Source organism: Agelaius tricolor, unplaced genomic scaffold, assembly GCF_023055355.1.
Source record: "Agelaius tricolor isolate 1412-34295 unplaced genomic scaffold, bAgeTri1.0.p SCAF_18, whole genome shotgun sequence".
In the NCBI taxonomy this organism is placed as follows: Eukaryota; Metazoa; Chordata; class Aves; order Passeriformes; family Icteridae; genus Agelaius; species Agelaius tricolor.
This window is the reverse complement of record NW_027269278.1, coordinates 2,269,047-2,408,278: the sequence shown is the minus strand read 5'-3', so window position 1 is coordinate 2,408,278 and position 139,232 is coordinate 2,269,047. Positions and strand designations below refer to the sequence as shown.

At 57.9% G+C, this 139,232-nt stretch overlaps 1 protein-coding gene and 1 long non-coding RNA gene across 4 annotated transcripts; both read left to right on the top strand.

Moving 5' to 3' along the window:
* The first annotated feature begins 35,630 nt into the window (after positions 1 to 35,630).
* On the top strand, positions 35,631 to 93,365 carry PCDH1 (protocadherin 1). Of its 3 annotated transcripts, XM_071443010.1 has the most exons (7): positions 35,691 to 35,813; positions 36,924 to 37,077; positions 43,391 to 44,205; positions 45,741 to 47,933; positions 65,061 to 65,280; positions 90,450 to 90,492; positions 92,566 to 92,702. In XM_071443010.1, exons 2-6 carry the CDS (start codon positions 37,014 to 37,016, stop codon positions 90,473 to 90,475), a joined length of 3,318 nt encoding a protein of 1,105 aa, XP_071299111.1. In that variant the 5' UTR covers positions 35,691 to 35,813; positions 36,924 to 37,013; the 3' UTR covers positions 90,476 to 90,492; positions 92,566 to 92,702. The 3 variants fall into 3 exon arrangements, with proteins under 3 accessions (XP_071299109.1, XP_071299110.1, XP_071299111.1); XM_071443008.1 differs by lacking the exon at positions 90,450 to 90,492 and having other exon boundaries at positions 35,631 to 35,813; positions 92,566 to 93,365; XM_071443009.1 differs by lacking the exons at positions 36,924 to 37,077; positions 90,450 to 90,492 and having other exon boundaries at positions 35,676 to 35,813; positions 92,566 to 93,365.
* Positions 65,466 to 84,997, top strand: LOC139597566 (uncharacterized). Its single transcript, XR_011681648.1, has 2 exons — positions 65,466 to 82,030; positions 82,612 to 84,997. It is a non-coding gene; the product is annotated as an uncharacterized lncRNA (long non-coding RNA).
* Positions 93,366 to 139,232: the final 45,867 nt, after the last annotated feature.

Below are 139,232 nucleotides of genomic sequence, written 5' to 3'. Positions count from 1 at the left end.
GAGGGGGCTGTGTGGGGCAGCATTTGGGGTTTTCCTGTCTGTCCCCTCCTCCCTGCCTCAGGGGCAGGGACCTGCTCGATGCTGCAGCCCCAGGGCACAAACCCGTGTGACCCCCCTGCCCTTGGCACCCGGGAGGACATTCCTGCATCCAGGGGGATGGGCTGGCAGCTGGCACCGAGGGGGCACTGAGGGGGCACAGCTCTTCCCTGGCACCCCAGGAGCACCCCCACATTCCTGCACCCAGGGAGATGGGCTGGCAGCTGGCAGCTGGCACTGAGGGGGCACAGCTCTTGCCCAGCGCTCGCTGGGCACACAGGAGCAGGCTGGAGGCACCACCCTGGCACCGTGTGGGGACAGGGGGCAGGCAGAGCCCGGTGCCAGCCCGCTCCTCCTGCCTCAGCACAGAGCATCTGTGCCATCAGCCACTGCAGCTCCCATCGGGGAGGGTTTGAAGCAGCTCCTAATGCATTTCTAATTCCTGCTCACCGCCAGAGCCTGTTGGAGCTGCTCCCCCAGCCCTGCTGCAGTGATCTCACAGCAGCAGCTCAGCGTGGAGCCCTGGGCTGTGCCTGGAAAGCCTTCCCACAGCCCCTGCCCCACGGAGAGGGAGCTCTCACCACAGCAGCTCCCACCACGGCTGCTCCCTGCCTGTCCCTGTCCCTGCCCCTGTCCCTGTCCCCATCCCTGCCCCTGTCCCCATCCCCGTCCCCATCCCCATCCCCATCCCCATCCCTATCCCTATCCCTATCCTTGTCCCTGTCCCCATCGCTGTCCCCATCCCTGTCCCCATCCCTATCCCCATCCCCATCCCTATCCCTGCCCCTGTCCCCGTCCCTGCCCCTGTCCCCATCCCTGTCCCCATCCCCATCTCCATCCCTGCCCCTGTCGCTATCCCTGCCCCTGTCCCCATCCCTGTCCCTATCCCCATCCCTATCCCTGCCCCTGTCCCTATCCCTGCCCCTGTCCCCATCCCCATCCCTATCCCTATCCCTGTCCCTATCCCATCCCTATCCCGATCCCTACCCCTATCCCTATCCCCATCCCTATCCCTATCCCCATCCCTGCCCCTGTCCCCATCCCTGTCCCTCTCCCTGCATCTCCTGGCCCTGGCTGGGATGAGATTCTGGTCACTGTCAGGCTCTGGTGGCATCACTGGACAGGTGTCCTTGTGCTTTCATCCACAGGCCTGGGAGATGAGGCAAGGCTTTGCAGGATGAACCCTGCAACCCATCCCCAACCCCAGAGTCCCTGAGAGACCTTTTGGAGGTGACAAAAAGTCCTGGATGGAGAGGACAGGTGAAGTCCCACCTCTGCTGGAGGCTGTGGGTGACGGGGATGGATCCCAGCCCTTTTCCCTCCCGTTCCGGCGGTGGAAGGAGCATCCCCGGCATCCCAGCCTCCGGCACCGGGGGAAGGGCTCGGTGGGAAGCGCCCTCTGCTCTGTCATTAGCGCTAATGGCTCTGTCGCTGGGGATGCTCCAAGAGCCGCGGCTCCAATTGCACGGCAAACCCGCCCTGCCCCTCCCCGCTGCCCCGGCACGGACACAGAGGCTCCTCCTGGGACCCCGCGGGGCAGCCAGGGCCGCTCGCACAGCAAAGGAACCGGCAGGGAGGGCGTGCATAAAGAGGGACAGGGATGGGGATGGGCATGGGGATGGGGACAGGGATGGGGATGGGGACAGGGGCAGGGATGGGGATGGGGACGGGGATGGGGATGGGGATGGGGATGGGGACAGGGATGGGGATGGGGACAGGGGCAGGGATGGGGATGGGGATGGGGACGGGGATGGGGATGGGGGCAGGGATGGGGATGGGGATGGGGACAGGGACAGTGGTCACAGGGACAGGGATGGAGACAGGGACAGGGATGGGGACAGGGACGGGGTTGGGGCAGGGATAGGGACAGAGATGGGGACAGGGAACAGAGAGAGGGACAGGGACAGGGACAGTGGTCACAGGGACAGGGATAGAGATGGGGACAGGGATGGGGACAGGGACTAGGATGGGCCAGGGCCAGGGACAGGGATGTGGACAGGGATGGGGACAGGGACTAGGATGGGCCAGGGCCAGGGACAGGGATGTGGACAGGGATGGGGATGGAACAGGGATAAGGACAGGGACAGGGATGGGGACAGGGACAGGGATGGGGGTAGGGATAAAGACAAGGACAGAGCTAGAGACAGGGACAGAGCTAGGGACAGGGACAGGGACAGGACACAGCCCGACAGCCCTCGGGGAGCAGGAGCTGGCAGGTGGGGGCGCAGAGCACACCCTGCACCCCAGGGATGGGGTGGCACCCTGCCCACCTGGCACCTGCAGCTCCATTTGCATTTCAGGGATTCACGGGAAATGAGAGGGGATTTTTTAATATTTTTTTTTCCCCCTTAGTAAGCACGGAGTTGATGTGAGTTGAAAATTGACTCGATAAATATTTCAGGCGCTGTTTTAACGGCGTGTGCGGGCTTCCACGGCTCTGAGGGGAGCAGCTTCAGCCAGGCAGGCACTGAATCGCCCTGGCCAGAGCGCAGCACGGCCCGAGCTATGACACTGCCCCCAGGGGAGCTGCTCCAGCGGGATAAAACCGCTTGCCCTGGGAGCTGGGCGGGCTGGGATCTGCACCACAGGCGCTGGGCAGGATGCTGAGCACGGGGCAATGCACGGCGGGATCTGCGCTCCCTGGGAAGCCTCATGCGGGTGAGGGCTCCGCGGGAAGGTTTGGGAGGATGAGGAGCCCCGGGTGCTGCTGTGGGTGCTGCGGATCCAGGGTCCAGCCCTGCCTGGTGCTCGCTGGCGCTGCAGGATGAGCTGGAGGCTGCAAAGCCCCGGGGAATCCTCCTCCTCCTCCTCCTCCTCATCCTCCTCCTCCTCCTCCTCCTCCTCCTCCCGTCTGCCGGGGAGAGGGAGGCGATTCCCGCTTGCAGAGCCCTCCCCATGCTCCGAAATGGCCCCACGGGCACCCTGCCAGGCAGGGCTGCGTCCTGCAGCGGTTCTGCAGCTGCCGGCAGCGCTGCCGTGCCCAGCCCGGCCGGGCACAGCCTGGGCACCCTGCGGGCCCCTGTGCCCCCTCCCTGCCCGTCCTCGCAGAGCCCAGCAGAGCTGGAAACGCTCGCAGCCAGCCAGACGAGTGGAAACCACTGCTCTGCATTTGGAAATTAAACGGGAGCTTTAAATATCGCTGGAGCCGATTGGCGGCGCGGGCAGGAGCCCAGCGCGGCCCTTGCCAAGGGCTGCCCGGCACGGGAGGGCTCAGCCACAGCGTCCCCAGCGCTGCTGCCCTCGGCCACTGCCCCCCGTGTGCCCCTGAGCCTGCCTGGTGCCATTGGGGGTGGCCCTGGTGACAACAGTGGGGACCTGGTGACAGCGAGATGGACCCAGTGCCAGTGGGGGTGGCCCTGGTGCCATTGGGGGTGGCTCTGGTGCCATTGGGGTGGCACTGGTGCCATTAGGAGTGGCCCTGGTGCCATTGGGGGTGGCACTGGTGCCATTGGGGTGGCCCTGATGCCATTGGGGTGGCTCTGGTGCCATTGGGGGTGGCCCTGGTGACAGTGGGGTGGCCCTGGTTCCATTGGGAGTGGCCCTGGTGCCATTGGGGGTGACCATGGTGCCATTGGGGGTGGCGCTGTTGCCATTGGGCGTGGCCCTGGAGCCATTGGGCATGGCCCTGGTGACAGTGGGGTGGCCCTGGTGCCATTTGGGGTGGCTCTGGTGCTATTGTGGTGGCCCTGGTGCCATTGGGGGTGGCCCTGGTGCCATTGGGGGTGACCCTGGTGCCATTGGGGGTGGCCCTGATGCCATTGGGGGTGACCCTGGTGCCATTGGGGGTGACCCCGGTTCCATTGGGGATGGCCCTGGAGCCATTGGGGGTGGCGCTGCTCCCTGGGTGTCCCCGCTCCGGGGGCAGGGAGCCGTGCTGCAGGATTAGAGCAGTTTGCTGTGGGATTAGAGCACTGTGCAGCCCTGGCAGGGTGCAGGAGCCCCGCTCTGCCTCGCTGAGCTCGCCGGGATTAAGGTTTTGTTTCAAGGGATTAGGGCGATTAGCGCGGGGAGTGCTGTGGGATGCGGGGCTGCTCCGTGCAGAAACTGAGCCAGAAGTGGAGCTGGGGGGCTTGGAGAGCTCCAGAGACACCCCAAAATTGTGTTCCCATCTCTCTGCAGGCTGCTGGTCCCTCGTGGGTCCATGCCCAGGGTGTCAGGGCCATGCACAGAGCTGCAGAAAACAACTGCACCCAGTCCCTGGTGGGATCCAGCCCCCTTGGAAGGATCCAGCCCCCTCAGTGGGATCCAGCCCCCACAGTGGGATCCATCCCTCTCAATGGGATCTATCCTTCCCAGTGGGATCCATCCCTCTCAGTGGGATCCATCCCTCTCAGTGGGATCCATTCCTCTCAGTGGGATCCATCCTTCCCAGTGGGATCCAGCCTTCTCAGTGGGATCCATCCCCCTCAGTGGGATCCATCCCCCTCAATGGGATCCATTCCTCTCAGTGGGATCCATCCTTCCCAGTGGGATCCAGCCTTCTCAGTGGGATCCATCCCCCTCAGTGGGATCCATCCCCCTCAATGGGATCCATCCCCCTCAATGGGATCCATCCCTCTCAGTGGGATCCAGCCCCCTCAGTGGGATCCATCCCCCTCAGTGGGATTCATTCCTCTCAGTGGGATCCAGCCCCCCACAGTGGGATCCATCCCTCTCAGTGGGATCCATCCCTCTCAGTGGGATCCAGCCCCCTCAGTGGGATCCATCCCCCTCAGTGGGATCCATCCCTCTCAGTGGGATCCAGCCCCCTCAGTGGGATCCATCCCCCTCAGTGGGATCCATCCCTCTCAATGGGATCCATCCCCCTCAGTGGGATCCATCCCTCTCAGTGGGATCCAGCCCCCCTCAGTGGGATCCAGCCCCCTCAGTGGGATCCATCCCTCTCAGTGGGATCCAGCCCCCTCAGTGGGATCCAGCCCCCTCAGTGGGATCCAGCCCCCTTGGAAGGATCCAGCCCCCTTGGAAGGACCCAGTCCCCTCAGGGGGATGCAAACCCACCTCCTCCAGTGCCAACTGAGCCCAAGCCTGGCCTGACTCTACCTTCCTCATCCTCACAACTCAGCCTTTCCCCCACTCCTGCACATCCTTGGCCACAGACAATGGCAGAGAGCAGGGGCAACATGTGGGAAGATCATGGGGAAAAGGGAAATGTGGAAGAAGTCCCCCCAGGCAGCAGAGACCTCTCATTTGTGACACACAGACCAGCATCTCCTGGCTCTGTGCCCCTCTGTGCCCCTCCCAACACCACTCTGGGGGGACAGGAGGTGCCAGCACAGCAGCTCCTGGCTGGTCCCAGGGGCTGTCCTGATAGTCCCCAAGTGTCCCCAGGGCCCCCAGCTCCCTCTCTGGGGTAGGAACTGCTGGAGCTCAGCTGGGAGCAGGAGCAAGGGAACAGCCCCGACCTCTGCAGTGCAGGAGTGAAGCTAAAACTGCCAATCCCACCCAAGGTTAGAGCCTGGAATTGCCAAGAACCAGGAACTGGAATTGCCAGGGACCAGGAACTGGAACAGTCCAGGGACCAGGAACTGGAATTGCCAGGGACCAGGAACTGGAATTGCCAAGAACCAGGAACTGGAATTGCCAAGGACCAGCAGCTGGAATTGCCAGGGACCAGGAACTGGAACAGTCCAGGGACCAGGAACTGGAACAGTCCAGGGACCAGCAGCTGGAATTGCCAAGGACCAGGAGCTGGAATTGCCCAGGACCAGCAGCTGGAATTGCCCAGGACCAGCAGCTGGAGCCCTCAGCCCTGGTGTCTGGTTGCTGCAGAGCTGGGGCGCTGGCAGCAGCCCTGCAGGGTGGTGGCAGTGCCAGGGGCACGTGCCAGGCTCCCAGATGCCAGTGCTCATGCCATTTATGTGCTTTCCCCGTGGTGCTGCAGCCCAGCCCCTGACTTGAGGCAGCCACGAGGAGCTGGATCAGAGGAACCAGAAATGGAGCCAGGGGGTGGTGCAGGGGTCCCTCACCCTGCAGCTCCTCATGGCTGAGGCTCCCTGGCCCAAGCTGCAGAGCTCGGGGGCCTGCAGGGAGGGGAGCAGCCCCCAGGCCTCTGCTCTGAGATCCCAAAGTCTCATCTGTCCTGATCAGCTGGGATGGACACAGAGCCCTTTGCTCAGATCCCTGTGCTCCCCCCTCAGACCCACAGCTGACCCTGCCTGGTGGTGACACCATGGAATCATGGAATGGTTTGGGTTGGAAGGGGACTTAAACCTCATCCCACCCCTGCCATGGCAGGGACACCTCCCACTGTCCCAGGCTGCTCCAGCCCCAATGTCCAACCTGGCCTTGGGCACTGCCAGGGATCCAGGGGCAGCCCCAGCTGCTCTGAGCACCTGTGCCAGGGCCTGCCCACCCTGCCAGGGAGGAATTGTATCCCAATATCTCACAGACTCACAGAATTACACAATCACAGACTCACAGAATCACAAAATGATGAGGTTGGAAGAGACCTCTAAGATCACTGAGTCCAACCTATGCCCTCACACCTCACCCAGACTCCAGCACCCAGTGCCATGTCCAGGCTTTTTATTAACACACCCAGAGATGGTGATTCCACCACCTCCCTGGGGAGAGCATTCCAGTACTTTATTATTCTTTCTGTGAATTTTTTTTCCTAATTTCCAACCTATCCCTTCCCTGACGTAGCTGGAGACTGTGTCCTCTGGTTCTGTCAGTGCTGCCTGGTGGAAGAGACCAACCCCACCTGTCTGTAACCTCCTTTCAGGAAGGTGTAGAGAGCAATATCCCATCTAAAGCCCCTCTCTGTCCCTTTGAAGCCATTCCCTGTGTCCTGCCAGCCATTCCATGGGTGCACCCGGGGGCAGTGCCCCCCCAGCCCCCCTGTGCCACCCCAGGCATCTGCAGAGGGGGAATTTGCATCCAGGGACATTTTCTTCACCAAGGAAATGTGCAAATGCTGCTTTGGGCATGGCCACACTCAGACCTTCAGAACCCTGGGACATCAGGTCTCTCCTGGCCCTGTGCTGTGCCTGGTCCTGCTGAGTGCCACCCCCTGGGACAGGAGCAGCTCTGGGGCTGGCAGGGAGGGGATTTGCAGCTCTGGGGTTGAGCTGGGGATGGCAGCAGAGGGAGGGTGAGGGGGTTGGATTAGGGGGTGAGCAGGGCTGGATCCCATCCTCTCCCCTCCTCCAGCCTGTGAGGAGAGCTGGGTTTGAAATCCTTCTCCCCTGCTCGCTCCCTCTGAGCTGGCACCGTGCTGGAAGGGATTGATGTGGAGGAGACACAAATGAGTGACTCACACACACTTGGGGAGGATAAAAATACCCAGGCTCATGTGTCCCACCCGTGTGGGGTGGCTGGGATGCTGCAGGTGCCATCCCTGCTCCCCAGCCATGCCAGGACAAACCCACAGGGGGCTCAGTGGCTGCTGCCCTGCTGCTCCTGCCCCAGCAGCTCCAGCCAGGAGTGACAGGAGTGACAAAGATCAGGGGCCACGTGCCCTGGGGATCAGGTGGCCTCTGTGTCCTTCAGCAGGCAGAGGGTGACACAGCCCTGCAATAAACCTGGTGCCAGCACCTGGGGAGCACCAGGGCCAGCAGCTCGGGCTGGCAGCAGCAGTGTGGGCACTCAGGGTGCACCCAAGGGTGCCCACAGGGCAGGATTTGGTCTCCTCTGGCCTCGGCAGGGGTGGCACAGCCTTTTTGGGCACTGCCAGCAAGGTGTGCCCAGCTTTCAGTGCCTCTCCTGAGTGTGCCACGTGCAAGGGTCAGGCAGAATTCCCCATGCTTCCCTCACTTCCCTGTTCCTGGGGGGAGGAAGGAGGTTTGAAAGCAGGGATTTTACTTCCTGTCCATTGCCTTTTGCAGTGCCATTTCTGAAAATCGGACACTTTGCAGTGTTTTCCCTGCTCTTTGGATGCTCTCTGACACAAGAATGCCCTGTTGGAGAGGGCACATGGTGCCAGGAGCAGCCAGGGATGATCCAAGCCCATCCCTGCTCAGTTCCTGCAGGGCTGATGGGTGACAGGAGTGGTTGATGGGGATGCTGGTGACAGGGCTGGGAGGGGACATCACCCAAATGTCCCTGGAGGCTGGCATGGCAGTGCCACACAGCAGGGGCACACAGGACACAGAGGGCACAGAGGGCTGTGCTTTGTGCAGGGAACCTGCAATCCCTGCAGGGGCAGTGATCAGTGATGGGATGTGGGAATCACACCAGGAATGGTGAGAAAAAGGGAAAAACTGGAAGAAAAGCCCATGGGTGAAGGTTTCCAGCACTCAGCCTGAGGGTGTGGTGGGGCCTGAGCCTCTGCTTCCTTCCCCTGCTGCCTGTGCCAGGAGCCACAGGTGTCCCTTGGGCACAGGGGCACAGATCCAGCTCCTGATGGCGTCCCTGGCTCAGGGCAGGGGAATGGGGCAGTGGGGATGTGGGGAGGGGTCTGGCTGTGCCCAGCCTCATCTGCCACCTCCTGGGCATTCCATGGTGATTTCCCACCTCGCTTTGCCCAGGAAGGAGCAGGAAGCTCTGCTGGTGTGTGGGTGAGCTCTCAGCACCTCGGGCCCTGCAGGTGCCCACCCAGGGGTGCTTTGTGAGCCACTCAGAGGGTTTGGGGCAGAGGGCAGTGCGCAGGCCTGCGGTGGCACACTGATGGGAGCACCCCAAAGGGACGGGGCCCCGCTGAGCCCCCTGAGCTGTGCCAGCGCTGCAGAAGGTCCCTGCCGTCACCTGGCAGCTCGGAGAGCACGTTCCTGGCATTTCGCTGGAAGCTGAGGCGCAGGAGCCGGGCTCTGGCAGCGATCCCAGCACTCTGCGCTTTCCTGGCAGCGGGGTGGGAGCTGCCACGGCTGGGCGGGGGCTGCCTGGGGAGGGGGAGGAGGAGGAGGAGGAGGAGGAGGAGGATGCTCCTGCCGGGATGCAGCCCCGGGAGCCGGCTGGCGTGGGAGGGGGTGGGAAGGCAGTGAGGGCGGAAAGCAGGGTGGGAAAGCGAGGCAGAATTCCCGAGGGAGCGAGGGAGGGTGAGTTGGGAGCCCCGCTGCAGCCCCACCTCGGGCAGATGCAAATCCTGCGCCCTCCGCTCTGCCGGGGCACCCGGGGGCTCCTCTGCTCCCGAGGGGAGCTCTGTCACCTTCTGTGCCCTGTGACAGCAAGGGGAGCTCTGTCACCCTCTGCCCCTGTAACAGAGAGAGCAGCTCTGTCACCCTCAGCTCCCCAAACGGCGAGGGGAGCTCTGTCACCCTCTGTGCCCTGTGAGGGCAGCTCTGTCACCCTCTCTGCCCCTGTGCCAGCATACAGGGGGTGCTGCTCACCCCCACCACAGGGCCTTGCCCGGGGGCACCGAGGGGACCCCACTGCGGAGGGGATCCTGGCATTCTGTGTCCCCTGTGCTGGGGTTATACTGTGTCCCCACTGCTGCCCTGGTTATACTGGGACAACTGGGCAGTGGCTGACACAGCGTTGGACTGGAGGAATTTTCCTGCAGTTAAAATATCCAATAGAAAAGGAGCATTTTAAGGCAGGATTAGTTCCTGGAGGGGGATCTGACCCCCTGGCACTGTGCAAAGGGGGCAGCACTAAGGGGACAGGGCCCCCTGGGCTGGCAGGACACACACCAGGACACAGGGACACCCCCAGGGGGTTGCACCCTGCCCAGGGCATTGGGAGCACCTGGAGGGGCAGAGCCCCCATCCCCACCTGCACAGGCATGGAATCCCAGGTGGTTTGGGAGGAGCCTCACAGATCATTTCCATGCCAGGGCTGCCCTGGGCAGGTGATCCTGCCATGCTGACTCACGGCAATGCAGACATGAGTCAGTTGGGAGAAAAAACCACTCCTGCTCCCTGTTCCCTTTTCCCTTTGCAGGATCCCTTCCTCCCTGGGTGTCTCCCTGAGCTCTCTGCTCCACAGCCTCCCCTTGGCCAGGGGAACAGCTCCCAGAGCAGGGATGGAGTTGGGCTGTTGATTCCTTAGGGAAATGGGAATTCCCTGCACATGGCAGCATTTATTTTCCTCGGGGCTCCACCAGTACCAACGCCCCCTGACTGTTCCTGTTCCTTCCCTACACATTTATCTGTCTTTCACAGGAATTTCAGCCCACCTTGGGCTTCCTCAGCCCCCAGCAGCAGCTCTCCCCTTCCCTCAGGTTTGCAGGGATGCTAAACCTCACTTCCTACTGCTCCTGCATATTTCTTCTCCAAAGCCCAGGCTGGGTTTGGCAGGAGCAGCCAGCACTGCCTGTTCCCAGCTCCAGCTCTCAGCTGGGGGATGAAATAGGGATGCTTGGATCAGCCTGGGCTGAAGGCTGCTGGCTCCTCATCACTATTTACTGCCCTGCCAGGCTCCCGTGTCAGCTGCAGATATCAGCAGAGAAATTGGGGATTTATTTCCAGCCACTGCTGAAAGGTGGCCCAGCCAGGGCTCCACATCCACTGGCGAGATCCCCATCAGGAGCATCCCGGGCTGGATTCAGGAGTGGAGGGGACCTGCCACGAGCTGCCTGGCCCTGTGGGCTGAGCTGGCTGCCTGTGGGGCTGGAAATGCCCCCTGGCATTGGACGCCCCCAGGGCTGTTTGTCCTGCTCCAGCAGCGGCACAACCAGTCCGGCAGCACCGGGAGGGTGGAGCAGGGAGCAGGGACAGGAAACTGCCCTGAATGAGCCCACTGGGTGAATCAGAGCCTCTCCTAACCCCGGCTATTCAGCCCGGGCTGCTGGAACAAACATGCCAAAGGAACAGCTCAGGACCTGCTGTGTGGCACCCACTGATCACAGGCACCCTGATCCCAGGAAGGATCCTGGTGGGAAGCACCTCACCTGCCCCCTGCCCCTGGGAAAACCTGCACACAGCCAGGACAGACCTCTCCAGGCTGCCCAGGCTTGAGCTGTGCCCCAGAAGGAGCCAGGCTGGTCCCCACCGTGCCACACTTCAGGATGGTGGCTGCTGGAAGAAGGGAAAACGTAATCCTGCTTTTTTTCCCTCATGTCCATTATAGCCGACATGAGGCAGCAAGAAGAGTGGATGACTCAGTGCTGTGCAATGCAGCTCCTCTGCAGCAGCTTCCTGTGCCCTGAGCATTGCCACGGCCTCAGGGTCCTGCCTCGGTTTTCTCCCTTTGGATGAATTCCTCCTCAGTGGGAAATGCAGGATCCTCCTGGCTGGGATTGCCCTGGGAAATCCAGGGGGGAGCTCGTGGGGAGCCCCGGATTTGGCAAACACAGGATCAGGGCAGGAATCCTGAATGCATGGAGGAAGGGGAAAGAGGGGTCACATTTGGGGTGCAGAGTAGCCCAAGCAAGGCCATCCTGAGCAGGAGCCTCTGCAGCCTTGGGTGGGCTCTGGGTCATGGAATCAGGGAATGGTTTGGATGGAAAGGACCTTAAATCTCATCCCACCCCACCCCTGCCATGGCAGGGACACCTCCCACTGTCCCAGGTGCTCCCAGCCCCAGTGTCCAGCCTGGCCTTGGGCACTGCCAGGGATCCAGGGGCAGCCCCAGCTGCTCTGGGCACCCTGTGCCAGGGCCTGCCCACCCTCACAGGGAACAATTCCCAATTCCCAATATCCCATCCAGCCCTGCCCTCTGGCACTGGGAGCCATTCCCTGTGTCCTGTCCCTCCATCCCTTGTCCCCAGTCCCTCTCCAGCTCTCCTGGAGCCCCTTCAGGCCCTGCAAGGAGCTCTGAGCTCTCCCTGGATCCTTCTCCTCTCCAGGTGAGCACCCCCAGCTCTCCCAGCCTGGCTCCAGGGCAGAGGGGCTCCAGCCCTTGGGAGCATCTCCATGGCCTCTCTGGACACATCCAGAAGCTCCAGGTCCTTCTGGAGACCCCAGAGCTGGAGGCAGCTCTGCAGGGGGGTGGGCCCTGCTCAGGGGGTGCTGCTGCAGGGAGCTGTGGGTGCAGCTGTGGGTGCTGCTGTGGGTGCAGCTGTGGCTGCTCTGCTGCTCTCAGGACACACACCCAGCTCAGGGGCTGCTGGCTGTGGGGATGGGAGGAGTTTTTCTCCTGGGCACTGGGAGCATGTTTGTTCCATAGCTCTGGCATGGAGTGTGGCAGCATTTTCATGCACTGATAATCCATAAAAACAGGGTGAAATCTCTCCTGTGTTGTTGTTAAGTTTCAAATCTCCAAAGGGTTGGAGCAGAGAAAGCTCTTCTGGCTCCTTTTCCACGGCTCCAGCTTCGGCCTGAGTGGGCAGATCTCTGTGGAGCCAGGCAGGCAGGGAGCTGGGAGATGTTTTCCACTTTCACGCTCTTTACACTGTGATGTGTCCTCCAGGATGTCAGCTTTGCCTTTTGGGGGATGAGAGGCAGCGTGTGGCCCATCACATCCTGTCCCTGAGCTCCTGGGGGTGAAAGGAGCAGCTGCCTGCCCAGAGATCAGGGAATTTCAGAATTCACACAATCACAGAATTCACAGAATTCACAGAATTCAGAGAATGACCAGGTTGGAAGAGACCTCCAAGATCATTGAGTCCAACCCAGCTCCAACACCTCAACTAAACCCTGGCACCCATTTCCACATCCAGCCTTGTTTAAACACCTCCAGGGCTGGTGCCCCCCTCCCTGGCAGCACATTGCAGTGCCCAGTCACTCTTGCTGTGAAGGATTTTTCCTCATGTCCAGCCTAAACTCCCCCTGGCACAGCTGAAGGCTGTGTCCTCTTGTCCTGGTGACCACTCCAGAGGAAATGACCTGGTGGGAATGTTGTGAGCACAAAGAACAGAGCAGAATGACCAGGTTGGAAGAGACCTCCAAGGTCATGGAGTCCAACCCAGCCCCAACCCCTCAACTCAACCCTGGCACCCAGTGCCACATCCAGGCTTTGTTAAACACACCCAGGGATGGGGACTCCACCACCTCCCTGGGCAGCCATTCCAGAACTTTATCACCTTTCTGTGAAAAACTTTTCCCTGCTATCCAACCTGAATTTCCCTTGGTGCAGCTCGAGGCTGTGTGCTCTGGTTGTGTCAGTGCTGCTGGAGAAAGAGCCCAGCCCCAGCTGAGCACAGGCACCTTTCAGGAGCTGTGAGAGTGATGGGGGCAGCCCTGAGTCTCCTTTTCTCCAGGCTGAGCACCCCCAGCTCCCTCAGGGCTTCCTCCCAGGGTTTGTGTTCCCAGCCCCTCTCCAGCCTCGCTGTCCCCTCTGGATGTGCTCAGTGTCCCAAGGTCCTTCCCAAGCTGAGGGCCAGAGCTGGGCACAGCACTCAGGGTGTGCCCTCCCAGTGCCCAGTGCAGGGGAAGGATGCCCTCCCTGCCCCTGCTGCCCACAGTCCATATGGGCCATCCTTGGCAGTCCAGGAGCTTCCAAAGGCAAAGATTGCTCTTTATGACACTTTGATGAGAGCTGCTCAGGGGACAGGCTGAGCCTGCAGGACATCTGGGGACAGGGCAGCTGTCTGTGCTCTCCTGCTTGCCCAGGACACTGCTGGCCACCCTGGGAAGGTGCCAGCAGCACCCAGAGCTGGGGGTGCCTGGTGCAGGGTGGTGGAGGCTCAGGAGCCCCTCCCCACCATCCCCACCCCTGTCTCCAGAGCAGGACAGGCTGCTCCCATGTCCCTGTCCCAGCCCCACAGCAACACCTCAGCACCCCTGTCCCACCAGCAGTGTCCCCTGTCCCCAGCAGTGTCCCCCACCCTGTGCCAGCAGCTCCATTGCTTTGCTGATGCCTTTCCCCTGCTCTGGCAGTTCTGCTGTCCCCTGGGGAGGTGGCAGAGGAAGGTGTCACCCCCTCAGGCTGTTCCTCCCCAGGATCTGTGCCTCCCTCTGTGTCTGCAGGCAGCATGGGGAGCTGCCAGCCGGGCTGAGCTGCCTGGGCACCCATCCCAGCCCCAGGAGCCCATTCCAGCAGCCAGGGCAGGAGCTGTGCCTGTTCCCGAGCCTGTGGAGGGTCCTGGCCCTGCTGGGGTGGCTCTGGCTCCCTGCTGGCAGGTGGCCCTGCTGGGGATTGCTGGCAGCCATAGGGGAGGGTATTTTTAGCTCTCCCCTCCCTCTGGCTGTGGGTGGTGTGAGGCATTTATTTGTTGTGGAATTATTTGGAGCTGGGGTGGCAGGCAGCACGAGCAGAGGCACAGAGCTCACCACCATCACTCAGGGCACCCTCCTGACCCCAAAAACCCCTGGGTGCTGGGGTGGTCCCATGGGCTTCACCCTCATCCTGAGCCCAGGGCTCTGCCCAGGTCACAGGGAAGCTGAAATGCATCAGACCCAATGAGCTGCTCATAACTGTAGGTAAAGCACAGCTGAACTTCCAGGGTCACAGAACATGGAATCAGGGAATGATGTGGGGAGGAAGGGACCTTGAAAAGCATCTCATTCCAACCCCCTGCCATGGCAGGGATGCCACCCACTGGCCCAGGCTGCTCAGGGGCTCACCCAGCCTGGCCAGCACAGGTGAACCCATGCTCAGGCCCTGTGTGGAAGCATTTCTGTGTCCTGCCCCTGGCAGCTGCCTCCTCCTCCTCCCCTCTTGCCCATGCCCAAACTGGACCCACTTTTTCTCCTGCCAGCGCCTTGACTCAGCTGTTGGCATTCCCAGCCTGTCCTGCCTGCCCAGGAATGCCCATGGAGCAAACACTTGGTAGCTGTGAAACGATGCCCTGCAGGAAAACACTCCCCAGCCTGTCAGGTGCCTCCCCAAAGCTCCTCAGGCTGGCAGAGCCTCCCTGGCACACAAACCCTCCCTGCAAGGATCACACATTCCCTGGCATGGGCAGAGCCCTGCTGGATGCAGCTCTGGCATGGGCTGGGCACGAGCAGGAATGTTGTGCCTGCACGTGTGGGTATGGTTCTGATGATCTGAGAGCTCCCAGCTTATCTGGACCTTACTATCTGGTTTTTTAAGTGCATTTCAATCTTTATTTAGATGTTTTAAGGTCTTGCAGTAGATTTTATAAGCTAGCAAAAGTATTTCTTTCTCCCACAGAACTAGAACCACACATTCCCAATTCAGTATAAATATATGGTTGAACTAATATTAATACACATCACCATTTTATCAATTACCTAATAAAACAAGTTATCAAGTATCCAAATATTAAGTTATGCAGCTTGAAAGGCATACAAAATATTACAGAGGTCTGCCCAAGGCATAGCAGAAATTCAAGGAGAAAAAAAGGAAAGGAAAGGAAAGGAAAGGAAAGGAAAGGAAAGGAAAGGAAAGGAAAGGAAAGGAAAGGAAAGGAAAGGAAAGGAAAGGAAAGGAAAGGAAAGGAAAGGAAAGGAAAGGGAAAAGAAGAAAAGAAAAGAAAAGAAAAGAAAAGAAAAGAAAAGAAAAGAAAAGAAAAGAAAAGAAAAGAAAAGAAAAGAGAAAAGAAAAGAATCATACTTTAAACAAAGCAATAGTTGGTAAACAACTCTCAATAGGTACAGTCAAAGAAAACTATAGGATTTTTCGGAAATTTTCTCGTTAAGAATTTTTAGCTACAATAACAAAGCATTTCTATGTTTTAAAAACACATTTACTAAAGTAAAGGGCATATTCCATACCTCCTGCACAAGACAAAGCCAACACTTTACTGGAAACATTGTGCAGTCCCCTCGTGTGTGGGGACAGGCTGGGGGATGCAGGGGGTGATTCCAGCCTCACCCATTCCATGGATGTCACCCCTCAGATCCACAGGGGCTGCTCCCAGGTCCCTGCAGGGGCTGCTTCCCTGTGGGCACTCCAAGGTGTGGCATGGCAGAGCCAGAATGCCAGCACTGGCAGCAGGCTGGGTTTGCTGCCACAGCTCCTGGGGCTGCCATTGGGAACCGGGGGCAGAGGCAGGGGCAGCATTCTCAGATATTCCCAGCTGTGGAAACTGCTCAGTAGGGATGGATCACAGGGACCAAACAGAGCTGGGGAAGCAGCTCTGAACCTTGGGGACTTTTCCCAGGGCTGAGCAGGAGGGAGCTCCCAGTGGAGCTCCCTCTGGGGCTCATCCCATGATAGCGTCATGGAATCATGGAATGGTTTGGGTTGGAAGGGACTTAAAGCCCTTCCAGCTCCACCCATGCCATGGGCAGGGACACCTCCACTGTGCCAGGGTGCTCCAGGGCCCATCCCTTGCACACCTCTGTGCCCCAGGTGTGTCTGATTAGGCCTCTGTCCCTGCAGTGACACAGCTCAGGGAACACCCCTGGGAAGGGACCTGCAGCCTGTGAGGCCCCCATGGCAGAGAGCAGCCATGGCTGACTCACTGCAGCCCAGACACTGTGGGAGGGCTGGTTTCGGCTCCAGCAGGCTCCCAGTATAACCAGTAACGCTCCTGGCTGTGCCTCCCTGCCAGCTGCAGCAGAGGCTCCACCCAGGAGGAGCCTTCCCCTGGCCTGGGGAGAGCTGAGGGTTGAAGAACACCTGAGTGCTTTGGCCTGTGGTGTCCAAGTGACATTCCTGTGTGGATTTGTGTGTGTGTCCCCTCAGGAGCTCAGTCCCAACCCCTGCTGGCACACAGCAGGGTGGCACAAATGGGGGAACAGCCAGGGCAGGTGCCTGATGTGCCCAGGGCTGCAGTGAAGTGCCAGGAGCAGCCAGGGAATGTCACAGAATCATGGGATCGTCGAGGTTGGAGAAGCTCTCTGAGATGTTCCAGTCCAACCATTCCCCTGCACTGCCCAGGACACCAGTGCCCCATGTCCCCAGGTGACACAGCTGTGTGTGTTTGAGCCCTGCAGGGCTGGTCACTCCACCAGTTCCCTGGGCACCTGACCACCCTTTCCATGGGGAAATGTCCCCAAAATCCCCCCTGAGCTGCCCTGGCCCAGCCTGAGGCCGTTCCCTCTGCTCCTGTCCCTGTTCCCTGGAGCACAGCCCGGCCCCCCCGGCTGTGCCCTCCTGGCAGGAGCTGGGCAGAGCCACAAGGGCCCCCTGAGCCTCCTTTGCTCCAGGCTGAGCCCCTGCCCAGCTCCCTCAGCCTCTCCTGGGGCTCCAGCCCCTTCCCAGCTCCGTTCCCTGCCCTGGACACGCTCCAGCCCCTGCAGGGCTCTCTGGCCATGAGGGCCCAGAACAGGACACAGCCCTCGAGGTGTGGCCTCAGCAGTGCCAGCACAGGGGACAGGCCCTGCCCTTGTCCTGCTGTCACACTGGGTTTGATCCAGGCCAGGTGCCCACGGCCTCCTTGGGCACCCCTGGGCACCCCTGGGCACCCCTGGGCCTGTGTCCAGCTGCTGTCACCAGCACCCCCAGGCCTCTCCCCCTGGACAATTCCCAGTCACTCTGCCCCACCCTGGAGCGTCCCTGGGTTGTTGTGCCCCGAGGGCAGGGCAGGACTGGCAGCGATGCCCCTCAGGTGAGGGAGGAGCAGGCCCAGAAACCTCCCCGAGCTGTAACCGTGGAGACCAGCGAGGTAATTGCGAGAGAGGAGTGAGAGAGGAGCGCTCTGCGAGCGGCAGCCGCTGCTGCATTCAGCCGCGGTGCAGCGGCTCTTTGAGGTAGCTGCGATTTCCACATCAAAAGAGGAAGCTGAGCTAAGGCAGACCAAAGGTTGAGGCCGAACTGTGCTCGGGTCCTTGCCCAGATGGCAGCAGGCCTGGGCAGATGGGGTGGGACAAGTTCCTTGAGCTCAAAATGCCTCCCCACAGAGCCTGTGCTCGCTCGGCCCTTTACAGGCCCTGGGGAGGATGGACACCTTTGGATGACAATTTGTGACATCCTCAGGTAGCTCTGAGATAAGACTCCAGACCTGTGCATGTCTTGGCTTTGTGAGGGAACAGGCAGAGGGATGGAAGCTCTGCTGGCCAGGGATCCCAGCCTGGGGGAGGCAGCACCTCTGAGGCCTTCTCTGCCATGCTGGGGTTGTTCTCAGCTTTTTGTTTTGTGCTTTGTACCCCTTGGCCTTGGCCCAGGGATGGGGATGGCACTGGGAGGGGAACTCAACACTCCAGGCATCAAACATTTCCATATGTCCACCCCAAGCAGGATGGAGGGAATTCCTCCTGGGCCAGAGGGACAGGAAGCTTCTGCAGAGCTGGCTGAAGCAAATCAGAGGGCACCAGCAGAGTTTTGCATGGCTGAAATGCAAGAGACCCAATCTGAAATCTCTTTGGCACAGCAGATTTCAGACCATGATCATCAGTTCCAGTTCCAGCTCCTTCTGCTTGTGGAATTGGGCCTGGGGAGATGAGAATGGGGTGCAGAAGGAGAAAGCAGAGAAGCTGCTCCACAAGGGATCTCTCCTTGGTCCATCCTCACCCTTTGCACAGCTGACCTGGGGACACTGGGAAGGGAGGCTCAGCTGCAGCAAACCAGGGTGACAAGAAGAATTTGCACAACCTGTCAGAGGGACAAAATGGCTCTTGAGGTCCTGCTGAAGGGGACAGGCAAAGCCTGGTCCCCATCTGCTGTTTGTTCCTCCAGCTCTTGTCCTATGTCCCAGTTTGTCCACACACAGCCCTGGGATTTGGCTCGGCAGTGCTGCCTTTGCTGGGCTCTCATGTCCTTTTCAAAACCCCACAGAGTACTGAGCTGGAAGTGACCCCAAGATCCCTAAAGTCCTGCACAGACCCTCCAACAATCCCCCCTGTGCATCCCTGGCAGTGCTGTCCAAAGGCTCCTGGAGCTCTGGCAGCCTCAGGGCTGTGCCCTTTCCCTGGAGAGCCTGAGCAGTGCCAGCACCCTCTGGGGGAAGCAGAACCTTTCCCTGATCTCCAGCCTGACCTGCCATGTTCCATGGTGCTCTCACCTGGACAGCTGCTCTGGAGCAAGGGATGGGCCCAGGCTGGAGCCCTGCTGGGATCCTGGAGCTCCCATCACCCCTGGCCATGGCATTTCCCACCAGAAGTTGTTGGCCAAGTGCAACAGAACCAGCTGATTGTCACAGAATCCCAGACTCACAAAATGGAAAAAACCCTAAGGATCATCTCATGAGCAGGGACACCTTCCATTATCCCACCACCAAACATTTCCATGTGCCCACCCCAGCAGGATGGAGAGAATTCCTTCTGAGTCAGAGAGACAAGAAGCTTTCTGCAGAGCTGGCTGAAACCAATCAGAGAGTGCCAGCAGAGTTTTGCAGGCTGAAGTCCAGGTTTCTGCACAGCAGATTTCCAGGTTGCTCCAAGCCCTGTCCAACCTGGCCTTGGACACTCCCAGGGATGAAACAGCCACAGCTTCTCTGGGCACCTTCTCCAGGGTGTCCTTTACCCCTCCTCCAGGGACGTGGGGGTGAGGAACACATCCCACATGCAGCATCCAGTGAGGGATGTTTCTTCCAGTGAAGAAATTTCCCCAAAATCCCCCCTGAGGCTGCCCTGGCCCAGCCTGAGGCCGTTCCCTCTGCTCCTGTCCCTGTTCCCTGGAGCACAGCCCGGCCCCCCTGGCTGTCCCCTCCTGGCAGGAGCTGTGCAGAGCCACAAGGTCCCCCTGTGGCTGTGCCAGGTGCAGGGAAGGCAGAACAGGAGCATCCTGTGATAGATGAGTAATGCAATGATTGACTCTCACAATTAATGGACAAGTATCATGTATGTAGGTTAAGATAAGTTTATAGATTTACAGTTATATTGTACTCCCTCATGTGGTTATCAGGGGACAGCTGGAGTTGGGACATCTGGGAGGGCTGGCTTGTCACTGTGGTGACATCTGACCTCCAGTCAGGATTTGAGGAAGAGCTCTCCACCACTGGACAGTGAAGGGCTTGATGGACAGAACTTTGGGAGGCGTTAAAGGGTTAAAAAGGGTAAAACCTCCATTGTAAGGGGGCTGAGCACATGGTGGGGAAAATCTTGTGCTCTCAGCGCCATAACCTTTTTTCTTTATTCAGTCTTCTGTTGTATTTTTGGTAAGGTTTAATAAACCTTCCCAAACTATGACAAGTGTGTAGCTGTTTCTCACAATCCCAGCCCAAACCCAGAGCTGTGCCCAGGAATCAGGGCCAGGCTGGGGATGGCAGCAGTGCCAGGACAGGGGACAGAGCAGAGCCCTGGCCCCGCTGGGCTGCAGCCCACATTAGCAGCCCCTGGTTGTGTATTAGCCGTGAATTAATGTCCTGCAGAGACTGGGAACCGGGATCATGCGGGGATTAAAGAGGCATTACCCCTTTGTTAAAGCTGATGTTTTTGGGATAATCTGGAAGCTTTAGCTAATACATTATTACAGAAACTCCTTCAATCACAGCGGCAGACAGTAAGCAGATTTGGATATTACTGCATAACTGCGCAGGGCTGCTGCTGCTGTTCCTCCCTGCTCCCCTTCCTGGGCAGCACCACGGCACAGCCAGGCCTGGGAGCTCCCCAGGGACCTGGGCTGGCCTTGTCCTGGAGGAGATCCTGCCTGGAGATGCCCAGCTGAAGGGTGGCTCTGTCCTGGCCAAGGTGCTCAGGGCTCCCCTGGGGAAATCAGCAGCTCTGGAGACACTGCAGGGGCTTTGTCCATGGATGGGAGCACTGGGAGCTCCAGCCTGGATAAGTGGATCACCAGTCAAGCAGCAGGAAGCATCCCTGAAGCAGGGGGAGTTGTTGCTGGGGGCATATTTATCCCTTGGTGCTGCTGTCCCATTGGAGGTTCTGCTGCCTGGAGCCCAAAGCTGCTCCCTCCTGGTTGCTCAGGAGCCTCCAGGGCTCTGACAGAAGGAATCCTTCCCTCATCCCAAGGGGACAGCAGCCTCAGGATTTGGGGCTTGTTGGAAGGAGCCATTTGGATGGCACTTGTCCCTGTTCCCAGTGTTCAACACCTGAAGGACATCATGGGTGGCTTTGGCACCCATTCCCAAGGCTTACTAGGGCTTTGGTGGGTCACATTCCCAATTTTCCTTGTGATCCCATGCAGACCCTGCCAGGGATGGGTCCCTAAATCCACCTGGGAGGGCAGGGGAAGCTCGTGTGTTCCACCCTGCAGGGATTCCTGACTGCTGGCAGAGCAAACTGGAGCTCAGCACTTCCCACCCCTCCACAAAGGCTCCTGGAAATGGGAAAGGTTCTCATGGAATCATGGAATCATGGACTGGTTTGGGTTGGAAATGAAAGCTCTTCTCATTCCAAGCCTCTGCCACGGGCAGAGACCAGGATGTTCCAAGCCCCATCCCAGTGCCCTATAAGCCTGGCAGGAGCCAGAGCTGGATTTAATCTCAGTCCCTGCCCTAAGTCTGGCTCTGATCCTGCCTCCCAGGGGTGCTGTGACTCCCACAAGGCAATCCCAGAGACACAGAGCCATGCCTGGGGTCGGAGCAAGAGCAACTCTCACTGTGCCACATTTCCTGGGACATGGAGATGGCTCCAGACCTGTGGGAATGGCAGGGACTGGAATGTGAAGGGACCAGGGCTTGAGCCCCTGCTCAGCAGAGCTTTGGGAATACTGGGAAGAGAAACAGGGAAGGGCCATATTGCTCTGATGGCAGATGCATGACAGGGAGCCAAATGCTGTGGAGAAAACAGGGATTAAGGCACAGAGAGCCAACAGAGAGGGGGAGAGAATGCAGGGAGTAAAACACGGGATGGAAATCAGGAATCAGAGATGGCTGGGAGCACAGGGAGCACGGGGAAGGGGGGAATGTGGGAATACATGGCCAAATCCCGGGACAACCTCACACAGGAGCAGAAGCCGTGTTCTCAAACCCATCCTCCTCCTCAGGCAGGGAAGCAGAGATGGAGGATTCCCAGCCACGAGGCCAGAATGCACCAAAGGCAGCAAATCCCCTGGCCCAGATGACACATCTGGAGGCCTCCAAGAGCCCCAAGCCTGGTGATGGAGCTCTCAGCAATAAGACACAAATTCACATCCTCCAACTACGGCTCTGGGGGCACTAAAGGCTGGGCCTACATTTGAAAGCAGGCCCCGGGGTGTGCTCGGCCTCACAAACCAATAAGCTTTGCTTCAGCCTGAGCAAATGCTTGGAACAATTATGCAGAGGCATAATTAGAAATCTTGGTGAGCAGGGGCTCCTGAGCTGCCGTATCCAGCACTTCAAACGAGCACAGCAGCTCCTGCTTTCCAGGCTGGGCTGTTCCTGGGGCTGCTTCCCCCCACGGACACACGAGCCCTGCCCAGGCAGCAGCAGGCACAGTTTGGGCTGGGGTGGAGGGGTTGGCAGCAAGGAGAGCTCTGAGCAGAGCTCAGGGCCAGCAGGACCCAGTTTTAGAGGGGTTTAGGCTCTTCCAAGCTGCTGAAACCCACCCTAAGAGCTGCAGGTCCCACCCAGCAGAGCTCAGAGAGAGCAAGACCCAGTTTTAGAGGGGTTTAGGCTCTACCAAGCTGCTGAAACCCACCCTAAGAGCTGCAGGTCCCACCCAGCAGAGCTCAGAGAGAGCAAGACCCAGTTTTAGAGGGGTTTAGGCTCTACCAAGCTGCTGAAACCCACCCTGAGAACTGCAGGTCCCACCCAGCAGAGCTCAGGGTCAGCAGGACCCAGTTTTAGAGTTTAGGCTCTACCAAGCTCCTAAAACCCACCCTAAGAGCTGCAGGTCCCACCCAACAGAGTTCAGGGTCAGCAGGACCCAGTTTTAGATGGATTTAGGCTCTACCAAGCTCCTAAAACCCACCCTGAGAGATGCAGGTCCCTCTCAGCAGAACTCAGAAGGCTCGGTGGCATCAGGACCCAGTTTTAGAGGGGTTTAATCTCTATCAAGCTGCTGAAACCCACCCTGAGAGCTGCAGGTCCCACCCATCAGAACTCAGAAGGTTCAGGCTAGCAGGACCCGGTTTTAGAGGGGTTTAAGCTCTGCCAAGATGCTGGAACCCACCCCATGAGCTGCAGGTAGCTCAGAGGGGCTGCAGTGCCAGGAAGATGCTGCCAGAGGTTATTGTTTGCTCCTGGTGGATCTTTTCCTCCTTCAGGGCACCTTTTGCACCTCCCCATATCCAGACACCAATCTGGGGACTCCTCAAATTGAAGTGAGTCCCTGGAAGTGTTCAAAGCCAGGCTGGACAGGGCTTGGAGCAACCAGGTCTAGGAGAAGGTGTCAGCTGAGGGGGGTGGAATAAGGTGGTGTTTAATTCACAGAAATCACAGAATCACTGGGGTGGAAGAGACCTTCAAGATCATTGAGTCCAATCCAGCCCCAACAGCTCAACTCAACCCTGGCACCCAGTGCCACATCCAGGCTTTGTTAAACACACCCAGGCATGGGGACTCCACCACCTCCCTGGGCAGCCATTCTGGTTTAGGATCCCTTCCAACCCAAATAATTCTGTTATTAGAGTTTTTAGAACCCGTGGTTCTAGAAAACGTGCAGATGTGGCACCTGGGGACATGGACACATGGTGAACACGGTGGTGCTGGGTTAACTGTTGGACTTGGTGACCTTGGAGGTTTTTCCAACTTAAACAATTCTCTGATTCTGGGATCTAAATCCTGCAGAGCTCCCTCACATCGGTGACATCAGCCAGGAGCTAAAATCACCTCATTGCCTCAGAAAACCTGGCTGAAAGAGAAGGAAATGAAACCCAACCCTGCAGTGCCCAAGGCCCTGGCAGTCCCCTGAGGCACCAGGGTGTCCCTGCAGGGCTGGGGCTGCTGCAGCTCTGGGGTTTATTTTTGCCCTGCTAACAATAGGATTGCAAACCAAAACTCAATTATGGGATCCTCTGTATGGCTTCCTCCCCTCCCACTTTCCTCAAGAGGTGGAGCGGCCCAGAAAGGTCCACAGGGTTTTAAATACCTGACTCAGGCTGGAAAAAACCACCAAATAACAGCTGAGAAAGACTTTTCTGTAATCATTTTGGCAACAAAGGTCCCTGAAAAGCACCTTTGGGATCATCCTGATGCTCGGGGTGCCCTGTTTGTGTGCCCCTGGAGCTGCCCGTTGTTTGAGGGGGCCGGGGGGCACAGGGGAGCGTTCCTGCCCCAGGCTGTTCTCAGAAAGGAGAGCAGGGCCTCCCTGCAGGGCTGCCTGTGCCTGCTGCTGCCCCGGGGCGTTCGTGCTCCTTCCTTGGGAGCTCGGGCACCTCCGGGACTGGGAGCTCCCGCAGCACCAGCCCAGGGGCCTGACAAGGGAAATCAGGAGGGACCCCCGCCCTGGCTCCTCGCTGGTGGAAAAGTAGGACAGGTCTCCCAGGCTCTGCCGTGCTCCTGCCACCAGTCCCAGCGTGTCTCCAGCTGATTCCTGCTAACCCTGCCCTCTCCTGCTCCTCCAATGTGATCCCCACATCCAAGGGAGCCCCGATTTCACTGCTCCCCTTTCAGCTGGGCCTGTCTGCTGCCTCCCAGGGCAGCTGGGGGGTCACACAGAGCCCAAGGGAAGTTCCCAGCTTGGGGACAGACCCTTCACCCACCCAAAAAACCACTCAGGAGCCTCTCTTGGTGCTGGTGAGGCACCTGCACCCCCTGGTACCTCCAGGAGGGACCGGGAGGTGATGGACACCCAGCATCACCATGGAGGTGGTGCTGGTGTCCCTGACAGGGCTGCTGGCACAGCAGTGGAGCTGGCACAGCAGCAATGGGGTACAATTTCTGCATCCTCTCCATCCTTCCTTGGCGTTCTGCAGCTGCCCCATCCCACATCTCTAGGAGGTGACACCATGGGTGTTGTACATGGGCCAGGAGCTGCCACCTGGAGCAGCCCAGTGTGGGTTGTGGGGCCCAGGAAGCAGGAGGAGGGCCCAGATCTCCTTCTGGCCCAGATTTCCACAGTCTGGCGCTGGCTGTGCCCCCACCTCCTGTCACCGAGCACCCCAGTGACACCAGTGCTGCCCCTTCACCTTCCTCACACTCCAGAGGGGCTGAGCAGCTCCCTGCCCTCTCCACAGTGCCCTTGGATGTGCCCTCAGCCCTCTCCAGGTGCGAGTGGTGCTGCTGCAATCAGGACAAGAGGTTTCATTTTGTGAGCAAAATTGTGACCAGATCCACTCCAAACGTCTTGCTGTGAGCCAGGCCAACACTCTGCAGTGATTTTCCTTCCTCTGCTCCTCTGGCCCTCCCTTGGAGTGCCTGGCACAGCCCTCCCTAACCCTGGTGGCACCTCCGTGGGGCACAGCTCAGTGGGATTTGCTGCATGGGGACACCATGGGTTCAGTTTCCCATGGTGAAACCCACCCCCCCAAAGGCTGCAGCTCCCTGTGACCCCCCAGTGCCATCTCCACGCTCAATCCTGATTTCCTGAGGGCTTTTGGGGCAGCTCATGGTGGCTTTGCCAGGGACCTCAAGCTGAGGCGGCTCAGGGATCTCGTTATCCCATGGCAATGGGATCTCATCATCCAACTCTCCCCTCCAAATTGTCTCATTCATTTTACTCCTTGCTGTGGAGAAGACCCAGACCCTAAAAGGGCTTCTGCTTCTTGACCTCCACATCCTGCAGCTCAAAGTCTCTTTTGTGGTTGAAGCCTTGATGACTCTGAGCCAGGATGAGGCAGGAGGGTCAGGGCCAGGCTCTGGCAGCTGGAGGGGTGACAGGAAGAACATTCCCCCCATGGTGAGACTGTCCCCATCATTCCAGACTGTCCCCATCATTCCCAGATTGTCCCCACCATTCCCAGACTGTCCCCATCATTCCAGACTGTCCCCATCATTCCCAGATTGTCCCCATCATTCCCAGACTGTCCCCATCATTCCCAGATTGTCCCCATCATTCCAGACTGTCCCCATCATTCTGACTGTCCCCATCATTCCAGACTGTCCCCATCATTCCCAGACTGTCCCCATCATTCCCAGACTGTCCGCATCATTCCAGACTGTCCCCATCATTCCCAGACTGTCCCCATGATTCCAGACTTTCCCCATCATTCCCAGATTGTCCCCATCATTCCCAGATTGTCCTCATCATTCCAGACTGTCCCCATCATTCCAGACTGTCCCCATCATTCCCAGACTATCCCCATCATTCAGACTGTCCTCATCATTCCAGACTGTCCTCATCATTCCAGACTGTCCCCATCATTCCCAGATTGTCCTCATCATTCCAGACTGTCCCCATCATTCCAGACTGTCCCCATCATTCCCAGACTGTCCCCATCATTCCAGACTGTCCCCATCATTCCCAGACTGTCCCCATCATTCTGACTGTCCCCATCATTCCCAGACTGTCCCCATCATTCTGACTGTCCCCATCATTCCCAGACTGTCCCCATCATTCCCAGACTGTCCTCATCATTCCAGACTGTCCCCATCATTCCAGACTGTCCCCATGATTCCAGACTGTCCCCATCATTCCAGACTGTCCCATGATTCTAGACTGTCCCCATGATTCCAGACTGTCCCCATCATTCCCAGATTGTCCCCATCATTCCCAGACTGTCCCCATCATTCCCAGATTGTCCCCATCATTCCCAGACTGTCCCCATCATTCCCAGATTGTCCCCATCATTCCCAGACTGTCCCCATCATTCTGACTGTCCCCATCATTCCCAGACTGTCCCCATCATTCCCAGATTGTCCCCATCATTCCCAGACTGTCCCCGTCATTCCCAGATTGTCCCCATCATTCCAGACTGTCCCCATCATTCCCAGACTGTCCCCATCATTCCCAGATTGTCCCCATCATTCCAGACTGTCCCAAGAACCTACTCCATACCCTCCCCAGCCCCTCCAGGGCTCTTAGACCCAAAACCCCCTGCTCCCAATCCTTTTCTCTGGTTCTTCCTCATTTCACTGCTCCCACATCCAGAGCAAGCCCCTGGGAGCAGAGCCCAGAGCTGGGAGCAGCCCCTGGGCCACCAACCCATTGTCCCAGCAGTGCTGGAGGGAGGCTCCTCCCTGTGCCCAGTGCCTGGAGGTGCCCAGCCCATCCCCAGCCTCTCTCACGGTCACCCCAGCACATCCTGGCCCTGGCAGAGTGCAGTGCCCAGTCCCATGGCAGCAGGGCCAGCTCCTGTCCCATGCCAGGCCACCAGAGATGCTGCTGGTGGCCATGGACTCGTTTGCCTGCTCAGCTCTCAGCCCGTGGCTGCCAGGCTCCTAGGCATGTGGGCTGCAGTCCCTCCTGGGGGCCCCTTGCACCGTGCCAAGGGAGCTTTTCTTATCTTCACAGGAATGAAAACCTTTCTGAAATCAAAGTGCTTGGGTGGCTTTGAAGAGTTTCCTCTGGAGATGAAACAAGGCTGTTTGTGAGCGCCAGCAATCTGAGCTGCAGCTCCTGGGGCTGCTGGGCAGCGCTGGGCAGTGCCCGGCCTGGGGGTGCCCTGGCCTGGCCACTGTGGCCACAGGAGCTGCCCCCCAGGCTGGAAGGTGCCCTTGGTGCAGAGCCCACCCTCAGTGAGCTGGTCTGGCTGGTTCCCAGGCTGGGAGCTGTGTGCCATGAAAGGCAACCTGCAGAGGGATGGAGAGAGGATTATGTGGAGGTGCTGGAGATGTTCAAACACACCCTGAACTGCCAGGGGCTGCTCAAATCATCCAGGCCCCAGGGCCCACAGGGCCCCTTTGCAATAGGGGAAAAGGAATTCAAGGGCCAGAGCAGCAAATGAGCCTGGAGGAAAACTGCCCCTGTGGAGGAACCCACCCAGGCTGGGCTGATTTGAGGTGCTGGATGTGGAGGGGCCAAGCAGGCGGTTGTGGGCATGGAATGTGGCACTCAGCAGCACAGGCTGTGCTGCCAGCCTGCCCTGGGGAGCAGAGAATGCCTGGCAGGCCGGTGTGCATGGAGATTACTTCTTGTTTGATATTTCCCCTTCAATGCTTTTGTCCTAAAATAAACACACAAAAGTTCAGGGCCCTGCAGGTTGTGTCTGTTAGGGCTGGTGGAGTCAGGGATTGTTTTGGAGTGATCCATGCTGTTTGTTTACCAGCATGGGCAAAGTCTGCTCTCCCTGCTTGCTCCCAGTTCCTCAGGATCCTTCCCCAAAGCTGCCTCACCCCCTCCCTGCTCAGCCCTGCCACCCTTCCCTGCTCCCATGGCCTTCCCACCCTGGGCAGGGCATGCTGGCCTTGTGGCACCAGCAATGTTTCTGTCTCTCTGGGGACAGACAGACTGGACAGACAGACTTTGTGCCCCCACAGGAGTGAAGGTCCACGCTGGGTGCCAGCCTGGGGTGGTGATGCTCAGGCCCAGGGGGAAGCAGGATGTGCTGTGAGCTCTGTGCCATCTCCCTGGCACCTGGGCACAGCTGGGAGTGATGTCCCATCCCCAGTGTTCCCCACTGCATCCCAGGGTCAGCACTGCCCAAGAGAAGCCCAAGAGAAGATCCCCAGCAGGATCCCCCACTGCAGCCATCCCTCTGAGGCTCCTTCTCTCCCTCAGGATGGGCTGTGTCTGATCTTGGCTGGCCTTTCCTGCAGATCCCAGCTTGTCTGCCACTTGTTTAGCCCTGCATTCCCCTTCCATGCTCACCCCGGGGCCTCTGGATTTTGACCCCAGAAGTGCTGGCTCCAGGATATTGCAGAGCAAACAGAGCAGAGATAAAGGGGCAGCATCACCCCTGGGAGCAAACACAGCCCCAGCCCTGCAGAGGTCACTCAGGTCCATCAGTGCTGCCACCCTTCCCTCCCCAGCCCCTGTGCTCCTGCCACATGCCAGCTCCAGAGGGACAATGACCCAGAGCCTGCCCTCAGTGCATTCCCATTCCCCATTCCCAGCCCTGCTCTCCCCATCCCAGTGCCAGGCCTGCCTGTTCCTGCCCTCCATGCCCACAGGGATCTGTTCCTGCCCACAGGGATCTGTTCCTGCCCTGCTGGTGCTCGTGGCTCCCTGTGGCCCTTGTCTCCTCTGCTGTCCCCATGCCCTAACCCTGCCCTCAGTGTGTCCTTGCCATCTGCTGCCAAATCCACGCTCACCCTGAGCTCTGCCCCCTCTGCTGTGCCCACCACAGGCCCTGCCCTGCTGTTGTCACCCAGCACCCTGCCACGGTCCCCATCTGTCCCCAAAGCCTACAGAACCCTGCTGGCCATGGGTGCCTCCCGTCCAGGGATGGGGATGAGCCTCTCCCTCTCTCCATGCCCAGAGCTGCTCCTCTCCTGCCCAGCCCAGACTCCAGGGGCAAGTCCCAGCCTGAGCAGAGGTTTCTGTGTGTCCCATCCCCGTGCCAGTCACGGGCAGGGCAGGTCTGGTCTGGTCTCCTCTCCCTGAGTCTCCTCCTGCTCCCTTGGGCTGCAGGATCCTGTGGAGGGAGGTCAGGGCTCCCTGACAGCTCCTGTGGGAGGATGTGGAAACTTCCCTTCCCCGGTGCCTGCTTGCTTGTCTCCAGGGCTGGACCATCTCCCAGCGGCAGCTGGAGGTGGGATTTCAGGCAGGAGACCGTTGGACCCTAACAAAAGCAGGAAATGGGTGTAATTCTCCTTCGGAGGAGGAATGAATAGCAGATCCCCGGAGGAGGGGAGGCCAGCTCAGCAAGCAGGACGTGAGAAACTCAGCTCATTCCTCCTAAGGCTGCACTTCCTGAGAGCTTCCCCCTTCCTGCAGCTCTGCAGCCTCTCCCCAGCTCTGCCAGAGCCTCAGCAGCTCCAGCAGCAGGACAGGAGCACCAGAGTTCTGGCCAGGTGCCTGTTCCCAAAGCTGCTCCTGCCAGCTCCTGGGGAGCCCAGGATGGGGACAGCCGAGGGGGACAGGGGACATGAATGATGTGATTGAGTGGGTGACATCCCTGTTTTGGATTGGGATGAGTTTGAAGGCCACTTCCAACCCAAGCCATGCTGTGATTCCATGACTCTGTGACCCCACACTTCGTGTACAGCCCCACTCACTCCTTCCTTATACCCAGGAGCAGGAATGTGACTGGTTTGGGAATACAGGGGCAGGGGATGGGAGGGAGGCCAGCACAGCCCAGAGCACTGCCATGGGCACGGTGCTGGGAACAGCAGGAGCTGCCCTTGGGGGTGGCTCCCAAGCTGGGGAAGCTGTTGGAGCATCCCACAGGTTTCCAACAGCCTGGGAGTGCCAGGGAAGCTCCTCTCCAGTCTGAATCCCAGGATCAGCTCAGGCACTGAGCACCAAAGCTCCATCAGCACCCAGGGTTTCATTGTGGGGCTCTGCTGCTTGTTCTTGAGGAGCTCTGTGGTGCCGCAGAGGATGGGTGGGGACTGGAGAAACCTTCCTGAAGCCTGGAGCAGGGGATTGATTAATCAGTGCTTGAATAATTGCAGGGCACTGCAGACACTCTGCTCCCTGTGGAGGGAAGGGATGAGGTGGAGGATAGGGCCAGGCAGGTCACTCACCCCAGCCCATCCTCGCCTCAGCCTCAGAGCTGCTCCCAGGATTAAATGGTTTCTTTTTAAAAGTGAGATCTAATCTGGTGACAAAAGCTGCAGCAGTGCTGTGAGCCCATCAGCTCCCCAAGAAAAGCTCCTCCAGCCTTCAAATGCTCTCACCACTTGGATGCTGGATTTCAATCCAAGGCTGAATCTGCCTCTCTTCAGCTCCAGCCCTGCTCTTGTTCCTCCTTGCTGTGGGATTTAAGGGCTCCCCGCTCTGTTTTCCATGTGGGAGCACACAGGCCAGGTGCTCAGATCACCTGATAACCGAGTTGTAGCAGCATCACAGCCCTAGGCCTGGCTTTTCCAGCCTGTGGTCGGGTCTGTGGGCTCCTCCCAGCTCTCTGGTGTTCCCCTGCCATCCCCCAGTGTGGGTGCCAGACAAAGAGCTCCAGCAGGGCGCTCTTCACTGATTTGCAGCCCCCACACATCAGCACACAATGGTCCCTAATTACCCTTTCACAGACAAATCTGCATCGCTGGACCAGGCAGATATTCCTGGGAGGGCTTAAACTTAAAGCTGGTTTGGTTGCTGGTTAAAAGCCAGGGTTCCTCTCCCCAGCCTGTATGGGCATGTCCAGAGTCACTGCTTTCCAAGATCCAGCCTGAGGGCTTCAAATCCAAGCTTCAGACACAGATCTATTCCGGATATCTGCAGTCAAACACCCCCTGACCATTTAACCAGCTGAAAACATCCTCTTCCCTTACTGTCTCATCACTCTGGGTGTCATTTTCCAGCTTTCCCAGCAAAGATTTCATCTCTTCATCTCCATCATTGATAAAAATGTTTCATAGCAGCGGACAAAGCACAGGGCCCCGGGGGAGGGAGGTGGGAATAATGCTCCTTTCTGCTCTCTCCCCATTAGCAGCCCCCTCGGAGATCTGCCAGGGAAGCAGTTTGAATCCATCTCATCTGTGCCCTGTTAATTCCTTCTAATGCAAGTTTTAATCAAAATGTCAGGTGGAAGGAAGTCAAATGCCTCAGAGAGATCCGAGTGTGCTCTATCAACACAAGTGCCTCTCTCGCCCAGCCCGGTGCTCCTGTCACATACAGACAGGTCTGGGTGACAGCCCTGCTGGCCCTGCCACCAACGCTGCCTGCAGCTCCTGTGTCTGGGGACATCACATCACCAGGTGGGACTTGTCCCAGGGATCCATGTGTGGATGGAGACCCATGGGACACCAGCAACCCCCCCCAAGCAATGCCCTCAGCACCTTCTCCAAGCCTAGACCCACATTTCCCCCTCATTATGGAGGGAATGCTGCTCCCTGAGGAAGGGGAGGAGCTTTCTGTGATGCTCAGCCCCAATGTCCATCCCAGGAGGAGCTTCTAGTGTGGCAATAGTGGAGCTCATGTGCCCTGAGGGAAAAGGGGTAGTGGCCCCTGAGGAAGTGTCCCTAAGGAAAGGTCCCTGAGGAAGGGGATGAGCTCTCAGGGCTGGATGAGGAGCCTGGAGATGCTCAGCCCCAATGTCCATCCCAGGAGGAGCTCCCAGTGTAGCAATGGAGGAGCTCATGGGGCCTTGAGGGACAAGGAACAGTGGTCCTGAGGCTGGGAAGAGCTTTCAGGGCTGGAGGAGGAGAGTGGAGATGCTCAGCCCCAATGTCCATCCCAGGAGGAGCTCCCAACCCTGTGCCCTGGGATGTGGGGTGGGCCGAGCACTGTGGGAGGACCAGGGCTCAGGGGCTTCCCCAGCTTGCAGGATCTTTCATCCTCCGTCACCACAAAGCCAGGCCAGATCTGCATTTGCAGCAGCCCACAGAAGCTGCCTCTGTTGTCTTATTTTTGTTATTTTTGAGAGGATATTTTAGCGCTGAGCACATTCCCTCCTGTTGCCATGGCAGCCGTGACAGGGGTTATATACCGTGAGAAAAATACCAAAATTAATGAGTGAGTGAAAGAGCAGCCAAGAGAAAAACAAGGTTAAAAAAAGAGTTAAAACAGTAATAAAAACAATCTCCCAATAATTTGGCAGTGAGCATCCCACAGGCAAGACAGGCGGTGAACATGGGAGCCCCGCGGCTCCTTGCTGGATCCCAGCTGGGGCTGGCTGCCCACAGCCCATGGCCAGAGCACTACAGCCCATGGCCAGAGCTCTGCCACTGTCTGAGGGCCATGCTGGATCCCAGCCCGTGGCCAGAGCATTGCTGCACTCCCAGGGATGCTGCAGATCCCAGCCTGTGGCCAGAGCATTGCTGCACTCCCAGGGATGCTCCAGATCCCAGCCTGTGGCCAGAGCATTGCTGCACTCCCAGGGATGCTCTGGATCTCAGCCTGGGCCGCAGTGTCACTGTGGTCCCAGGGATGCTCTGGATCCCAGCCTTGGCTGCAGTGTCACTGTGGTCCCAGGGATGCTCCAGATCCCAGCCTATGGCTGGAGCATTGCTGTGATCCCAGGGCCGCACTGGATCCTGGCCCATGGCCAGAGCATCACCATGGTCCCAGGGATGCCCATCCCATGGCTGGAGCATCGCTGCACTCCCAGAGATGCTCCAGATCCCAGCCCCTGGCTGGAGCCTTGTTGCGGTCTCAGACATGCACCAGATCCCAGCCCGTGGTCAGAGCATCACTATGGTCCCAGGGCTGTGCTGGATCCCAGCCCCTGGCCGGAGCATCGCCACCATCCCAGTGATCCCAGTGCTGGATCCCAGCCCCTGGCCAGGGCATTGCTGTGATCCCAGGGCTGGATCCCAGCCCCTGGCTGGAGCATCGCTGTGATCCCAGTGCTGGATCCCAGCCCCTGGCTGCAGCATTGCTGTGATCCCAGTGCTGGATCCCAGCCCCTGGCTGCAGCATTGCTGTGGTCCCTGTGCTGTGCTGGATCCCAGCCCCTGGCCAGAGCATTGCTGTGATCCCAGTGCTGGATCCCAGCCCCTGGCAGGAGCATCACTGCAGTCCCAAGGCTGTGCTGGATCCCAGCCCCTGGCCGGAGCATCCCAGTGATCCCAGTGCTGGATCCCAGTCCCTGGCTGGAGCATTGCTGTGGTCCCTGTGCTGGATCCCAGCCCCTGGCCAGAGCATCGCTGTGATCCCTGGGCTGGATCCCAGCCCCTGGCTGGAGCATTGCTGTGATCCCAGTGCTGGATCCCAGCCCCTGGCCGGAGCATTGCTGTGATCCCTGTGCTGTGCTGGATCCCAGCCCCTGGCCAGAGCATCACTGTGATCCCTGTGCTGGATCCCAGCCCCTGGCCAGAGCATCCCAGTGATCCCAGTGCTGGATCCCAGCCCCTGGCTGGAGCATTGCCACCATCCCAGTGATCCCAGTGCTGGATCCCAGCCCCTGGCCAGGGCATTGCTGTGATCCCAGGGCTGGATCCCAGCCCCTGGCTGGAGCATTGCTGTGGTCCCTGTGCTGGATCCCAGCCCCTGGCCAGAGCATCGCTGTGATCCCTGGGCTGGATCCCAGCCCCTGGCTGGAGCATTGCTGTGATCCCAGTGCTGGATCCCAGCCCCTGGCCGGAGCATTGCTGTGATCCCTGTGCTGTGCTGGATCCCAGCCCCTGGCCAGAGCATCACTGTGATCCCTGTGCTGTGCTGGATCCCAGCCCCTGGCCAGAGCATCACTGTGATCCCTGTGCTGTGCTGGATCCCAGCCCCTGGCCAGAGCATCACTGTGATCCCAGTGCTGGATCCCAGCCCCTGGCCGGAGCATCGCCACCATCCAGGGCCGCTCTGCTCCCACTCCACGCCACCGACGCTCCGGATGGGGCTGCGCCCACCCAGCTCCTTCCCCCGCAAACCTGCAGCCCTCGGTGACGCAGGAGGCGAGCGGAGGAGAAGTTCTTTAATGTGCTCATTTCCTCGCATTTGGGTTTTGAGGATCTTTTTGTTTTTAATTGTAGAAACAAGCGGATTGTCAGAACATCTGTGTTATTAGCATTTGCTGCCCAAATCCGAGCTGCTGCTTCTCCTGCGGAGCCCAGAGCTGATGAGAGAGAGAGAACAGTGGAGCCTTTGAACTCCTTGCAGCAGACGGCAGCCAGGTTGCTGCGTGTGTGTGTTGGGGGGGGGTATTTATTCTCTTGTAAGGTTCATTTGCTCTCCATGTTTCCCTTTCTTCTCGCTTTCCCAGAGATTTAGCTGGATGCTCTTCCCTCGCAGGCTTTGTTCTTCTGACAAGGCCCCACCGGCACCAGGAGCAGCTGCCTCTGTGTGATGCCAGGGCAGCCCAGCACGGGGTACCTGGAGCAGCCCAGCACGGGGGACCCGGAGCTCGGGGCAAGGCAGAGCCTCCAGCAGCAGCTCTGGGGGCGGTGGCACTGCCAGCCCTGCAGGGGCTCACGGAATAACTCTGCAGACAGAGCTGCAGCCTCAGGGCTTCTTGTTGCTCAGACTGGCTCTGCTTTCTGGGAATGGTGAAGACAAGGTGAGGATGGGTGACTCATCTGGAGCTGTACATACACAAGGTGGAATTCTTCCCTGGTAGGGTGGTGAGACGCAGGTTGCCCAGAGAAGCTGTGGATGCTCCATCCCTAGAAGTGTTTAGGGCAAGGTTGGATGGGGCTTGGAGCACCCTGGGATAGTGCAAGGTGCCCCTGCCAGACAAGGGTGGAATGAGATGGTCTTTGAGCTCCTTTCCAGCCCAAACCATTCTGGGATTCTACAATGACGCCCAGGAGAAGGAAGTACAGGGAAAGGCAAGCTTCCTGTGTTGTCAGAGGGCAAGGAGCACTCTGGGAGGGGCTTTCAAAGGCACTGGGGTGGAGGAGGAAGGCAGAGATGGATGAGGCAGCCCTGGGATGCCAGGCCAGCAGGGGCCTGGACACGGTGTCCCCCCAGGTCCCCAGGCCACGGGTGCTGCTGGCACTGCAGAGGCTCTGCCAGGCTGCTCCCCTGGGCTGCACAGAGGTGGTTCCTGATGCCAGGACACTTCTCCCCTGCATTCCTAGAGCCTGGACCTGTCCTTCAGAAACATGTGTGAGCAGAGCCTGAGGTGACAGTCACGGGTGTCCCACAAACCAGCGGCATCCAGTGATCCATGTATGTGCCCAGCTCCCTGGCACTCCCAGTGCCGCTGCCCATCAACTCCTTCACTGCCCCGTGACTCTTGTGAAATGCAAACCTTTGGTCCCCAGCAATCTCTAAAGTTTGCTGTCCCTGTCCACGGGCAGCCTCAGATCCACAGGATCACCCTCTTGGTTTCTCCCTTGGCTCCAGCTCTCTGTCCCTCCAAGGAGGGCTGCCAGTTACTGATCCATCAACAAGGGAGAATTTCGTTCCCTCCCCCTGCCCAGCTCGTGCTGGATCAGCAGGGCACAGCCTGACAAACCCCACAGCTCCTCTCCCTGCCCCAAAGGTGGGCTGTGACCTTCCCTGGCTTCTCAATTCACATCTCCTGCTAAATTGGCTTCATGTGAATTGACACTCGGAAGAAAAACCCTGCACATACACACGGAGGAGCCGACATCTCTGGAGGAGCAGAAAGTCAGGGAGGAGAGCTGGGCTTTCCATCCTGAGGGATGACTCGCCAGCCCCCTTTTCCTGCCCATCCCTGCCACGGCCTGAACCCGCTTGTTGCCGGGGAAAGGCGGGGAAGATTTGGGAGAAAAGCACGGCGATTTTGGGGGGAAAACGAGGCGATTTAGGGGGTGAGAGAGAGCCGGGCTGCTCCGAGCAGGCAGGCGCAGCCTCTAGATGGTGCAGTCATGCAGCCGAGCTGAGCATGTGTGCAGCGAAGGGCGCTGCGCAACAGGTTGGCGTAGCTCAGCGGGGAGACGCGCTCCCATCCTCGCTGCGGCGGAGCGGGAAGGACTTTCCAGCATCCTGGCGAGAAATCCGCGCCGCAGCCGGCCCGGAAAGCGGGTGAGGGGCAGCGCCACGGGCTGCGAGACCCTCGGAGGGTGCCGAGGGTTTTGGCAGGGTCGGGCTGCAGCTCCAGCCCCCGGCACGGAGCGCGGCCGCTCCTTGTAGGAGCGCGGAGGCGGCGGCGGCAGCAAGGGAAGGGACAGCCCTGGATGGAACACGCTGTCCCCAGGCCCTCGGGGACCTGGCTCGGCCAGCCGAGGTGCCGGGGTGAGGAGCCAGCTGAGGGAGAGAGAACAGCTTGTGAAAGCATCGCCAGGGCGCTGGGAGCTCGCGGGTGCTTTGGGAGCCGCAGGTGCTCCGTGCCTGCTGCGCCCCGACAGCCCGCGGTAAATACAGCCGTGATTCACCGAGGTGTGACAGCTCCAGCCCCGGCCCCGCAGCCAGCAGGGCGGCTCTGCAGCCTGCCCGCAGCCCTGCTAGGCTGGGGGGGCCGGCGAGGCTGGGCACGGCCCCCGCTGAGCGCGGTCGCACGGAGGGACCCTCCCGGCTGCGCTGGCCCGGGTCCCTGGCCCTGTGCACGGGGTTGTGGGGCTGTGAAGCGCCGGCTGGAAGAATAAATGAGCAAATTAATTATTAAGAGCACCGAGAGGGGAGTGAGGAGGGAGACCCGAACCGCACGTGTGCGGGCGCGGAGCGGAGGGGTCCCCGGGGTGAGGGGGCTCCGGGGAGCCGCGGGGACCCCCGTTCTCCACGGGCACGGCGCTGGGCGCGGTGCCGGCAGCCCGGAGCTCTGCCCGGCAGCCGCTGCCCGCTCGTCCCGGCAGCCCGGCAGGGCTCGGGATCTGATAAGGAGCCGGAGCTCCACCTCCCCGTGGTGGCGGCGGCGAGAGGCGGAGGCAGCGGCGGGCGGGGGGGGGGGAAGGGGCCGTGCCTGCGCTGCGCTTCCCCTGCACATCCTCACACACACCGAGGGACGGAGGCGGGCACGGACCGAGCTGCCCACCGGGGCTGCCTCCAGCCTGAGCCGCCGCTCCGCCGGAGGAGCCGCAGCCCCGGCCCGGGGAGGGGGGCGGTTCCCACGGGACATTTCTATATTTTTTGCCCCCCCTCCCCATTTTTTTTCTTTTTTCTTTTTTTTTTTTTTTTTCTTTTTTTTTTTTTTTCCAGTATTTTTTTTCCGTTTGGTTTTCATCCGTGGATAACGCTCGAGAGGAGCCGGGGGGGTGGGGTGAGCGCGGTCCCGGCGGGAAGGAGGCGATGGAGACGCCGCGGGACCAGCGCGCAGGGGCTCGGCACGGAGCGCAGCGCCGGCACCATCCAAGTAAGAGCTGCGGCGGGGCCGGGACCCCCTCCCGCAGCCAGGCAGAGCCGCGGGGGGGGTGCGGGATGCCCCGCGCCGGAGCTCGGCGCTGTGCGGGAGCGCGGGGCCGGGCGGCGGCGGGAGCGGCGCTGGCGAGCATCCCGCTCCCGAGCATCCCGCATCCCTCCGCTCCGCTCCGCGCCGGGCTGCGCGGGGCTCCGCGCACGGCGGGGCGGCTCCCGCTTGTCCCCGCTCCCGCCCGGCGCTGCCACTTGTTGTGCGGAGCGGAGCGCGGCCAGCCCCGCACAGCGCGGGAGCAGCGCAGGGCGGGCGGGGGTTGCGGGAGGGCGGCTATGGCGGGGGGTGCGCGCCTGTTTCGGGGTGTTTATTTTTCCGCGTGGGGGTGGCCCTGGGTGTGTGTCCCTCGTCCAGCCCTGGGTGTGTGCGCCCGCGGGGTGCGCGGCTGCGTGGGAGCCGCAGAAGTTGCGGGTGAGCCGGGAGCCGGCTGGGAGCGGGGCTGTGCGGGAGCCGGAGCGGCGGGGAGCGAGGGGCTCCGGGGGTGTGGAGAGGTATCCGCGTGGGGTCCGTGTGACACCGGGGTGCGGGGACGCGAGTGGGGTGCGTGTGTCTGTGTGTGTGTAATGGGTGTGCGTGCGGTGAGTGTGTCAGCCGGCTCTGAGTGTGTCAGCCGGCTCCGAGTGTGTCAGTCAGCTCCGAGTGTATCAGCCAGCTCTGAGTGTGTCAGCCAGCTCCGAGTGTGTCAGCGAGTTCCGAGTGTGTCAGCGAGCTCCGAGTGTATCAGCCAGCTCTGAGTGTGTCAGCGAGCTCTGAGTGTGTCAGCCAGCTCCGAGTGTGTCAGCGGGCTCTGAGTGTGTCAGCGAGCTCCGAGTGTGTGTGGGCTCCGAGTGTGTCAGCGGGCTCCGAGTGTGTCAGCGAGCTCCGAGTGTGTCAGCGGGCTCTGAGTGTGTCAGCGGGCTGTGTTTGCTCTCGCCGCGGAGGATCCCTGTTTCCCGGTACGAGAGGCTGAGCGCGAAGCCGGTGCCGGCAGAGCGGCTCCCGTGGTTTTGTCACGGGTGTCTGCGCGCGTGTGTCCGTGTGTCCGTGTGTCCGTGTGTGTGTGCGTGTCTCTGTGCGTGTGCTCGGGGCTGGCGGAGCCGCCTGCGGGAGCGGGGGCTCCGCTCCCTCCGTGCCCGCAGCCGGAGCCTCAGCCCGGGCAGCGCCGCGGGGAGCGGGGAGCCTCGGCCGCGGGGCCGGCAGCGGACCCGGCCTCCATCCTCCCTCCCGGCCCCCGCAGCGGCAGCAGCGGCTCCTGCGAGGCCGGGGGGGGACCCTGTGCCCCTTCCCCAAGGTCCCCCCGACCCTCCCGGCTGCATCCCCGCAGCAGAGCCGCTCCCGCTGTGCCCGGCTCCCAGCGGCCCTGCCGGGGTGTTCCAGGCCCGCGACATTTTTGTCTTGCCCCAGGGCCCCTCTCCGGCCGGGGTGGAGGGTGGGATGGTGGCGCGGGGGAACGGGAGCCCGGAGTGGCTGTGGGGAACCCACGGCTGGAGGATGAGGGTGCCACTCCAGGGAGGCTCTGACAGGTCTCTGCCTCGCTGGCTGCCAGACTTGCGAGGGATGTGGAGAAGGCAGCAAGAGGAGGGAGGGCCCTGAGCTTTGCCGGCTTTTCACCGCCGCCCAGCTCCTCAGGGATGGTTTTGGGGTGACGCTGCTGCCAGGCCAGTGGGGTTCCTCCTCGCGGGGTGCTCTGGCTCCCGGCGCTCGGGCCCAGCCTGCAGAAACGCCGAGCAGCCGCAGTGGCAGCCGGAGCTGGAGCAAATCCTGGGACGTGCTACGGAATACCCAGGATTCAGCCCATCCGTGCCTTCGGCGCAGGACTGACCATCAGCGGCCGCGTTCTCGGCTCGCACGGTCCCTGAGCTCCGAGTGGAGCTGGGATGAGCTGCTGGCTGCTCGCTGGGATGTCGCTCCAGCTCCGGGTGTCGGAGCAGGGCTGGGGGGAGCGTGGAGGGGGGATTAGCACTTGTGTGCTCAGTGCAGGGTTTGGACAGACTTGTGAGCCGTGGCTCCGAGCCACGCAATCAGCGGCTGGGAGCGAGGAGAGGCTGGACTTTGGTGCCCATTCCCGAAGCGGTGCTGCCTCCCGTGGAACGGGGCCAGCAGGCTGTGGGAATCACAGGGAGCACAGGCTTGTTCAAGCAGTTGCTTAAATTCGCGGCGCTTTATAACCTCTCTCTCATTAAGGCTTGTTTTTTTTTTGGTGGGGATGGCTGAATTCTGTCGGATTTTGCATGCCACTGTCCTCCGAGAGCTTCCCAGTCATGCATTAAGCAGCGTGACTAACGCCTCTCTCATGTGGTTCAGTCTCTCTCACACACTCCCCGTAGGGAGAATTGTGTGTGCGGAGGAATAGTTGTTTTGGGAGGGGCTTTTATTTTTAAGTGCTCTGTGCTTTGCCAGCAGGTTGGAAAAAGGTGCCTGGCACCAGAGAAGAAAGTGTGGGATGGTCCTTAGATCCCATGGGAAAATAGCCTGGTGCCTTGGACTGGCCCCTGGGAAGCCTGTGTCTCCTGCACAGACGTGCTTGTGGAGGCTTCCTCCTACTCCTCCTCCTCCTCCTCCTCCTCACGCCCAGCTCTGGGCTCTCACGTCTTCGCCGTATCATTCACACCCCTGGGTGCCTGGGTGCCAAGCAGGATTCCTGACCCTGCTGATTCCTTATCCTGCCCAGCCCAGAGCCCCTCGTGCCTTCCAGCAGTGCCCCTCAGGCTCTCGGGCCCTCTGCTCCTCGCAGCTCCTGGCTCTGCAGGCTGCCTTCCTTCACCTGCAGGAATGGGGCCTGGGCTCAGAGTCCAGCCCTGGTTTTGGAGCAGAAATCCTGGGTGCTGAGCACCTTTGGGTGACACCCTTCCTCCTCCAGGCTGGCACAGGGCTCCTGGCGTTTCCAGCTGCTGGGCTCTCCCTCCCAGCTCCCTGAGCCATGTGAGGCATCAGCACTGCCTCGAGACTTTCCCCTTCCATGGCGATCTTTCACCTCACACCAGGGCTTAGTCAGGATGTGGCTACGTCACCAACAGCCAGGCCCAGCCCAGTGCAAACAACCCAGCAGCGGGCACAGGGCCTCTCCCAGCCCGGGCATCCTCCAGGAGCCCTTTCCCAACAGCTGGAGCCGCCCATCTTGCCTGTCCTCATCCACAGCCATCCCCAACAGGAGCGCAGGGCTGGCAGACCTCGGGGCAGGTTCACCCCCTGGAGGCAGCTGGGTGAGGGGGTCTGGTGTGAGCACACCCAGGGGGTGGCAGACACGAGCGTGACCCAGGTGGCAGTGCCCCCGCACGGGTGACATCACACACGTGCACAGGGGCGTGCGCACACGCGGGCACACGCGCTGTGCGGGGCGCACACACGTGCAGGAGCGTGAGCTCACACCCTGGGCACGGGCCTGGGGCGGGCAGGGATGTGCCCCTTGCCCCGTGTGACACAGCTGCACACCCTGCCAGGGCACAGGTGGGATTGTGTGCCTTTAGCTAAGGACACAGGGCCGTGCTCCGGGCAGGTGCACACTCTGGAACGCTCACAGTGCACACCCAGCGTGGACACACACACGTGTGTGCGCACACTGCCCGTGCTGATGCAAAAATCTGTTGTGTTTCTGCTTGGCCCCTGATCTCCTCCATCCTCAGCCCAGTCCAGGGATGGAAGTTGTCCTGCTCTCTCTCCTCATCCCTTCCTCCTGGTGTCACACATCCCAGCGCAGGTGGGGGCAGCTCTGCATGGCCTCAGCCAGCTGGGGATGGCTCTGCTCTGCACAAAGGATGGGGCAGGACAAGGGAGCAGAGGCAAGCTTGGCTCCAGGGCCGCAGTCTCCTCTCCAGGCATGGAGATGTATTTTCTCTGCAGAGGCAGAGCTCATCTCGTCCATGTCCCCATGTCCATGGGGAAGCAGAGGGGTGGAGGGACCAGGAGCTGCTGGCTTGTGGGAAGTACCGAGGAGCACAGTGCAGGATGTTCCACTTGGTGATGATCCATACCATGCCAGGCTAACTAGGAACTGGGCACTTGCAGCGTGGCACCACGGAGGGGGATGGTGATGGAGCACTTGCCTGTGGAGCATTTGCTTGTCCTTGGGTGCAGAGTGTGGAGAGAGGGAGCGATGGGAGCAGCGAGAGCAGGGTGATGCTGTGGGGCCCTGGCAGATGTTTGTGGCTGTTAATTTTAGGGCATCCAATCCCTGGGTTTTTGGGTGCCAGTGAGCTGTGTTGAACCACTTTATGCTCACAGCTCAGCAGAAGCTCCTGGACCCTGAAGGAGGAAAATGTGTTCCCAGAATGGAACAGGAAAGCTGGTGGCCAAGCGCAGCACCAGACAGGGGCTTGGTGGCATATGGCTTGGCACAGGAGGGGACAGCCTGTGGGGCTGGCATGGCCTGGGCAGTGTGGGCACGGGGAAGAGGTGCCAGTGGTGGGTGCAGCGGTGCAGGGGTGCAGCGGTGCAGGGGTGCAGTGGTGCAGGGGTGTCTCTGCAATGCAGGGGGGCAGCGCTCCCAGCACTGTGCTGCAGCAGCGAGGTGGGCACCAGCACGGGTGGGCACCCAGTGCGTGCCATGTCCCAGACTGGAGTGGGAGGGAACGGGAAGGAACAGTGTGTCTGCAGTGAGGAAGGGAACAGGAGCTGCTGGCGCAGGGTGTGGGGTTGCCTAGTGACTGTGCAGCGAGGGGGATGCTGTGCTGCCGTTGCAGTGAGCCGGGGCTGGGCACTGCTGGGGGCTGCCCGGGGCTTCCTGCACTGCAGAGCAGCCTGGGCAGGGACCCCGTGTCCCTCTGACTGCCGGGACACCGGGGGTGGCAGTGCTCCACAGGCAGTGCAGGAGGGATGAGGCTCCTGCATCCCTGCAGTGCCGGGTGGGTGGTGCCTCTGTACCTGGCAGTGCGAGGCTGGCAGTGCCACTGTGCTGGCAGTGCAGCAAGGGCAGTGCTGCTCTGCTCCTGCCACAGCGGTGCCCCACAGCCCTGCAGTGCTGGAGGGGTGGCATCTCCGCAGCGCCCCATGGCCCTGCAGTGCCCTGCAGCCCTGCAGTGCTGGACAGGCAGCATCCCTGGAGCGCCTGGTGTTCCTGCACTGCTGGATGGGCGGCAGTCCTGCATTCCTGCAGTGTCTGGTGTCCCAGAAGTGATGGCTGCTGCTGTTCCTGCCATGCAGGCAGTGATGGATGGCAGGGAGCTGTATGCTGGCAGTGCCCCGTGTCCCTGCAGTGCTGGGTGCATGGCAGCCCTGCATCCTTGCAGTGATCATGGCCCTCCATCCCTGCATGGGTGGCAGCCCTGCATGCCTGCAGTGCCCTGTGTCCCTGAGTGAGTGTCAGTCCTGTATCCTTTCAATGTCCCATGGCCCCGCAGTGCTGGATGGGTGTCAGCCCCACATCCCTGCAGTATTGGATGGGTGTCAGCCCCACATCCCTGAAGGGTTGGATGGGTGTCAGCCCCAAATTCCCACAGTGCTGGATGGGTGTCAGCCCCACATCCCTGCAGTGCCGGGTGGGTGTCAGCCCCAAATCCCCACAGTGCTGGATGGGTGTCAGCCCCAAATCCCCACAGTGCTGGATGGATGTCAGCCCCACATCCCTGCAGTGCTGGATGGGTGTCAGCCCCAAATCCCCACAGTGCTGGATGGGTGTCAGCCCCACATCCCTGCAGTGCCGGGTGGGTGTCAGCCCCAAATCCCCACAGTGCTGGATGGGTGTCAGCCCCAAATCCCCACAGTGCTGGATGGATGTCAGCCCCACATCCCTGCAGTGCCGGGTGGGTGTCAGCCCCACATCCCCGCAGAGCAGGCAGAACTCCCCATTTGGTGCTCCCGTTTCTGCAGTGCTGGCAGCTGCGTGCAGTGCCCGTGTGTCCCTGCCGTGCGTGGCAGGCAGTGCCCCTGCACTGGTGGCACACAATGCTCCTGTGTTTGGGTGGTGAGAAGCTGTCTCAGAGTCTGGCCGGCTCCCATCGGGTTGTTGGCAGCAGGCTGCCTGCAGTCCACCCTGTTAGTGTGCCTCGTTGGGTCTAATTACAGTTGGTGTGGTGACGAAGAGGGTGGACAGTGGCAGGAGTGGCTTCCTGCAAGTGGCAGGGCTGAGGTTTCAATGACAGGGTTACTCACTCCAGCAGGGCGTTGCAGGAACTTTGCAAGCTGGGACGGGTCCTTCAGGGCACTGGAGGCTGCCAGGAGCCGGCCCCAGCAGCCCCTTCCCTTGGGGAGCCGTGCCAGGACCATGCGCGGTCCCGCATGGCGCGGGGTAAGCCAGGGAAGGGGGCTGGTCGCTAACCTCCGGTGTCTGTGTCTCCTCCAGCTCCCCTGCAGCGCAGGATGAACCTGCTGGCATCCTGCCTGGGCCTGTGGCTCCTGTGCCAGCTCCCTGCCCTGGCCTCGGGGACACGTGCGGTCTACAAAGTGCAGGAGGAACAGCCCCCCAACACCCTCATAGGGAGCCTGGCCTCTGACTACGGCTTACCGGACATGGGGCACCTCTACAAGCTGGAAGTGGGGGCCCCGTACCTCCGTGTGGATGGCAAGACTGGGGACATCTACACCACAGAGACCTCCATCGACCGGGAGAGCCTGCGGGAGTGCCAGCACCTCCTGCCTGGAGATCCCTGCTTCCTGGAGTTCGAGGTGTCCATCACCAACCTGAACGCCAACAGCAGCCCGCGCCTGCTCGAGGGGCAGATCGAGGTGCTCGATATCAATGACAACACCCCCAACTTCGCCTCGCCCGTCCTCACCCTCTCCATCCCTGAGAACACCAACGTCGGGACGCTCTTCCCCATCCCCCTGGCCATGGACCGGGACTCGGGCCCCAACGGTGTTGCCTCCTATGAGCTGATGGCTGGTCCGGAGGCGCAGGAGCTCTTTGGGCTGCAGGTGGCCGAGGACCAGGATGAGAAGCAGCCTCAGCTGATCGTCATGGGGAACCTGGACCGGGAGCAGTGGGACTCCTACGATCTGACCATCAAGGTGCAGGATGGGGGGAACCCCCCTCGGGCGAGCAGTGCCCTGCTCCGCATCACCATCCTGGACATGAATGACAACGCACCCAAGTTTGAGAAGGCCCTGTATGAGGCAGAGCTCTCCGAAAACAGCCCTGTGGGGCACTCCGTCCTCCAGGTGAGTGCTCAGGACTCTTCTCCTCACTGTGTCCCCTCCTGCCTGGCTGCAGGGACAACCCAGGAGCATCAACACGGCTGTGGTTCCTGCGGGGAGGAGGGAGAGTTGGATGAAGGAGTTCATAGTGTCACCCAGGGCCAGCGCGCAGGCAGGTCCCTTGGTTATCATATCTGCACCAGTGAGGTTGGAGAGGATGCACAGGAAGGCACAGCTGGAGTGGGGCTGCAGGCCATGGCTGAGGGGCAGCAGCAGAGCTGCAGGGAGCAGGGTTCTGGGTTACTGGGAGGGCTGGGACCTGAGGGCCACCGGGAGCCTGGCTTGGGGCCAGCGCGGTCTCAGTGCTGCCTGCAGACAAGACATAGAGCCTTTCATAAGTTGCATTCCCTTGGCTGCTCCATGGAAACTCAGGAGGTGGGGACAGGGAGCATCCCTGCTGCCTGTGCGCGGGGCCGGCCATGGCTCCGGAGGTGCCCTGCTGTCTGCAGGGAGAGGGGGCTCTGCCTCGTCTGGGCAGCGCTGCAAACTGGCCCAGAGAGCCCAGGGGGCTGGATCTTGGTGGATTTGGCTTGGAGGGGGCATTGAGATGATAGTAGTCGACATCTGTTTATCTGCAGCTGCCATCTTAATAAGCGGAGCGCGGCCAGCTCTCATCTGCCTGCTAATTCTGATGTGAATTTTTTAAGAATTCATTTTTCACTGTTAAGAGAATAAGAGTTGGAAGCAGATAAGGGAGCTGCATGGCCGGGAGGAGAATGGGCTGAGATGCCGCTGCTGCCATTGCTCAGCTTTTATCTTTCAGGGGGAAAATGACTTCCGCCTGTTTTGTGAGTGGAGGTAAAAGGTGGAATTTACATTTAACAACTTTCGTTCTCCATCCAAATCTGCTGAGCAAGATAACGGCGGAGCAGCAAATGGTGCAGAGAAGAGGCTGCTCAGAGAGCCGATTAGGGAGGCAAATGTTAGACAAACCTCATCTTCTTTAGAAAGCAAATAATAGGCGTAGAGGCAGGTTTATGGGGATGCAGGGCTCCTGGCGGGCAGGCAGGGATGGACGGTGCTGTGGGGGCTCAGGCAGCCCCAGCCCCTGCATGGCTGCATCCCCAGATGCTGCGATGGAGCTGCTGCAGCTCCACACATGGTTGCCTCCCTCCTCGCCCTCACCTGAGCCAGGCAGCTGCTCCAGCCCCTCCTCGGAGGCACAGCTGGAGCTGTCCCTCCCTGCTGCTGGCTGGGTCTCAGCGGCACAGTTCCATGGTTCCGGAGGATTCCCTGCGTGCCGGAGCCGGCTGGGAGGGGAGCGCAGCCAACCGGCCCAGCCGGTTTCTCTGGAAGAGCGAGGCAGAGCCTCCATGCCCGAGGGTGGCTCCCAGCTGCTCTGCCGGTCCCAGGCTCTTTGCCCCACAGTCCTTGGCCCCAGAAGAGGAAATCCTGGTTTTTCCCCCCGGCTGTCCTCAGGGAAGGCTGCGGCGGTTTGCGGAGGGGCTCGCTCCGCCGTGCCCTTGTCCTGCTCACCGCTTGTCCCCTCTGTCCCCCAGGTGAAAGCCAACGATTCGGACCAGGGCGCCAATGCTGAGATCGACTACTCCTTCCACCAGGCCTCGGACATGGTGCGGCGGCTGCTGCGCCTGGACCGCGCCACGGGGCTCATCACCGTGCAGGGCCCCATCGACCGCGAGGACATCGGCACCCTCAAGTTCTCCGTCATGGCCAAGGACAAGGGCGCCAACCCCAAGAGCGCCCGCACGCAGGTGGTGGTCACCATCAAGGACATGAACGATAACGCGCCCTCCATAGAGATCCGGGGCATAGGGTTGGTCACCCACCAGGATGGCATGGCCAACATCTCGGAGGACGTGCCAGTAGAGACAGCAGTGGCTCTGGTGCAGGTGTCCGACCGAGATGAGGGTGAAAACGCTGTGGTGACCTGCGTGGTGGCCGGTGATGTCCCATTCCAGCTGCGCCAGGCCAGTGAGACAGGGAGTGACAGCAAGAAGAAATACTTCCTGCAGACCACCACACCACTGGACTACGAGTCCGTGAAGGAGTACACGATTGAGATTGTGGCCGTGGACTCGGGGAACCCGCCCCTCTCCAGCACCAACTCCTTGAAGGTGCAGGTGATGGACGTCAATGACAACGCCCCTGTCTTCAGCCAGAGCTTCACTGAGGTGGCCTTCCCTGAGAACAACGAGCCCGACGAGCTGGTCATGGAGGTGAGTGCCACTGATGCTGACAGCGGCTCCAATGCCAAGCTGGTTTATTCCCTGGTGACAGACCCCTCCTCCAAGGGCGCCTTCACCATTGACCCTGACTCTGGGGAGATCCGAGTGAAGGCGGTGCTGGACCGAGAGCAGCGGGAACGCTACGAGTTCTTGGTGGTGGCAGAAGATAAGGGCAGCCCCAGCAAGCAGGGCACAGCGTCTGTGGCCATCAACGTCATGGACAGGAATGACAACGACCCCAAGTTCATGCTGAGTGGCTACAACTTCTCAGTGATGGAGAACATGCCGCCCCTCAGCCCCGTGGGCATGGTGACCGTCATCGATGCCGACAAAGGAGAAAATGCCCGGATCCAGCTGTCGGTGGAGCAAGACAACGGGGATTTTGTCATCCAAAATGGCACTGGCACCATCCTCTCCAGCATCTCTTTTGACCGGGAGCAGCAGAGCACCTACACCTTCCGACTCAAGGCGGTGGACGGTGGGGATCCCCCCAGGTCTGCCTACGTGGGGGTGACCATCAATGTCTTGGATGAGAATGACAATGCCCCCTTCATCACTTCCCCCTCCAACGCCACCTACAAGCATATCCTGCCTCACACCAGCCCTGGCCAGCAGGTGAGCAAGGTCAAGGCGGAGGACATCGACTCGGGCATCAACGCTGAGCTGATCTACAGCATCACAGGAGGAAACCCCTTCGAGCTCTTCCAGATCTCCCCGCAGAGCGGTGACATCACTCTGGAGAAGGAGATCCTGCGCAAGCACCACGGCCTGCACCGCCTGGTTGTGCGCGTCAACGACAAGGGCAAGCCCTCGCGGCACGGCACGGCTCTGGTGCACTTCTACGTCAACGAGACGCTGGCCAACCGCACGCTGCTGGACACGCTGGTGGGGCACAGCCTGGACACCCCGCTGGACATCGACATCGCCGGCGACCCCGAGTACGAGCGCAGCAAGCAGCGGAGCAACATCCTCTTCGGGGTCATTGCCGGCATCGTGGCTGTCACCCTGGTCATCGTGCTGGTGGTCCTGGTGCGCTACTGCCGGCAGCGCGAGGCCAAGAGCGGCTACCAGGCGGGCAAGAAGGAGACCAAGGACCTGTATGCACCCAAGCAGGCCAGCAAGAGCGGGAAGAGCAAGAACAAGGTGAAGAAGAGCAAGTCTCCCAAGCCACCCAAGCCCACGGAGGATGAGGAGGAGACGGGGCTGCAGAAATCGCTCAAGTTCAACCTCATGAATGACTCTGTCAGCGACAGCCCCCGGATCCACCTGCCCCTGAACTACCCTCCGGGCAGCCCGGACCTGGGCCGCCACTACCGCTCCAACTCGCCGCTGCCCTCCATCCAGCTGCAGCCTCAGTCACCCTCCGCCTCCAAGAAGCACCAAGTGGTGCAGGACCTGCCGGCCACCAACACCTTTGTTGGCACCGGGGACAACAACTCGACGGGCTCCGAGCAGTACTCGGACTACAGCTACCGCACCAACCCCCAGAAATACACCAACAAGCAGGTAGGAGAGCTCATCCTGAGGCCGGCAGCGGCGCCCCCGCTGCACCGGGGAGCCATCTGGACAGAGGTGTGGGAGTGAGCGTGGACTGGCCCCCAGCCCTGCATGTGTGGCCCAGGGGGCTGGCGTTGGACTACCCCGGAGCCGAGCCACAGAGCCTGGGCGTGGTGCAGGGAGGGGATGGGGATGGTGTGGGGGAGGCCAAAAACTGTCCAAGCCCTTGTCAGAGCGCCCGGGGCTGGGTCCTGGTGGCGCTGCCTGGGTGACGGTGACGCGAAGGGTGCTGCATGTGTGTGGCTCTGCATGTGGGGCTCTGGGCAGGGAATGCCACCTGCCTGCGTCCCCTTTGGGGACCACTCTAAGAGCACCAAGGAGGGCGATGCCCACCCTCCCATCCCTCCCTCCGCTTGGGCTGGCTCATGGGGAGGAGGGACTGGTCCTGCTCCTGCCACAGCCGGGTTCCAGCCCTGCCCTGCTCCAGGGAGCAGTTGGGAAGGCTCTGGCCTCACTGCCTGGCTCTGCTGGTGTGGCTGAACCTGCCACCATCCCTGCACCAGGGTGCCTCAAAGGGAGCTCTGCGCCCGCTGTGGCTGCCCGGGCAGGTGGGGCTGGGCGGAGAAGCAAAGCTCTGCCTTTTTCCCAGGCTCAGGCTCCGGCTTCCCCCAGGCTCGGGCCCTCTGCCACAGCCAGCACGGTGAAATCCGGGCTTCCTGTAGCAGAGCACCAGGCCTGGAGCTGTGGCTCTGCAGGAGAGGGTCTGCAGATCCTGGTGGCACAGGAAAGGCCCATCCGTGTGGCAGAGCTGGGGCTGTGCTGGGGCCGGGGGACAGGGGCACTGAGGTCTCTGCTGCGGTCAGGTCACTGCTCTTGGTGTTGCCAGGGGGGTCTCTGCGTGCGGGGCAGGGCGGAGGCAGGTCTTGGCTGCTCGCTGGTGTGCACTGGAGCTTGGAGCTGAGCCACGAGGTCGTGGGCTGAGTGTGGAGCTTGCAGGACCCTCTTTCTCGGGCTGTCTGGCCACTTAGGAGCTTGCACCACATTTCTGCTTTGGCACTTCTGTCCTTAACCAGCCAGGGAGGGAGAGGGGGAGCGAGTGCCTGTGGCTTTGTCTTCTTCCTGGGGCCCCATGGGTGAGGACCACCCACTCTCCCCCGTGCTGTACCCCCTGTGCTCCATGAGACCCCTGCCCCTTTCTTTGTACCCCAGTGAGCGGCAGGCTGGGCTCCTGCCGTGGGGCTGAGCTCAGCTGCCCTGTTGGATTTGACTTCAATAAAGTTTTCTATTTTTGACCGGTTGTGCCTTATTTTCCCTGCTGCCCCTGAGAAGGCTCTCCCAGCAATTTCCCAGGCATATTTTCCATGTCCTTGGCCACTGGAGCACTCCGGCCCTGTGGAGGCCAGGAGTGATGCTCACATGAGCTGGCCATGTCCACAAACCCTCCACCACGCCCCAGCGTGATCAGCCCAGAGGCCTCATGGTGCTGACCCTTCATCCCCAGGTTGACATGTCCCATGTCTAGTCACTACCTGGCCCTCTGCAGATGCCCCTCCAGGACAGGGTTCCCAACACCTGCACACACACACACCTGTGTGGATGTGGATGCAGTCCGAGCCATGGCCCAACCCGCCCAGCTTTCATTTCATTTCACACCAACATCCTCCCTCAAAGCTTCTCCTGGCTGATCCCCACATCCTCTTGAGCCACACCCACGTCCCACAGCCAGAGCGTGGTGGAGCAGATCCCTGTGCCTGGCTAGCCTGACCCAAATCCCTCTGGCGCGGGCTGGCAGCCGCCGCTCCCGCGCGCCGCAGTGCTGCAATGAGGGCGCACGCGGTTGCAGATGGAGCCTTGGCGTGTCAGCAGCGCCCAGATCCCGGTGCTCCCCCACCCTGGGAGGTGATGGGAAGGAGAGATCCTCTCAGGAAGGCTTGCTGGAGCCAGGTGGTCCCGCTCCCCACGCAGATGGCTCTGCCCTGGATGGGATCTCCTGGTGGGATGGATGGGGGTGATGCCAATGCCAAGGGGCTCGCTCGAGGTCTTGTCTCCAGCTGTTTGGAGAAAAGATGGACCCTGGTAGGCAGGAACAGTCCAACACCACCCCTCTCCCACCATCCCACTATCCCATCTCAGGGCCCCCCTCCCTGGCCACCTGTTCTTGTTTCTCCTGGTTTTTCTTCCAAACTGGGACACCCATCCCTGCTCCTGTCACACCAGTTCACCTCTTCCCCAGGGCCTCCAGTGGCCTCACCAGGCTGCTGGGGCTGAGGAGCTCTGGCACTGGGAGAGATTAGATCAGCCGGGGAAACCAGTGGTTCTGGCTTCGGTGGTTTGAGCCCTGTGCCAGCCTTGGCTCTCACAGCCTCCTCGTTTGTTTTGCTAACAGCATAAGGTTTTATCTTGAACCATCCAGGAAGTGTCTGGGCCTCCTGGGCAGGCAGGGCTGGGACCCGCAGGGAGAAGCGATGGCTGCAGAGGAGGAAAGGAGACACCAGCAACCACCTCAATAACTGCTCCCCGCAGGGCTGGGCCGGGCAGTCTGGGGGCTTGGCTCAGCCCTGCTATCTGCTTCCCTTTGGGAACTTTCTGAGAGAAGTTTCCCTCCCTTCCTCGTCCTCGGCAGCTCTTTGATGAACCTGGGGTGAGAACTCAGGCGCTGGCGTGGGGAGCGGCTCTTTCTTCTGCCTGGCTCCCAGGCTCCATCCCTTTTTCACCGGGAGGGGATATTCTCCATCCTTTCCCAAGAGCTGCCCCGGGTCCTCGCAGCCCCCCAGCACCCGGGAAGGCAGCTGGAGCGGTGTGAACTGGGCGAGCTCAGCAGAGGTTCCTGCACCTGCCCGCGGGCTCGGAGCGGTGCAGCATTAATTACTCTCTGCGGGAGGGGAGGAGAGGAATATTGTGGCTGTAATGGACAGAAATGAAATCGTCTTGTTTGAGAATTTAGCTCAGAGTCTCCATAAATTGCAGGTTTAGGTGCTGGCAGATGTCTGGGAAAGTCTCCCACTGTCCTGGGTCAGTGGGTTTTCTCAAGGTCGTTCACGTGGAATGAGCTGATAAATGGATCCAGCAAGGAGCTGCAGATGGAGCTGAGGGTTCATGGGGGACCTGCCCTGCTTTCCCCCAGTTCCAGAGAGAAGCTGTACTGGGAGCAGTTCCTCCACACTGTGAATCAGCTCCTGCTGCTGGGATCGGCGGGGCTTGGGTCAGATTTGGCTCTGCCGGGCTGAGATGGAATAAGGAAAGTGTCCAGGGGCTGCAGGTCCCTGGATCTGCTGGGAAGAGTGGCTGTGTCAAAGCACAGCAGCCTGTGAGCATCACTGGGGCGCCTGGGGGGGCTGGGGGAGCACAGGACAGGGTGGGGAGTGGGCAGTGCACCGTGCTGGAGATTGCTGAGGGTGCTGAGGGCACCAGGGGCCAGGCAGGAAGGTGTGGTGGCTCCTGGTGCATCTGTGCTGGGGACTTGGGTTGATGAGTGAGAGCACCATGGGGCATTTGGGACTTCAAAATGAGGAGCTTCAAGAGCAGCCCCTGGTACAGGCTGGATGTGCAGCCAGAGCCAGCGCGGGTGTGTGCAGTCTGTGCTGCAGGGGGAGGTGACAGCGGGGTGTACCCAGCCCGTGCCCCCACACGGGGCAGGTGACAGGGGGATGCTCACTGCCAGCACCCTGGGCAGGTGGCACAGAGGGGAGTGTCACTGCCAGCACCCTGGGCAGGTGTCACAGAGGGCAGCGTGGTGACACAGGCACAGGCTGTGTGTCAGGGACAGGGGATGCAGCTGGAGGAAGGTGGCACAGGGCAGGGTACAAGCCCTGTCCCCACGGAGGTGGCAGTGGGGACTGTGCAGCCTGGGCTGCAGAAGGAGGTGGCACAGGGGGTGCACGGCCCCAGGGAGAGGGCACAGGGCTGTGCACAGGCTGTGCTGTGTGGAGGGTGGCACTGGGGTGGACACAGTGGCAGCGGGTGACAGCAGGGTGGGCAGCCCAGGCCAGGTGACCGCTCTGTAGGCAGTGTCTGCAAGGACACAGTGGCACTGACTGTCCCCAGCACATCAGGGAGGTCATTGGGTCTCTCCTGCCTGGCAGTCCCTGGCCCCACCAGCACTGGGGACCTCGTCCTTTGTCCCCTGAAGGCTCCCCCATGGTCTCTGTGCTCCTTGCCTGGGGCTCCCCACGTGGGGCTGGGTGACAGCACTGCCCAGTTCCCCTCCTGCCATTCCTCCCTGCCCTCCTCTTCCTCTCCCTCCTCGCAGCCTCAGCCTCTCCCCTGCCTGATACCCTTGGAGCCAGCATTGGCCTTTCCTAGCTTGGATCAGGGGAACTCCTCCTTTTCCCCCTCAGATCTTCCTGCTTCTTTCACAACCGTGTCTGCTCCTCTCCACCCTCTCTCCTGATCTCTCCCTTCTCCCTGGCTTTCCCCAGTCTCTCCTGACCGTGCTGGCTGCAGTACAGAGGGCTGCTGAGCCCTCCCAGTGCAGGGCTGAGCCCCTGGCTGCCTCTGCTGTGGATGCTGGGGGATGAAAGCCCTGGCTGTGTGTGCAGCCGCCCGCTCCAGGCCTCCCTGATTGATATTCCCAGCACTGCTCTGCCCGCTCGGCCGGGCTCAGCTGCAGTGCTGCTCCCTGGAGCGGGGCCCAGCCCTGCAGGCTGCAGCACCCAGCACCAAACCCTGGGGCAGAGCCTGCGGCTGGGACAGGCCGTGTCCCCGTGGTCCCTGTGTGTCCCTGTGTGTCCCCATGGCCCCTGTGTGTCCCCATGGTCTCTGTGTGTGTCCCCATGGCCCCTGTGTGTCCCTGTGTGTCCCCATTATCTCTGTGTGTCCCCATGGCCCCTGTGTGTGTCCCCGTGGCCCCTGTGTGTCCCCATGGTCCCTGTATGTCCACATGGTCCCTGTGTGTCCCTGTGTGTCCCCGTGGTCCCTGTGTGTCCCCATTATCTCTGTGTGTGTCCCCATGGTCTCTGCATGTCCCCGTGTTTTCTGCATGTCCACATGGTCCCTGAGTGTCCCCATGGTCTCTGTGTGTCCCCATGGCCCCTGTGTGTCCCTGTGTGTCCCCATGGTCCCTGTGTGTCCCTGTGGTCTCTGTGTGGGTCCCCATGGTCTCTGTGTGTCCCTGTGTGTTCCCATGGTCCCTGTGTGTCCCCACAGTCTCTGTGTGTCCCTGTGTGTCCCCATTATCTCTGTGTGTGTCCCCATGGCCCCTGTGTGTGTCCCCGTGGTCCCTGTGTGTCCCCATGGCCCCTGTGTGTCCCTGTGTGTCCCCATGGTCTCTGTGTGTGTCCCCATGGCCCCTGTGTGTCCCTGTGTGTCCCCATGGTCTCTGTGTGTCCCCATGGTCCCTGTGTGTCCCTGTGTGTCCCTATGGCCCCTGTGTGTCCCCATGGTCTCTGTGTGTCCCTGTGTGTCCCCATTATCTCTGTGTGTGTCCCCATGGTTTCTGTGTGTCCCTGTGTGCCCCTATGGCCCCTGTGTGCCCCCATGGTCCCTGTGTGTCCCCATGGCCCCTGTGTGTCCCCAGGCACTCGGTGCCCCTCAGCCCACAGAGCACCCAGAGGTGTGGATGGGGTGAACACAGAGGGTGGATGCAGCTGGAGGGGGTGGAGGGTGGGGTGCTCCCAGGTGAGGACAGAGCTGGGATGTTCTGGGATGTTCTGGGATGGGATGGAAGGAGGTTGCAGTAATGAGAGGGTGCAGGATGTAGGACAGGCCAGGGAGGTTGTTGTGGAGGGAACAAGGGCTAAGGAATGCCTGGAGCAAAGGGCACAGAGTGGCTGGGATTGTGTCAGGGCTGGGAAGGGCAGCCCTGGGAGCCCTGGGACAGCAGCAAAGGGGTGGCTGCTGTGCTCTGGGGGCCAGCTGGGACCCCCAGAGTGAATCCCCCCGTGTGGGGCCGTGCCAGGGCAGGTCCCAAAGAGCCCCTTTGTGGTTTGTGGGGTGTTGGGCACGTGGCACCCGTGGTGCCCTGGCAAACCTCCTGCTGGTTGGCACATCCTTTGGAATGCTGAGCCCTGTGCCAGGCCCAGATCACCCTCCTGCCCCTCCACCCTCATCCCCACACACCCCTGTCCTGTGAGAGCCCCTGCCAGGAGCCCTGGGCACGGCCCATCCCCAGGGCACGGCTGTGCTGCCATTGCACAACCCAGCTCTGCTCCCGGCAGAAACCAAGATGGGCACTGGAGATTATTCCAGAAGAGGCTCCTCCTCTGGAATGTGCCCAGCCCCCCAGAAGGCACAGACAGCTCAGCTGGGGCACAGGAGGGTTAAACAGGGGTGAGGAGGTCGCCCCTGGTGTCCTGGTGCCCTTTTCTGGTCACCTCTGACTGTGGCTGCAGCACCCACAAGTCCAGCCTGGGTGAACTCGGCCTTGGCTTCACCTCTGGAGTCAGGCCTGCAGCTCAGCCTCACTCAGCTCCCCACCAACAGGTCCTTCACTGACCTTGCCTTTTGTCCTGACCCTTTTTGTACTTCAAGGAGAGCTACAGAAAAGATGGAGAGAGATTTTACACAGGACAAGGGGAGCTCTGAAAGTAAAAGAGGAGAGATTTAGATGGGATATTGGGAAGGAATTCCTCCCTGGGAGGGTGGGCAGGCCCTGGCACAGGGTTCCCAGAGCAGCTGGGGCTGCCCCTGGATCCCTGGCAGTGCCCAAGGCCAGGCTGGACATTGGGGCTGGGACCACCTGGGATGGTGGGAGGTGTCCCTGCCATGGCAGGGGTGGGATGAGATGGACTTTAAGGTTCCTTCCAACTCAAACCATTCCATGATTTTATTCTCTGACTTTCTGAACTTTTCTGGAGGTCTCTCACCCTTGAGTACCTGGTTTCCACGTTCTACCTGTAGTAAAGGCTTCTTTTCTGAGTGTGATTCCCAACCCAACCCTCTTGAGAGGAAGAGGAGGTCAGGCAGAGGACCAGAAAGAAAACAACTCCCCCAGATCCCTTTAGAAACATTCCTGGTTGTTTTGCATCAATGCCTTGTGTGGTGGAAGCTGTTTACTGCCTCAGCCCTTGAGCTGCTGGCAGGGAAGCGTGGGTGGGTTTGTGGTGGGAGCGTGGGTTGTGACCTGCCAGGAGAGCAGCAGAAAGCTCCACCACCTCATTATTTCCATCCTTGTGGCACTCACAGCCAGGCCTTGTGGGTCCTGCCCAGAGATCCCTGAAGATGCCCCTTTGCTGGGATGTAAACATCCTGCTGAGCTCCTCCTGCCTTGCAAAACACCCCTGTGATCTGCCTGCACATGGCACAGGGATCCTGGCACGCTCCATCAAAGCTGGGAGCCATCCTTTGGGGAGGGCAGAGATCCCACCTCCCTCCCTGGGAGCTGTCAGAGCAGCCTGCCCTGATTCAGCTCCTCCGAGACATCTTGAAAGGCCCCAGCAACCTGAGAGCCTGCAGCTATTTTGCTCCCTCATGGCCTGGTTTTCACATCCTCCCAGCTCCCCCGTGCTCAGCAGCAGCTGCTGGGGGGGCACCTCGTGGCTGAGCTCTGCACTGAGATCCTGCTGGAAGTGTCCTGCTGGAGCCATGTGTGATGTTCCCCTCACACTCATCCATTCATCTCCCTGCTTGTTCATCAAAAGCACTTGAGCCCCGTGGAAGGAAAAAGTCGTGTTTCAGATGTTTGAAGAGCCCTTGGTTCTCATTCAGGCTGGGCAAGACTTTCTGAGGTGTTGTGATTCCAGGCTCTGCAAATGCCTGGAGGAGCTTGGGGGGATTTTTTTCCCAATGATTTCAAATGGATCACAGTTTATTAGGGACTATTGGGGCACCCCTTGCCCAGAGAGCTCAGAAACCATTGCAAATGTGCTGGAAACTTGTTTGGAGCCAGGATCTGGTTTGGCCAAGGATGTGATAGCAATCCTGGGATTTGAGGAGCTCACCCATCCCAGGGGTCCTGTGCCAGTGGGAATGGGAGCTGGAGCAGTGCAGGCAAGATAAGTGGCCCTAAGAAGCCTTCCTATGACTTGTCCTACCTGTTTGATGTCTCCAAAGGAAGGTTTGTCTCACCTGGTATCTCCACTCATCAGGAGGTGCAGACCACTAAAGTGAGGGCTCTGCCCATCTCTGCAGTGTGTGGGTGCCCAGACCTCTGGAGCAGGCACAATTCCTTGGGCAGACAGGAAAAGCTGCTGCCCTTTGCCTGTGGAAATAGAACTGGCTGCAAAACAGGTTTGCCCTCAGAGGAAAATTTTCAATTTGAAAGCAAATCAGGAAGAATTGACAGTTTTCCCCCCCATTTCCCAGGTCAATCAGAATATATATTATATATAAATATTTTTTTTTCTAGTAATGTCTAAAGGCATGATTTTGCCTGACCTTTTTGAGTTGAGCTCCATAATTAATACTTGGCTGGAGTCCTGAAGTGAAAGGTACCTTTGCAAGAGCATCATTTTTTCATTTTCACGTGTCAGCAAAGATCTCCCCCCACGCCCCAGCCCTGAAACAGGGAGCTCGCTTGAATAATGATCTGATTTCAGCAAATTGACAGGTTTTCTGTGGAAAGGCTTCCATTCCTGGTTATCTCCATTTTTTTTTTATAGAGTCCTGAGTCTACAGCTTCGGACCCCCTGCTCTCCCCAGAGCCTTCAGTGCTCCCTGTCAGCTCCACTGGGTGCAACTGGAAGCCAGATTAGCTCATTATTTTCCCAGCATCATTTTCCCACTCTGCAGCTGTTGGATTCCTCTAGGGTTTTATTCAAGTGTTGCTCCCAGTCCCGGAAAGCTTTTTCTCCCTGGGATCTTAAGATGGTTTTAACATGATTATGAGGTCTCCTGCTGCGGCCAGGGCAATTTCCACTCCACACCAACCATCTCCAGAATAGCTCCATTATCAGCTGGATGGTGACAGACATTCCAGGGCAGCACGGCCAGACCAATTTAAACATTATTCCATAAAGATTATGACCCCTTTCCATTTTACCGTTCGCCCTTCCCATGATTTATTTCCGTGTTTTCCTTGCCCGTCTTCATTTCACCCAAAGAAAAGCCAAATGGCACCTCCTGGATGGGCTCAGAGCTGGGATAGGCTGAGGGTTAGGCAGGCTCTGTCCCCAGGCTGCCTAAATGGGTCTCTAATTGCGTTAGATCTTGCTCTGAGTTAGATAAATTCGATCTGACCAGGCAGGTTGGCACCGGGCTTTGGCGGCTTCTTTGAGCATCATGCAAATTTCAGGAGGCTTCAGGGCACCTATGTGGAGTCAGCCCGCATTTTCCTGGATTTATTCATTAAATAGTGCCTCGGGAGCTGATGTCCATTTGAGGCTGGCTGCTCTGCTATCATTATTTGGGCAGCACTTGGAGACTGCCTCTGCTGACTGCAAGGTCAGCACTCGCTAATTGTCAGCTGAGCAGCCACTCAGGAGGGGATCAGGTGATTTTGGGGATAATACCTGGGTTTGGGAGCTGGGATTCCATGGGTTCCTGTGCTTTTTTCCTCTGGTTGTGGATTCCTTCTCTGGTTTGTCAGTATTGGAAGAGCTGAAGGGGTGTTGGGAGCTGGGGATGGACACAGGAATTTGTGGGCAAACACAGCCACCACACGAGACCCCGTGGGCATCACAGAGCAGAGCGGTCACCCCATGGCTGACGTGCCCTGTGGGACCCCAGGGGCTGTGGTGGAGGTGACCCCAGGAAGGCCAGGCTGGCAGATAACAGCTTTGGGCCTCTAACTGTGCTCCAGAATTGTCAGGGTTCTTTGGGAGGGACGAAATCTTGGGAGGGTCTGAAGGAGTGTTTTGAAAAAAATAATGGGTCTCACAGGTGTGAGACCACAGATCTTGGCTTAGAGATGGCTCTGTCCATGTCCCTCCCTTGTCCAAAGCAGCCCCTGGGACCTGATCCCAGTCCTTCCCTCAATTCTTTCATGTTGGGCAAACAGGGAGCTGGGAATGCAGCTGGGTCTGCTCAACCAATGAACCCCTGGAGATGCTGTGGCAGGGCAGGGAGGGGCCCTTGGGGCAAACAGGACCCCCAGGCCACCAAGGGCAGGAGCAGGAGGTGACACCAAGCCAGGGCAGTGTTTGCTTTGTCCCGTGTCCCTTGTCCCTTGTCCCTTGTCCCTTGTCCCTTGTCCCGTGTCCCTGTCCCTGTTCCTCAGGGTGCTGCTGTGCCAGGAAATGCCCTGAGCTCTTCCCATCACCTGCAGGGTGAGTGCAGAACAAGCAGGGAGGGCTCCTGGGGGGCTTCTCCTCCAAAAATCAGTGCAGTGGCTGCACAAGGTGCTGCTGCAGGGTAATGGAACAGGATGGGAAGAGCTGTCTGAGCTCCATTCTCACCCCAGCAGGGCAGCAGAAGCTCTGGTGGCTCAGATGAGCTGTAAAATGGTCGGCTCAGGGACGAGCTGTGTCCTGTTTCCTGGAGCCTGAGCGTTGCCCTGGGTGGTTTTGGCAATTCAGCTCCAGCTTTCCTCGAGGCCTGCCCTGGTTTCCATGGACATAATATTCCCCTCAGCCTCCTGCTCCCAAGGCTGTGCTGCACTGCACTGGAGCCCTGCTCCTCGCCAGGCAAAGCAAACAATTCCCAAGCCTCCACCCATGGAACGCTGGCTCTGGCTCACTCAAAGCACAGTCCCTGGCCTTATCCTTCTCTCTTCCCCTCCATATCCAGGGATGCTGCACGGCTCCAGGTTGGTGTGTGAAGGAGAGGGGCTGATGAATCCATGTGAAGTTGGGTGACTCCAGGGCCACAATGGCTCCCTTGTCGCTCATTTTGATATTCCGGGCGCTGGCTCTGACATTGCCTTTCACTCCCGGCCCTGTGAGTTGCTGCATTGTGGCGGCTGTAGGGGAAGCAGCTCCCTTGGCAGCTGCCTGAAAGGAGCTTCTGGCGTGTGGGGAGGCACAGGAGGCCAGGGGAGCGTGGATCCTGCTTTGGGATCAGCAGTGAGCCAGTTAACAGGGGCTGGATTTTGCCCCTGTGCTCAGGGTGGCTCCCCTCTGTCCCTGCCAGCAGGAAAAGGGTGCCCGGGGCGGATTTTGTGGTTTCCTTTGTGAACAATGGAATTTCTCCTGCTGCTCAGTCCCTGCCCTCTGCACAGGCAGTGGTGCCAGTGGCTTTGTGGGGACATGGTGACATTCCCAAATTCCTGTTGCTCAGTCCCTGCCCTCTGCACAGGCAATGATGCTGTGGGTTTGTGGGGACATGGTGACATCCCGAATTCCTGTTGCCTCCTGGCACTGCTGTCACTTGGGCTGAATTTGTTTTCCCTGGGTTTAGCAAGGACAATCAGCCTGGTGCAGGACGTGCTGGGAGCTGGGGATGTTTGAATGAGGGAGCAGAAGGGCTGAGGGCTGCAGGGTCCCCTTAGCCCCACCCAGCATCCATGAGTGGGAATCCTCACAGAATCATTAAGGTTGGAAAAAAAACCCTCCAAGATCATCAAGATTTGATGTCACCCAGCCCAGAGCACTGAGTGTCACCTCCAGTCATTCCCTGAACACCTGCAGGGATGGTGGTTCCACCACCCTCCTTCTGATGCCTGACCACCCTTTCCATGAAGAAATATTGAAAGAAAGGTCTCTCAATATTCCACGAAGAAATATTGGAAGAAATGTCTCCCAGTATGATTTTTCCTAATGTGCCCTCCTGGCAGAAGGAATCAGCACAGTCAGGGATTGGTGCTGGGGGGGTTTGGGATGTGCAGCCAGGACCAGGCAGGTCGGGGACAGCCCACAAAAATTCCTCACCAAAACAAAGCTCCTGCTACTGCCAGATGAGCCCCAAAACTGGAGCTGTGAGTTCCCTGTGGCTGGAAAATTGGGGAAGAGCTGGAAGGGGCACAGGGAAGGGCAGCAGGGCTGGAAGGGGCACAGGGAAGGGCAGATGGGATGGAAGGGACACAGGGAAGGGCAGATGGGATGGAAGTGGCACAGGAAGGGCAGCAGGGCTGGAAGGGGCACAGGGAAGGGCAGATGGGATGGAAGGAGCACAGGGAAGGGCAGATGGGATGGAAGGGACACAGGGAAGGGCAGCAGAGCTGGCCAGACGTGCCTGGTGTCTGCAGCAGGACCTGGCAGAGCAGGATGCAGCCTGGATTTGTGGAATTGGAAGGGGCAGAGTGAGGAGTAATTACTGCTGTTCCTCACAACCCTGCAGGTAGGAGAAGTTCAAGGCAAAACGAGCAGGCAGCAGAGGCAGGAGCAAAGGGAAGAGCTTTTCCAGAGAGCACATGGGCTGGAGTTCACTGCTGCTGGAATCTGAGGAGGCTGGAGCAGGCAGGGGCTCAAAAAGGCAGGAGAGCACTTACAGAGGATGGGGGTCACCAGAGGGAGAGCTGCTAAGGATTCCTCCTCAGGAAAAATCCTTGAGCTGCAGCAGCACAGAGCCTGCAGGATTTTCATGAACATCCCCATCAGAGCATCCCTGCAGGAAGAGGGGGACAGGGGCTCAGTTTGTCCCTGGTGCTGGCACAGGTGTCCCCATCAGAAATATCACAGTCAGCACTGAGGAACCCTGAAAATGCAGGTTTTTTATCCAAAGCCACAATTTCTCAGCTGAGAAAATAGACAGCTCTGCCCCAAATCCCATTCCAGCACAGAGGCAGCAGTTGGAAGTAGGAAACTAATAAATACTGGGGGTAAAAGGAGGGAGTTACAGCAATTAGGAGAAATGAGTCGTTCTAGAGTGTAGAAAATTAACAAGCAAAGCCAAAGACATTGGGGGAAAATCAATTATTACAAAGTCAACACAATAAGTACTTTAAAAAATGTGCCGGGAAGAGGTGGAATTCAGGAACTGTCAATTCCAAGTGGAGATTGCAAAATTGTTAATTATGGAGAAAAATGTAAAAGTATTGACTAAATAGTTGGAGTAATTTGGGCTGAGACATAACAACGTAGGATGTGGGACCTGCCCATGTGTTGGGAACCTGCAAAGGCATTCCAAACAGAGATATTTGACATAATGGAAGGGAATAATTTCTAGCAAAGAGTGGGATCTCTCTGCTCTGGAGGTGTCCATGGAGCTGGGGAGCCTGGGGTGGGCAGGACTGGTAGGGCAGTGATGCCATGAGCAGCTGGAAGAGCTGGCTGGGGCTGTGCAGTGCTCACTGCCCTGGGCAGCCCCAGGGAACAACTGGATTAATGGCTAAAGCAGGGAATGGCTGATGGAAATAGCACTGACGTCAGTCACTGTGGCTGATGGCAGGGGACACTGGCATTACGTGACAGGTCTGGCTTTTAAACCTTTCCTTAGGCATGGCCCTGGCCTCTGTGAGGAACGAGAGCTGCTGCAAGCATTCCCACAGGGCTGGAGAGGCAGAGCTGGTTTGTGTTGGGTACAGAGCAGCTGGAGACTGATGGATGTTCCCAGCTGATAATGGGGATTTTATCACTATCATTATTATTATTTTTATTGCTTTGCATGAACACTGCTCTGAGGTTGGACATCAGCAGGAATTTCTCCATGGAGAGGGTGTTCAGGCCTTGGGAGGAGCTGCCCAGGGAGGTTTGGAGTGCCCATCCCTGGAGGTGTCCAAGGAACACCTGGATGTGGCACTCACAGCTCTGGGCTGGGGATCAGGCACAGCTTGGACTCGGTGACCTTGGAGGGCTTTTCCAACCTGGGATTCTGGGATTCTGAGCACGGCATAGTGAGGCAGATCCGGTTTATCCAGAGCTTAGGGAAGGAAAGGGAAGCTTGGCTGGGATCCCTTGTGGAGCCAGGTTCTCCTGGAGCTGCTCCTCGGCACCCGCTGCCATTCACCACTGGAATCAATGGTCTGGAAGGAAATCTGAAATCACTGCTGATAAACCTGTGCCTGCCATGGAGATTGGTGGAGTGGGAGATGGTGCTGAGGATGGAGCAGCCATGCAGAGCAATCCAGATTGCTTGGTAAACCGGGCCCATTTAAACAAAGTGCATTTTAACGCAGCCCAGCACGGAGGAACGGAGCGCTGGCTGATATCCTGGGAAGTGCTGGCTTTAAAATGGATTCAAGGGTCATGCTGCATGAGTAGCTCAGGGTTAAGAGGCTGGCACAGACCTCAGGTGGAAAAACCTGCGAGGCTGAAAGGGCAGGAAGGCACTGCAGGAAGCCCTGGTGAGATGGCACCTGCAAAGGTCACCTCTGATGAGGAAATGGGGAAAAACTGGGGCAAGCAAAGATGAGGGCCCCAAAACAGATTTGCTGTTTGCAGGTTGTGACTTGGAGCTGCTGTGTTTGACTCCTCAAACAGAAGGCTCTGCTGTGCCTGGACTGCACTGCACAGGCAGCTCCTTGTGCAGAGGGCACTGCCTGCTCAAAGGCTCTTTACCCTCCCCCAGAAAGGTCACACCAAACCCAATTTCTGTGAGTCAAGGCCAGACAAATCAATTCCGTGCTTTTCCACGATTCTAGAGCCGGGCTGAGCGGCTGCAGAGCGTCCCAGGGACCCGCTGGTGGGGCTGGGCACAGAGGGAGGGGGGCCCTCCCCATGCCAGTGCCACGCTGCCCTGTGGGGCTGCAGGGACGGGGCTGGGGAGCCCTGCAGGGAGAGGAGCCCTTTCCAGGGCTGCCTGGTGACATTTAAAGGAGGTGTTTTTCAGGTAAAAGCGCTGCTGTTGGGATGGAGCCCCCCGGGCTGGGGGGATGGTGGCTGTCACAGGCTGGCTTTGGGACTTTGTTGATTTGTGTTATCTCAGCACCCCGAGGAGCCCGGCTGGTCTGGCAGGGCTGGTGCAAGCACGGAGGGAAAGCAGGAGCTCGGGATGGGCCAGGCAAGGCAGGAAATGGTTTCAGCTGGGTGGGCAAGGCCAGGGGGAGGGCAGTGCCAGGCTTTACTCGATCCCTGTGGGCTGGGAGGGGACTCCAGAGGGGCACTGGCACCTGGGCAGCGCCGCCTTGTCCTCAGCTCCTGCAGAGCCCTCCCAGGAGGGGCTCACCTTATGGCAGGGGCTGCACCCTCTGCTCTGGCAGCCCCATCCTGTGCCCCCTGTGCTGTGCCCCACCCTGGCAGTGCCCAAGGCTGGGCTGGATGGGGCTCAGAGCCACCTGGGCTACTGGAAGGTGCCTGCCCATGGCAGGGGTGGGATGAGATGAGCTTTAAGGCCCTTCCAGCTCAAACCCTGCCATGATCCTGTGATTGCACTTGGCCAAAGCTACTGTGGGGTTTTTGCCACAGTGATTAACCCAGTGTTCCCTGCTGCAGGTAGAGGTCACTCCTTCTCATCTGCCAGTGGTCCCAAGCACAGGCTTTTCCTTTCCAGCCTTTGCCACCCTTAACCTTCTCTTCCCTGAACCAATTTCTCTCTTTTTTTGAAATATTTTGTCATGGTTTCCAACAACTGCTTGTCTGTTCTTCTCTGCTGAAGTGGGGCACTCCCCTCAATACCGGTGCCCAGCTCAGCCTCCTGGCACCCAGCAGAGCTGGCACATCCCAGCCCATTCACACCTCCCAATATTGATGCATTTTTGGTGGGAGGCTGGCAGCAGGAGTGGATCCCCAGCCTGTGATTGCAGTGATCCTCAGCCAGCTGTGACTGCTCCTCACGAGGGTGCAGATGTGACAGACCCACCCCACATCTGTCATGCCAGCAGCTAATGAAAACACAGCCCAGCAATGGATTCGGGACACAACTCAGAGCTTTAATTTGATCCATGATCCCAGCTGAAAAGGCTGTCTGCAGTAATTCCTTCGGGAATAACACTTTCCAAATGATTTGCACCCACATTACCCAGGCAGGGATGTACCGTGCTGCACCTCTGCTGTTTGCTTGCATTACTTATGAGAAAATCAGCTAAAACAGTGTCAAAAAAAACTTCCTCAAGTCGAGCTAGAACATTTACTGCTCCTCCTCCCTCCACGAGGCCTGCTGTCTTTTCAAAGGAAGGAGTTCAATGGCTTGACATGTTTGTTTGTGACAAACCTACAGTGGCTGTTACTCATTTCCTTGTTATCTTGTAGGTACTTACAAAGAGTTCTTTTATCTGCTTCAGTATTTTTCCAGGAACTGAAATTAAGCTAACTGTTTTATAATTCTCCAGCTCTTCTTTTTTCTCATCATTAAAGACAGGCGCTATTTTAGCTCCCTTCCAGTCTTCTGGAAGCTCCCTGATTCTCTACAAATTCCTCAGGAAAAAAAAAAAAAAGTCTTGGGAAAAAAAATAAAAAAAGCAGCCCTAACAGCTCTGAAGTTACTTAAATCAGGTCTCTAAGCATCTGTGGTGAATTTAATCAGGTCCAACCAACCTTAAAGCAGCTCATCTAAATGCTCCCTCTGTGTTCCTTCCCTCTGTTCGTCTCAATTCCTTCCCCTTCCTGGCCGGTGCTCGCTGTGTGTGGGACGCCTGATTGCCACTGATTTGTAGGAAAGACACCAGCACAGAAAAAGGTATTCAGTATTCAGCCTAAACGTTGTGTTGGCTCCTCTCTCACCTCATCACCTTCAGCTCCCCATCAAATAATTCCTGTCTTGGCCTTTCCCCACATTTCTGGTGGGGAAACATTGTGGTGGTTTTTTCTTGCTCTCGGTGGTTGTGTTTCATTCCCCTCTCTTGCCCCTTGAACTCTCCACTCCACTCCTCGGTAATCACACCAAAGAAGGATTTGGTGGAAGGATTTGGAGCAGGATAATGATGTGGCTTAATGGCTGCTGGCAGGGAGCTGCTCTGAGCGCGAGGCAGGGCTGGGGAGGGAGAGTGTGAAGTGGGGTCTTGGAAAGGCTTAACGAGGTGACCCAGGGAGGAGAATCCTGGGGATGGGAGCTGAGGTCATGCCAGGGGCTGGCAGGGGAGGGAGGATGTGGCTCTGTGCTGGGCAGTGATGCCATCAGAGAGGCTTTGGGGCAGTCTTGGCCACAGGAGGCTCTGGGGTTGCGTTGGGAACCTGCCAAGTGGGGAGCCCTGGTTAAGGGTGGGGACAGTGACTCAGGAGGCTGTGCTGATGGGGGAGCCTTTCCAGAGCTGTCCTGACATGGGAGGGGACACCTGGGTGACAGACGAGGCTGGGACAGAGCCGTGGAGGGAGTGATGGGTTGGGGCAGCGCAGGGACCATGCAAAGTGTGCTCCCTGCATGTGATGGGGAGCTCTTGGCTGGGATGGAGCCTGGTGCTGAGTCTGCCAGGATGGCTCTGGAGGCCCAGGATGGGCTCAGGTTGGATGACCCCACCCTCTTTCTTCACCTGTCAGGTGGGTGATGCAACATCTTCTCTCTTGTCTGCAGTTACCTCATCGCCGAGTGACGTTCTCTGCAGCCAGCCAGGCTCAGGACCTGCAGGACCCCTCCCAGCACAGCTACTACGACAGCGGGCTGGAGGAATCCGAGACCCCCAGCAGCAAATCTTCATCAGGGCCCCGCATCGGGCCCCTGGCCCTGCCCGAGGACCACTACGAGCGCACCACGCCCGATGGCAGCATCGGGGAGATGGAGCACCCCGAGAACGGTACGTGCCCGCCCTGCGCCTGTCCCCTCCCTGGCACCTGTCCCCGAGGCTTCTGGTCCTCCATGATCCCTGTCCCCGGTGCGGGTGACGTGGGAGCTCGGCTGGGACACGCTCGGCTTGGTGGGGATGGGAGGATGGAGAAGAGGGGAGGCTCAGAGCAAGAGAGCAGCAAGAGGGGTGGGGAGGGGACAGGTGGGTGAGGGAGGGGAGGCCTGGGAGGAGTCAAGGAGACAGGTGGGTGGGGCACAGGACAGGTGGGCGGCAGGAGATGGGTGTGGCAGGAAGCAGGTGGGTGTGGGTGTGGCAGGGACAGGTGGATTTGGCCCTGTGGTCTGAGATGCAGCACAGGGGTGAGCAGAGGGGCTGTATCCCAGCCCATGGGGAGCTCGTGTGCTGCACTCAGGGCTCCCATGGTTGCCCGCCCCCACCTCAGGGGGATTGGGGTGTGCTGGAGCTCCCCATGTGTGTTTGGGGTCGGAGCTATGGGGGGTTCCAGGGCGCAGAGCAGGTTTAGTGGCACAGGCTGGGCTCAGGAGATCCGTGGAGCGGAGGCTCATTGAGCATGGTGGTGGTGGTGGCAAACCCCAGAGCGACATGTCCCTTCACCGTGCCCCTCAGGTCACCTCCCAGTGGGGTCCAGCTTTCCCTGAGAACCCCTGGAGGTGTCTGTGGTGTCACCACCAGAGAGCTGCTTCCCCGCGCTCGTGCTGCTCGTGCTGCCCCCGTGCTGCCCCCCTGGCTGCAGCCCACCCACCCCCCAGCTGTCTTCTCTGGCCAGCTCCCATTGCTTCCTTGGATTTGGCTCTGGCTGTGCACATAACATCGTCTCTCCTGTACCTGCTGCCTTCTGTGCTTGTGTCCCCAGGGGAGGTGGCTGTGGAGGTGGCAGGGTCAAAGAAACTTCTGGGAGGGAAGAGGAGCAGGTGGCAGAGGGTTCTCCTGAAGTCTCCTCCTGTTTCTGGGAGCATCCTTGGCTTTGGGACAGGTGTGTGTGTGGTGGGAAGATGGTTGAGTGTGCATTCAGACGGTTTTTAGGGAGCTGCAAACCTGCTGGGTCCCTCTGTTGTGGAAATGGACAGGTCTAGTGGAACATCCCTTCCCAATTCCCGGGTTATTCCTGGAGTAACACTGGAGTTCTCTGTGTTACAACCATTAGAGCAAGGCGTGGAGGGGTTCCCAAATCCATCTGTTGCACCCTTCTGTCCATGAGTGCTGTGCAGATGACTTTCTCCCCAAAAGTGCCAGTCAGTCACCTGGGAAGAGCAGTTTGGAGCAGTTCCTGGAGCCTTGGCACTCAGTAACAGTACTTGGAAGAGAGGCTGGAAGGGTGGTGAGCAAGGAGATGCCCCATGGATGAGCTGATGGACACGGCGAGGTAGTGGGGGTGATGGACCTGGAAGAGGAAAGGTTGAGCCCTGGAATGTGACAGGAAACTCAGGGATGATGAGGGAGGAGCAGGGCTAAAAGTAAAAAGAGGGGAGAGAGAGGAGCACCTGGAAGTTGGAGGGCAGAGAGGGTTGTCTTGGAATATTCCTTGGAATGTTCATTGTGTGCCCAGCTGGATGGGCCTGAGGAGGAAGGCCAGGGGACACTGCCTGGAGCTGCCAGGGATGGCTGCCTGCCCACAGCATCACAAACCTGCCCTACAAACCAGCTCCCTGCCTTGGCACAGGGTGTCCTGTGTGTGCTCACCTCCCAGGAGAGCAGGAATCACCCCACACCCAGCCACCACCAGATCCTGGTGTGGTACAGACCCTGTGGAGGCTCCCAGGAATAACCACAGCCCTGCTCCGCTCTCCATCCCCCAGAACGTCCTGCCTTGGCTCCCTTCCATGGCAGTGGTTGGGAATCAGGCTCCAGGGGCTCCAGCATCTGTCCTGGTGCTGGAGGACATCCTGTGTTGGGTGCAGAGGCCATGGCAGCTCAAGGCTCTTGGAATCCCCCAGTATTATCCCGAGCTGGTGCTGGTGCTCTGCAGATAATCTGGCACAGCCGTTCAGGGGGGACCTGAGGAGCTGGGCTCAGGGTCGTGATCCTCTAAGCAGACTGTGAGGGCATCCTGGCACTGGGACAGGCCATTTGGGGATGAGGAGGCACTGGGGTGTTAGAGCAGCTCAGCAGAGTTGTGTTTGCTCCGTGCCCTGCCCGGGGTGTGGCACATCCACATCTGTGCCTCCAGCCAGACCTTGTTAGTCCCGAGAAGGATCATGACTTGTTTCCTGCAAAGGCTCTCCAGTGATGTGGGACCATCACAGCCTTTTGGGGACTGTCCCACCATGTCCTTGCCTTGGCTCCATGGGCATCCCCAGCCCCTCAGAGAGGTCGGATGTTGGGTTTTTGGGGAGCTGGGCAGACTGAGCTGTTCCTGACCTTCTGTTAAACCACGGAGCCGCGCTGGATGCCGCACCCCCATCCCGCGGCACGAGCACCAGGCTGACACCACTGTGCATTTTCTCAGCTTTCATCTGGTTATAAATATCCAACATAACAGGGCTTCCATTGCTTTCTCCAGGAGATTATCCCTGCAGCCGAACCAATCTGATAAGCAAGTATGCAAGGCTATTTATAGCGTTTCAACTGGAAGACAGATCCATGCCTTTTCTTTGTAGATGGTTCTTCACTTGATTAACACACATCTCAGTGTCCTCCTTTTTTGGACCCTTTCTGCTGTGCAGACTGCAGTAAAATGCTGTATTGCAGGGGCTGAGCCAGGCCCTTTGCAGGAGGAATTACGCTGGTTCTGGTGAAGGCTTCTCCAGGAGCTTGGCACTGACGTGGCAGCTCCTCAGTCATCCCAGGCGTTTGTCATCCCTGCTATTTTCCCTCTCTGCCCACTGTTTCCTCCCCAACATTTCCCTGTGCTGTTCCCCACCTTGGTGGGGCCTGCTCAGCTGGGAATGAAGCTCAGGCTCCCACTTGGCCACCCGGTGCTTTTCCCAAAGACATCTGTTCCCCCCGGATCCCAGATTTGCTTTGGCTGGAAGGAGCCTGGGAATGCTGGTGCTCCATGGAGGCTCTGCCCTGCCATAACGCACGGAGGGCTTGGATGGGGACAGTGCCCTCACTCTCCAGCAGCCATCGAGGGAATTTCACAGGATTTCAGGACCAAATATGAGAAATTTAGGAATTGTTACACGGAGCTTGTTTTCCCTCTCTCCCTGTGTGGTGCAAATGTATCTGAGATTGTGTTTTATTGGATGAAGCATTCCTGATTCGTGTTTTTCCACCCCCAAAATCTGTTTTATGGCTGTTATTTAAAGTGAGGACCCCATGCCATTTTCAATGCATGCAGTTACAACTGTGCTCCGAGTATGGAATTTACAACCACCTCATGAGCTTTCCCAACACTCTCTGTTCCGTAGGATCTGCACTTCCCAGATGTTCATGAGTTTATCCTCACAGTTCCAGGGAAGCAACTCCGCCATAGGTGGGGAATGAAATAGAAAATTGCAATTTGCATTTTTCGGAGGTGGCTGCTCGCTCTGGGTGACCCTGGATGAGCTGGCAGCTCCTCCCTCTCTCTGCTGGGATCCTGGTGTTCCAGAGGCACAAGGCAGGAATCCAGCTGCTCCCAGATACCAGAGCCCAGGCTGCTGCTGACATCTGAGGTGGGAGCAGAGCTTGGCTTTGGGACTTTGTGCAGAGCTGGTTTGAAGCTCTCCTGCCTGGTTCAGGCTTTGCTAAGCCCAGCCTTTTCCTGGTGCTGTCCGGGCCCCTCCCAACACCTCAGCACAGCTGGAGTGGATGGATGGAGATTCCACTTCCCAGGTTTGGCTGCTGGGCTCAATAAAAGCCCCCCAGTCCAGTTTTTGCTTTGTTTCAGGGAAGATTTAGAGGGATGCTTTGCAAAGGAAGAAAGAGCAGCTTGTCTTTATCTGTGTGTGGCACAGCCATGAAATCCCAGCCTGTGATTCTGCTGGGAGCATCCCTTTAGGAATTTCCCACTTGGTTAGCCCAGTGTGTGAGACCCCAGGTGAGCCCTCCCAGTGGAAGGTCCTCTCTGCCCCCAGTTTCACCAGTTTACACTTAAACTCTGCTTCAGCTCCTCCCATTTCTTCCCACTGAGTCCCACAATTCCCCAGAATTCCCTCTCCTGGTGCGTACTCGGAGATCCCATTCAGGCAACTCAACATTTAAAGATCTCTGTGAAAGAAAACTGAGTCAAGTCCCTCCCTGTGAGCAGAGCCAAGGCAAGGGATTTTGGCAGCTGGGTGTCTCTTCCTTCCTCCCACCCTTCCTCGCGCTCCTCCCAGCCATTGCCATCTGCTCCTGCCACCACCACAGACCTGCAGCCTCATTCCTGGGCAGCAGCAACATCTGGCACATCTTGGATGTGTGTGGTGCTTTTTGGCAACCCTTGCAGAGGCAGCCTGGGGAGAAGTTTCCCTCCTCCTCTTTGCTAATTTCTGATTATAGTTCAAGCCTTCCGTTCCTCCGGCTCATTTTCCTCTCTGCATGGTCTCCAATTTGCCCTCAAGCTTTTGGTGGGCTGGATGTGTCCAGGTGATGTCCCACAGCCCCCCAGCAGCACTTGGTGACATCCACAGCAGCGCCAGGTGCAGGGATGATGTGTCTGGGAGTGTTTGTGTTCACAGTGTCACCATGGCATGGAAACGTGGCTGCACCTGGCTGTGTGTGCACCCTGCAGTGCCAGGAATTGTGGAATGGTTTGGCTTGGAAAGGACCTTAAAGCCCATCCAGTCCCACCCCCTGCCATGGGCAAGGACACCTTTCCCTATCCCAGATTGCTCCAGCCTGGCCCTGGGCACTGCCAGGGATCCAGGGGCAGCCCCAGCTGCTCTGGGCACCCTGTGCCAGGGCCTGCCCACCCTCACAGGGAACAATTCCTGATTCCCAATATCCCGTCCATCCCTGCCCTCTGTGTCCTGTCCCTCCATCCCCTGTCCCCAGTCCCTCTCCAGCTCTCCTGGAAGGCCCTGGAAGGGCTCTGAGCTCTTCCTGGAGTTTTCTCCATGCTGAGCACCCCCAGTTTTGTGCTCCTTGAGAAGGTGGATGGCTCAGAGTACTCCTGAGCCGACCATTCTCTTTTCCTGCTCACCACAAGGATGGATTTGCAGCCCTGGGCAGTCACTGCCTCCTGCCTCTGCTTTAGTGCCAGTCATGAGCTGCTTTTTAAGGTTCTCACTGTGATTGTTGTTCAATTCCTTGCAGCCAACAGATGGGACAAAAAAATTACATTCTGTCTCCTTCCCTGGCACAGAGACTCCTCTAGATCTTAAAATCTATTCTCTTTTTCCTACATTATCTCTAAATGTCCCTTTTGTCTTGCAGAAAGAGTTCCAGGCACATTTGCAGTCTGTGGAGTTGTTTTTTTGTTTTTTTTCAAATGTACCATGCAGCACTTCTGCTTTGTTGCAGAGGCTGAGGGATGCTTTGGAGTGGGCTTTGTCTGGGATGTGGGATCCCACTCAGATCTGTGCCATTCCTGGTCTTTGCTGACTGGAATCCAGCAGGTCACACATCTGCCCAGCTGGGCTCAGGCCTGGCTGCTGCTTGGACTCCTCTCCAGCTGAGACATTGTGGGTTTGGGGTTTTTGTTACTGATCTTCACCCTTTTTAACACTTCAGGGCTGGAATTCCTTTTGTCCTGACCAGCAGCTCCCACTGCTGCCCGGGTTTAGGGTGTCCACATTCTTTGTGACCGTGTTTTGCTCATCATCTATCTCTGAAAATTCTTTCTGGATCCCTCAGTGATCCTCTTCTTCTGCAGAAGAAATTGGGAGCTTCTCTCCTTTCCACACTTAATGTTGGTTCATCCCCAAAACCGGCTCCTGGTTTGCTTAATCAGGGCTGGGAAAAGATTTTTATCAGGACAGACAACATCCAGCAGATTGCAAATGGCCCTGGATTACCCCATCCCAGTTTCAACATTTCTGCCTGAGCTGTAATTCCAGCCCTATTTCCTTATTTTCCATGTTTTCCAGTGGCTGTGTCTGGGCAGACTCTGACGCCAGAGCTGCTCAGGGCAGGGCGCTTGTCCTGCCAGCCAGCCAGGTGACCTTCCTTAATTGTCCCCAGCAGCCTGGGGTAAACAGGGGACACTGTTCCCCTGCCCCAGGAGCAAGCACATTGCTCCCAGACACTGCCTTTAATCCTCTCAAGACCTTCTAAGAAGGCTGCTCCTCGCTTCAGACGTTGTCCAAAATAGCTGCAATAATTTATCTGCCTCTCCTGCCTCCCAGGATTATGTGCTAGCACACACATAAGGCTGTCCTCGAATTCTCCAAAGATCCTTGGTGGATCCTGGACATCTTTAGAGGAGTTATTTGTAGAACCCAAATTTCCCTGTTGGATTCTGGTTGCTTTTTTCCCCCCTTTTCTGTCCCTGAGCCCACGTGGTGTGATTGTGAAAGGTCCAGGCAGTGCAGTCACTCGGAGTCAACGCCCAAGAGACAAAAACTCCGCATTTCAGTGGGAAGGTGCCTTCTCTTGGAGCATCTCCAGGTCCCCATGGCTCTGTGTGTGCCTGCTGCGTTCAGGGTTGGATTTTGGGAGTTTCTTGCTGGTCCTTCCCATCCTGGGCTGGGCTGGGATCTCTTCCATTCCCTTGCTGTCTGTGGCAAACCGGTGGAAATCCACGAATGCCCTCTCACTTGTGTTATGTCCATCACATTCCTCCTGCTCTGAATTTACTGGGTGGAGAAAATTCTATCATTTCTCCTAATCTTTATTCCTCTTTCCCTCTGGAAGCCCTCCCCAGGATGCTCCTGTCCCTGTGCATGGGGAGGTGACCCTGCCCTCGTTGTGTGGATTTTCTGGGCAATCCTGCAGAGACCCCAGGCCCGGGGACCAGCTGGGAGCTGCTGACCCCAACCTCACCCCGCTCCTTGGAACCACTCTTGGGCTTGGTCAGCTCCATGGCAAACTTTGAGACTTTCCTTAGGGGAATCAGCTACACACAGATGGGAATGTGGAAGGTTTTAGCTAAGAATTATAAATGAACCCGCTGAGGGAAGGCGCCTTCTTCTGCCCCAGGGAAGGGAGGATTTCCCATCTTCCCAACAAGAGAGGCCAAACTGTGTCATGGAACCCCTCCAGTCCAAGGCAGGAATGTTTTCCATCACATTCCACCTCAGCAGGCCTGGGAAGAGGTCCTCACCTGGCAGAACATGGCCCTAGTGACATTAAAACAGGAACCCAACCCACACAGGACTTGGCATTTTCCTTTTCCCTGGCAATGGTTGCAAATTCCAATGCAAATGCCCATGCAAATGGTCATGCACAGCTATTCTTATCTCTGGGCCAAATCTCAACATCCCTTCTTTGGTAGAAAGTCGATTTTCCAAAAATAGTTTACGTCAGCCTCCAACTATTCATGTCTTCAGCTCGGGTTCGTTAAACCCGGCTCCAGGAAGAGTTTTCCAAATTAGATCTGCAATGGGAATGGGAGGGTGGGGCCCTTCTTTGCTTGTCCCACGTTCCTCTCCAGGGAGGACATTTCCTTGGAGTGAGGGGTTGGGTGAAGCTGCTTCAGGCTCTTCTTTTGTGTTTCCCAGCCCATTTTAAAATGCACGCTTGAACTTGGGACTTGCTGCCATTTCTTCGGACAGGTGGGGGACAGCCAGGAATGGGAATGATGAGTTCTCCTACAGAGAATAGAGCCACAACACTCTGTGTGTTTTGGGAGCAGAATAGGCAGGTCCCTCCTGTCCCTCCTGGTTGGCTCACCCCTGTCCCTGGGCCATGCTGCTGTCCCAGCACAGCTCCATGGTCAGCTGGACAGGGGAGTGACCAGGCTGAGGTTTTGCTGGGTCACATTTTTTTGGCCATTTTTGCCCTCCAGACAGAGCAGTTTTCCCACCCTGCCTGCTCTGTGGCTCCACAAAGAGCTGAAGTTGCAGGAAGCCGGGATTCTGCGGGAGGCAGGGATTCTGAGCTTGGCATTCAGCTTTAGAACACGTCTAAACCAGAAAAAGCCACCGAGTGTAAAAGCAACAGACAGGCAGGATCCCTCAGCAGCCCCAGACTATTTGTTGTTTTCAAAGACCTGCTTCCTTAGAAAGCTCCTTTTGAAGTAATTTGACGTGCCATTTCCAGCTCCTGTGTGATCTACCGCAGTTATTCCCCTTTATCTGCCTCCCAATGCTCCGGAATGTCTCCATAAACCTGCCTGGCAGTGCCTCTGCCCGTGCAAGGGACCTGCATTAGCGTGGGATTTAAACTTAATGCCAGAGGAGCTTACAAACTCTCCCATTTGAGCTTCTCGTGGACTCCACACCGCAGCTTCTTTCTCATAAAAATAGCAGGTGGCTGAGTTTGAAGGATCGGTCAGGTGTGGATCCCTCACATGGAAAATCCCTCTCGCCGGCAGGAGATAGAGGATAAGGGATTCATCCCTGTCCCTGGTGAAATCAATGGGAGCTTTGCTGTTGAGACAGGTCAGGTGTCAGTCTCAGTTGTTGGCTCTTCCCTGGGATTTGCTCCTTTGTGCTGTCACCATTAAAGAATCTCTCTTCCTGTCTCCTTCCCACGGGCTCTCATCCATCCTGGTTTGAAGTCCCCTCCGTTAAGTGGCTGGAACGCTGGCACTCTGCTTCCCCGGTGGAGAGGACACTCCATAAATCTGCCATTAGTCATGGATGTGCTGAGCCATCCAGGGCCAGGCTGCTGTGCCTCAGAGGTTATCAAACCGTGGCAGCCCCTGCGTTTGCCTCTCCTTCCCGAGGGCTCCGTTCCCTGCCAGCATCCAGGGCTCATTTCCCGGCCACGCTTTGCTCAGGAACACAACAGAGGCCACGTGGGGCTTGGTCCTTGTTCCCTGGCCAGTGTGGCTTGAGCTGGGCTCCCTTTCCAGCTCCTCTGAGCAGGACAAGAAGCTTCCAATGAGCAGGAATGGGGGAATTTGTGTGTTGATGGTTGTAAGGCTTCATTTTCCCAGCAGAGACACGCAGGGACATTGTGTGTGTGTGTTGTCCCCAGTGGGGTGGAGAGGAGGTTGTGCCTCTGAATGGGGTACGAGGCTCCCAAATAATCCCTGTGAGGCATTTCAGCCTCAGTCCTGAGGGCTGAACCTCACTGGTGGGAGCGTGGAACCTCCCAGGGCGCTATGGACACCAAGCCCTACCTGGATGCTCCTTCCAGGGCTGTATCCCCAAAAACAAACATCCAGACCTCATTCCTGGGCTTGGGGGACAAGAACAGGGAAGGATCCCTCCAAAGTGCTCTGTTCCAGGGCTCTTGTCTGGCAGGGAGCTCACGTCAGAATGAGCTGGATGATGAGGACTCTGCTCATGGTAGCTCTTGGACATGCTTGGATTTACCCTTGGCACCTTTGCTCTGGTGTGAGACTGCTGTTGGGCTAAAATAACATCATTTTCCCAACAATGTGGGGGAGACTGGCAGGGATGCTGTGAATCAGGAAGAAATCAGCTCAGGTGGCCCATGGGTGAAACCTGTGACTCTCCTGTAGTCTGTGTTCTGTATCACTCAGGTGTAAAATGTTCCTCCAGGGATGAACCCTCTGGACAAGGAGCATGGGAGAGGCTGGGGAAGGGATGCAGCAGGGAAGAGCAGGGTGCTGGAATGCACAGGTTCCTGGGAACAGCAGTTCTCAGTCAGCTGCGTGTGTCTGGGTTAGTACAACCTGCCTGGACGTGAGGGAACAAGGAGGCAGCAGCAGGAGGAGGAGAGGGGGTCAGGATGTGCTCCCTGCTCAGGGATGTTGGAATGGCTGTCGTGTTGTTTTATCGCTGCCGAGGAAAGAGAAAATGGAGCAGGGAATGCAAAATGACAGAGAGTGAGGAGATGTGATATTTGCCTGATGTATTTTGCTGGTAATTAGTGTAATGCCAATTAGACAGAAGTAATCTTTTATTTTTTTTTCCCCTTCTTCAGCTGTATAAATTATTGCTGGAATATATGCCAGCTCAAACTGAGATATTAAACTCGGAGTGATGTGGAGATCTCTGCTCCTTGAGGATCTCTAGATGAAATTACCCAGACAACAGGGATCTTGACAAAAGTAAAGCTGACTCTATCCAGAAAGAAAACGAATCAAAGCCAAAGGAATTTTTGTATTCCACGTCTGGCGTCTTGCTGCTTATAAGCCACACAGGAAGGGGCCCCCACAGAGATGCAGCAACATCAGTGAGAAAAGGCAAATATCTCGCCTTTCCTGCAAACAATGCCACTTGCAGGCTATTGTTCCCCTATCAGCTTCCCTGAGGAGCAGATCCCGAGCCCTTCCCGTGCTGGGGCCGCAGGTAAACCCTGCCACCCCCGCGCATTCCATTTGTCATTCCCTGAGCCCTGTTTGCTCCCACACCGGCGCAGCAGCGCCGGGGTTGTTTCGCCTCCGGGCCCCCCGGGATGTGGAGCTCTTTAATGATGATGTACGGCTTCCTTCAAAGGGTCAATTGCTGGCCGGGACCTCTCCAATCGCGGCTCCCTCGGAGCTCTGTACCTGGGCACAGACGCTGCTTTGCTCCATGCCTGCCGCACACGGATTTTCCCTCGCATGAGGAGCAGACCTGCTCTTGCCGTCTCCTCCCTTTGGAAAAATAACTGCAAAAAATTATGCCCGTGGACCGATTCTGGAAATTTTCATCCATCTCTGTTGGATTGTGAAACCCAAATCTTCTCATGCTCATCCTCCCTGGTGCTGTGCTCTGAGCACATCTCCCTCTGACGCGGGGGGGATGATGCATCCCGCTTGTCCCGCCTGGGTTTCAGGATTTTGTAATCCTCGCTGGCTCTTTAAAGCGTGTTTTATTCATGGCAGCCTTTAGGACTGCCTCTGGCAGGCCTCCCTCGAGTGGTGCAAACTTTATTGCATCTCTCCTCCAGCAGCCTGTAAACTGCAGCACCCAGGGGTAGCTGGAGGTTGATATTCCCTATTGGAAGCGATTTTCTGTCTTTTCCCTGCTTTCCCGCAAGGGCTTCTTGCTGCCATCCTAAAAACAAACACAGGGCACAGCAAAATTCATCAGGATCAGGGTTTTTTCCCAAATGAGCCATCCCCAGGCTGCCCTGTTCCTAAACATCCCCATATCCCGTGTTTGCTCCTTCAGCTGGATGCTTTGATCCTGATCCCTCCTGCTTTTCCAGGAGAAGGGGATTTCTCCCCAATCCTGGCCATTTTGAGAAGGGGATTTCTCCCCAGTCCGGGCCATTTTGAGAAGGGGATTTCTCCCTTATCCTGACCATTTTGAGAAGGGGATTTCTCCCCAATCCTGGCCATTTGAGAAGGGGATTTCTCCCCAATCCTGGCCATTAGGGCAGCAGATCCTTTCAGTGCTTGGTGGGGAATCACAGCAGGAGGGCAAATGCTGCAATTCAAGCCCCGGGGTTGATTCCTTGGGGTGAATTTTGCCTGCACCACAGGAGGATGTGACCGCTGCTGCTCCTGCCACGTGCCAGCCACAAACCCTCTCCCCGTGGTGCTCCCACTGCAGATTTTCAGCCTCGCAGTCTGTGGGCGTTGGAGGCGTCAATAAGGAGCGTTTTCAGCTGCTTTGTGGCACGGCTGCACTGCAGAGAAAGGGGCTGGGCAGCCCAGGGGTTGGGGCTCTGGATCTCAGAGCAATCGGCAGAGAAACGGCCCCATTTGATGTGGGATCCTTGCCGCAGGGTTCCCTGGCCGTATCCCTGCTCCAATGCTCCCAGGAGTGCTGTGCGTTGGATTTCAGGTGGGTTTGGTTCCCCAGGGCTGGGTTTGGGGTCCAGGGCTGTGTGTGCCTCCAGCAGGGACAGCACAGCCCAAGAGCCTCACCCTGCACTGAGTGCCCGTCCCCTGATCCTTCCCACAGCCACCAAAAACCGGCAGGGATCTGCCCCTTCCCCCTGGGCGTCTGCAGGACAGGCTCAGGACAGGCTCTGAAGGAGCTGCAGGGATCCGAGGGTGCTCCCTTGCCTCGGAAGCAGCCCAGGAAAGATCCGTGGCAAGGAAACAAAGCGTCCACATGCAAATCCACACTGTCATTTCCTCTGGTTTCCTTGGGGTTTGGCTTGACTCTCTTCCAAGGGCTCTTCCTTCTCCCTGCTCTGCTTCCCTCCGAGTGGTCTCGGTTCCCTTTGTTTGCAGATCCCCTCCTTGAGAGGAGCCCTTTTCATAAACTTGTGGGTTTTTTGTCACTTAAACACCTCCCTGACTTCAAAGGCCAGGAACAGCACTTGGCTCTGTGGCTCCCGGCCCCCCTGCACCCACCATTTCCCCCCATCCATTGTCCTGCTAGGGAAGGATTATTAAATTGTTGATGGAGCTGAACAATGGTTTTGTTCAAAGGCAGACATGCAAACGCCACTTCTTTTCTCCTTGACACAAGAGCTTTAATACCCGGGAACAATGAGAGGCAGCCACCAAGGAGCAAACACTGGAGAGGACTCACAAAGCCAGGCTGGGATTCCCAAATCCCTGTGTGCATGAACTGGTGCTCCTTGGAGTGCTCCCCGTGGCTGTAGGTGAGGTGAGAGGCCTGGCCGTGCTGAAAATTAATGAAAACTAATCCAATTATTGCCTGTTAATACTAGCTTGTGTGATTAGGACAGGAGCAGGGGGTGGGAGAGGACCACCCTTTGCACAGAATCGTGGAATTAAGGTTGGAAATCTGAGATCATCAAGTCCAACCATTCCCCCAGCAGTGCCAAGGCCACCACTAACCCCTGTCCCCAGGTGCCACATCCACATGTGAGACAGTGTTCACAGGGGTCTGAGGATGAGGGGAGAGATGAGGATCTGACTCCATGTTTCACAGGGCTTGATTTATTATTTTATGATATATATTACATTAAAACTATACTAAAAGAATAGAAGAAAGGATTTCATCAGAAGAATAGAAAAAGAAAAATAACAAAAGCTTGTGTCTCGACAGAGACTCCGAGCCAGCTGACTGTGACTGGCCATTAATTAGAAACAACCCCATGAGCCCAATCCCAGATGCACCTGTTGCATTCCACAGCAGCAGATAACCATTGGTTACATTTTGTTCCTGAGGCCTCTCAGCTTCTCAGGAGGAAAAATCTTATAGAAAAGATTTTTCAGAAAATATCATAGCTACACACATGGCTTTGAAATCCCTCCAGGGTGACTCCACCACTGCCCTGGACAGCTCTGACCATTCCTCTGGGAAGAAATGTTCCCTGATGTCCAGCTTGAACCTCTCCTGCTGCAGCTGGAGCCCACTCATCCTGGGAGCAGCTCCTGATTTCCTCTCGTGTCAGGGAGCTGTGCAGAGCCACAAAGTGTCCCCTGAACCTCCTTTTCTCCATCTGAGCCCCTTTCCCAGCCCCTCCCTGGATGGTGCTCCCGTTGCCAGCACAGCTCTGGCTCCTGGTGCTCAGGGTGTGCCGGGCACACAGGAGGAGGCAGCAGGAAAAGGAGGAGGGGGTCAGGATGTGCTCCCTGGCTCCAGCCAGGCTGTGCCTCTGGAGCAGCTCTGCAGTGAGGATCCTGCCCTGCACAGCCTCAGCGCTGACATTTTGTGCTGCACAGGCTCCTTTCCCATGGCTTATCGCCTCAGCTGCTTTCCAGCACCACAGCTTCAATTTTCCATGCTGGGTTTCCCTCAGGTTGATTTCTCTTTCTGTTTTTCATGAGTTTTAGCCGAGCTGTTCCAGCTAGTTTTGGAGAACAAGCCGTGCTGCCTCAGCCCTGCTAACAAAGTGATTATTAAAATTTCCTTTCAAGATCCATTAGCTTAACCACGCTTGGGGAGGGAGGGGTGGGATTTGCCATGGGAGCTGCCAGCAGCAGCTGGGGGCTGCTTGTCCCAAAATGTGCTCTGAATGTACCTCAGAACACATCCCTGGGGAGCTGTGCCCACACTGCCCTGCGTGGCCTTCAGACAACAGCATTCCCAGGGTTATCCATTGGGGGAATTGATTCCAACTGACACAGGAGGCTTAGATTGGATATTAGGGAAAAAAATCTTTCCCGTGAAGGTGGTGAGGCCTTGAGGTTGCCCAGAGCAGCTGTGGCTGCCCCTGAATCCCTGGAAGTGTCCAAGGCCAGGTTGGACAGGGCTTGGAGCAGCCTGGGATGGTGGAAGGTGTCCCTGCACATGGCAGGGAACAAGATGAGCTTTGAGGTTCCTTCCAACCCAAACTACTCTGTGATTCCATGGTCCTGTGATCCATGTTCTCTTTTTGGGAGTGGCCAGGGTTTGCTGCCATTGCTTCATGGACACCCATGCTGTTCCCTGGTCCACACCCCTCAGTTGCTCGGTGGCCTCCCTCCCTTCTGGACATTTCCCAGTGCTCTGTGCTCCCCAGGTTTCTTTGGGAAGCTTGGTTCAGCATGGCAGGGATTGTCCTTTTCCTCTGGGAGGAAAAAGAAGTCATTTCTCCAGGGTCTGGGTATCAGCTCAGAGGTGGCCTTTGGGGCTCGAAGGACTTGCAGGGTCCAAGTTGCTGGCAGCCTCAGTTTTGGAGAAATCCAGCAAAGTTTGGAAAATTTCAGGTTGGTACCTCAGTGTCAGCTGGGTGTGGCTGAGAAAGGAGGGTGGCTCTGCTCTGGGACTCTGGGGCCAGGGTGCACCTGAGGGAGCCTTGCTGGGAGCCCAGGGGTGCCCAGGGGTGCCCAAGGAGGCCGTGGGCACCTGGCCTGGATCAAAACCAGTGTGACAGCAGGAGCAGGGCAGGGCCTGTCCCCTGTGCTGGCACTGCTGGGGCACCTCGAGGGCTGTGTCCTGTTCTGGGCCCTCATGGCCAGAGAGCCCTGGAGGGGCTGGAGCGTGTCCAGGGCAGGGAACGGAGCTGGGAAGGGGCTGGAGCCCCAGGAGAGGCTGAGGGAGCTGGGCAGGGGCTCAGCCTGGAGCAAAGGAGGCTCAGGGGGCCCTTGTGGCTCTGCCCAGCTCCTGCCAGGAGGGGACAGCCGGGGGGGCCGGGCTGTGCTCCAGGGAACAGGGACAGGAGCAGAGGGAACGGCCTCAGGCTGGGCCAGGGCAGGCTCAGGGTGGGCAGCAGGAGGAATTTCCCCATGGAAAGGGGGCTCAGGGATTGGGAGGGGCTGCCCAGGGGGGTTTGGAGTCCCCCATCCCTGGAGGTGCCCAGGAAGGGCTGGAGGTGGCACCGAGTGCTCTGAGCTGGGGACAAGGTGGGGATCAGGCACAGCTTGGACTCAGTGATCCTGGAGGGCTTTTCCAACCTCAGTGATCCTGGGATTCTCTGGGAGAGCTGCTCTGGGGGATCTGGGAGATGGAACCAGTCTGAAGTGTCTCCCCTCAAGGCCTTTCCTTGGCTCCCTCCCAGGCTGTGACACTGCCCAGGTCCCCCTGGAGCAGAGCTGTCCCTGCATCCCCCCATGCCTGGCACAGGGGTGGCACTCTGGGGTTCCTCACTGCCTCCCCAGTCCCAGCCAGCACACAGGGACTCTTCCTTTATCTTCTGTCCCTTTGATTGTCCTTCCCAGGGCCTGTTCCTGCCTTCTCCTGCTCTTCCTGGCGAGCTGGCAGAGGCTGCCTCAAGCTCCAGTGCCCTTGGTGATGAGCTGCTGGCAGCCAGGGCAGCAGGCTGCAGCTTTAATTAAATGATAAGGGCAGAGCCCCGGAAGTGGGGAGATAAGTGCAGTGGTGTCTGCCACCACACTTGCCCAGGCTCTTTCTAATTAGCTTTGAGAAGCTCTGGAGAGGCAGATTAACCCTTGCAGGTGCTGGGTGAGCACGGGGATGCAGCAGGAGGAGGGTGCCAGGCCAGCCCCAGGGATGCCAGGGTGCAATGCCATGGTTTGGGTGGGATGGGGCTGCAGGGGACCCTCTGTGCTCCCCCCAGCCCGGGGCAGAGGGGACAGGTCAGGGAGGATCAGACCTGGCCTCTCACAGGCTCAGGCACTTTCAAAGCTCAAGGATTATGTGCTTTGCTCCTCCTGGAAGAAGCATTTGCTGCTGTGCCACGTCCCTGCTGGCTGGGGGGACTGTCCCCAGCCCCACAGGGCACAATCCTGCCATGGCTCAGGTTTCCACCCCCTCTGGGACCACAACCAGTGATTCTCTGAGAGCTGGGCACTTGGGACACAGGGTAGGAGGAGCACTGTGTGTCACCAACCTGTGATAATATGGACTGGCAGCTCCCCAGGACCCGGTGCCACCAGGGCCACCCCCTGTCTCTCACCCAGGTGCAGCTGAGAGTGAAGCACACCAGAGGGCTGGGAAGGGCACCTGGGCTGTGGGCACTGTGTCACCAGGGCAGTGGGTGCTCAGAGTGGCACTGGGGACACTGCTGCTGCTGGCCTGGCCCCTTGTGGTCACCCTGGCTGGCAGCACAGGGCACCCGGAGTATGCCAGGGAGCTCTGGGGTGGGCACCCGGAGTCCCCAGGGATCTCTGGCCATTTCTGTGTCCCCAGGGAGCTCTGGGATGGCCATTCCCATGTCTCCAAGGAGCTCTGGGACAGGCACTCTTGTGTCCCCAAGGAGCTCTGGGGTGGCCATTCCCATGTCCCCAGGGAGCTCTGGGGTGGCCATTCCTGTGTCCCTAGGGAGCTCTGGGAGAGCCATTCCCTGTCCCCAGGGAGCTCTGGGACGACCATTCCCTGTCCCCTGGGAGCTCTGGGGTGGCCATTTCTGTGTCCCTAAGGAAGTCTGGGATGGCCATTCCCATATCTCCAAGGAGCTCTGGGACAGGCATTCTTGTGTCCCCAAGGAGCTCTGGAGTGGCCATTCCCTGTCCCCTGGGAGCTCTGCCATTCCTGTATCCCCAAGGAGCTCTGGGGTGGGCACTCCTGTCTCCCCAGGGAGCTCTGGGACAGCCATTCCTGTGTCCCCAAGGAGCTCTGGGATGGCTATTCCCTGTCCCCTGGTAGCTCTGGGATGGCCATTCCCTGTCTCCAGGGATCTCTGCCATTCCCATGTCCCCAGGGAGCTCTGAGGGCTCTGGGAGAGCCATTCCTTGTCCCCAAGGAGCTCTGGGATGGCCATTCCCTGTCCCCAGGGATCTCTACCATTCTTGTGTCCCCAGAGAGCTCTGAGGGCTCTGGGAGAGCCATTCCCTGTCCTCCAGGATCTCTGCCATTCCCTGCCCCCAGGGAGCTCTGTGACAGCCATTCCCATATCCCCAGGGAGCTCCGGGATGACCATTCCTGTGTCCCCAGGGAGCTCTGGGACAGCCATTCCCTGTCCCCAGGGAGCTCTGGGACAGCCATTCCCTGTCCCCAGGGAGCTCTGTGACAGCCATTCCTATATCCCCAAGGAGCTCTATGACCGCCATTCCCTGTTCCAGGGAGCTCTGGGGTGGCCATTCCCTGTCCCCAGGGAGCTCTGTGACAGCCATTCCCTGTCCCCAAGGAGCTCTGGGGTGACCATTCCCTGTCCCCAGGGAGCTCTGTGACAGCCATTCCCTGTCCCCTGGGAGCTCTGGGGTGGCCATTCCTGTGTCCCCAGGGAGCTCTGTGACAGCCATTCCCTGTCCCCAGGGAGCCCATACCTGCAGGGGGCCAGGCCATCCCCAGCCCCCCAGGGGCAGAATCCCCATCAGCAGAGCGGGTGGGACTGGGGAATGCAGGCAGGAGCAATCAGGAGCCATTTGGGCAGCAGGAATGTGCATCCAAGGCATGCATGAGCTGGCAGCCCCGGGGGGTGGCAGGTGCTGCTGCTCCCTCCCCTGGGATTTCCATCATTAGCCCTGAGCTCCCCCTGTCCCAGCTCCTGGGGCAGGGAGGGAAGGAGGGCAGGAGCTCCACTGCCCAAATCCCACGGGTTTAGGGCCTTTGTGTGCCCCTAAAGGAACCTCAGGTGCTGCTGCTCACCTGGGGCTGCAGGAGCCGGTGCTGGAAGAGGCTTTGGTTATTCCATGGATTGGTTTGGACTCCCCAGCGTTTCTGGTGGATATTTGTGGAATGCCTCTGGTCTGTAGGACAGCCAGAGGATAATGCTGGGATGTGAATGGATGCAGGGTTTGGGTTGTTTTATGCAGGGTGAGTGAGGGGATTGCCCAGCAATGCTCATTCTGTGCCTTTGCTTTTGCCTGCTGTGATTTTTAGCTGCAGGGACCTGATTTTTCATAGAGGGCGTGTGCCAGGTACCAAGTGCTTTGGGAAGTGCCCAGATATTTTATTTCTGGAAGGAGGAGAGAAAATGCTGTTTTTTCTCATTAGGAGAGCAACACCCCCCATCCTCCAGCCCCTTTTTAGAGGAGGAGTTTTCTGTGATCTCTTGACCCTTTCCTTGTACCCTCCCCAGTTTCTGCAGCCTCTGGGGCAGAGTCTCAGTGGCAAATCAGCTCCTTCCCTGTTAAACCTCCCAGGGGTTCTGTCCTCTCCCTGGAAGCCACAGAGGGACCCCAGGGGAAATATTTCCCTCCAGAGTGAGACTCTGCTCTGCATCAGGAAGCAGGAGGAGAATTAAGGCTGCCTGGACAATCCTAATTTTGGCATTTCCTAACCTTTGGACCCTGTAATCCTATTTAGGTGCTTCTTAACATAATTATTCGGCAGTTTAATGTAATAATTCTGCTTTTTATAGTCCAGTGAAGGTTGAAGCCTTGCTGTGCCAGGGTAGGAGATCATGGGGGTGGCACCACAACCACAAAATCTACTATAGGGAGGTTGAATTTGTTTTGCTGGGTATCACAGGGAAGCTGTGGGGTGATGGGGATTTTGGGAGCTCTCAGTGTGTTCTGAGCCCTGCAGGGACACACTCAGTGTCTGGGAACATCCATCTGGGTGCTCTGCCTGCCGTTGCTGTGGCGATGTGGCCGCTGTGACTGCAGCAGGGAGGCGGCTCCGGCTGCACACACGGGTAACACATCCCCTGGGAATGGGGAAAAAGGGAAACACATCCCCTGGTAATGGGGGAAAAGGGAAACACATCCCCTGGGAATGGGGGGAAAAGGGAAACACATCCCCTGGGAATGGGGAAAAAAGGGAAAACACATCCCCTGGGAATGGGGAAAAGGGGAAAACACATCCCCTGGGAATAGGGGAATGGAAACACATCCCCTTGGAACGGGGAAAAAGGGAAACACATCCCCTGGGAATGGGGAAAAAAAGGGAAACACATCCCCTGGGAATGGGGAAAAAAGGGAAAACACATCCCCTGGGAATGGGGAAAAGGGGAAAACACATCCCCTGGGAATGGGGGAATGGAAACACATCCCCTTGGAATGGGGAAAAAGGGAAACACATCCCCTGGGAATGGGGGGAAAAGGGAAACACATCCCCTGGGAATGGGGAAAAAAGGGAAAACACATCCCCTGGGAATGGGGAAAAGGGGAAAACACATCCCCTGGGAATGGGGGAATGGAAACACATCCCCTTGGAACGGGGAAAAAGGGAAACACATCCCCTGGGAATGGGGGAAAAAGGGAAACACATCCCCTTGGAATGGGGGAAAAGGGAAACACATCCCCTGGGAACAGGGAAAAAAGGGAAACACATCCCCTGGGAATGGGGGAAACATCCCCTGGGAATGGGGAAAAAGGGAAAACACATCCCCTGGGAATGGGGAAAAAGGGAAACACATCCCCTGGGAATGGGGGAATGGAAACACATCCCCTTGGAATGGGGAAAAAGGGAAACACATCCCCTGGGAACAGGGAAAAAAGGGAAACACATCCCCTGGGAATGGGAAACACATCCCCTGGGAATGGGGAAAATGGGAAAACACATCCCCTGGGAATGGGGGAAAAGGGAAACACATCCCCTGGGAATGGGGGAAAAAGGGAAACACATCCCCTGGGAATGGGGGAAACATCCTCTGGGAATGGGGGAAACGGAAATACCCTAGGAATGGGGGAGAAGAGAAAACACATCCCCTGGGAATGGGGGAATGGAAACACATACCCTGGGAGTAGGGAAGAGGAAGAACACATCCCCTGGGAGCCAGGCAAAGCTCCCCAGCCCCAGCCGGGTGTGTCCATCTCTTCACATCCCTTCCTGGCCGTGCTGGGCTGCCCTGGGCAGGGGCTGGGAAGGCGTTTGCAGCTCTGGAGTGCCGGGATGCCCTGCAGGGGCTGCGGCTGCTCCGTGTGTGCTGCCCGGCACAGGGGCAGAGCAGCGGGGCTGGAGGGGCCGGGGGATGCCGGGGCTGTTCCATCTCCTGACCGCAGAGCCCAGGAGAAGCCGGGCAGCACTGGGCAGCTCCGGGGATGTGTGGAACAGCGGGGGCTGCTCGTTCTCGCCCCGGGAGCCGGAGGTGTGGCTCGGAGCCGCAGTCACCCCTCGGTGGGCAGTGCCGGGTCGGGCTCCGATAGCGGGAGCCATGTGGAGCGAGGGTGGGAACTTTGGGAAGCCATCTGGCCGCGTGTTGTATTGCTAGGATCGGTCCCGTCTGGCTGGGCGATGGGGTGCTAGGGGTGGTTCTACAGCCGGGGAGGGTGCGGGGGGAGCCCGGGGCTGCGGGAGCTCCTGCCCCTGTCCCGGCTCCGAGCGCTCCGTGCCCATCCATCCCCAGCGGGGGACAGACAGCGCCCCGGCAGCTCTGCAGGGCACATTGCTGAGCTCTGCGCTCGTCCACACGGGAATTTGGGCCAGGAGCCCATAGGAGCTCCCACAGGAGCTGCAGGAGGGATCCTGCATCCAAAGGTGTCCTGGGGATCAGCCAGGGAGGGATTGTCCTGCTCCAGTGCTGGGGCACTTCGGGTGCCACAACATCAGAGCCCCAAAGCTGTTCCAGAGGGCCCAAAGGAGGGGCCGGGGCTGGGGAAGGCTCTGCAGGAGCCACCCGAGGAGGGCTGAGGGCACTGGGCTGGTGCAGCTGCAGAGAGGAGCCCAGGGCAGAGCTCAGGGAAGGAGGGAACGGCTGCAGGGGAGCTTTGGGATGGACACCAGGGAAAGGTTCCTCCCCCAGAGGGTGCTGGGCACTGCCCAGGCTGCCCAGGGAATGGGCACGGCCCGGAGGCTGCCAGAGCTCCAGGAGCCTTTGGACACCAGGGATGCACAGGGGGGATTGCTGGGGGTCTGGGCAGGGACAGGGGCTGGACTGGGTGATCCTGGTGGGTCCCTTCAGCTCAGAATATTCCATGATTCCCTGCTGGAATAATGCACTGGCTGTGCCACCCTGATTTGGGGACCGTGAAGGGGCACCTTGTCTGTGAGCTTGTGAAGGAGATCCTGGCTCCAGAGCCACCTGCAACACAGCTCCCCTCTCCCAACAGCACTGGCAAGGGGAAAATGTGCTGGGAATGAGGCACAGAGCTGCCACATGCCTGTTCCCTGCAGGAAACTCCTGCTGGGATGAGCTGGGATGGGATAGGATAGGATAGGATAGGATAAGATGGGATAGGATAGGATAGGATAGGATAGGATAGGATAGGATAGGATAGGATAGGATAGGATAGGATAGGATAGGATAGGAATGGGATGGCATAGGATAGGATAGGATAGGATAGGATAGGATAGCGATGGGATAGGACAGGATGGGATTCTATTCATGGGATGGAATAGCATAGGAATGGGGCTAGCCAGTGTAAGAACATGGCATGTTGGGCTGCACAATCCCAGCTGTTCCTAAGGATGCCTGAGGAGGGAGGGGAGCAGCAGCAGCGGTGCCTGGAGGAAGCAGCTCAGCAGGGAAGTGGTGTCTGGAGGGAGCAGTGCTGTAAAACATGGAACCTGGAGGAGATGGCTCCACTGCAGCTGCACTGCCTGCAGGGAAGGCAGCAGCAGGGGGGGCAGCACCTGGAGGCACCTGCAGGACGTGGCACCCTGGGGGACCCATACCTGGAGGCAGCAGTGCCGTGGGGATGGCATTTCCCAGGAATGGCACTGCAGGCAATGGCACCTGGAGGGAGCAGCACCATGGGAGAGCTGTGCCTTCGGGAGTGCGCCGTGGGGGACACACACCTGGGGACACACACCTGGGGGGACACAGCTGTGGGGAGTGGCACTGCGGGAGAGTGGCACCTGTGGAGAATGTTGGCACGGCAGGATGGGGCCTGCCAGCAGCTCTGCCACGGGCAGCAGAGAGCAGCATTCCTGGGGATGGTTCCTGGAGGAGCCATGGTGCAGGAGAACGGCACCAGGAATGGTGAACTAGGGAATGGTGCCGACTGCCAGGAGCTGTGGGGCGGGAAGGGCGTCCTTGTTGCACGGGGAGGGGGGACAGTGCTGCTGGGAGTGATGTCATGGGGGCCACCACCCTCAGGGACATCCCAGAGGGGTCTGCAGAGCCCTGAGGGCCAGGAACGGGAGGGGAGGCATTCCCAGGTGTCCACAGCATGGTGGCCAGCCCTGCCCCTCTCCCTGGCTCAGGACAGACCTCTGGAACCCCTGGCAGCCCAGGGTGCAGCGTGGGCCCTGCTCTGTCCCCCTGTCCCCAGAGCCAGCACAGGTCAGGGCTCTGGGGCTCTGCTTTTGAGGCAGCTGGCAGGATGAGTTCTCCCCAGGGAGGGAAGAAGGCTCTTTCTGATCCCAGCTATGGGAAAGCATCTGATTTTCCTCCCAGCTGCTCTCCCCACACTCCCCTTGCCCATTTCCCCACACCACTGAGCCTCTCCAGTCCCTCCTGGCATGCTGTGCTTCTCTCCTCCCCTTTCCTGGGCTTCTCTGCATCCTCTGCCCTGCTCTGCTCTGTCACAGCCCCTCTGCCTCCCCTCCCAGAGCTGCTCCAGCACTTCCCCTCCCTTCCAAGACTTCTCCTGTGCTGCATCATCCATCCCTGCTCTCCCTGCACTGACACAAGTGGAAGACACAGGAAGACCAAACCAGGCTGGGGATAAAAACCAGGCTGGCATAAAAAATGTGCTGGGGGCTGGCTCAGCCTCTGCTTGGAGCTCCCAGGTTTGCAGAGGGTGAGGGAACCTCTGCCCATCTCCTGCAGGAGATGGATGCTGGCTGAGGCTGCTGCTTTTGTCTTGTTCCCAAAGTGCCCCAGAGCTGTGCTGGAATCCCCCAGTAAAGGTTTGGAGGAGCTCTGTGACAGGATGAGCTCCTGCCCTGGGTGGGGAGAGAGGGACACAGGAATAATTAGCAGCAGCACCAATTTGTGCCTCTTCCCAGAGGAGCCAACCTGGAATCTCTGAGGGCATCCTGGTGTAAAACCCCAATGGTGCCCAAGAAACCAAAGGGATCCAACTTTTCCTGCCCTGGGTTCATCCCTGAGGAGGAAAACACTGCAAGGCAGCCGACCAGGACATGCCAGAGAGAGGCAAAGCTGCAGGAAAGGGAGAGCCAGGAGGATGTGAGGGCTGTGAATGCCCAAGCACCCACTTCCCTGCCTGGGAAGCACAGTCTGGTGGCCTGGAATAACCAGGATGGGCCAAAGCTCAGGAAAACACGGCAGCTGCACAAAGCTTTACTTGGTGTGACCAGGACACCCTGATACCAGAGAGGGCGGGGTCGTCACATTCCAGGGCCTCAGAGGCACAAAAGGGCATTTTGTGTGGAGGAGGGAAATCCCGAGCACCCTTTGTGCACCCCGAGGGGAGGGCCTGCCTCCTCACCACCCCACAAAACGGGGAAATCCATGAGCAGAATTCCCACCAAGGAGGGATTTGTGCTTGTCTGGTGGCACACTGGAGTCCCTGAGCCACCAGCATGTGCTGGGAATTAGGCCATGGGGTCGTGTTTTCCCTCAGTCCCAGCTATTCAGGAGTTGTACCCTGCCCCGTTCCGGGCTCATGGCACAGAATCCGCTCTGCCAGTGCGGGGACAACGCTGGAAAAAGGCTCCAGTGCCAGGAGCAAACAATGGGTAGAGCAGAATAAAAGACCCTGAACACAGCGTTCCTGCTTGATCCTGCCATTCCCAAGCTGCTGCTGGCACCAGGAAATCTCCGTAGCTTTGTTCCCTGCAGAGGTGGATTTTATTTCAGTCCTGCCAGTCCCCTCTGCGGGCTCGGCAAAGCTCCTTCTGCCCCAGGAAGAGAGGATGGCTCCCATCCACTCCCCTGGGAGCACAGAGCAGCAGGGCCTCTCTGCAAGAGGAAAGGACATGCAGGAGGAAAGCTGGTGAGGAAAGGATGGCAATAATTCCTCATGGACACAAGGGAAAGACCACAGAACATGTCCTCAAAGTGCCTAGGGCTCTGCGTGGCCACTGGAGCATCCTGTGGTCCTGAGAGGAAAACCTGGATGGATGGATCCCTGGATGGGACGGATGGATCCTCTTGGGTTCAGATTCCGTTCTGTGCTTCTGCTTGCCCAGAGTAGGGATGGAAACGGAGCCCTCGTGCCTCTGGTTGTGTATCTCATGTGGGAGAGAGAATCGAGGCGATTCCCCAGGAAACAGGGCACTGGTGCATGGCCAGCCCCAAGGACGTGCCCTGCCACGCTGTGCTCCCGTGCTGCCCATGCCCCCGCCGTGTCCCCTGGGCTGCTTTTGTGCTGCTGCTTCTCATCCCCGCCGTGTGAGCATGGCTGTCCCCGCGCCGCGAGCAGGGCCAGCATCCTGAGCGGTGGATCCTGGTGTGGATCCGTGTGGTGTCTGTGTGTGTGTGTGTGTCCATGTGTGTGTCCATGCGTGTGTCCATGTGTGTGTATCTGTATGTGTGTATCCATGTGTGTCCATGTGTGTGTATCCATGTGTGTATCCATGTGTGTGTGTGTCCATGTGTGTGTCCATGTGTGTATCCATGTGTGTGTGTGTCCATGTGTGTGTCCATGTGTGTGTGTATCCCTGTGTGTGTGTATCCATGTGTGTATCCGGGTGTGTATCCATGTGTGTGTATCCATGTGTGTGTATCCATGTGTGTGTGTCCATGTGTGTGTATCTATGTGTGTGTATCCATGTGTGTGTGTCCATGTGTGTGTGTCTGTGCGTCTATCCATGCATGTGTCCATGTGTGTGTCCATGTGTGTATCCATGTGTGTGCATCCATGTGTGTGTATCCATCTGTATCCATGTGTGTCCATGTGTGTGTCCATGTGTGTATCCATGTGTGTATCCATGTGTGTGTATCCATCTGTATCCATGTGTGTCCATGTGTGTATCCATGTGTGTATCCATGTGTGTGTATCCATGTGCGTCCATGTGTGTGTCCCTGTGTGTGTGCACAGCCCCAACCCCTCCATGTGCCCAAGGTTCTGGTGTCACCACCCAGGTGGCTCCGGTGTCCCCGTGTGAGTCCCGCGGGGCCGCTGGGCTCCAGGGAGGATCAGGATGTAGCTGGAGCCAGGAGTGAGGGAGGAGCAGCAGTGGCTGAGCGGCCTCCAGGAGGCTGGACAGGGCCAGGAGAGGCCGAGGAGGGGACCAGGGGGCCAGGGTGGCAGAGGCTGAAGGGGGTGTGGAGGCCGGGGCTGTGCACTGATGTGACGCTGTCGTCCTTTTTCTGCCCCTCATCAGAGTCCCCTGAGCGGAGCAGGCTGTGAAGGGGGGCTGCCATCAGGTATGTCCGTGTGGCTCCTGCCAGGATATCCCAGCTGCCAGGGGGAGCTCCTGGGGGTGCCAGGGATGCAATGTGGGCACAGGCCCCAGCCCCCAGCTGAGGGTTTGGGGAGCATCACTGGGGGCTGGTTTAGGGCAAGATGTGCTCACACAATGGTTGGCTGCTGACTTCACCCCTTCGTCCATGCCTGTGTCAAGCATTCCCAGCGTTGTCTGGAGCCTTCTCCTGCATCCTGTGTGTGAAAGCTGTGCCAGGGTGACTCGGATGTGTGGCAGTCCCAAACTGGTGGCAGGAGGGAGCGTTGGCCAGGGCAGAAACCCCACCATGGTGCTCTGGTTTGCTTCTTCCCCAGGCTCAGGAGTGCCTGTGGGTCTGCCCTGCTTTTGGGATAAGGGAATTGTGTGGACCAGTGTGTGTCCCATGGGAAGGGGGTGCCCCAGCAGGTCTCAGGTCCCCAGAGCTCCTTAGCATCTCCCTCCATCAGTCTGTCAATGCAGAGAGCTCCACAGTGGTGGAGACATGGAGAGGATGTTTGGGAACCACAGGGACATCTGGAAGTCTGAGCAGTCTCAAGGTCATGAGCAGCCCCTGCTTCCACCCCAGCATCAGCACCAGGCTGGATCTGCTTGTGGCAGCAGGCAGTGACGTGTCCTGGGGCATTCTGTGGTGTCCCAAACTGGGGCAGAAATCAAGGAATGGCTCGTGACTGGGATGGCTCTGGGAGGGACTGCATGGAAGTGCCAAATTCCAGCCTCAGAAGCCTCGTGACAGGTGCTGCCTGTGCCAAGGACACCTGGCCAAGGCTCAGGGACACCTGGGGCAGGGGGTGGCTGGCATGTGAGGACACCAGTATGTGAACTGGTCTAACTGGTGCTCAGTGTCCCAGCTGTGCCAGGAGCAGGGAGCTGTGGTGCCCTGGGGTGCTGGGCTCCCTCTGGGGCAGGGGTTTGGTGCACAGGCCACCCCTGGCATCTCCACGGGGCACCCCAGGGCATCTCCAGCCTCTCTTGGGTGGGCATGGCTTTGCCTCAGTGTGCTTGGGGATTGCAGGCTCCACAGGAGACCAGGACTTCTGGCTGGGCTTGTGGCTCCTGCTGGGGGTGCCAGGGGAGGCTGGAATGTGGCCTGGAATGCCTGGTGGGAGCAGGGCAGGGATGCCTGAAGATGCTGCCCAGAACACATGGCTGTGCCTCAGGGCTGAGTCCAGGGCAGTTCTGTCCCTGCACAGTGATCCATGGGATGCCATTGGTGGTGCCCAATGGGAATTCCTGGAGCTTAGCAGGTTCCAGGTGGTGCCTCACCTTCTGGGATCACAGGCCTGGTGTGGCAGCGCCTGTCCTGCTCTGCAAATCCAAGCTGTGGAGCCTCCCTGTGCAATCCTGGTCTCCTGAGGGGCTTGGGGAGCTCTGCCCTGTGCTCTGCCTCCTGTTTCTCTGTGGCTTCGGGTTTCCCTACCTGCTCTGCTTTGCTCCCGTTTTTTTTGTCTGTGGGTCTGGCTCCTGGGTGTCCGTGGGTCCAGTTCCTAGGGTGTCTGTGGCTCCAGTTCCTGGGTGTCTGTAGGTCCAGCTCCTGGGGTGTCCATGGGTCCAGCTCCTGGGGTGTCCATGAATCCAGCTGTCTGTCCCAGCATGGGTAGGACGGAGATGTCCAGTCCCTGCTGCTCCTCCCTGCATCCCAAGAGGGGGTTCCCAAGGCAGGGTTCCCAAAGTGGGGTTCCCAAGGCAGGGTTCCCGAGGCAGGGTTCCTGAGGAAGGGTTCCCAAGGCAGGGTTCCCAAGGCAGGGTTCCCAAGGCAGGATTCCCAAGACAGGGCTCCCAAGGTGGGGTTCCCAAAGTGGGGTTTCCAAGGCAGGGTTCCCGAGACAGGGTTCCCAAAGTGGGGTTCCCAAGGCAGGGTTCCCAAAGTGGGGTTCCCAAAGCAGGGTTCCCAAGGCAGGGTTCCCAAGACGGGGCTCCCAAGGTGGGGTTCCCAAGGCAGGGTTCCTGAGGCCAGGTTCCCAAGGCCAGGTTCCCCAAGGGGGGTTCCCAAGCTGGGGCTCCTGGGGCTAACACTGCTGTCCCTTGTTTCCTGCAGATCTCCGGCCTCTGCCCGATGTAGCCATGACTGGGACCTGCACCCGGGAGTGCACAGAGTTCGGCCACTCCGACACCTGCTGGATGCCTGGCCAGTCCTCCCCCAGCCGCAGGCCCAAGAACGCCCTCAAACTCTCCACTTTTGTGCCTTACCAAGACAGAGGGAGTCAAGAGCAAGTCGGGAACGGCAGCCCCAGACTGTCGGAAGAGCGCAGCACCAAAATGGCCAACCTCCGCCTGCTCCCCACGTACAGTGCCTTCTCCAATAGTAGCCATGAGCCCTGCAAGGACTCTCCCATGGAGGAAATTCCTCTCACCCAGACCTCGGACTTCCAGCCAGCCACCACCCCCTCGGCCCAGACCACCAAGAGGGAGATCTACCTGTGAGGCTGGGCGCGAGGGGCAGGGAGCTGAGGCCAGAGGAACATTTTCCACTTCGATGCTTTATGGCTCCAGCCGCTTCTCCAGGCAGGGGGCTCTGCGGGGAGCAGGGCAGGGTGAGGCAGGGATGAGAGGAGCGCCTTTTTAACCCCCTGTTGCCCGGGGCTGGGGGTGGGTGGGGAGGGTGAAAAGCATCCCGACCCCGATTGCCGAGCATCCCGAACTGCTGCCGGGGAGGGCTGGGCAGGCTCCTGGTGCGGAGGGCACGGAGAAGGGAGAGAAGGGCTTACGTACCAAAGGTCCACGCAGAGCTGGTGGAGTTCCTGGGGCATAGGACGAGGAGTGTCCCCGAGCACGGGGAGCCAGCTGCCTGTCTCTTTGCTGTAGACTCCTGTAAATACGAATCTTATAGGAATGACATTCAAGTCCTGCCTGATCGCAACTTTTTATTGTCCTTGAAACAAACAAAAAGACATTTAAAGAGAAAACAAAACAAAACAAAATGAGAAAAAAAAAGCAGACAAAAAAAAGAGGAAAAACAAAACAAAAAAAAAAAGAGAAAAAAAAAAACAAACCACAGGGAGCAAGTTCCAGCTTTGAATGGTTTCCTGCGTGGAAGAGCCCCTGGGAGCGCAGCGTCCAGCCCGCACTCGTGTTCTATATTGTAAATAGAGATGTGATCAGTCCCTGAAACAGCAGCTGGGGAGCTGGAGGAGAGGGGCAGCATCCTGGCCGGACTGTAGGGACTTTGCTGTTTTTCAGCCTGGATCTCTTTCTGAACGTTGTCACTGTGCCCACAAGCTGCAGGGTCCCTAGGGACTGCCCGGTGCCATAGGTGGGGGCTGCTTTGGGGGTGTGTGGGGGGTCCCCGGTGGTGGCCCTGCGCCTGGCGGGTGGAGGAGGGGTGGGGAAGCCCCCAGACATGGGACCGGCTGGGTCCGGGGAGGGGATGTCCCCAGGAAGGGACCGGCTGGGTCCGGAGAAGCCCTCAGTCCGCCTCTGCTGGCAGGGAGGCCGCCAGCGGCCCCGGCTCTCAGCCCATCGCCTCGGGCCTCCTCTGGGGCAGGGGATGCCCACGAGGCCAGGCTGTGCCGTGCCCTCGACCTCCGTCCCATCCGCCTGTAAAGCCACCATTGCCTTTGTGAGGAGGAGCTTTGTCTCAGGGTCACACCGGGGGCCGCCGAGCCCCTGCCCGCTGGACTCCGCTGCCCTTAGGCCCCAGGGCCACTCTCACGGGGTCCAGCTTTCTCTTCCATTGTCAAAGGTCCACCGGTCTCCCGGCAGGTTCCTGCTGCCCCGGCGTCCTCAGCTCCCGTGCAGGGTCAGAGGAGCCCCTGGCCCTCACAGGGCTTCCTGAGGGGCACCCCCGGCTCTGTCGCTGCTCCCTTGGCAGCGGGGCACAGCCCTGGTTTTGGGGTGCACCCCTGGCCGGAGGGGTCCGGGCGACTCGCGCCTCATTCCTGGGTAGCCCTTCCCCTCCGGGCCGCGGGAGGGGCCGTGCTGCACCCTTGTGCTTCCCGTCTCCAGCTCTGGCACCTTCCCGAGGGAGCGAGGCCGGCAGGACGGCTCTCGGTCCGTGCCCGCGGGGCTGGCGCGGGGCTCCGGGGGCACAGGGACCCCGCAGGGCTGGGGCTATGCCCTGCCATAGCTGTAGTGCCTGTCGGGACCCCTGCCCAGCCTCTCCCCCAGCACCCCGCTCTGAGCAGCTCCTCTCCCCCATGGGGCGGTGGCACACGCAGCCACCTCCCTGCTGGCTCCCTGAGGGGGCACGGTGCCAGCCGAGCCCGGGGCACAGAGGAAAGGCGGCAGAAGGCGCCTGCTCGCACCTCTGCTTCATGTCCCTCGTGCCCTTTGTGCCCCAGCCCTGCCTTCCCCGGGTGGCACCGCTGCCACCCCGCATGGCCCGGCCCCGGCGGTGCCAGCCGGAGGAGGCAGGACCCTCCTCCCGCTGCTGCTCCCGCCTGGCCGGGGTGCTCCCATTCCGGTGGGGATCCAGCGGCCTGCCCGGCCGGGGTGCTCCTATTCCGGTGGGATCCAGCGGCCTGCCCGGCCGGGGTGCTCCCATTCCGGTGGGATCCAGCGGCCTGCCCTGCCCCGCCCCGCCCGGCCGGGATTCCTGCTCTGCCCGGCGGGGCCGCGCTTCCCCGCTCTGGCTGCCGGAGCAGGTGCCGCTCCTGACCTTGTTTTTATTGTAGCTCTGTAGTTTCAGGGCCAAACTGGGCAGAATGTGCAATTTGGCCGCGCTGGCCACGATCTTTTGACTCCACTGCCAACTCGGCTGCTCACGCCTCCCCTGGGCCCAGGCAGTGGCAGTGTCCAGTGCCCCTCTCGGGGACCCCCGGCAGAGCCACATCTGAGGGGGGCTTGTCCAAGACCACCTCATCCCGGCCGGGGGGCTCCCTACCCTGTGCTGGGGTCTCCAGAGGGATCCCGAGGCTGGAATTGCTGTGGCTGGAATTGCTGTGCTGTCTCCTGGAGCACCTGGCGAGGTCCTCAGTGCGAGCGCGGTGTGGAGGGAGGGAGGGAGGGAGGGGGGAGCGCAGGGGGTCCCCGGGGGATGGGGCTGGGGATGGGTTTGGGGGTGGCTGAGTCCTGTGGGGGTGCACAGAGGTCTGGGGGGGTTTCAAGGGGAGCACGGTGGGGCCAGAGTTGGATGTCTGGGGGTGCAGAGGGCTTGGGGGTCTCGGGGCACTGGGTGGGTGTGTGGGCAAGGCCAGAGGGGGGCAATGGGACCGGGGCCTCAATGGGGTGCCAGGGGTGCAGGGATGGGTGCCTGGGGAGGAGAGGGTGCCGGCCATCAGTCCTGGGAGAGGGGTTTGAGGGGATTTGTCCCGGGGGGAAGCTGCCAGTGTGGCTGGGGATCAGTCCTGGGGGAGGGCGAGGAAGAGGTGCTGTGGGAAGAAGCTCATTTGCACAATTATAAGCCAGAAGGATAAAGCCTCTGTGCGCGTGGGGGGAGGACAGCTCCCCACGGGCTCCAGTCCAGACAAGCACAGGGAGGAGGAGGAGGAGGGTTCACTGTATCTCACACTGCACTAGGACAAGCCAGGGGGAAAACCAAAGGTGGGAGCCAGGGAGCAGGCGGGCTGCGTGGGAAGGATCTAAGCGACCCCTTTGTAGCTCTTCAGTGTTGGTTCTATTTATACGAGATTTCATTTCCTTGCTTGTGATGCCTTGTTTTTTGTACAGTTTTATGTACATGCAGGTGTAGCTTTTCTAAAGGAGAAATCCTATGGCAGAGTAAAGTCCCCCCACTATTTTTCAGATGGTGCCCTATGTCTAAGGCGATGCCTCTTGCTAAGGTTGTACTGCTCAATGTGTGATGCATTTCCCTGTGCGGGGAAGCCTTTGGGCCTTGGGCTTGGTTTTCCCCGGGCGCTGTGAGCACAATTGATTCCCTTGTAACCCTTTCTGTTCGGAGCCGTGAGCATGACACCGTCGTGATGCCCCTTTCTTTCCGTTCTCCCCTGTTCCGTTCGTTTGCTGAGCTGTCAAGATGACCAATTCCATTGTAATTAGCCCTTCCTAAAGCTTTACAATAAAAGTGTGAAAACCCGGCTGCTTCTGGGCCTGGCTGCTCCTTCCCACACCTCCCCCTGAGCACCCTCAGGGGAAGAAAGAGCTGGGGAGGGTTTGGGATCTGCCTGTTTCCTTGCCCTGCTCTTGGCTCCCTGTTTGCCAGCTCGAGGATGCTCCTGCACATGGAAAAGGAGGATATGCCCCCAGAGCACTGTCCCACAGACCAGACTCCTTCAAGGCCAGGTTGGACAGGGTTTGGATCATCCTGCTCCAGTGGAAGGTGTCCCTGCCCATGGCAGGGGGTTGGAGCTGGAGAAGCTTCCAGGCCCCCTTCCAACCCAAGCCATTCCATGATTCTGTCATTGATTCTGTGATTGAAACCCAAATATTTCAGTGAAAAAACACCTCCAGCCCCAAGGCTGCCTGCACCTGTCACCAGCCACGGTGGGAATCAGGGAAAATCCCATCCAAGCTCTCTGGACCCCCTCCCATCTCCACCACTGCTCCTTGGAGACTTGCTCCATTTCCCACCATTTCAGCATCTCCTTTCCCAGGCATGGCTGGGGGTTTTGGGGTATTTCAGACCCTTTAGAAACATCTGGGTTATTCCAAACCTGGCCCATTTGTGGCTGTTCCCACCCCAGCTCCTCCAGCCCTGGCTGTGGGGTTTCCCTGCCTGCCTTTGCACAGGATCCCGATGATCCCGGGAGGTTTCCCGGCTCGGGGTAGGGCTGTCCCCTCTCTGGTGGGTTCCATACAGCTGTGGCACATCTGGGCTGGGCTGGGCTCACACACAGCCTTGCACTCTCCCTGCTCAGCTCTGGGCTCACTGTGACTGCACCACCAGGCACAGGCTCCTTCCCAGCCTGGAGGACTCCAGGAAGGAGGAGTTCCCATGTGGAGATGAAGCTCAGCCTCCCCTCTCCTTGCAGGGGCTCCTTTTGAGCCATCCCCTCCCCAGGGCTCTGCAGGGCCATCAGAGGGGATCCAATGCCCTCATTCCTGAGGGGTTCCCCTCGTGCTGGGGCCTGGGGGGTTCCCAGCTGCTCCTCAGGCAGGCCCAGGCCAGCTGGGAGCAGGGATGTGTCCCCAGGGACCCTGGGCAGCCCCGTGCCCTTTGCTGCCATCCCAAGGAAAGAGGGTCTGGATGCTGAGGGTGGTTCCAGGCTGGCACAGCTGGCACAGAGGGCAGAGCTGCCCCCAGGACAGGTGACCAAAGGGTGTTTTCCTTAGCAGAGACAGTCCCAGGCCCTCCTGAACATTCCATGCCCTCACAGTCCCTCCTCCTCAGCCATCCCAGGATATCCAGACCCCTCCCTGATGCCATCTGTGCCTCGTTCCCCTCTCTGCCAGCCCTGTCCCACCCATCCCACTCCCTCCTTGTTCCCTCCGGCCTCTCCTCCCGTTCCTGTGCTCTCCCCTCACCCCACACCGGCACTCCAGCCTTCCCCTCCTCCGGCAGAGCCCTGAGCTCGCATCCAGCCGGGCTGGAGCCCTCTGGTTTCCATGGCAGCACACATCAATTACCGCCTGGCTGCGAGGGGCTGCGGTGCTGCGGCTGCGGAGGCTGCCGGCACTGCCGGGGGGCTCAGGGACCCAGCTGCACCCTCAGGAGGGGAACTGGTGCCCATGGAACACTTCAGGGGGATGGGGAACAGGAATGGGCACAGGGACCCCAGCTGCACCCTCAGGATGGGAACTGGTGCCCATGGAACACTTCAGGGGGATGGGGAACAGGAATGGGCACAGGGACCCCAGCTGCACCCTCAGGAGGGGAATTGGTGCCCATGGAGCCCTGAAGGGTTTGGGAACAGGAATGGGCACAGGGACCCCAGCAGGAGCACCCTCAGGATGGGATTCAGTGCCCGTGGAATGCTTCAGGGGGATGGGGAACAGGAATGGGCTCAGGGACCCCAGCTGCACCCTCAGGAGGGGAATTGGTGCCCATGGAGCTCTGCAGGGTTTGGGAACAGGAATGGGCACAGGAACCCCATCAGCAGCACCTTCAGGATGGGAATTGGTGCCCCCAGAGCACAGCAAGGGGGTGGGAAACAGGAATGGGCACAGGGACCCCATCAGCACCCTCACCATGGGATTTGGTGCCCACAGAGCTCTGCAGGGGGTGGGAAACAGGAATGGGCACAGGGATCCATCCCAGCAGCGCCCTCAGGATGGGAATCAGTGCCCCCAGAGCCCTGCAGAGGGTGGGCACAGGGATCTTGCCCCCCAGTACTGTCCCAGCTGCCTGGGCTCCATGGCTGGGGTGATGTGGCCTCGCTGTCCCTGCCCAGTCCCTGGGCATTCATTCCTGGTGAAGGTGGAGCAGGTGGGAGCTGCTGGACATCCCTGAGGAGTGAGGGGTGGCTGCTGGGGACAGTGTGTGACAGTGCTGGGCTGGCTCATGCCAAAGCTCTGCTGTGATCTGCCTTTCCCAGGTACCTCTGGTTTAATTGGGTCCTGGCTTACAGCAGGAGCTGGGAGAGTGCCAGGCCAGGGACATCCATTTTGATGGGAAATTTAATTCCTGTGCCTCCCCAGGGCCTGACCTGCAGCCCCAGCTGTCCAGCTGCCTGCATGGGCCTGGCAGAGTCATTTCCAGGCCTTGCATGGTAATGGGGATGAGGTTTGGGATCTCTTGCTGGCTCCAGCTGTGCAGTGGCACCATTTCCTCCTGAGGGTTCTTCCAGCAGGTCTTGGCTCAGCCCTAAGCACTGGGAGGTTTAAAGCTGGATTTTCAGTAGCCACAGGATCACCAGAAGCACAGAAGGGTTTGGGTTGGAAGGAACCTTGGAGACCCCCCAGTGCCACTCCTGCCATGGCAGGGACACCTCCCACTGTCCCAGGCTGCTCCAAGCCCTGTCCAGCCTGGCCTTGGGCACTGCCAGGGATCCAGGGGCAGCCACAGCTGCTCTGGGCATCTTATTCCATGTCCCACCTGGTCAGGGGAGGGGAAGGAGCTCTGATCCCAGCTAAATCCACATGCTTGGGTGTTCCCAGTGGCCATGGGTCCCTCCAGCTGAGCTTTTGCTGTACACAGGAAACTGATTCCTTTTATCTGCTTTCATTGGGAGCCTTCTGCCTTCCTGCTCTGGCACTTCCCACGTGGAGAGAAGGGGAGAGGGGCACAGGGCTGTTCATGGCCCCTGTGATGGGCAGGTACCTGCACCACATCCCAGCAGCATCTCCTCCCACACAGTGTGACCCCAGCCCTGCAGTCAGGGAATGGTTGGGGCTGGGTTGGAAGGGAAATTAAAGCTCATCCATGGCAGGGACACCTCCCACTGTCCCAGGTGCTCCCAGCCCCAATGTCCAGCCTGGCCTTGGGGGATCCAGGGGCAGCCCCAGCTGCTCTGGGCACCCTCAGGGCCTCACCCCCATCCCCGCCTGTGCTTGCCCAGGTTCCTCCCTCCCACAGCAATGGGCATTTCTGGCAGCTGGACACAGGGAGCCAGCTGGGAACCTCAGAACAGCCTGACCTCTCCTCACTGCATCCTTTAAAAAAGGTCCTGAGGTGGTTCCTGGGCCAAGCAACTCTGGAGCGAGCCAGCAGAGCCCTGCCCAGAGCTGCCTGGGCAGGGAGAGCCCAGCAGGGAGGATTTTTCCTTGGATGAGCCATGGGACAGCTCTTTCTGCTGTGCTGATGGCCACAAATCCCCCCTGGCACGGCAGCAGGGCTCTGGATCACCGCTGAGCCAGCCCAGCGCTCAGGGTGGAGGTTCCAAAAGAACAAGAAAAGCTGACACCACTTTTTCTTTTTTTTTTTTTTTTTAATCACAAAATGTGTTTAAATCCACGATTCCCACGGGCAGGCAGCTGTGAAGCCTCCAGAGCAGGACCATGGAGAGGGCAGGGAGGGCCGGGCACAGCCCGCAGTGCTGGGGGAGCCGCTCGCTCCTTCCCCGCTGGCTCGGGGGGTGCCCGGCGCCCCTGGCAGTGCCCGCCCCCCTGGCACATCCCTGCCAGGCTCTCCGGTAATAGGATGAGCAGAGACAAGCCCGCCGTGGCCCCGGAGCCTGGCCCTGCATATGTTGCGGTGGCCTCTGGGGGAGATTGGATATTGTGCTCCAGGAGAAGCCCCTGTAATCGCCCGCAGGATGATTGGGATTTGCAGCAGCTCAGAGGAGCAGGGGGGCCCAGCCCCAGGCAGTTTGCTCGGTGTCTCTGCTTGTCTGGCACTCTGATGAAGGGGATTAGGAGATTTAGAGGCAGCCCAGCCCCCTCCCCGGGGGGCTCTGGAGCTGGAGCCCAGCAGAACGCTCGGCTCCGTTTGTTCCCCCTGCAGACTGATGGGGACAAGGCTGGGGTGCTCTGCCAGCAGCTGGGCAGGGGCTCTGCTCCTCTGCCAGCGGGGAACTGTGCTCCTCCCACACAGGGAGAGCCTCCATGGCCAGCTGATCATGCCCCACGCTGCTGTCCCTGTCCCCTCAGCCCCAGAGCTGTCCCCTCACCCCCAGAGCTGTCCTCTCAGCCCCAGAGCTCTCACCCCACCCTGTCCCTGTCCCCATCCCCAGAGCTCTCACCCCATCTTGTCCCCATCCCTCATCCCCAGAGCTCTCACCCCAAACTGTCCCTGTCCCCTCACCCCCAGAGCTCTCACCCCACCCTGTCCCTGTCCCCATCCCCAGAGCTCTCACCCCACCCTGTCCCCATCCCTGCCCTGCTCCCAGCCCCTCCCAGTGCCAGGCCCCCCTTTATCCCAGTATGAAGGCTCAGGCTGGCCTGGCACCATGGTTTAACCCCACCAGGAGGCTCAGCTGCCCAGTCCAGGCTCTCCTGCCCACCCACCCGAGCTGAGGCTGGCCCGGGGCACGGCCCAGAGCCCCGGGGCTTGGTGCCAGCAGCCCTGATGGGCTTAACGGGAACAGCAGGAGCCACCTCTGCTCCATGGACAGGGAGCTGTGCCTGCCCCCTCCCTGTTCCCTCCTGCCTGTCCATCAGCCCACAGGTGCCAATCACATCCCAGCTCCCACATTCCTGGGGAAAGGCAGCTTTGGAAAACTGGGAATTACCTCCCTGAGCCCATCTCACTGCTGTGATCTCACATGGACACAGCTGAGGGCACTCACACTCCTAAATAACCCCACACTGCAGGGTTTGACTCCAGAGAAAGAAGATCCTTTCCCAAAACCTTTAAAAAGGAGGTTTTAGAGGAGGTTGGACATGCAGCCCCTGCTCAGTTCCCTGTTTGCAGCAGCCCTGTCACAGCTCCAGCACTGCAGGGACACTTTGGCTTTCTGGGAAGCGCAGGAAGGATCCCACAGGAAAACCATCAGGCCCAGTGATTAATTAGTGCTGTAATAACATCGAGGAATCCCCCACAACCCACTGTGGTGTTACCCTGCAGGCACAGGACAGAGGTTTCCCTTCTGTAGGGAAGGGAAGGGAAGGGAAGGGAAGGGAAGGGAAGGGAAGGGAAGGGAAGGGAAGGGAAGGGAAGGGAAGGGAAGGGAAGGGAAGGGAAGGGAAGGGAAAGGAAAGGGCTCTGTGGGGTCCTACATGCTGGGCTGGCCATCTGGGTGTGCCCCTAACCAAGCAGGACACACCTGGTGAGATGGCTGTGAGTGCAAGGCTGAGCTACCAGAGCTGCTCTGTGCAGGACCAGGTGTCCGGGGGGGACACAGAGCGTGTCCCTGTGTGTCCCCAGGGCAGGGGTGGGTGTCACACACACACACACACACACAGTGTCCCTGTGTGTCCCCAGGGCAGGGGTGGCTGTCACACCCCGCCTGTCCCCACCTCTCCCCGCTCAGCCCGAGGCGGGTGCGGGTGCTGCTCAGGGCCAGGGGCTGTTATTATTCTTTATTAGTTTTCCTGTCCGTCTGACATATTCTTTATCACTGTGTCTCAATCTTTCACTCATCCTCCCGCTCTCCCTCAATCATCCCCGATTAGTTTTTCTGTCTGCCTCCCATTCCCGGATTCCTCATCAGGCGCTCCCTCCCCCGCTCCTCCCCGCTGCCCTCCCCTCTCCCGCACTGCCGGCAGCCCAGGAGTGCTGAGGAATGCTCAGGAGCTGCGGGGCCATCGCGGCTCTTCTCCAGCGCCATCTCCGCCCCTGCCGGAGCTGCCAGGAGCGTCCCGGGGCTGCCGAGCGCCTCCAGCCCTGGCGGGGCTGGTGCTGAATCGGCTGCAAGCTGAGCCCATGGCTCAGAGCAGCTCAGGAGGAGCCAAGATCCCCTTGGATCCCCTTGGATCTGCTCTGCTCCTGCTTCCCCATCCCTCTGCTCCTCCTGCAGTCCATCCCAGCACTGCTCCGTGCCTCCTTCCCATTCCCACTCCCACTCCCATTCCCATTCCCATTCCCATTCCCATTCCCATTCCCCTTCCCACTCCCACTCCCATTCCCTTTCCCATTCCCATTCCCATTGCCCTTCCCATTCCCTTTCCACTTCCCTTTCCCATTCCCACTCCCACTCCCATCCCCCATTCCCATCCCCCATTCCTATCCCCCATTCCCATGCCCAATTCCCATTCCCTTTCCCATTCCCATTCCCACTCCCACTCCCATTCCCATTCCCATTCCCATTCCCACTCCCACTCCCATCTCCCATTCCCTTTCCCATTCCCACTCCCATTCCCATTCCAGTGCAAGTCCCTGACCAGGCTGCTGCTGGTGCACTGGGTGAGGCTGAAGGCTCTCCTGGTATCTCCAGAGGCCGTGCCTGGCAGCCCCAGGGCCATTCCCAGCTTTTCCTGCCTCTCATCCCCAGGTGTCTGCTGCTCCTGCCGGGATGTCCCAACCCCCAGGGAGGGCTCAGAGCCAGGAATGGGTGCTCAGGATGGAATTTTGGCCAGAGCCAGGGATGGATGCTCAGGGTGGAATTTTGGCCAGAGCCAGGGATGGATGCTCAGGAAGGAATTCTGGGCAGAGGATGGATGCTCAGGGTGGAATTTTGGCCTGAGGCAGAGGATGGATGCTCAGGAAGGAATTTTGACTAAAGGCAGAGGATGGATGCTCAGGAAGGAATTTTGACTAAAGGCAGAGGATGGATGCTCAGGAAGGAATTTTGGCCATGGGCAGAGGATGGATGCTCAGGAAGGAATTTTGGCCATGGGCAGAGGATGGATGCAGACTGGCTGCATCCCCCAGCAGAAAGGGCACAGACATTTCACCCCATGCTGCCCCTTTTGGGAGGCAGAGGTGAAAATCTTCGGTGCTGGAGGACTCAGGAAGGCAGAGTGGCCTGGCTGTGGCTGCAGAGGGATCCCCCAGGCCAGACTGGAGCAGCTCCTCAGGAGCTGGGCTCTGCTGGGCTCCCTGCTCCTGGGGACACCGTGCTGGCACTCTCTGTGTCCCAGCATGGGCAGAATCCCAGCTGGAATTGCAGGAAGGACCCTCAGTGCCACGGCAGCCCCTCCTTGGGGGTGAGGGGGTTCCTGACCCATCAGCTGGGGCAAGCTCAGGATTTCTGCCCCTGGACTTATCCTCTCCAGCCTGATTTCCCAACAGTGCCCTCGCTCCTGTTCCCTCATCCCTGAGCTGCCATCCCTGTCCCCACAGCCCCAGAAAAGCTCATCCCAAGGGATGGGAGCCCTCCTCAGCAGGACCCCCGTGGCACCGGGGCTGCATCCGCTGCCCTGATGGATGTGACAGGCGCGGGGGTTGCCAGGAGATAGCATCCTCCTCCTCCTCTTCCTCCTCCTCCTCCTCCTCCTCCTCCTCCTCCCCGGGCTGCAGCCAATGCGGCTCGGCGCTGGTGAGGTAATGCTGCAACAGCACTGCCCGCCCGGCCTCTCCCTGCCAGCATCCAGGGAAAAAGGGAAAAAAGGGGGAAAAAAGGGGGAAAAAAAGGGGGAAAAAAGGGGGGAAAAAGGGGGGAAAAAAAGGAAAAAAAAAATAAAAAAAGCCTTTTCAGCCATCCCCGTGGCCATCCTCGCTCTGTGTCCCCTGCCCCAGGCACTGCCAGGGAGGGGTCACAGACACCCAAAGTGCCCCCTGCCCTTCCCGGGGTACCCCCAGCCCCTGCTGGGGTCTGGCCCCTGGGATGGAACATCCAGAGGTGTTTTCATGGATCTGGGAGGGACAGGGGGAGGCAGAGGGCTCCTCACGCACACAGAGGCTCACGGAATAAATATCTGGCTACAAATTATCTACTGATCTAATAAAAAAGATATTACCTAGCTCTCCAAACCTGGTTTCAAATTATTCCTCCTGCTCTGCTCAGCAGCCTCCTGGGAGATCACTGGCAGGTTAATTTGCTATTGAACGGGTCCCAACTGGAATTAGGCTCCAGCCTGGCTCTGCTTTCACTTGACACTTAATGAAAGTCGCTGTTATTCACTCCTGCCTCTGAACTTTATGCACTGCACCACGTTTCACAGGTGGGAAAGAGCTGAGCAAGAGGTTTTGCTTTGGATCCAACACTTGCAAGGCCCAAAAGGTGCTGAGGTAGAAAATAAACTGCCATTTGTGTGCTCTGCCACGAGAGCCTGGCGTGCTCCTAACAGAAGTGGCCTTTATCTGGGGACTGTCATTTTGATTATTTTATATCTGAGCAGTGCCCCAGAGGTGTGCATAGAAAATGAAAACAGATAAAGAGCCTGAACGAGGCACAGCTCTGCCCAAGGCCCCGAGGAACAGCAGGGCTGAGGGGGGGACACTGAGGGGGGACACCTGAGAGCCACCAGTGCTGCTCCAGACAGAGAAGGGGACACCCACAGCAGCTCCATGGCCCTGGAGATGTGCCTGGAATGGGGGTGATGCCTGCAGGGGTGGATCCCAACCCCAGGGCTCCCCACATCCTCTGTCCCTGTGCTATTGGAGCAACTCCATCCCTGTGCCTGGGTTTCTGCATGGAGGGACCCCATTCCCTTCTCCTGGGCTCTCCCACCCTGGCTCCTGCCTGGACATCCCCAGGAGCAGCTCCCTGCAGGGCTGATGAACATCCCACGGTGCCAAAAAGGGTCTGGAACAGCACAGACACCACAGAAATTCCAATCTTGGCATTTCTCAAGCTTTCAGCTTCTCATGTGTCCAACCTTTGCAGGTTTTACCTGTCCCATCCCACCTTCCTCAGCCCTTTTCCCACCCTGTTCTCTGCTCCATCCCCTCATCCCAGATGGTCCCCACAGAGCTCCTTGACCCTCAGCCATGGGCCAGGAGCTTCCCCTGCTGCCAGGCATCGTTTGGCTGGGGCTCAGCCCCATCCCTGCCCCTGAAGGACCCCATGGAGGGCAGGAGGAGCTGAGGCAGCAGCCCTGGCATTCCCCACCCCCTGACCCCCCAACTCCAGAGAGCAATTTCCACCTCCTCTGTTCCACCCTACAGGCACTCAGAGGATCCAGCCCTGCCTGTGTGATTGATCAGCAGAGCTGCACAGATTGAGTTCATCTCATCTGCCTCCCAAATCCCATCCCTCAGCCCCTCAGCAGCTCCCTGTGCCTGGGGCTCCTGGGGCCAGCAGGGCCTCCAGCTGTGCCCAGGCACTGGGATCCTGCTGGGAATCTGCTGCCAGCACCACCAGGCCTGACCCTGCAGGGTGCTGGGTCCCTAAGGATGCTTGGGGACATCTGGGGTGTCCCCTCTGCTGGGGGTGGTCCTCAGTGAGCCCCTGAGACCCCTTTTGTCCCCGTGCTGGGGTGGGTGTGGAGGGAAACAGCTGCCAGAGCAGCAGGGTGGGCACAGGAGCCGTGGGACACTCTGGAACCACCCCTCTCTGCATTCTGGTCCTGCAGCATCCCCCCCTTGCCTCAGCCTCCCAGTGTCCCCAGCCCAGCCCCAGGCACTGCAGGGCTCCTCCAGGGCTCCTCCAGGGCTCTGCCTGGGGTTCTCTCCTGCACGGCTTCCCCTGCCAAACCTGGGCCAAAGTCCCTGCTCTGGGCTAAACCCAGCCATGGTTCTTGTATTTGTTGGGGAAAATGGTGCAAAATGATGTGAAACCTGATGGGGGTGAGGATGTGGGACTGAGCCAGCCAGGCCTCCCTGATCCTGCAGAGAGCCAGCAGCTCAGAGAGAGGGATCTGTCCTGCCCCTCTGGGTCAGGCTTGGGGCATCCTGGCTGAGGGCACTTGGCTCATTCCCAGAGGAGCCTGAGGGCAGCAGGGGCTGCAGCTCCTCCCCAGGGACAGCTCTGAGCTCTGAGCTCTGCTCTGGGACAGGGACAGCACCCAGGGAATGGCTGGGGCTGGGCCAGGGCAGGGCCAGGCTGGATTTTGGGAGAAGTTTCTCCCCCCCAGAGGGTGCTGGGCACTGCCCAGGCTGCCCAGGGAATGGGCACAGCCCCGAGGCTGCCAGAGCTCCAGGAGCCTTTGGACAGCAGGGATGCACAGGGGGGATTGCTGGGGGGTCTGGGCAGGGCCAGGGGCTGGATTGATGGTCCCTGGGGGTCCCTTGCAGCCCAGGATATTCTGTCATTCAGTGATTCTCCCATTCCTGTGCAATAACACATTTGTCCAGGTGCCCTAGAAATCAACATTCCCATTCCAGAACCATCCAGCAGCTGGGCCTACAGCTGCTGTTCCCATCTCTGTGCCCAGTGAGGACTTTCCCCCATCTCCTCTGATTCTCTGGATCCCCCAGTGTATTCCCAGACCCAGAAGCCCAGAGTGGCTCCCCTGGAAGCAGCAGGACCGAGCTGGCAGCTCCAGAGGGGAAAAAGGGAGGAAGAGCCTCCCTTTGGGTGAGCAAAGCCCCTGCAGAGGCTGTGGCTGCTGGGCTGCTGCCCTGCCCCAATCCTTTATTTCCAGCAGCCTCCCTGGCTCTGGGCTCCCCACTGGGGGTGGAAGATGGATCCTGCAGTGGTGGCTGCTGCTGTCTGTCCCTCCTGCAGCTGCTGCACTTCCCTGCCCAGCCCCTCGGGTCATTTCCTGCCCCTCTCTCACTCAAACAACTCCACTCTGGGGCTCTGCTTTATTCCTGGTCCCACCCCGGGCCCTCTGCCTGCCCCAGCCCTGCTCAGCTGCACCTGCCTTTCCTTAAGGTTCAAATGTGATAATTTGACAAGATTTCCTTTGTTTTCTTATTGTCCACAGAAACTCGTTAGCTTCTCTTCTCTTCCTTTTCTTTTTTTTTTTTTTCCTTGGTTAAAGGCAGATTTTAGAAGGCTCTGCAGTGCTTCAGCCATTTGAGAGTCATCATTAATTTAATCTTCTTCCTAATTTATTAATGGCTTCTACTTTCTTGCCAGTATTTGAGACTCCCCTGATATATTTGCAAAACCCATCTGATTCCCCTTCCCCTCTTTGGCAGCATGAGTTCATCTGCCTTCCCTCCCCCCGAGGAGGTTGCAGTGAGTCACTGTCCCCCTGTCCCCAGGACATCACGTCCCTGCCACCACAGCTCTGCTGCCTGCTCCTTGCCTGCTCCTTGGTAGCTGATTGCTGGAAGCTGCCCTGTTCTTGAGGGAATATCTCAGGCTCTCCTCACCCCACCCCAAAATTGCCACCCTGTCCTGGTGACATCTCCCAGAGTATGGGGGGACAGGGAGGGGACACAGTGCAGGGCCTGTGCCTTGCTGGTTTATTAATTCCAGCAAAATTCCAGCCCTGCCTGAGTGGATAAAGCAGCATCAGACTTGGGGGGAAACGAGCCCAGGGGTGCCCAGGGGTGCCCAGGGGTGTCCAAGGAGGCCGTGGGCACCTGGCCTGGATCAAACCCAGTGTGACAGCAGGAGCAGGGCAGGGCCTGTCCCCTGTGCTGGCACTGCTGGGGGACCTCGAGGGCTGTGTCCTGTTCTGGGCCCTCATGGCCAGAGAGCCCTGGAGGGGCTGGAGCGTGTCCAGGGCAGGGAACGGAGCTGGGAAGGGGCAGGAGCCCCAGGAGAGGCTGAGGGAGCTGGGCAGGGGCTCAGCCTGGAGCAAAGGAGGCTCAGGGGGCCCTTGTGGCTCTGCCCAGCTCCTGCCAGGAGGGGACAGCCGGGGGGGCCGGGCTGTGCTCCAGGGAACAGGGACAGGAGCAGAGGGAACGGCCTCAGGCTGGGCCAGGGCAGGCTCAGGGTGGGCACCAGGAGGAATTTCCCCATGGAAAGGGGGCTCAGGGATTGGGAGGGGCTGCCCAGGGGGGTTTGGAGTCCCCATCCCTGGAGGTGTCCAAGGAAGGGCTGGAGGTGGCACCGAGTGCTCTGGGCTGGGGACAGGGTGGGGATCAGGCACAGTTTGGACTCAGTGATCCTGGAGGGCTTTTCCAACCTCAGTGATCCTGGGATCTGTGAAATCTCTCCCAGTGAGCTGTGCCCTGGCACACAGAGCCCACAGCTGATGGATGGAGGACACAGATCAGCAAACAGCACCCACGGATGGGAGAGGAGCCCCGAGGCTGAGGCTCCTCTGACCCACAGCAGCAGAGACATCCCCTGAACCCATCAATGCTGGTGCTCCCTGCAGGCCACAAGACTCCAGCTGCTGGGAATGCTCCTGACGTGCTCCAGGCCTGGCTGGAAGTAGTGTCCAAAGCTTCCTGTGCCTTGGAATGCAGTAATGGCTGATCCTCTGGTGGCCAGGCTTGTAGGAACTGGGGCTGAGGGCTGAGAGAAGGGCGGGTGGCATCTTCTGGGACAGTTTATCATGGAATGATGGAGTCATGGAGTCATGGAGTCATGGAATCATGGAGTCATGGCATCATGGAATCATGGAATGATGGAATCATGGAGTCATGGAGTCATGGAAACATGGCATCATGGCATCATGGAATCATGGCATCATGGCATCATGGAATCATGGAGTCATGGAATGATGGAATAATGAAATCATGGCATAATAGAATTATGGAATCATAGCATAATGGAATTATGGGCTCATGGCATCATGAAATCATGGCATCATGGAATCATGGACTCATGGAATCATGGAATCATGAAAACATGGAAACATGGAAACATGGAATTATGGCCTCATGGAATCATGGCATTATGGAATCATGGAGTCGTGGAATCATGAAATCATGGAATGATGGAATAATGGAATCATGGAATGATGGAATAATGGAATAATGGAATTATGGCATCATGGAATCATGGACTCATCGAATCATGGACTCATAGAGTCATGGATTCATGGCATAATGGAATAATAGAATCATGGAATCATGGAGTCATAGAGTCATGGAGTCATGGAATGGGATGTTAAAACTCATCTCATTCTGTCCCCTGCCATGGGCAGGGACACCTGCCACTATCCCAGGTTGCTCCAAGCCCTGTCCAACCTGGCCTTGGACACTTCCAGCTTCTCTGGGTTTCTGAGAAAACCCCCCTGGATCAGACTGGGAGGTCCCACTGCTGGGGACAGGGCCACAGTCCCAGTCCCAGTCTGCCCAGTGCCACCTGCACTGCATCCCCCCAGTGTTCCCAGCACCAGCAGCCCCAGCAGCCCCATGATCCCATGGCTGGCTCCTCCCTGGAGCACATCCCAGCCCTCAGAGACCACAGGGAAGGAAAGGAGCAGCAGTTTCCCAGGAAATGCTGAGGATGTGACTTTTTCTCCTTCTTTTTTTTTTTCCCTTCATTTGCAAATGAAACAGGCCCATCAAAGTCTGAGTGTTTTCTGGAGATGAAGTTCGGGAAGTGTTTCTTTTGGATTAATCCAAATGTTCCGTGTCAACAAAGCCCAAATACGTCACTGCAATTTGGACTGTTTCAAACACAAGTAGAAGGAACACTTAGATTCAATTTTGTTCCTAAATGTCATTTGGAACAGAGAGAGAAATTCCTCAGCCTGCAAATGTTGAAACAGACATTTTGATAGCACAAGGATACTTAATCCCATTAAAATAAAATAAGATGGGAATAGACATATTTTAGTACTTCTTTTTTTTTTTTTCTTTGATTTGGGCAAAATCACCATAAAAGATAAAATCCTGAATTGTTTGAGAGAGGATGTGTGCTCCAAGGAATGCTCTGTGCTGGAGGCATTTGGGGCTGTGGCAATGACTGCATCATGGAATCCCAGACTGGTTTGGGTTGGAAGGGTCTTTAAGGATCAGATCCATGGGCAGGGACACCTCCCACTGTCCCAGGCTGCTCCAGTCCCCATCCAGCCTGGCTTTGGACACTTCCAGGGATGCAGGGGCAGCCACAGCTTCTCTCTATTTGGAATTCTTATTCCATGTCTCAGCTGGTCAGGAGAGGGGAAGAAACTCTGGAGCTCCACTCCCTCATCCTGCAGGATCTGGGTGCACCCACAGCATCATCCCATGGTTGACCACGTGCTGAGGAACCTCTGGAATAACTTACCCACCAAAAAATCCCTTTTTTTGGGACAGGGCATCAAATGCTGATCTCTTGAGCAAGAAATGTGCTCACAGTACCTTGGATCTCAGCAGTGCTGCAGCTCCTCCATTTCCAGCTGGGCACCTCTGAGTCTGGCTCCAAAGCTGCCTCCCAAGGACGTTTTGGGACTGATGAACTCCTGGGCCACTTCATTCCAGAGCACAATCAGGTTAGGAGACAAAAATGTTATCAGGAACTGGACCTGCCACAGCAAAATTGGTTTGCAGATGCCAGGAATGAGCAAAACGGAGCCTGGCTGGCAGCAGCTGTGGCTCCTTTATCCTGGGATTTGCTCAGGATCCTGTCAGATCTCTCCCTGTATTCCCAAGCTGGGAATTTCCACATGTGACAGCTCCTCACAACTGCAGTGCCTGTCCCCACACCAAGGTCTGGGCCACTTTGTCACCACCATGCCTTGTCATAAACCCACCCTTGCAAGCTCTTCTGCCCCTCAAAAATTCCCTTTAAAATTCCCCATCTCCCACATCTCTTCCTCCAGGCTCCCCAGGTTTTCTATCTGTTGACCAAGACATTGCTTAAAATATCTTTTTTTTTTTTCCCCTCAAAATTGCACAGTTTCAGCCAACGTGTTTTGACTGCACTGATGAGGTTTTTCATGGAAATTGCTGGCAGCTGGAAAACGCAGCCCCTGCCTAGGAGGGAGACAGGGCTGTGTCCCAGCCTGCCCCAGGCCAGGATTGTGTTGCTTCCCTAGCAATGGATCCAGCTCAAATCCCATGGGAAATCCTGGAATTCCATCCCTGCCCATCAAATCCTGCAATTCCATCCCTGGCCATCAAACCCTGGAATTCCATCCCTGCCCATCAGTGCACTCTGCCCTGCTGGTGAAGCTGAGGAGACCCCATTCCCATTGCCAGTGCATCCACTGGGAATGGGATGAGCACAGCACTGTGGAGCACTCACAGCATTCCCACAGGAGCAGAGGTGGTTTCCTGCTGCCCCATCCCATCCCTGGAACCGGGCAGGAGCATGGCTGCAGCCCACAGCAGGGCTAGACTGGTGTGTCAGGGTGTCCAGTGATTTTTTTCCAGTTGGAGAAAAGCAGGAATCAGCAGCCCTTGCGATGCCTCAGGTCTCAGCTTTTATATTTTTCAGATTCTGTGCTGCTTTAGTGTGTGGGGCTGAGCTTCATATTATGGCATGGTGAGCTCTGTGCACAGAGCAGGGAGACAAAACAATTCCTGCTCCAGCTGGGCACCAAGGACAAATGATCCAAACCTCAGCCCCAGAGCACAAACCCCGTGGGCTGAAGAGAGAAAAACAAGCAGGATGGGACTGCATGGGCTAAAGCTGGAATGGGACAATGAACTGCAAGATGCAAATGGAGCAGAACTGATCCAAGGGAGAGACCCCGTGCCCGGCCGTGCATTTTTTGACCATTTTGGTTCATCTTGGGTGCAGCCCTGGCTGGGCTCTTGTGCTGCCCAAGGTGCATCCATTGAAGGCTTTTAATAAATCCCTGCTTTATTCTTTAGCTCTGTCTGGTCTCTGTTCTAGGGCAGCCTGCACAAGGCATCACTGGCAGGGGGATGCCCTGAGAGCAGCAGCCAAGCACAAGCAGTGAACAGAATGAGGAGAGTGAATCATGGAGGGGACAGGAGCAGCCCTTGTTTGGGAGAGGGCTGGATTTCCATGGCAGCTGCTGAGGGAAGCTGCAGGAAAATGATGCTCAGGGTGGACTCAGGGCTCGCTTGACTCCCAGAAACAACATCCCCATGTCCTGGGGTGGGCACAGGGTGGTGACAGGGTGGAGTCACACTGGGTGCTGGCAGGTCCTTGAGTCACAGAATCACAGAAATCACAGAATTAATGGGTTGGATGAGATCACCAAGATCATCAAGTACAACCCCTCAACCCAACAGCTCAACTCAACCCTGGCACCCAGTGCCACATCCAGGCTTTGTTAAACACACCCAGGGATGGGGACTCCACCACCTCCCTGGGCAGCCATTCCAGAACTTTATCACCTTTCTGTGAAAAACTTTTTCCTGCTATCCAACCTGAATTTCCCTTGGCACAGTTGAGGCTGTGTGCTCTGGTTGTGTCAGTGCTGCTGGAGAAAGAGCCCAGGGCCAGCTGAGCACAGGCACCTTTCAGGAGCTGTGAGAGTGATGAGGGCAGCCCTGAGTGACTCCAAGCTGTGCCTCATTCCAGGCACTCCCTTCCTGCTCCAGCACAGAGGTCATTCCAGTGCCTCCCAGCCCACAGATCAATATTCAATGCTGTGGAAACACGGTCAGCCTGCCAGGATGGGCTGGAAGGGCTTGGAAGGGCTCATTCCCAGGTTGTCCCTATTCTCAGGGCACGTCCTCCACTCCAGCTGCAGAGCTGCTGCTCCAGGCACTACGAGGCCACTGGGAATTCTTTATCCACAGAACGATTTCCCTGCTGCTTCTCACTTGTTTGGGATGCACTCTCCAAGTGATGGAGCTGGGACTGTGTGGGACTGGCTCCCCAGCCAGGCTTTGGGGAGCTCAGCTCCCATTTCTGGGTGCTGGGATACCAGCAGGAATGTGGAGAAAGGGCTGAAGTGCCTGGAAAGAGCTCTGCACTACAGCAGCAGCTGGGTAATCCCTCAGGGAATGAGAATGGTGGTGCTGGGGAAGCTGCAGGAAGGGACAGGGATGTGGTTTGTCCTCAGCACCAGGGATCCATCCTGCAATCCACACCCCTTCCCCAGCTCTCCCTGGGGTAAACAGGGATGACCTTGCTAAGCTGGCAGCTGGAAGATCCTAAGGACAATGTAGAGTGAGACTAAGCAGGTTCCTGGAGCTCCTTTTCCATCCCCCAGGATCAAACTGTTCCTTCAGGATGTTTGGAAAACTGCTCTGTCCTGTGAGCAGGGCCCAGGCAGCCCAGGCTGGGTTGGTTTGAACGAGGCTGAAGCAGTTTGGGACCTCTGGAGTGGCAGTGGGGCTGTTTCCAGATGAAAACATGGAGAGAATGTCCAACAGGGAAGGAGGGAGAGGCCCTGGAGGTAGGAGGTGAAGGCCTTGGGCCTCTCTTCAGGAAATCTCCTGGATTTCAGCAGCACCTTCTGCCCAGGGAGGGGCTCCCTCCTCCAACCACCCCCTCCAGGTAACCCCGTGAGCACCCCATGTGTGTGCACATCCCCTGGACATGATCCCTTCACCCAGGGTTTTGCTCCTGGGAAGCTGAAAGGCAGCGAGAGGCCTGAGAGAAAAGGAAAACAATTCTTATCTCATTTGCTTCTCCTGTGTTGTGCTCATGTGGAATGTGTTTGGAGATTGTTTACCCACAGGTGATTGTTCCATTGCATTCTGCTGGGAGTTGTTTTGGCTCTTTGGCCAATCAGGGCCAAGCTGTGTCAGGACTCTGGAAAGAGTCAGGAGTTTTCATTATTATGTTTTTAGCATTCTGTAAATATCTTTTCTGTATTCTTTAGTATAGTTTAGTATAGTATAGTATGGCATTCTATCATATCATATCATATCATATCATATCATATCATATCATATATCATATCATATCATATCATATCATATCATATATACAGTAATAAATTAGCATTCTGATAAGATGGCATCTGTCGTGGACATCTTTTCATAAAAAATCTTTTCCTTAGGATTTTTCCTCCTGAGAAGCTGAGAGGCCTCAGGGACAAAATGTAACCATTGGTTATCTGCTGCTGTGGAATGCAACAGGTGCATCTGGGATTGGTCTCATGTGGTTGTTTCTAATTAATGGTCAATCACAGTCAGCTGGCTCAGACTCTGTCCAAGCCACAAGCCTTTGTTATTCATTCTTTCTTTTTCTATTCTTAGCCAGCCTTCTGATGAAATCCTTTCTTCTATTATTTTAGTATAGTTTTAATGTAATATATATCATAAAATAACAAATCAAGCCTTGTGAAACATGGAGTCAGATCCTCGTCTCTCCCCTCATCCAAGAACCCCTGTGAACACTGTCACCGACATCCTCCTCATCATTCCTTCCTTTGTTGGTGGCCCTGCATTTACAATACACCCAGAACTCTCTCCTGGCATTTCCCTCTCCCCCCACCCCATGTGCATCTCCTGCCCTGCCCTGGCAGTGGGGCCGTGTCACTGGGGCAGCCTGGCTGTCACTGTCACTGTCACTGTCCCTGTCCCTGTCACTGTCCCTGTCACTGTCACCAGCCTGCCATGTGCCCAGGCCTCCTCCAGGAGCTGCCCTGCCGAACAGGAGCCCTGCCAGCAGTGGAGCTGCTCCAAGGGGTGATGGAGTGGAAGCAGGAGCAGCTGGCACCGGGATGAGCCACACCAGGCTGCGTGTCCTGCCACCGCCATGGATCCCTCGGCTGGCAGCTCCGTGGGGTGGTGACACGCCAGCCCTGTCACCTCCCCCTGCCTGGCAGCACAGAGGGGACATCTCGGAGGGACCAGCCCTGGGAAGGGGTGCAGGGGTGTCAGGGGTGTCAGGGGTGTCAGGGGTGTGCGGCCCCAGGGAACCCCTGGGGCTTTGTCCCCCACAGCAGAAGCCAAGGCCCAGCTGCTCCCAGGGAGGGGATTTGGCCCCTGCCCACAGTGACGTGGGGCCACCTCGTCACCTGAGGTGTGGAGCACAGCCAAGTGACATAGAGGAGGGGACATATTTTGATGAATGTCCCTTTGGCCAGCTCAGTGGCAAACCTCTGGCAGCAGGCAGGGAAGAGAGCAGTGACACAGCATTGCCCCAGTGGCTCCTTCCCCAATCCCAGAGCCACTGAGGCTGGGAAAGCCCTCCAGGATCGTCCCAGCTGTGCCCCATCCCCACCTTGTCCCCAGCCCAGAGCACTCAGTGCCACCTCCAGCCATTCCTGGGACACCTCCAGGGATGGGGACTCCAAACCTCCAAACCCCTCCCAATCCCTGAGCCCCCTTTCCATGGGGAAATTCCTGCTGAATTTATACAAATCTGGAGCATGGGGTTCACATCTCTGTGTGGCCACAGGGATGGAGATCTTGGGGGTTTCCAGAGCCCTCCCAGAGTCACACAAATGATCAGTAGGCATTGCTGGAACTTGTCCTCTTCCCTCTGTTATTCCAGGGCTCATGACTTGTCCAGCCCTGTTTTCCTTTGTGCCACATCCCCCCTGAGCTCAGAGGATTCTCCTCCATCCCCTCCCTGCAGCACTCTGGGCTGGCAGAGCAATCCTGGTGGGCAGGGAAACCAAATCCTTCCCAGGTGGGAAGGGGGAGAGGCTCAGAGGGAGCAGGAGTGGCAGGGCTGCTCCTGGAGTGAGGGATCTCTGTCCCCAGGAGCTCCTGGAGCTCAGCTGAGCCTCCCTTTCCCCTGTGCTCCAAACTGGGCTGATGCTCCCTCACCGAGGGACTCCCCAGCAGCTCCTCCTGCTCTTCATTTCCTGGAGCAGCTCTGCATTTCCTGGGTCAGCTCCTGAGCCCCTGACCCCACATTTGGACTCTTGAATTCCCTTCCAGGTCTTGTCCTGCAGCCTTTGAGGTCACCCAAGCTCTTCTGTTTGATATTCCACTGCTGCCATCACCGGCTTCTCCTTTGAACCTCCAGCAGGTTTTATCAGCAGCCTCCTACCTTTTGTGCAAAGATCATTAGTGGGAATATTAAAGAAAATCAGAGCCCAAATGGATCTTTGAGGAACTCCATTAGCAGCCTGCCTGCAGCTCTGAGCTTGCTGGTTTAACTCCATCCATTGCCACCTCCCCTCTGGGCATTTCCCAGGTTCCTTTCTCCATTAATCCCCATCCTCACCAGTTTAATTAATAATTTCTTCTGTGCCTTACATCAAATGCTTGACTGAGGTTCAGGGAGATGAGATCTCCTGGAATTCTTTTGTCTGGGAAAGCAGCTACTTTCCAAAAAAAAAGCCAACCTGCCATGGAGCGCCTTTGGTAAATCCATGTGGGATTTAATCCCTTTTTCTATTTATTTCAGTGCTTTTAATTACAGTTTCTTTTAAAGTCTGTCCTAAAGCCCAGCCTTTTGCTCAGGTCAGGTCTCAAGTTGTCTTTTCTCCAGATCCTGTTTTTTCCTTGGTTTTGGTCAATCAGTTCTTCATCCCAGCGAAGAAATCCTGTGGGCACAATGGTGTAGGAGAGGGGAATTATTGGGAATCCAGCCTGGGCAAGGCTGAGCAGCTTGGAGAAGCCTCCCAGATGTGACCCACCCTGGTGGAATGGGGAGAATCAAAATAGAAGTTGTGTGTTGGGAAAAGAACAGTTTCATAATTGAAAATGAAGTAAAATGCTGTACTAAGAGTAAATAATAACGGCAAATAAAAATGGTTAATAATAATAATAATAATAATAATAACAATTATAATAATTATAATAATGATGATAATGATAATAATAATGATAATAATGGCAAAAACCAAGTGATGCACAAAACAATCACTCCCCACTCCCTGACTGATGCCAGGCCCCTGTTCTGGAGCCCAGCTCAGCCCTTTCCCAGTAACTCTCCCAGTTCACACCCTGGATGTGATGCTCCAGGTGTGGAATTCGCTTTGGTCAGCCCAGGCTCTCCCAGCACGGCTGTGCCTGGCTGAGGACAGGGATGAGAGGAGAGCTCTGGGTCTGTTCCCAACCCAGGGACCTGCAGCACCAGGCCAGAGGCTCTGAGGGTGCAGAGTCACATCCCTGGACACTCCAGGCCAAGCTTCCATGGAGGACGCGTTCCCAGCTCTTGGTGATGGATGAGGACACCAAAGGCAGAGCAGCAGCCACAAACCCGTACCCAAAAGGCACAAAGGTATTTTATGGGTTGGACACACCCTGCATTCCCCATCCCAGCACTTCCATCTCCTCATGCTCTGTTTTCCAGGGAAGCTGGCACAGCTGGGATAGCTCAGAGCTCCCTCCTGACCTTCAGCTGATGAATGCATGGGGAGTTCTGCTGATCCACTCCCGCTCTGAGTTTGCTGTGCCACCTACATCCCACAGACCATCTCCCCTCTTCCCAGAGCCCCTTCCTGAATTTTCTGTGAGGCAGAAACCAAGGAGAAGGCTGTGTTTGTGTTTCTGGGATGGGTTTTATTCCACACCATATGTTTAGCAGCAGATGCTTCCTATGGGAATGTGACCAAAGCAGGGACGCTTTTCCCTGACCCCCTTTCCACACTGTGCAGACCCAAGGGGAAAAGGAGAGCAAACATTTGGATCAGGAAGCTGCATTTGCAGCCTCCCAGCCCCTTCCCCCTGCACTCTGTGTTTGCAAAGCTCTGGTGAATAAACAGCCGTGTCCCCTTGCCAGCTTCCATGGATCCAGGGAAAACTCAGAGCTGATTATAAACAAATGAGCTGGAATTTCTGGTCAGTTCCCAACACAGCCTGAAGTGCTGAGAATATCACACGTCTTTGAACTGGGGGATGAAAGGGTCAAAGGAGTTCCTGGAGTTTCCCCAGAGCCTGGATTTTGGACACCAATCCCTCATATGTGCTCTTCACCCAGGCAGAGTTCACCACATCTTCCCAAAACCAGCCTGGAAATGCCTTTGAACTGGAGCAGCTCCTGAAGCTGAGAATCACAGGGAGCTCCAAAGCAGAGGCTGCTCATGGGGAGCAGCTCCTGCCCATTCCAGGGGCACATCTCCATCCATGGATCCTCTGCCATTCTCCTCCTCTCTATCAGGTAAGGATAGGGAGTGTGGAAGCACAGAATCCCAGGCTCACTGAGGTTGGAAATCCCTCCCAGAGCACTGAGTCCAAGCTGTGCCTGATCCCCACCTTGTCCCCAGCCCAGAGCACTCAGTGCCACCTCCAGCCGTTCCTGGGATATTGGAATATGTTCCAATATTGCCTGATGGAACGTGCCTGGGCTCCTCTGGCCTTGCTGCTGGACCCAAGGCGGCAGCTGAGGTGGTCTCACCCCAGAGACAGCCCTGGCTGGCTGGGGATTGCAGCTGGAGCTTGGGACAAGTCCAGGCAAGCAGGAACTCGGGTTTGCCTCTGGTGGAAAGGCTTCAGGTGATGGTGAAGGAAAGGGAGATGGGTCCTGCTGGAGGGTTTGATCCAGAGCTTTATTCCTTGGTCACAGATCTCTGAATGCTGCAACAGCTCCATCAGAACCCAGAACCACCTGGTCCTGTGTCTTTTAAGCCCGGGAAGAGGGGGAGGGAAGGGGTCTGAGTGCCACCAACCAGGGGGGAGTCTCAGGGGACAATGACAATGACACCTGCATAGGCCAATGTTGCCAGGGCTGAGAAGCATCTTTTGAACTTTGCCAATCAGACGATGCCACTGCTGGAATGTTAAAATTGATGGACAGCACTTGGCAAGGGGGCAAGGGGAGGGGAAGGGAGAGGTTGGCACACCTGAGGGAGGAACTGGGATAGCTGAAACAGGATCTTGCATCACACTGCAACACTGGGACACCTCCAGGGATGGGCACTCCAAACCCCCCTGGGCAGCCCCTCCCAATCCCTGAGCCCCCTTTCCATGGGGAAATTCCTCCTGCTGCCCACCCTGAGCCTGCCCTGGCCCAGCCTGAGGCTGTTCCCTCTGCTCCTGTCCCTGTTCCCTGGGAGCAGAGGCTGCAGCCTCCAAATGCACCAGCACATCCCAGTACGAGTGACTGGAGGAGCAGGACAAGGGTGGAAAATTCAGCTTCCATGTCCAGAACCTAGACAGATCCTTGTCTCTTCTGGAGTTTCTGCAGAGTATTGGGTATCTCTGGAGATTTCAGCTGCGTTTTTCCAGGGCTAAACCAAGTGCTCCAGGCTGGAGACCCAGAATTCCTGCACACCCTGGAGTGTGGAGCACAAGGAGCACCCAGACCCTGCTGTGCTGTCAGGGGCTGTGGAGACAGATGGGCATGCACGCCCCCTCCCTTGGAGAGGTATCCCTTGGATGGGCTATGATCAGATCTTCTCAAAGTCTCCTGGACTGAGGACTCCTCCTTGGTCATGGTGAGTTCCCAGCACACTTTGGAACCCCATGTAGATTTGTTGGGACCCATTGGTTTTTCCCCTTTGTACCACCCCTGCTTTTTCCCCATAAAACCCCAATTTCTGCCCCGTTCAGGGGGGAGCTGCCATCACTGGTGTCCTTGGCAGGGTGCTGGAATAAAGGAACTCTTTGGAATAACCACACGGAGCTCCTGTCTCTGTGTCCCTGTGTTGGCCTGGGGACACCTCGCAAGGCAGAGCTGAAACCACCAAGAGCTGAAATCCCTGCTCAGAGCTGAGCTGCCTGCCCCTTGCTGAGGTTACCCAGTGGCTGAAGCACTGCCTGACAGCCCTGGGAAGTTGTCTCTTGCAGGATCTCTCTCTGGGAAGGTTGCAGAGTCCAGGTGGAGCCCTCAGACCCCTACACTGAGATTATTGGCTCTACATTCCTACTAGTGTGCCTCTCACCCCTCATCAAACACCACTTCACACCAAAGCACACTTTGGATTTGAAGCAGCAGCCTGGTACTGACATTTCATAGATGTTGTATGGTTATTCCTCTGCATTTCTACCTACTGATGAGGATCCTGCTCTTCCAGTATATTAATTACAATTGACTTCCAATCCTTAAAATCTGGTTTAAACCCAGAGAAGAGTAATAAACATAATCCTGTTTATACTGCCCCTATCATTAACCCTAAGCATCCTCCTCACCATGCTAAACTTTTGACGTGCCCAAATGAACCCTGACTCAGAAATCCCATAGGAATGTGGATTCGACTCCCTGGGATCTGCCCCATTCCCCTTCTCAATTTGCTTCTTCTTAGTAGCCATCCTATTCCTCCTATTCGACCTAGAAATCACCCTACTCCTCCCACTACCATGAGCTCTCCAACTACAATCCCCCACCCATTGGAATATTGCCAATACAGCTGGACAGGACGTGCCTGAGCTTGTCTGGCCTCTGTGGCCGAACCAAACAGCAGCACTGTGGTGTTTCACCCCACAGACACTTTTGGGGTATGTGGTGTTTCACCCCACAGACACTTTTGGGGTGTGTGGTGTTTCACCCCAGAGACACTTTTGCCTGCCTGGCTGTGTGGTGTTTCACCCCACAGACACTTTTGGCTGGCTGGGTGTGTGGTGTTTCACCCCACAGACACCTTTGGCTGGCTGGATGTGTGGTGTTTCACCCCACAGACACTTTTGGCTGCTGGGTGTGTGGTGTTTCACCCCACAGACACTTTTGGCTGCCTGGGTGTGTGGTGTTTCACCCCACAGACACTTTTGCCTGCCTGGGTGCTGCAGCTGGGCACATGGGGACAAGTCCAGGCCTGCAGGAGCTCTGGTGGTGCTGGGATGGAGCTTCCCCCCATAACAGGGGCTGCTCCTCAGGTTTCCCTCTGTGGAGAAGCTTTCAGGCCATGGTGAAGGAAAGGAGTCGGTTCTGATGGAGGCTTTGGATCCAGAGCTTTATTCTGGCCCTCAGGCCTCTGAATGCAGCACCAGCTCCAACAGAACTCCCTGAGCCCGTGGCTGCTGCTCCTTTAACCCCGGGGAGAGGGGCAGGGAAGGGGCAGGGAGCCACCAAGCAGGGACAGGAGGGGAGGACAAAGGGACAAAGGACACCTGGATGGCCCAATGACCCCCGGGGGTAGAGGGCATCCTTTGGATCTGCCCAATCACTCTGGAATTCCAGGACTGACAGACAGTGCTGGGAGGGGAAAGGAGACGTGACTGACACACCGGGGAGGGAATTGTCAGGGAGAACCCCGGGGTAGCTGAGGCAAACCCTGACATCACACTGCAACACCCACCACCAGCCTACTCTGAACTTCCTTGCTCATCCTCCCTCTTACACCAGGACTAGTCTATGAATGAATTCAAGGTGCATTAGAATGAGCAGAGTAACAGAAAGTTGGTGTAACCACGATGGTTGATTTCAACCCAACAAATCATAGCTTCCATGTCACTGCTAGGCTGGATGTGACATGCACACAGGGTCAGGGGCTAAGAAGAAAAAAGGTGTTTATTCTGTGTGTTCTCCAGCTTATATACTCTTGACAAAAGTGTGATCTTAAGTCATTAATTACATCACAATAACTTCTTATATTCATTGGTGCAAAGCAATTAGCATCAATATAATTGGCAAAATTTTACAGAAATTTAATAAGGCACCTGTACACATCTACCTATGCACATAGTCAGCTTACAAAAATTTTCATGTATCTTTTTAAATCTGTTTCTATGCTGACAGCTTTGTCTCCTTCCTTGCTATGGATACACTCCAAAATCATCCATTGTTATTTCTTCTAACTCAGCTTTGCTTGCAGGCCAGCTGTCAGGCCCCTCCTTACTTCCACCCTGTAACTTTATGTCCTATCTCCATCTAAGCTCCTCTCAGCCTTCACCCTCAGCAGCCCAGGTTCATCCTTCCACCAAACTCCCCTGATCCCAGCCCTGTTTAGAGAGTGGGGCCTTTCCTGGGACTGACACTGGGATCAGCACATGTCCCATGCCTGGCTGGCTGCAGGAGCAAATCCCTGCAGGGGAAAGGGATCCCTGGGTGCTGCCTGTGCCCTGGTGGCAGCAGCTCCAGGGAACGTGTCCCTGAGGAATGCTGAGTGTGCTGCCCACGCCAGGAGCATCTCCTGCCTCGGCAAAAGGAGCCTGGCTTTTGTCACTTCCCATTTCTCAGCTGGGAAAGTCAGGATGTTCAGCTGGAAACGTCCCTCCTGCTCCTGCTGAGTCCCTCGTGCTCCCATTGCCACTTCCCAAAGGGAGCCAGCTGATCCAGCAGGTCAGAGGGACATTGCCCCATCCCAAAGTGCACCTGGGATGACACCATGGGCAGTGCCAGGGTGGAGCCATGAGACACACACAGGGATGAAGAGGGAGAGGATGAGGATGAAGCAGGAAGGGGACGAAACAGGCAGGGGATGGAGACACAGGGAATGAAGAGGCAGGGAATGAAGAGATGTGTTCTGGATCCCAGGTGTGCTCTGGATCCCAGTTGTGCTTTGGGTCCCAGGTGTGCTCTGGATCCCAGGTGTGTTTTGGATCCCAGTTGTGTTTTGGGTCCCAGGTGTGCTCTGGATCCCATCCCACAGCCTGGGGATCCCCCTGCCCTGCTCTGATCCTGCCAGAGGAGCCCTGTGATCCCTTGGCATCACCCACAAATGGAAATTAAATTCATGCAGGGCTGAAGTGTGAAGGGTTTGGATACCCTCATGGGTAGGGCTGGAAAGCAACCAGCTGCCTCAGGGATTTAAATATCCAAGGAAGCATCTTGGGAAGCCCAGCAGGGACCATCCCAGGAGCTTTCTGTGCTCCCTCTGGCCCTGCTGGGCTGCACTTGGAGGTTTTATGGGAGGGATTCTCCAGCATGAGATCCCCCAGCCCTCCCTCCACCGCACCCCATCCCTGCATCCCTCCAGCTGTCGGGCAGATCCTGCTGGAGGAGCCCACCCAGCACCCTGGCAACTGCTTGGTGCTGCTTTCCTTTTCATTTCCCTAGTGCTGACAGCTCCCCTTTGTCCCTCAATGGGTTTTTTGCTCTGGGCTTTTCTCTCTGTTCTCATGAAATGGAATCATTTTGTGCCCAGCCAGGAACTCAGAGCTGCTCTGAGGTGACCAACACAGCAGCAGCAGCAGCAAACATTGTCACTGCAGCTCTTGGCTGCAGCCTGACCCCGCTGCCCACGCACATCCCCACTGCTGGGCTGCCTGCAGGGCACACAGCCTGCTCTGCTCACCTGCCAACCTGCCCCGTCACCAAAGCTGGCATTTGATGAAATCTGGGGCGGTTCCTCGTTGTCCCCAGTGTCCCCAATGTCTCCCTGCAGCACTAGAGGTGCTGTTTTCCCTCAGGCTGTGCCTCAGCCCTGCCCTGTGCCCGTGCTCTGCCCCCCAGCCCTTGGCATTTCTCACACATCCACTCCTGTCCCTGCTCAAGCTGTCAGATGTGGCTCCAGGCATTTCCCTGACTCACCCAGGGCCAGGCTCCTGCCTGGATCGATGGGGTGGCCATGGGGCCATGCCCACATTGCCAGGCTCTGCCCTCTCCCCGAGCAGGGCACTGTGACGTTGGTGACACCGTGACCTGGCTGCCTTTGAATTAATTCCGTTCATTTCACAGTGCCAGGCTTTCACTGAACCCTTTCCCTTATTTTTCACATGATTGCCAATCTCTGCTCTTGCACTGCCGAGTCCAACCATTTCTCCAGCTCTCCAGAAGGACCATTAATCAAATGAGAGGGACGTGAGGGACATTGGTGTGCACAGCCCGAGGGTGTCACCGTGTCCCTGCATGGCCAGGCCCCAGCCCTGCTCTTCCTAACCCTGTGTGCCCCCTGTGTGTCCCCCTGTGTGCCCCCCTGTGTGCCCCCCTGTGTGCCCCTGTGTGTCCCCCTGTGTGCCCCCCTGTGTGCCCCCCTGTGTGCCCCTGTGTGTCCCCCTGTGTGCCCCCCTGTGTGCCCCCCTGTGTGCCCCTGTGTGCCACCCTGTGTGCCCTCTGTGTGCCCCTGTGTGCCCCTGTATCCCCCTGTGTGCCCTCTGTGTGCCCCTGTGTGCCCCTGTGTGCCCCTGTGTGCCCCTGTGTTCCCCCTGTGTGTCCGCTGTGTGTCCCCTGTGTGCCACCCTGTGTGCCCCTATGTGCCCCCTGTGTGTCCCCTGTGTGCCCCTGTGTGCCCCCTGTGTGTCCCCTGTGTGCCCCCCTGTGTGCCCCTGTGTGCCCCCCTGTGTGCCCCCCTGTGTGTCCCCTGTGTGCCCCCTGTGTGCCCCCTGTGTGCCCCCTGTGTTCCCCCTGTGTGTCCCCTGTGTGCCCCCTGTGTGCCACCCTGTGTGCCCCTATGTGCCCCCTGTGTGCCCCCCTGTGTGCCCCCTATGTTCCCCCTGTGTGTCCCCTGTGTGTCCCCTGTGTGCCACCCTGTGTGCCCCTATGTGCCCCCTGTGTTCCCCCTGTGTGTCCCCTGTGTGTCCCCTGTGTGCCACCCTGTGTGCCCCTATGTGCCCCCTGTGTGTCCCTGTGTGTCCCCTGTGTGCCCCTGTGTGCCCCTATGTGCCCCCTGTGTGCCCCCTGTGTGCCCCTGTGTGCCCCTGTGTGCCCCTGTGTCCCCTGTGTGCCCCCTGTGTGCCCCTGTGTGCCCCTGTGTCCCCTGTGTGCCCCCTGTGTGCCCCCTGTGTGCCCCCTGTGTGCCCCCCGTGTGTCCCCCTGCTGCCCAGGCTCTGCTGGAGCTCCTCACTCCCCGGGGTCTCCTGTGAGCTCCAGCCCCTCAGGCCCTGCTCTGTCCCGGGCAGCACGCAGGGATCAGGGCCAGCCCTGGATAAATCAGGCCAGGGAAACTCCTGCAGCAGCAGCAGCAGGGCTTGGCTGCTTGGACCAAAATCAACCTGCTTCACTCCCTGCCTCTTCATCCCCTGCCTCTTCATCCTCCTGCCTGCTTCATCCTCTGCATTGTTCATCCCCTGCCTGCTTCATTCCTTACCTGCTTCATCCCCTGCCTCTTCATCCTCTACATTCTTCACTCCCCGCCTCTTCATTCCCTGGGTCTCCATCATCCTTTATGTCTTCATTCCCTGCATCCTTCATCCTCTGCATTGTTCATCCCTGCCTGCTTCATCCCCTGCCTGCTTCATCCCTTGCCTCTTCATCCTCTGCATTCTTCACTCCCTGCCTGCTTCATCCCCTGCCTCTTCATCCTCTGCATTCTTCACTCCCTGCCTCTTCATTCCGTGTCTCCATCATCCTCCACATCTTCATCCCCTGCCTGCCTCATTCTCTTCCTCTTCATCCTCTGCTTGTTTCATCCCCTTCCTCCTTCATCCTCATCCTCTTCTTTATCCCTGTGTCTGCCTTTATCCCTGTGGATCCCTCTTTGTTTGGTGTGGTTGACTGTGGAGGTGGACAGGAAGTTGGGCAATAGATCTGATTAAAGAGTCAAAATTAAAAATATGTATGTGTTGAATCTGGTCCTGTCTGCTATACAGACCCACAAACATTGGTATCACCATGACTAAAGAGGCTGGATAGGAGGGAAAGGGAATCTGCCAGAACCAGGAGAAAGAGCTGTAGAAAGTGGCCTGAAAGCATCCCTCTATTCCTTGAGGCTTCCTAAAACTATTCTAAGTGTTCCAGAGTCAAAATATTAGTATTCTACCTTATTCTTTATGTTATTATTGCATCATCTTCCTGCCTTGCCTCACTTCCCTCCCCCTTCATCCCTGACAGCCTCATCCTCCTGCCTGCTCCATCCCCTGCCTGTCCCTGCCTGCTCCATTCCTTGCCTCATTTCCCTTCCTCCTCATCCTCCTGCCTGTCCCATCTTCCCTCCTGCTGCATGCCTGCCTTGTCCCTGGCGCTGCCCCATGGCCCTGAGGCACAGCTGCCTGCAGGAGGTGCCAGCAGTGGCAGGTCAGGGGTGCCCTGGGGCGGGTGGGAACAGCCTGTGCTGCAGGGGACGTTGAGGAGCAGGGTGCCACACCTGTGCTGTGCCAGCCCCAGCTCTGCAGGCCCCATCCCTTATCCAGTGCCAGGCCAGGGCACCTGGCTCCTCTCCTGGCTCCAGGGGGATGTGTTGGGGTCAGCCCCTCACCCATTCCCCAGCCCTGGGCACTTGGAGGCCGCCCCTGACACCCCAAACACCCAGCCCTGGGCAGGGCTGCTGCCCCAGGCAATTGGCTCTGACCCCTCTGTGTCTCCCAGACAGCCTCTGGCCAGGGCCTGAACTCCTTCCAGCCCTCCCAGGTTTTTTCAGCTCTTTGTTTTGCTCCCATTTAGGAAGAAGAGCTCCCAGCTCCCCTTTGCAGTGCTCTGTGCTGCTGGCCCTGCGTGCAGAACCGTCCTCCTGAGAAGATGAAAGCAGACACAGGTCAGACTCATCAGGCCAGAGGTGGGAGCCTCACCCTCTTCATCTCCCTGGGCTCCTCCTGCAGCAGCTCAGGGTGTGTGCCAGCCTCTGTCAGACCTGTGGCTGATTTTCCTCTGCAGGGAGTGTGCATGAGATGGGGCTGAGCAGTGAGGAGTGAGCCACAGACACCAGAGCCAAGAGGGAACATCTCAGCTCGGGTGCTGAGCTCATCCCTGCTGACACTCACACCCTGGGCACGGCCAGCAGGGCAGGAGCTCCTCAGGAGCCCTGGCAGGGAATCCACACCTGAGAGGGGAGCTCAGCTCCAGGGCATGGATCCTCCTGAGGGCTCTGAGCTAAGGACATGAGCTCTCCCCCCTCCCATCCCACGTGTCCCTTCCTCCAGGGGCTCTGCCTGCCTTCCCAAGCTGGAATGTTTCCTCCTGTGCTGGGCAGGATCTGACAGATTCTGCCTGGTGGTGGAACACAAAGCTGGGGACAGAGCCTGGGCTGGTCACACGGAGGGGAAGGACAGCAGAGACCTGGGATAGGACATGGATAATGAATTCTGGCCTGGAGGGGCACAGGGACAACGAGCTGGGAGTGTGAATATGAGAATGCTGGGAAGCAGCAGGCAGAGGGGATGGAGGTGCTGCACTCCAGGGACTGCAGGGACTGGAGAGGAACTGTCCTGTTCAGGTGAGACCCCACCTGCAGCCCTGGGCCAGCACAGGCATGAGCTGGAGCTGCTGGAGCCAGGCCAGAGGAGGCTCCAGGATGAGCAGAGGGATGGAGCAGCTCTGCTGGGAGGAAAGGCTGGCACAGCTGCCATTGTTCACCTGCACAGGAGAAGCTCTGGGGGGACCTCAGGGTGGCCTTGCAGGGCCTGAAGGAGCCCCAGGAAACCTGGAGAGGGACTGGGGACAAGGGATGGAGGGACAGGACACAGGGAATGGCTCCCAGTGCCAGAGGGCAGGGCTGGATGGGATATTGGGAATCAGGAATTGTTCCCTGGCAGGGTGGGCAGGCCCTGGCACAGGGTGTCCAGAGCAGCTGGGGCTGCCCCTGGATCCCCCAAGGCCAGGCTGGACACTGGGGCTGGAGCAGCCTGGGGACAGGGGGAGGTGTCCCTGCCATGGATGAGCTTTAATTTCCCTTCCAACCCAACCCCAACCATTCCCTGACTGCAGGGCTGGGGTCACTCTGTGTGGGAGGAGATGCTGCTGGGATGTGGTGCAGGTACCTGCCCATCACAGGGGCCATGAACAGCCCTGTGCCCCTCTCCCCTTCTCTCCACGTGGGAAGAGCCAGAGCAGGAAGGCAGAAGGCTCCCAATGAAAGCAGATAAAAGGAATCAGTTTCCTGTGTACAGCAAAAGCTCAGCTGGAGGGACCCATGGCCACAGGGAACACCCAAGGATGTGGATTTAGCTGGGATCAGAGGAGGGTTAGACCTGGAAATGGGTTAGACCAGGTCCCTGGGGCCACCCTTGGACAGGATCACACATTTGGCTGAGCCAGGAGAAAATCCTGCATTCTTTGGGCCTTAAACCCCCCCACTTGTGCCCTCTGGGATCCCTCTGGGGAGCCTGGAGATGGCTGAGACAGCAGCCCAGGGCCTGATGGCACCAGCTGAGTCTGGAAGGAAGCAGCAAACTGGGGTTGTCCCCTGGAGACAGGACCTGCCTGAGCTTCCCAGGCTCCCACAGGTGCCTCATCCTTCATCCTTGCTGCAGGATCCTGGGAGACTTCTGGGGAAAACTGCCTGAGGTGTGGAGAGGGGAGAGCAGGGATGTGCTGCTGCCTGTGCAGAGCAGAGGGGACAAAAAGCAGGAGTGGGATGAGGCTGTCCCAAGCAGGGTGGGAAATGCCTGGGGGGAGAAGGGAGATTCAGCCCTTTGGGGCAGGAATTCCAGCCCTGGGTACAAACCCCAAGGGTCCAGCAGGGATGGAACAGCCCTGGCACTGCTGGAATTGGGGCCTGTTTGTGCTGATGCCCCTGGCAGGAGCCCTGACCCATCCTCCTGGCAATCTGGGAGCCTGGAAAATCAACGCTGCTGATTTTTATTTCCTGTCAGATCCCCACACCCAGAGCCCCTCAGAGATCAGCCAGGGGCAGAGCCAAGGGGCACCGTGAGCCCCACTGGAGGCAAAACTCCCCCCAAAAAAGCCCTGGCAGCAGCAAACCCATAGCAAATCCTTTGCAAACAGCAAAGAAGGAACATGACATGAGGGAGCTCTGAAGGCCAGAGAAAGGCACAGTGACAGCTCCGGGCAGGAGCCGTGACCCCGGCCATGAAAGCTCCACTGTGGCTGCTGGAAATGAGGATTTCAAAGGCTCTGGAGTGCAGCAGGGACCCAGAGGCATTCCTGGAGGGGGAGATGGGAATGGTGAAGTTTGGCTCCTTTGGCACTGGGATAAAGGAACTCTTTCTAATCAGGGACCCAGCAGGGCGGGGGTTCCCAGGGGGATTTATGAGCATTGCATTCTCACACCCAGCAGCCACCAAAAGGCAGCAAAAAACCCTCTTGATGTCACACCCTGCTCCCAGCTGCCTGGTGCCCCATCCAGCTCACTGGGAAGGCTGGAAACCCATCAGCCCTGACCTCTGCTATTCATCCCTGGCTTGTTTTGGACCCCAAACCTCTGCAGACCTTCCCATTTGGGGCTGTTATTTAAAATATGTTTAATATTTAAATATTAATATTTTTAAATATTTAATAACTGAGATTAGTTTAATTTTTTTCCTTTTTTGGGGGGTTTTCTATATCCACATCTGGTTTTGATGTGCACTCAGAAAGGTTTTGTGCCACACCAGCTCCTGGTTGTGCCCCAGTGCCATGGGGGCTTTCCTTGCCACCTGAGGGCTACAGAACACCCAGGGAGCAAAATCTCCTTGCCTGTGTGTGGGAGCATTGCGGGGTAGCACGGTCAGGATGGATGGAGAGCAGAGATCTCTGCAGCCAGGTCAGGAATTTGGGGTTTATTGCAAAGGGCCTGGGGCAGGGCCCTGCTGGGAGCTGCCAGGCACAGCTCAGAGCAGGACTGAGAGAAGAGAGGGGGAGAGAGGATGAGAGGATGAGAGAGTAAAAGGGGCAAGAGAGCGAGGTTCCCATTACAATTCAATAAATCATCATCTGTGTTGAATATTCTCATTCTCACCAACCAATCCAGTACAAGATACAAATCCTATAGCATTTACATACAGCCTATAAGAATCATTCCATTACCATACTGTGTTACATTTTAAACTCTAAAAACTCCTCTTTGGGCCCCCTCTGCCAAGCTGTAGGCTCTGCTCTGACCCTTGGAGCTGTCTGCAAGCAGAGGGTGTTGTTCCATCCAAAGGGGATCACCTTCAGTGGCCATGCCATTGTTTTCCCATTGTTCAGAGCTTGCTTTCATTTCAATCTCACTTATAGTTTCTATATTCTCAAAATCTTTTGCCAGACAATCACATTTATAAGGCTTTCCTGTTTCATCTTCCCCAACAGCCATGGGGGCAGGAGGGTGGGATATGGAATTCCACCTCCAGAAGGTGGGACTGTGCTGAGGCTCTGCCCCTGAACCTGCCAGCAGTGCCTGGGCACAAACAAACCCCACACCCAGCCCAAAGCAGAGCTCCAGACCCTGATCCCACCAAGTGCAGCTGGGAGCACAGCTGGCAGCTGGGACGTGCCCTGTGTGTCCTGCTGTGCTCTCCAGTGGCAATTACCAGGGAATGGGGCTGCAGCAGCTCCAAACACACTCTGTGCTGGTGCAGCTGGGCTGGGAGCCCAGGGAGCTGGTGCTGAGGCTCAGAGCAGAGCTGCCCTGCCAGGAGAAGCTGCCGAGGAGCTGCTGGTGCTCTGACAACAGCCAGAGCATCCCCAGGCCTGCAAGGAGGGGAAATGCTCCAGGAGAGCTCCATGTGCCCAGCAGCTCCCCCGTGGGTTTGAGGGCACATCCTGTGCTTTTCCTTGCCCCAGCTTCCCCTCTGTCCTGGTTTTTGGAGCAAACCATGGGTTGTTAAAAGCTCCAGTGCCTGAAATAAATCTCTCATGTTCCAGGTGTTTCCAGCTCAGCCACCCAGGGCTGCAGCAGGGACCCTGTGGAGGTTCCCCCAAACCTGAGCAGGTTTTGTTGTCTCAGGGCTCCTGCCCCCAGCCAGGGTCCCCTGTGAGAGAAAGAGAAATAAAAAGGTCTCAGCATTTGGGGCCATCATTCCTTCCCCACCTGCTCAGAGCACCAGATCCTGTTAAATTTCTTGTCACCCACATGAGAGGGAAAGCTGAGTGTGACCAGCAGAGCTCCAGCCCAGCTTCCACACAGGAAAAGCAGGATGAGATCTGTCCTGGGCTGCAAGATATGGTTTGGGGGTGTGTGTTCTATCCCCATCTGTCAGAGCTGGGGCAGTTCTCTGCTGTCCATGGGCAGTTTGTTCTTTCTCTCTCCCCCAGCCAATCCTCCCTGCAGGAGATCTCTGCTGTCCATGGCCACTGAGTGTCCCTGCAGGGCTGATCCAATTCCAGCATCCCATGGGGAGATGCTGCATTGCCCAGGGCAGGAGCCAAGCATTCCTACCTGGATCCAATGTGAGCCTGGCACAGCCCAGCAGCCTTTGCCCAGTGCATTGCCAGAGGAGCAGCTTCTGCTGCCCTGCATGGCCAGAGGGAGCCCAGGCCCATCTGCAGCAGCCCTGGAGCTGCAGAGGAAAACTCCCCCCTTGTGCAGGATCCCTGCTCCAGCAGAGCCACAGCTGGCACTGCAGGAGGGCTGAGCCCCCATGGGATGGGGCTGTGCCACCCCCTGACACACAGGGGACAGGGCATGGGCTGACCCAGTGTTGGCTTGTGTTACTGCATTGTTTATTTTATTTTTATTTTCTTCCCTAGTACAAAACTGTTATTCCTACTCCCATATCTTTGCTTGAGAGCCCCTTAATTTCGAAATTGTAACAATTCAGAGGGAGGGGGTTTGCATTTTCCATTTCAGGGGAGGCTCCTGCCCTCCTCAGCACACACCTGGCTGTTCAAACCCAGAGAAGATCCCACCCTAGCCTAGAACTGGATCCTAAAGGGGATCCAGGAGCAGCCCTGGGCTGTTCCCACCCTGCCCCCGGGCACAGCTCCTGCAGGGCCCCAGAGCCACCGTCTGGACCCGGGGTGCTGCTGGCTCTGCTCTGGAAGGCAGCACCGAGTGTTCACTCTGGCTCCGTGTGCCTGCACTGCTCTTCCCAGCTTTCCTGGTCCTTGCAGCACCGCTCACATCCCCATATCCATGGAGACACGGCATCACCCCGGCCGAGCCTCCCCGCACAGCACAGTGCCCTCTCCTCTCTGGCAGCAGCAGCCGCACATTCCTGACCTCCGGGCTCAATTACTGCAGCTCATTATCTCCGGGAAGGGAGCCAGGCAGGCTGAGAAAGCTTCCACTGGTGCAAACTGCAGCAGATCTGCGTGCTCGGTGCCCGGGGCTGGGATCCATCAGCCCGCAGCTCCCGCAGCTCCCCTCGAACGCCGCATCCCTGCCGGGCCCGGCCCGCCCTGCAGCGGCTCCTTCAGCCCTGCCAGGCACAGGCACAGGCACAGGGACAGGCACAGGGACAGGCACAGGGACAGGCACAGGGACAGGCACAGGGACACCGCTCCTGCTGCTCTGGGATCCTTTCCCCAGGATGGCTCCCGGCTCTGGCTCAGGCAGCCGTGGGCACCAGGATCTGATGTGCCCATGGCACAGGGAAGGAAAGGGATGGAAACAGCGAGGGACAGCGTGACAAAACCTCCTGGGCTGGGTCACAGGGTCTCAGAAAAGGCATTGTTGGGGAAGATGAAACAGGAAAGCCTTATAAATGTGATTGTCTGGCAAAAGATTTTGGGAATGTAGAAACTATAAGTGAGATTGAAATGAAAGCAAGCTTTGAGATCCCTCAGTTACTGAACAACTGGAAAACAATGGTGTGGCCAGCTGAAGGTGATCCCCTTTGGATGGAACAACACCCTCTGCTTGCAGGCAGCTCCAAGGGTCAGAGCAGACCCTGCCAGCTTGGCAGAGGGGCCCAAAGAGGAGTTTTTAGGGTTTAAAATGTAACACAGTATGGTAATGTAATGATTCTTATAGGCTGTATGTAAATGCTGTAGGATTTGTATCTTGGACTGGATTGGTTAGTGAGAATGAGAATATTCAACACAGAAGATCATTTATTGTATTGTAACGGGAACCTCGCTCTCTTACCCCATTTATTCTTTTACCCCTTTACATTCTTACCCCTTTTACTCTCTTACCCTCTCATCCTCTCTCCCCCTCTCTTCTCTCAGTCCTGCTCTGAGCTGTGCCTGGCAGCTCCCAGCAGGGCCCTGCCCCCAGGTCCTTTGCAATAAACCCCAAATTCCTGACCTGGCTGCAGAGATCTCTGCTCTCCATCCATTCCGACCATCCTACCCCCAATGCTCCTACAGGCGTCATCCAGAATGGAAGGATCCATCTGACTGAATGCCAGCATGGACTCCCCAAGGAGACCTGCTGGTGCTCAGTTCCCAGGGGAGGAGGCACACAAGGGCAGCGTGGCCCTGCCAAGCCATGGATGCTCCCAGCCACAGCAGCCAATTCCCTGCTCCTGCTGGCTGGGGACATCCCCTCTGGGATGGGAACTGTCATTTGGACACACGGCCATGGATGTGGGCAGCAGGAGATGGATGCTTTCCTTGGAGCCTCCCAAGCCTGGCTGCTTTGCCTTCGGCCTCACCTTCCACAGCCTCTCTGGCTGCCCTGGTGGGAAAACTGGGAAACACAGAGTCACAAAGACTCACAGACACACAGAATCACAGAATGATGAGGTTGGAAGAGACCTCTAAGATCATTGAGTCCAACCTATGCCCTCACACCTCACCCAGACTGAAGCACCCAGTGCCATGTCCAGGCTTTTTTTAAACACACCCAGAGATGGTGATTCCACCACCTCCCTGGGGAGAGCATTCCAGTACTTTATTATTCTTTTGGTGAAAAATTGCTTCCTAATTTCCAACCTATCCCTTCCCTGCTGGAGCTGGAGTCTGTGTCCTCTGGTTCTGTCAGTGCTGCCTGGTGGGAGAGACCGACCCCACCTGTCTGTAACCTCCCTTCAGGAAGGTGTAGAGAGCAATAAGGGCACCTCTGAGCCTCCTCTTCTCCAGGCTGAACAACCCCAACTCCTTCAAACGTTCCTCACAGGGTCTGTGTTCCCAGCCCCTCACCAGCCTTGCTGCCTCCTCTGGATGAGCTCCAGCATCTCAGTGTCCCAGCAGCACCCCCTCACCCCCTCCCCCTCCCCCAGGCTCCCCAAGTCCCTGTCTGGGAGTTTATGGGCAGAACATTTTGTTTGCAAAGTGCTGTCAGATGCGACATTAAGAGGCGCCGTAAATCAGCGCGCGGGGGCCTCTCCAAGCCTCGGCAGATGAAAACCTTTTATCACAATTTGGATCTGTTTGCACTGGTATGAAAATTATGGCTCCAGTTTAGCATCAACTTCCCATTATTCATGTCCCTGGGAGCAGCAGCGGCTAAATTGGATTGTTTCAATCCCTGCTGGCCCTGAGAGCCTGGCAGGTCCCACCCCGCTCCCCATCCTCACCTTGATGCTCCTCGCACAGGATGGGGGCGGGAAGGAGGCTCCTCCACCCACCCTGGCTGGAGGAGGGCTTGGGAATGAGGGAGGGAGGGCAGCCAGGGAGGATGGAGCCGCTTCTGCATCGGCCTGGCAGCTGGAACGGGCACAGTGCCCATGGCAGGGACTCTGCCCAAGGTGGGAAGGAAGGGCCCAGCTCCGGGCATGTCCCTTGTTGCAGACATCTTTAATGAAAAACCCTTTCCTTGGGATCTTTCCTCCTGAGAAGCTGAGAGGCCTCAGGAACAAAATGTAACCAATGGTTATCTGCTGCTGTGGAATGCAACAGGTGCATCTGGGATTGGGCTCATGTGGTTGTTTCTAATTAATGGTCAATCAGAGCCCAGCTGACTTGGACAGAGAGCCAAGCCACAAACCTTTGTTATCATTCTTTGCTATTCTATTTCTATGATGAAACCTTTTCTTCTACTCTTTTGGTATAGTTTTAATATAATATATATCATAAAATAATAAATCAGCCTTCTGAAACATGGAGTCAGATCCTCATCTCTTCCCTCATCCTCAGACCCCTGTGAGCACGGTCACAGTCCCTCCCTCTGCCCCGTGCCCGGGCACTCTCTGCTTCCTGGGCAGTGTTTGGAAAAGGGAGAGTTCAGGAGAGGGAAGGACAAGGGATGTGGATGGAGCTGGGAGGGAAGGGAAGGATCTTTGTTACAAGAAATCAGGATGTGCCTCCTCCCCACCCTGACAGAAATGCCAGGGGGCATTGTCTGCTGCTCCTGCCACCCACCTTGCCAAGGAGGGAATTCCCATTTCTGCCACGTCCTGACCCCCCTCCTCAGGAATCACACCCACGGATGCTTCCCTGATTGTAATTACAGCTGCATTCACTGGCTTGGCTCTGCTGTGGGGCACAACTCCTGAATTTTGTCCTGCTTGGCTTCGAGTGAAGCTCCAAGGGACAAGGGGACAATTTCTTGTCCCCCCACACGGAGCTGGGCCAGGCTCTGCTGCTGCCCATCCTTCCCACCCTGTTTGCTCTGCAGTTCGGGGTCACCAAGCGGCTCCAGCCTCGCTCAGGTGTGAATGGACCTGGCAGCGGCTCCTTCCCCACCCCAACACCTCCCTGTGATCCCAAGGAGCCTCTGGGATGTGATCAGGGCGTTATCCAAGCTCCCCAAACACCTGGAAGTTCATCTCACCCCAGCACCACTGTCCTGGCAAGCTGGAAAACCCTTGGAATGTTGGTGTCCACCTGAAACACTGAGGTTTATTTGAAACCTTTATTTTAAAGGTTTTCTTTGCAACAAATTAAGCTGGAAACCTCCACTGAAAGGTGATGAGAGGCACCATCAAGGCCTGGTTGAAAGTTGAAAGTGCTGGATGTTCCTGCCAGGCTTAACTCAGCTCTACAGGAAAAACAATTAAATTGCTGGCTGGAGCAGTGTGGGAGCATCATCCAGGGGATGACACTGTTGAGGGTGACACTGTGACACTGTGGGTCAGCACCTGAGGTCCCTCTGTGGGCAGCATCATCACCAAGCCCTCAGAGCCCTTCATTTTCCCCCTTGTGGGATGGAGTTCAAGCAGCAGCTGCACAGACCTGGTTCTCAGAAATTAGGAGCTGGCACAGGGGCTGTCACATCAACAGCCTTTGTGGCACAGCTGGGGACATTTATTTTCCTTTTTGCACCTCACCGCTGTTGTAATTGCACTTTTTTTTTTTTAAGATAATCTGGCCAGATGCTCTCCCAACAAACCCCAGAGTCTGCTAGGGCAAAGCAGGAGGAGTTTTAATTTTACCTCAGTCCCAGAGAGGCTGCTCAGGGACAATGTCAGCATCCAGCAAATCCCTCGGGGGTTTTGTGCCACAGACAGAGCTTTGCTGAGCAGGGAGCACCCCAACAAACGCAGGTATTCCTCATCTTTGGGGTTTTCATTCACACTCACCCCATGGCTCCCCCCCGGGCCATGCCCCCCTCCAGCCAGGCCCATTTGAAGGTGCCTGTGTCCCCGGAGGAGGGGGTGACCCTGACAATTCCAGCTGTGACACTGCCAGCCCCCGGAGCGCGCTGAGCTCCCCCGGCACTGCAGGCTGCTCCCAGCCAGCCCAGCTTCGTTTCTCTGCCATCCATCACTGATTTGCCACACTGTCAGAGTTCAACAATAGCAGTAATAATTAACCATTTAATCTGACTCAAACACTGGGGCTTGTTTGCTCTTTCTGCCGATCAGATGGGAAACATTGCAAAGATCACATTCTGATGTTCCCCGGCTTCGTGTTAAGTGTCTTGACTCTGCAAAATTGCTGGGAGTCTTTCATTTTGCTCTTTAAGCTCGTTAGTCCAAATTAAAAACAGCATTCATTCTAATTTCAGCTGCTTGAAATCCCTCCAAGATCAGTGCTATTATTCTTTGGAGCGCCTTGGGAGCAGAGCAAACACCCGCAGACATTCCCCAGCATTCCTGATGTCCACATGGCTCCAGCCAAGCCACAGCTCCAGCCTGCTGCTCCTGCCACCCACCTTGCCAAGGAGGGAATTCCCATTTCTGCCACGTCCTGACCCCCCTGCTCAGGAATCACACCCATGGACGCTTCCCTGATTGTAATTGAGAAATTACAACTGCATTCATTGGCTTGGCTCTGCTGTGGGGCACAACTCCTGAGTTTTGTCCTGCTTGGCTTTGAGTCGAGCTCCAAGGCACAAGGGGACAATTTCTTGTCCCCCACACGGAGCTGGGCCAGGCTCTGCTGCTGCCCATCCTTCCCACCCTGTTTGCTCTGCAGTTCGGGGTCACCAAGCGGCTCCAGCTCGCTCAGGTGTGAATGGACCTGGCAGCGGCTCCTTCCCCACCCCAACCCCTCCCTGTGATGTCCCCCGGCTTCATCTCCTCTCCAAACGCTCCTCCTGGCCCCGGCTGCAGCGGGGGGAGCTGAGCGAGTTCCCAGGCTTTTCCTGAGGGATGTTGGGTTTCATTTCCTGAGCCAGTAATGGAGAGGAGAGAGGAGAGGCAGCAGGGCTGGGCTCAGCCTGGCAGCTCGGGAGGGACCGGCAGGGGCTGCAGGGAGACCCAGAGAGGGCTCTGGAGAGTGAGAGAGAATTCCCGGAGTGGGACAGCCCCAGGGGTGCCTTAACGAGCCAAATTCCAGGAATGGGCAGAGAGACCCAGGGGAGCCTTTCCAAGCAAAATTCCCAGAGTGGGGAGAGCCCCAGGGATGCCTTAAGAAGCCAAATTCTAGGAATGAGGAAAGCCCCAGAGATGTCTTTCCAAGCAAAATTCCAGAAATGAGGAGAGACCCTGGGACATCTTAAGAAGCCAAATTCTGGGAATGAGGAGAGCCCCAGGAATGCCATTCCAAACTAAATTCCAGGAATGAGGAGAGACCCAGAGATGCCTTTCCAAACCAAATTCCCAGAAATGAGGAGAGACCCAGAGATGCCTTTCCAAACCAAATTCCCAGAGTGGGGAGAGCCCCAGGAGTGCCTTTCCAAGCCAAACCCTCCCCAGAGCAGCCCTGATGTTCCAGCTCAGGAATCACACCCCAAGCCATCAGCAGTGTCCCATCAGAGGGTCCTGGATGCCCAAAATTCCAGTCTGGCATCCCAAAGCTCCCCCCTGGGAGCCAGCCCTTGCTCCAGGATGTTTCATCCCAGTTCTGCAGGTGGCTGGGCTGTTTCCATCCACAAAACAATTCCTGCTCCCACCATGCTCCAGCTATCCCAGAGGGGATCTGTCCTGGGAAAGGGCTGAACCTGACCAGGGAGGGCTCTCCAGCCTGGCCCAGCTCCTGAGGAGCTGCAGGAGGAGGAGGAGGCAAGAGCAGGGGAGGGTTGGAAGGACCTTTATTTCCAACTGGATGCAAGAGAAGTGTCCAAGGTAGGAGGTGAAAGGCAGGAAGGATTTTGTTCCTTGGGATGCTCCAGGAAAAGTAATTTAGAGAGCCTGGTCTGAAGCCACATCTGCCTCCAAGGCTCGTGGAGCCTTCCCAGGAGCTGGGAATTTGGAGGCTGAGGAGATCTCAGTGCAGTTAATTCCTATTTTAATACCTATTTTACATCTGCAGTCTCTAATATGTTGCCACAGCCTTGGAAATGTTGTGACTCGGAAGCCATAAAAGCTGGAAGGAACCTGCTAATTGAGAACACAGCCAGGCTGTAAATCCCAGGAAAACACCAGGGCTGGCAGGAGACAAAGCCAGGCCCAGCAAGAGAGGGAGGGGGAGAACTCAGCTGGAGAGGCAGGAAGGAAATGAAAGAGAGAGGGGAAAGAGGGAGCAAATGGGGCTGGTGGGGTCCCCGAGGCAGGCTGAGCCTCAGGTACCACTGCAGGTTGATTTTGGGAATCAAAGGAATTGATTCTGATGGAATTGCCATCAGGAGAGGGAATTTAGAGCAAATTGATGGTGTGAATAGGAGCTAATTGCCAGAAGCAGGGAGATTCACCCCAAGAATGGTGCAGAAAGAAAAGATGATATTTCCCATCTGCTGATGGAAAACCCAGTGTGGAAATGGGCTCGGTGGCAAAGGGAGGGAAGGGATCAAATGTGGCCTGAGGGGGCTGTGTGGGGTTTTGTAAGGATTAAATGGGATGTGGAGCCTCACAGAGCACTGGGTCAGACTCTGTGTCAGGAAAATAGAAATGGAGCTGTTGGGTACATGAGTAAATGGGTTCTAATGGGGAAAATTTCCTTCCCTGAGTGGGGAAGGAAATTGGGCATCAAGAATCCATGAATGTTCATTGAAGGGATCAAGTCCCTTTCACTGCACCTCATTTCATCCCAATCCATTTGGTTGGAGTCATTCCATTCCCAAATTTTCTTTCTTTTTTTTTTTCTATGGGCACAGGGGGATCTGCCCAAGAGGATCTGCAGGGATTGGCAAAAGGTTTTGGGCAATGTCCCTCATCAGACTCGCTGGGAAATGAACTCATGATGGGTCAAAAAGGAATTTCCTCTCCTGGGCAACAGGAAAAAGGGGATTGAAAGCGGTGTGCAGCATCTCTGTGATGAGGAGTGGCTTGAGGAACCTCTTCAGCCTGGAGAAGAGAGGAGACCTCGATAAAATCTGTCCCTGTGCTCAGGTGATTCCCCACCTGCAGAGCTGCCCCAGCCCTGGGCCAGCACAGGCAGGAGCTGGAGCTGCTGGAGCCAGGCCAGAGGAGGCTCCAGGATGAGCAGAGGGATGGAGCAGCTCTGCTGGGAGGAAAGGCTGGCACAGCTGCCATCGTTCACCTGCACAGGAGAAGCTTTGGGGGGACCTCAGGGTGGC

What these genes read in the sequence shown, in the direction of transcription:
- PCDH1 (XM_071443008.1), top strand. Translation starts at nt 35,646, where the DNA reads ATGGTGCAGTCATGCAGCCGAGCTGAGCATGTGTGCAGCGAAGGGCGC. An exon ending in GCAGCCGGCCCGGAAAGCGG is followed by an intron (nt 35,814 to 36,923) that starts GTGAGGGGCAGC and finishes TTTTTTTTCCAG; the next exon opens with TATTTTTTTTCCGTTTGGTT. An exon ending in AGAAATACACCAACAAGCAG is followed by an intron (nt 47,934 to 65,060) that starts GTAGGAGAGCTC and finishes TCTTGTCTGCAG; the next exon opens with TTACCTCATCGCCGAGTGAC.